This window comes from Perca fluviatilis, chromosome 16, assembly GCF_010015445.1.
Source record: "Perca fluviatilis chromosome 16, GENO_Pfluv_1.0, whole genome shotgun sequence".
Classification (NCBI taxonomy): Eukaryota; Metazoa; Chordata; class Actinopteri; order Perciformes; family Percidae; genus Perca; species Perca fluviatilis.
In genome coordinates, this window is record NC_053127.1 from 15,012,483 (window position 1) to 15,156,661 (window position 144,179).

General features: G+C 40.4%; 1 protein-coding gene across 3 annotated transcripts; it reads left to right on the forward strand.

Annotated features, from left to right (window-relative positions):
- The first annotated feature begins 16,799 nt into the window (after positions 1 to 16,799).
- Positions 16,800 to 81,748, forward strand: gabrg2 (gamma-aminobutyric acid type A receptor subunit gamma2). 3 transcript variants are annotated; one of them, XM_039777657.1, is made up of 10 exons: positions 16,801 to 17,297; positions 27,656 to 27,795; positions 35,590 to 35,657; positions 39,340 to 39,560; positions 41,328 to 41,410; positions 43,344 to 43,481; positions 69,179 to 69,331; positions 71,937 to 72,142; positions 73,793 to 73,816; positions 76,975 to 81,748. In XM_039777657.1, the coding sequence occupies exons 1-10, from the start codon at positions 17,182 to 17,184 to the stop codon at positions 77,254 to 77,256; spliced, it is 1,431 nt and encodes a 476-aa protein (XP_039633591.1). In that variant the 5' UTR covers positions 16,801 to 17,181; the 3' UTR covers positions 77,257 to 81,748. The 3 variants fall into 3 exon arrangements, with proteins under 3 accessions (XP_039633593.1, XP_039633591.1, XP_039633592.1); XM_039777658.1 differs by having other exon boundaries at positions 76,978 to 81,748; XM_039777659.1 differs by lacking the exon at positions 73,793 to 73,816 and having other exon boundaries at positions 16,800 to 17,297; positions 76,978 to 81,748.
- Positions 81,749 to 144,179: the final 62,431 nt, after the last annotated feature.

The window sequence follows — 144,179 nt, forward strand, 5'->3', positions numbered from 1 at the left end:
AGAATTACCCCTTAGGGGGCCCAAGGGCAAAAAAGAGTTCTGGGCCCCTATTGAGCCAGCCTTTGCTCTGCATTGTCTCTGCGTTGTGCATGTATAGGTTACAAAAATGTTTTGTAACTTACCAATTGTATTCAGATAATATGCACCATGTCAGCACAATATTATCAAGTTTTGTATGTAACATTGGTTAAAAAAACAAGTGATACGTTTGACATTGGTTTGCCCGAGTTACTCCACTTCCCTGTCTGTTTTAAGGCTTCATTTGTGCTTCTACTGTGGCTTAGGATGTGAATTTGACAAATAACCACACAACAAACGCACGCACACATGCACATGCACGCACACACGCACACGCACACGCACGCACACACACACACACACACACACACACACACACACACACACACCACACACACACACCTCTTGCCAGAAAGCATGCATTCCATCACCAATAGGTAATTGTTTAATGAATAACAGATATTAGTGCTGCTTTTTTTCTGTGTCATGAAGTCAAAATCATAACAAACAAGAGGCAGATTATTTCTTACAGGTGGCAACTTTGAGATGAAGTCTCATTTTCTGCTAAATTATTAACAAATTGCCCAGACACACACACAGCCGAGCCGTGATGTGCCTTGTGTGTTAGCTATTATTCATTCTCAAACTGGCCACGTATATGATTGTGATTTCTTCACACTAAATAAAGCATTGTTGTTTATCAAACCTGACCACTGACAAATATCACTTTCTCTCTCTCCCCTCATTTATTATTCTGTTCCAAATTATGTCTCAGAGTCAAATTCATAACATTTTTGCTTTTGAATTTTTCTTAAATTGTTTTGTTCTGAGAGGAAATGCTCCCTCTGACTGAAATTCAATTAGGTGAATGAAGCAAATCGTGTTTCATAAACATGCTGGGCAACCAAATGTCTAAACAGATGGGTGTGTGTCAACATAATCTTTTTTGTATTAACTCAAAGTGCCAATTAACTGCCATTGAAGGTGACAGATTTGGCCACTGAACCATCTTTTTTATGTTTCTTGAAGTCTTTAGTCTATTCCATTTAAGACCTCATTTTATTATTTATTTACTGCATTGCCTGGCATTTACATCAGCTCATATATTTGAATACACATACACCTATGCTCCCTGGTCACTGGTCACTGGACACTTTAGATACTGTAAAATAATTTGCATGGCAAATCCAACCTTGGCATGACAGTATTACAAGTTCATGACTCAGTGACATGATATTTGTTTTTGTAAACTTCCCAGTGCCACACTGAAAAAAAGACAGACCATTTATATTGTTGGATGCACTTGGAAACTCTCCTGAAACGCTATACTGTCTGATTAAGTAGAAAGAAGAAGACAGAAGAAGAATACCTCATTAAAGCTATAGTGTGTAGTTTCTGTCTCCCCCATGATGAATTCTAAGTAATGACAACAACACTGTCGGCGCGTCCACATGATACAGCCTTCCGCGATCGCGCGCTCGCCCCCACCCCTCCTCCACGCAGTTGCTAGTAGCCAAGGAGGACACGGAGGATTAAAAAAGAGATGATGGACTCTTCAGAAGAGGTCATTATCTTCACTGAAATTTCTGCGCAGGAAAGTCACCGGACGACACAATCTTCTGAACATAGCCATACTGAGAAATAAAGAGAGAGTTTTGTAGAGCAGACAGTCTTAATTAGCTTTGTAGCAACTCATTTGGCAATGGCTTGAATGTAACGGACATTCATTAATATCAAAATTTACGTGCTAAAGCTTTAAACATCATATTGTCTAATATGACAGCATAACACTGTAACAAAGCTAGACAACTGTTGTCCTTTGATAGATTTTACCACCTTTTATTTATACAACCCTATAGTATGGCTGCTCTCTCTGATTTCAGGTTGGTCAATGCACACCTTTACAGTACATATGGTTGCACTCTTTGAATATTTTATCACAGTTAATAAGCCAACATAAGCATTTTTCGCTTCACTGGGATCAACAATGACAATATTGTCAGCAGAGCACTCTCTGCACTCGCTGCCTGCAATTGTGTAAATGTTCTGCAATCCTTTCTATATAGTTGTGTGGAAACTTCACTGAATGCGAATTTGAAGTTCTAATCGCTGCATCACTGCATTTGCAGTCTTAGCAGAAGTGTATTAAATAAATGGAGGAAAACTAAACCTTTGTCTGTTGTTTTGTCCCAGCTGTAGTGTTCCAGCTGTCTTGTCATATTTGTGCCTTTTTATGCCTTTTTTAACTTATTGCCTCCCTGCTTTGCGCCTTTGGACTTGGTTGCTTAATGTGACTGTGTGCTTGTTACTGAAAAGAAAGCATTTGGACTATGTTTTCACACAGATGAAGTAAAAAAAATCCTGGACGGTAAACATAGAAAACAAACTGAAACAAACTGAAAATGGAAAAGATCCATTGTATTGTATCCTGAAAGTACTGTATGCACTGAATTTCAAATAAGGTCCACGGTAGGTGAGCATGTGATTGACAGAACATCAGATATACGACTGGCAGGGCATAGCGAGACCACCGTTATCTCATATACACTTTCTCTCTGCAATCTCGAGTGACACTTCCATGCTGTCTTGCAGCTGTCCAGGCGCGTTTCATATTCAACCCAATCGGCACCATGATAGCAGGGGAAGTAGGGGTGGTGCGATGGATGGAGAGACAGAAGAAGAGATACAGGGTAAGGAATGATGGAGGGAATGTTAGAGATGGAGGAAGGATGCAACAATCCAATAGAGTGCTTTCCAGAAAGGGCATTAAGAAGTTACTTAGCTAAATCCATTATGCTTCACAGGATGTGGCTGCCTTTATGCTCTAAATCAAATCATGCGTCCAGGTAATTGTTCCCACATTAGAAAAACTGCATCCTACTTCCATCGCCTGAATGCTCATTCACCCTGCTCCATCCATTTGAGATGAGGGATGGATGAAGTGTGAATCAGATGATGATGATGATGGTTATATTGTTGATGATGCAATAAACACTGAGGATTGTGTCACCAAAACTATTTTGATGAGACTAAATCAAGTATAACGAAGCAGAAACAATAACAAATATAGCCACAAGCGGCAATTCATGGGTTCAAACCCTTTTTTCGGTTTCTCAAAGCACTTTCACTTGTTACAGTTACCTTTCACTCACATTCATAAACTTCATCAGACTCCAGGGCAAACACTCTACCGCCTGAGCTACAGCAGGCTGGGGAAGCAGCCCAATCGCTAAAAGTCAAAGCAGCAAGCAGCACTGAGCAGATGCCAAATCGCCAAAGTCAAAGCCGCAAGCAGAGTTGAGCGGGTTTGTAGCTTCGCAAAGCTGAGCAAAACCAATTCAGATGGTTTAATGCTTAATAGAAAAAGTGGTGAAACCAACCACACACCTGTTATATCCCTACAATAGATGCAGCAAGCAATTTCGCCCCCTTTATCAGATTTTAACGAAACTTCAAGTCATGGTGTTAAATGTCTCCATCAATTTTAGACAGGATTGCTATGGCAGAACTTGATTTATAGGCAATTCCCTGCTAGTCCCGCCCTTTAGGAAGTTCTTGGCGGCCATGTTTTATGTTGAATCTTGCTCATTTATAGTAGAAATGTGTATCTCAGTCCCGCAAGGCCATATGCCAATATTGGCAGAGATGGGAAGTAACGAAGTACAAATACTTCGTTACTGTACTCAAGTAGATTTTTCAGATATTTTTACTTTACTTTACTATTTATTTTCGTGGCCATTTTTTACTTTTACTCCTTACATTGTAACAAGAATATAGGGTACTTTCTACTCCTTACATTTTAGAAAATTGGCTCGTTACTTTAGTTTTGTACAAAAGGTCGTCTATCAGGAGTGATTGTGAGTGCATGTCGGAAAATAGCGCGGACACGCGCCTTACACGGCGAGCGGGCGCGCGCGCGCCACACAGAGAAAAAAGTGAGAGAAAAGAGGATAAATCAGTTGAGATCGTGTGTGTGCGTCCTTGAGAACTGTAAGTCGTGTTGTCAGTTCATTTAAGCCTGTTGTTGTATATTTCTTGCAAACTTAAAGTAAGTTAGCTAGTGATTTTGTTGTTTGTGTTAACCTGTTAGCTATAGCTAACAGGTTAACACAAACAACAAAATCACCTATAGGTTGCACGTTGCTTGATCTTATTAAAGCATCAAAAGAGAGAAGTTGTCTCCGTCCGTGTTTTAACAGACACACCTGGGGCGAAGTTGGAAACCAGAATCAGATTTAAATATAGTCCTAATCTAGTCTTAACTAACAAGTTTCAAATAATTTCACTGGAGTTACCGTTATTATTTTTCGTGTCATCAATAGGCCTACACAATTCAATCTAATTGGATCTAATTGGAAGGGAATATAGGCTACTGTACGTTGCACTTGATGCAACGACTCGACAGATTCGGCGGCATTCATTTGCGGCAAATCATTGTGGCTTGATGGTGGTAACGTTAGCACTAGTAGTATGGATGTTTGTTTGTTGTCTGTTTAGTAATTCATATTGAATCCTTCATTCCAGAAGCCATATTTGAGCACACACACAGAAACTGGATCTGTCAGTTCTATCTTAGTACTCAGTCAGAATCTTATTAACCTGGAGTCCCAGTCTCTATCACAATAATCATATATGTCATGTTTTAGGCCTATTGGCAGACATCCATTTAAAATGTAGGCAATGGCATAAAAAGAGTCCACTGAAGTTTCTCAGCTACCACTCTAGTTAGATTTGTGTGGTCCAGACAGCTTTTCATAAAAAAATGTATTCATTCGCAAGGCTACTTTTACTTTTATACTTTAAGTAAATTTCCAAGCCTGTACTTTGTTACTTTTACTTGAGTAAAGAAGTTAAATCAGTACTTCTACTTTTACCAGAGTATTTTTTTACAAAAATATCTGTACTTCTACTTGAGTACGGAAAGTGAGTACTTTTGCCATCTCTGAATATTGGTTGACAAAGTTCTATTCATTTAACTGTTTTTCATATCATGCAAATTAGGTAAATCACGTGACATCTACGTGACCAGCCGATGACGCTACAGAGCTCCATGCTACAGAGCAGTAGTTGCTAGCTGTTTAAGACGCTACAGAGCTTCGTGATGCCGGCTTCAGACCTCTGTCACAGCTCGTCATATCAGCGGCAGTTAGTAAATGAGTTTAGCCACTACAGAGCTCTGCGACACCGGCTACAGGGCCCCGCATGGTGTTCTGTCAGGTCAGCGGTAGTTTGTGGTTCAGTTACCCGATAATAGGTGACTGTGAGCCGGATACAGAGCACCGCAAGCTGCCGCTCATTTCGGTGGGGATTACTTAAATTTAGGCAAGAAAAAGTGAGTGTTATGCGGCGACGAAAGTTAAGTTTGGGCACCAAAACGCCGAGTTAAGTTTAGGAAAAAGATTGTGGTTTGTATTAAAACACTCCCAAGGAACACGCATTTCCTGTGTGAAAGTCTTTTGTTTTCAACAGAAAGCGAACTCCGCTCCCTGGCTTGAAAGTCCTGTGTGTTAACGCCCACCTATCACCCTGACCACCTCCCTACGCTGCCAGCCGCGTTCTTACACAGCAGCAGTCAATGTGGTGCGCCCAGCGAAAAAAGAAGGAAATCATACGAATTACAGTGCTTATCTTTTCGAACATATGGTTCATGAGAACAGGCTGTTTTGGGAGCCTTTGGATATTGACTTATAGTGATGTTTAGGTAAACATAAATCAAATATCTATATATATATCTATATAACTATTTACTAATACTATGATATCCTCTGCAGCCGTCAAAAGCCTTACTGAATCAAACAAAATGTTTAAGTCAAAGTATAAACTACATCTCTATGACCTTGGCTCATTCTGTCTACCTTTGCAAACATGAAAAGTTCTCTGGAGGTCACACATAAGAGAGTGAAGACTAATCTTTGATGTCATCAAGCAACACCACCTGGAGCTGTTCCATTTGTCGTGGATGGGCATACTTTGTGAATTGTGTGACAGTGCCGAAGGCTATTTTCTGGGGATATAGGCACATCTTTTGGTTCAGAGCTCTTAGTACTTTTATGAAATGAACCCATTTGGGTGTAAAAGACCCAACAGTTATTCTACAGAGTCAGACTGCAGAGTCTGCCCCCCTATTTTTTGACAGAACAGCAGCTGAAGAAATGGGATGCTGATCACATAGTCGTGGATATCTGGATTTTAGCTTTCGGGTTTACTTGTTCATGTTCATAAATATTAATTGAACTGTCCAAGATGATTAGTGTGTTGGAATTTATTTCACATTTAAATACTAAGTTTGATTTCACTTAAAATAAACATTGTATGATTTGATAAAGTAATTAATATAACTTGCACATAGCAAGACTAAGAACTGAAACAGTTGTACCTCTGCAGCCCTATACTGTAATACAATTTTCTGGATGCTTTTATTCATAATATTTTATATTGCTGAATACATACATTTATTTATATTTATTTTACGAAAAAGGAAGACATATTAAATGAGGAAATTCTTTTAATCAAGTTTTACATACAAATGTTGTAGTTTGTTTTGCTGGGCTGTCCGTGTATTTAGTGCCAGTATGGACAATAGTAGTTCTGCTTGGATGTTTTACTCTCAAACAAACTACAGTTATGAGTGAAAGTAAAATATTGCCAAATTAACGACAGTTAATAGGTTGGAGGCTTTGTGAATACAGCAGCTCATCACTTAAAGCTTGTCAAAATAAAACATACTGTGAAGTCAAGCACACTCTCAAAGCGGAGTCGTAGACAATACATTTTCAACAAATGCATTGCTTTCAGCTCAAGGCACTTTACTGTCTCCGTAAATTAGACACAAAGCATGTTTTAGCTCCCAAGGTAAGAGCGAATAGCCTTGGGTTGATGAAGACCCTCCAACTGATCCAGAATACATTTGGCTGCTTTATAAACAAAATCACTCTTTGTAAACTCTGTGATGTATCAGAGGAGTCACAGTATGAAATATGTAGCAACTGATTTGATCTCTTATTGTCAGGAAATACCTTCCAACAAGAGCTGTCTCCTGTTTAATAGCACTTCCTGCTTTTACATATTAGGTTGTCTCTACAGTAATTGTATATCACTCTTATTCTCTCTCCCTTTTGTTTTTCAGGTGTGACTGTGGCTGCTGGAATAATTTCTGTTCTACATATCTCAAAAACCACAGTCCTGTCCTTGGTGTGTATCCAAATATCACCCCAGCAGTGCACTTCACCTCTGTAAACTCTACTGGTGGTATTTATGCGTGAGGAGCCCAAGGATCTGAATTCATAGAGACATACAACACACGGTTATAGCTTTGCTGTTCAAGTACATACAGCAAGCCTGGACTGGCACTGGGGCTCCCGCCGGAGCCTTTACAGGCTGCTGATCAGAGGAGCAGAAAGGAATAAGTTTCCACAGACTCCCCACTGCTCAGTGGAAAGGCATAAATGATACAGAAGCAGGCTGACGTCCTGCACTTACCAGGTTTACAGCCAAATCTCTGGATACACAAATACAGGTGTGCACAGAGGCACTAACCGGTTGTATACACACTGGAGATGATTCTGCATGTAGCATGAAGACAGTAGAAACTCAGATAAACCCACTGTACGCTACCTGCCTGCCACAAAATGGCAACCAGTTTATTTCTAGCTGGTTACCATAGTGGAGCGTTTGGCAGCTAATGAGCCAGATATTGGTTGGTGGAGACCAAAACAAAGCTAAAAGAAGAGTGAAGGTGTCAAGAACTGACTCCAAATAAGTTTTAATGTTTCTAATGAGTAAATAGGCAATGTTAAAATATAAAAAAAAATTAGGCAATTGTAATACTTTGCCCAGAAATACATGTAAGGGTAAAACAGTATTAATGTAATGTAAATGTTGAAAGTTTCTACAGACAGACTAATGAAATTATCTTGGATTTTGGTTAGGCTAGACCATCCTTAAGTTTTTTGGAACACTGAACATAAGGATGGACAGTGTCCATTGTGTTGCAGGATAAGTTTCAATTTTTATTTTCTTATTTTGCCATGAACTTGAGTTGCCATTCAATTCCACTGTTACTGAATCCAAACTGACTACAGATGTTATCCCCTTACAAGGAGCGAGGAAAAAACAATTTTATAGCCAACTTTCAAGCAGGGAAGAGTGTTTAAGAGACTCCATACAGATTGTGGACAATTTTGTTCTGTAATTTGTCATACAGAATGTGTTTAAACAATGCCCCTCTTTTGTTATTTTTCATAGAAATTTAGGAACTACTCTTGTTAACACTTTTAAGGTTTTTCCATGAAGATAAAGGTTCTAAACTCTATGTCAGCCCTGGCTGTTGGTATCCTCTTAGTCAGAGACAAAATGGGAGGCCCCCTCGACCGTGAGCACAACAAGGCCGAGTAAATTAAGCAACTGTTGTTGTGAGTAACCAATATGCACAATGGTACAGAGTGCTATGGCCTTGGGTTGGACAAGTTGTTATGTAAGCGTCCTGATGGATACTCAGAAAACAATGATAAGCTTTGGATAAAGCCTTATCCTACGCAATGAATTTAAATCAAAGGCATTAAAAACCACTGAGGTGTGTGAAGATGTACTGCACAGATTAAGTGAGGTAGGCCCGATATTCATAAAACAAATGTTGAATTAGAGTCATTTATTTCTCCTCTTGTCCTTTTGAATGTCATTGTAAAGTGAACGGGATGTTTCCAGTGAAAGCCACAGTTACACTTTCATTTTTATCCTTACAGGTAATACTGTATGATAATATATTCCATAGTTAATGTTAGGCAGTGACTTTGTAGGTTTAGGGATTCAATTTCTACTGGTTGAAATGTTATTCTCATATAAAAGTCATATTGTCCACATTATCTGTACACATTTTCCCATCAGTTATAACCCAATCAAGTTGCCATATCCCATGACATCATTATCATTTACTAAAGAATAATTCTCTCCATTTGAAGGGGTGTTGAATGTATAGTGTTGCAGCCAGAGTAAATGTACTAAATGGCTCCTTTTCTAGTGTGGTGCTTTGGGTGCCACTGAAACACAGAGACAAGAGTTTATAGCTGATGGTCGATGTGATGGTGAAGTGTTCCCTATGGACTGTCCATTTAGTGACAATGGGTGCAAGTGGCCTCTGTCTTTCTGACACACGCAAGCAATATGAAGCCTATTTATTACAGTAGCTGTGATCAAAGTAAATATGCTACTTTATAGCTATTTCCATCTCCCGACAAAAAAGTTTTGGGAAAACTCCAGCCTATGATGAATGGGGGATGGCAGAGCATTGGTGTTCTTCAGATGACAAAGTGGGGCTCTGGCACATCTTCATCTACAAAAAAGGTAAATGGAAACAGAGAGGCCACCTTGAAGGGGAAAATACCAGCAACACTTGCCGTGCTGTGGAGATTAACAGCTTTATTTTGGAAAAAGAAAATCAGGGTGCAATGAAGGCCACAGGCTGAAATGCATTTGCATATCACTATAAAGTTGTTCCCTACAGCACTAAAAGCATTGGTGGAATTTTCAGGGCGTTAGCATTCTGACAGGGGAAGAGCTAATCTTGATGGCAACTATTGTGTAATGATAGGGAGATTTACTCTTGATAGAAAAATGCATCATACTCTAGTACATCCCAAAGCAGATAAATATGTTGGCATCTGCACCCGGTGTGTGGAAGCATTTCTGTGTTGCAGCTTTCTCACACTTTTTTTTCTCACAAAGAGGCTTTAGAAAAAAGTAGACAAATTCCTGAGGGTTCAACGCAGAAATAGTCTAAACAAACAATCCACATATTCCAGTATCCCTCTGCTTTAATTTACTTGGCAGTGCTCTGCCTGCAACTTTCACCACTCCATTTTGGCATTTTCTCCCTCATATGTAATCTGTAGTATCTGCATCAGTGACTTTGGGCTCAATTGTGGTTTGTGTTTAATAAAGCTGTGACCCTAAAGAGAACATAAAAGCCTCTGAAATAATACCAGAGCTGAAAGCAGAAACTCCCTGTGATCTACCTTTGGGAGTGGAGATTATACCTGCTTAACGTCAAGCAGACCAAATACCATATAAAGAGGCTATGAAATCAGCCAGCTAAATTTCCCCGTAATCACAGTGGAGAGGTTAGATGCTGGCAGGCACCTCACAAGCCACAGTTCAGGAGCGTGTGTGCAAGTCTCATGGAAAGCAGACAACTGAGCTTGACTGTTACAGGCTTAGCGTAAACTGAATTTCTAAATAATCCTTACGGTTTGTTCAATCCATATACAATGGGTGGTTTACTGGATTAGAACAATTTAGATAGAGCCAGATACGTTGTCTTTTTTAACTTTCTTTCAACTCAGTAAAACAAGTTTGAAAACTTAAATGAACCTAAGATATTTTTTATTTATTCACTTGGCTGATCTCCTCTCCTACTCCTACTGTGATTTCAAAGTCATTATTCAAATTGAGTAGCCTGCAGTTACTTAAGACGAAATATAAAAAGCCATGGTTTTAGACTATTCCAAACATTACATATGATGTATGTCCCAAACTGGTCCTTTAAATTTATTTTCAAGAATTTGACATTCATTTTTTTTCTGTAATCTGTCAAAGCAGCTTCTAAATCCTCAAATCATAAATCGGCCTACTGTAGTTTTACTGCTAATTAAATTGCCTTCCTCTGAAAATTCTCTTACAGTAGAGCACTGCATCCTGCTAACTGCACCCTTGTCCTGATATGTCAGTCATCCATCACATCTGCTTACTCGCAGAGTCATTCTCCTCAAAGACCAGTATTTAAAGTGAGATCCACCCACAACCCAAACACAGTCCACATAGTTTGCCAGGTTAAATGCAAACAGTGTGAGGGTAAAAGCCTATTAAGGGGTGCCATTCTGCCTGAAAGGTGATTGATTTGGTGGTTTGTGCCCCCTTCAGGTTGACAGATCTGAATGCCCACAAGTTAGAAACAGTTCACACCCTCTACAGCTGCCTGTCCACAGTGAGGGGTTGTTGGCATCCCATCTCAAGCCTATAGTGGTTTGGCATCCCATTGCAAGCCTATAGTGGTATTATCCTTCATAGTGATAACATGGATGTTCAGCTGACAACACTTTCACACTGCAACATAACATTTTGAAAAAAATACCATTTAAAGTTACTATATGTAACTTTTAAATGTTTCTGAAACTGTGTAATTTTTCATCTGATGATCATAAATGACCTGTAACAGCAGACGGGACTAAATATTTGTATATAGTTTTAATTAATGCCTTTGCCCGGGTGCAATTTTCCCCGCAAAGTCACTAAATGATTTACGGCATGTAGAACGGCTCTACAGTAACACATTCTGATGGGTCACAGATTTCGGCTGAGCACCCAGCCAGGTAAAAGGTAGCAGGAGATGTCTTTATGTAGGCCTAATTGTATTTTTATTTTATTTTAGAAGTTATCTGTTGTAGTTATGGCTGATACTGGGTCAGGGCCCTCACAGAAAAGACGGAAATTAAACAAAGAACAACTAAAAGCTAAAAGGGAAAGTGAAAGAGGACGGGCGAAACCAAGTCAATCTCAGTTGGGCTTTCAACAGATGGAGACAATTGGGGGATTGTAAATGATTCAAAAACGTCCCAGAATTGGCCCTCAGGTATGTAATATGTCTATTTTATTCATAAAATAACTGCGCGATGTGGTTGTACGTCAGTAGCCAAAATTACATTACATCTCCCTTCTATTTAACGCAGACATTTTGTTTCTTTTGGTCCGTGTTTTTTATTTCCCCTTGCCCCACTGTACTTGTGTAAAGCATCTTTGGGTTTCATGAAATGCACTATATTTATTAATATGTTCTTACTACATTGGTTGCTACAACAATCTCTTAATGCTTTGGCCCGTGACACAGTGACAGTGATTACATTACCCGGATTAGCTCACGATACATCCAGGCTAAATTACCATATGCAACACTTGAAATGCAACGATGCACATGTAACATATTTTCTTATTGTAAATGAATGATTTTCTTTCTGAGCAAAACATTCATTGCAACCATATGACGTCCCGGTAACGCTAACTCAGTAATCTACAGTGGGCAATAAACGCCTTAAAGATAACCTTTACTACGGCAGGTGTGGTAAAAACACTACCGCTTTTGTCCAAAGGGGCCACTAGAATCAACACAAACTGAAAGTTACCTATAGCCACTTTAAGATGCAACAGTAAAAATTAAATAATAAGAACATAAAGATGTGTACTCCTGTTTTTTGGAGGGGGCAATAGGAGCATAGAAAGACATGTTTGTGACCACTAGGACAAGTGAATGGAACACATGTTCCTCTCATATGCAGTAGAAATCCTGGGTTAAGGTGGTAAAAACCTAAATGCTGCGGACTAAATAATGATAAAGAAATTACATATTTTTAAAATCACTCCCTAATGACAATGCCCATTAGGTCACTCCTATAATCACACTGTGTTTCTAGTTAACATGATGTATAAAGTATGACAAAGCCGAATCAGCTTGAAGAAAAAAACTGCAGTAAAACAAGAGATGCAGAAATGTTGCTCTTAATCTGGGCCCTCGTTAAATCAGCAGAGACCACCAAATGACTCAGCATGACATGTTGGTAGATAAAGGATAACATTTCTAAATGTTGTCTAATAAAGACAAATATTTTAAAGAAAGCTGCACTATATAACAGGCATGGGAAATAAAAAGCTAGAGTCAGTTGGACTAAGGACAATTTAGGGACAAGGTGGAATCTAGTCTGGGGGCATTTCAGATGTGGCTTAAAACTTTTAGTAATGTCAGGCCACAGAGAGTGCTTATTCATGTTTCATGTCCGAAAGCTCTCAGTAAGGAGCGATGCTTTTGCACATTTGCTATGTTTAATAAACAGACCACCTGGCCTTATACTGCATCGGTCTTTTCCAATGTCAGTGCTCTTTTCTGTCTATTTTTGTTTTTGTCATCCCTGTTGCCAAATCTTCTCATGAAGATTCAACATTTGTTGTGTATGTTTTTCTTGAACAATTTTTTGGGGATTTTTGCTCTGTGGTTACATCATTGTGGTCTGAATGCCAGGCTGTTTCTCATATCCAATAGTGCTAACAGTAGATCATTCTGCTGCCACAGCTTGATGCGAACTGAGTAGGGCTGTGACAGCATATGTGTGGGTTGTAAAACTGGAATGATAGTGGAACTGGGCATCTGTGTGTTCAATGATGCCATTATAGAAGACTATACCTCCTCCAGCTCTTATCTAAAGATGACACAACATATCATCACAGCCAGAGTCACACATGCCACCCTGACTGCAGAGAGAATGGGTACCATTAGAGATGAGGTCATTGTTGAATTTCTTTCAAGCAGACATGTTACTAAACTAAGCCTTCACATGCCACTACTGTCACTGCCTACAATGCACCCAATCTGTTTGATGACACTACTTCCATGTGTTAGCCAGGGGCCCTATAAGAATTATGAGTTGATGCCAGTAAAGGTAATTACCTGCATGCATTTTCTCAATGTTATAAACTCACACAGATAAATAGGTTTCTGGAGGTAGGTCAATGCGCCAATTTGGCCTAAAATTACTGCTGTGACTATTGAAGCAAGTGGATCTAACCTGACATCTCTCTCTCTGTTAGTGTGTGTGTTTGTGTGTGTATGAGAGAGAGAGAGAGAGAGAGAGAGAGAGAGAGAGAGAGAGAGAGAGAGAGAGACTGAATGAAGAAGTGAATATGAACAAGAGACACAGCGGCAGATTCTGCTTGGGGTAATAATGGGCTGCCTTGTATTATCAAAATAAATGTCCTGTTAAGCCATATAGATTAAAAGTGAACATCTAGTAACATGTTGTAATAGCAAACAAGTACTGTAAAAAAAAAAATGCCTCTATTCCAGCCTGCACATCCTTTCTTTTGTGTATCTAATTATCACCCAACTGTGAATGTCCTCCACTAACAAAATACATTCAAATCTGTTAATTAACTGATACAGTTACGGTAATAGCTAATGGATGTGTTAGCATTTATCTAAATTACCTCTTCCATTTCTGCTAGATCAATACGTCCTACTACTAACCAGTATCTCTGATGCTACCTTTTGGGTCATGACCGGCGTGGCTAGAGTCTCTGACAGCTGCTGCGGTGACATGGCCGCAGGGCAGAAAGAGATAACTGGCTCTGGGGACCGAATGATATGGGGGAGGGGGGGTTGTCCGTGGGCCTCTATTTAGTTTAATTTACAGTATATGATGAGCAAGGCCTACATTTCCATTTCTATTTCCAAAGCTGTAGATATGTGCAATATCTCTATATTGAAAGATAGCATGTGGGGGCAAGAGATTGTTCTTTTCTGCTATTAACTCAGCTCATACTAGCAGGGTTTCAACTGCAAATACAACAGCAAAACTCATACAGTTCAATACTATTGTACTAGCGTATTCGGGAGTGATTTCTTGTTTACTCTGGTATGAGGAGTGCTGCCTGCCTGGTCAAGCATCTGTCAATTTCCTTAAGATGATTAACCTACGCTGAGCCTCCATTGCCACAAATAAACACATTATGGTGTTTTTTAAACCAGATCATCTTCTATGCATGTCACACAACTTTGATTGCCACAGTCAAATTGTATTAACTAATGTCTAAAAAAACAGGAACCAGACAGTGGCTAGTTGTCATTCTGTGTGAATGACTTTATAAGGCCACAAATATATATATAAAAAAACAGTGCAACGGTTTACCATGGCTGTCACCTCATGGGACCATAAAAGAAATAATGCAGCATGTTCACTGCCTGTATGCCCGTGGAATAAATGTTCAGAGGGGAATTTGGCCTAATGCACCACGACAAGATGATGACTATGCAAGCACCTGCTTGTTTCACTGCACCTGCCACTCTCCTTGGTGTTTGTTCCCCCTTAAGCTTTCACGTTGGTAGGTTTTAAATTATAATGGGATCAATTAACTGTATTTTTCTGTTTGTTTGACAACAACATTTTTACTGGATAGGGACAAAATATAAGAAAAACACTCAGTATGTTCACTGAGGAAGAAGAAGGAGAAACATATTATAGATGTCACCAACATGGTCTAGTTTTAGTAAATTTGTTACCCATTCTGTTAATATATTGTATATGAAGACAAACTGTTCTTCCCATCTGTCAGTGAAGATGACAATATATCAGAAATGCAGTTTAGATGAAAGATATCTTAAGCATATAGTGTACTGTACACACTTGTAAATGGAAACTTGCCAGATGTGTCCTTTAGTGATTTAAAACAGATTTGGAGCAATGCTGCGGAGGACACATGACCTACTTTGCTCTTGCCATTCGGGTCATGCACACAGTCCTAACAAGCACCAATTAGAATATGTGTTTATTTGTGTAATGCATTTGTCTTGATGTCCCTTCTGTCTTTTAAAGTAGCATTTAAAGAGATTGGAAACTTGCCATTCAAGCAATGTGTGTGTCTAAATAGATTGATGTCGAGAGAGAGAGAGAGAGAGAGAGAGAGAGATTGTAAAGTGTAACAGCACTTTTAAAGTAATGTATGAGGCAATGTGAGTAGGCTACCATTTTGTATTTTTAGATTATGAACACATATTTTCTCAAACATCCCCTCATGGAGTCCTTGGTAAAAGTTACACCTAACCAAAGCAGGAGCATTAGCATACTTATATAAGGATATTGAAATGGGTACTACTTTACCTTACAAAGGACAATGCAAACTTCTACTCTTTGTGAATGGTTCATGAATGTCACAAGACTTAGAAAAGCACATATATGATAGAAGAATTGTGTATGCTGCCAAAACATAAATGTATCCTCTGGCACAGGCTACTTAACCTCATTCAGTCAAACAATCAATACAAGTACAAAATAAACAAGTAAACTAATCAGCCCTTTTTTGGGGATGACAGTATTTATTACAAATTATTGTTTTGTTAAAACAACTGGGCTGTGAGATCCCGTATTCCTCTGATTTAAAGTAGCAACAAACTGACGGAAGCTGTCCTTGGTGCTGATTGGTGGTTTGATATACAGATGAAACTTATATAGCTGTCCAGGGTGCTGAAAGCGTGACTGAAATCAACTCAGGCCTGTAGCTCAATTAGGGTTCTAAACAGATCTGTATGGCATCAAAGAGCACACACACACACACACACACACACACACACACACACACACACACACACACACACACACACACACACACACACACACACACTCTTCTCTTGAAATGATTTGTGTAATTACGTATAGGAGAGTTTCTTCTGTCTGTCTGCACATAGGAAAAGAGGAGAGTTTCTTCTGTCTGTCTGCACATAGGAAAAGCGCCAGTGATACATGATTACAACTTTCAGTCTTCTATAGACCCTCATTGTGGTCACTGAGATTGCATAGAATCGTGTACTTGCTCCTCATTAGTCTGTTAGGGACCCAGGATGTCACCTTAGATTTAATTTTGTGAGCCCTCTGATTAATTTGTGTTAACTGCTGCATCACATCATTTGGCAGCAATTGCCAAATGGGGCAATTTTTACACTCACGACAGCAGCCAATACTAACATCGTCACTATCTTAACATAGTATAATGTTATCATATTGTATCATATTAAAAAAATAGATGTTTTAACAGTCATCACGTGGCATACACCGATTGTGTCCTAGCAGTAAATAATAAAACCACTTTTTTTTTTCCTGTAGCACCAAGCTAAGGCTTTTTCCACTATTCTGTGCATCTCTGCTTCCGCTTGGTGAAACCACGCATGTGTTGATCCGTGCTGCAGCAACGTGCATCAGTTCCTCTCTGACCCCAGTGTTAATCTGCATTCAGACTGAGACTGCACTGTTTTTTCTTTTTTCAGCTGCTCGATATTAGAGTAGCATATTCCGGGGGGCTTCGCCGTCTGTGACAGTTTTTAAGGCCCTGCTAGGCTGACGATTCGGCAACAGACACGCAACAAAAATTAATATTATATATAAATAAATAAAAACAAGCGACGCGAAATCAAGCTTTCGACTCGCATCGAGTTTGTTTTGGATGATTTCACTCCACCGCACGTCCGCCTCGGGTCTAGATTTACAGACCCGCTACTGCTAACGTGCGTAATGTATCGTAGAGAGGAAACACAGTAAATAGACGGAGACGTCCATCTGCAATAAAGAGGGAACGAAGATGGTGATGATGGCTTCACCAAATTTAGCCTCCAAATGCTCGACAGCAATGGCGAAGCCTTCCCTCTCCCTGAAGCTGTTTCTCTGGGTGTTTATTGTCGTTAATCTCCCTACAAGGTAAGATATTAATGCTTGATATGTCCTCTCTAAACATGATTCTATTTCGGCTTTGTTGGATAGCGTTTGTCTTAATCCAACAATACATCATTTTGCGGTGCCTCCCTTAAATGCCAACACAACCCGGCTTTTAGTGGGATCCTGGACGATTTGTGGAATCTAGTTTTATTAGAAAACCAAGGCATGTAGTGTATATATCACACGTTTAATTGTGGTTCGACATGGAAGTGTGATATTATTTTTTTTAGATAGCCATAGCGACACATGCATCGCATTGCTGTGAGATTTCGTGCATCATAGTGTATTTTCTGGACAGAAAACAAAAGCGACGAACAGCTTCAGACTGTCTTAAAGATCTGGCTGTGGAAATCAGATGATTTAATCCCGGGCATTTTTACAGATAGCATGTCTATGAAGAGCCCAGCAGCCTATCTCACACAATCTGTCCAGAGTTAGAAATAGCATAGTGGCAGGCTAATTTGCTTGAAGCTAAGGCTCCATATAGTCTCTGCTAAGCTGTCTTTAAGGATCAAGTCTATTCTACGAGCCAAAGCCTCATTATTAAACGCAGGTGTCGAATGTGGCCGAACTCGAATAGCTTTATGCAAACCGTCGCTTGTAATAAAGATAACATGAGTGTGAATGAGGGTACGTTAGATACCACGTATTTGAAATAAAAAAGCATTTCAAAATGGCAGACAATCACACAGATAATACAAGTGTAAAGGCACAATAAGGACAAGGATAGCACATATGGACTCATCCTTGTCTTGCTCACACACACACACACAGGCAAAGGACTGCCATTTCAGCTTTAACTGAGGTGCAGATTTGAGTTTGTTGAGAGAAGCTGTTTGGCTGTCCCTGTCAAGGCAGTCTCGTGTACTAAGATGAGAGAAGTCAAGAGGAAGGATGGCTAGGCTTCTCGCTTCGCTTTTGTCTTGTGCTGCTGGAGGGTGAAAAATGGAGGCAGATAAATCAGTTGACGTTCAATCACCGTCATGCTGATCGCAACCTCAGGGCTCCCTGCCCAGCCTTCATTGTCAGGCCTGTGTGTCTCTCTAATTGTATGCAAAAGTAGTGTTCACAATATGCTTGAGTAAACACTACACCTTGCCCCACTGAATACAATCCAGAATTGAGATTAATGGGCAAGTTATGGCTTGTATAAGTTGTGCATGAGTGGTTGAAACATAATGAACTTTGATGTGACATTTGGGTGCTTCTAAAGTAATCGTTACAAGGCCAAAAGTGAGCTCTTTATGTTAATAGCTGTAAAAATGGAATATACCTATTTGTGGCTCAATCCTAGTTAACCACCAATGACAGGGAGATGTGTTTTCTTTTCAAATATTTTATATACAAGTGTATTATGTAACAATTAGAAGATTGCGATTGCTCGGTAAGTTGCATTGGACGTCATTTGTGATTCATGTATGAGACCTCTTACATAAGAAATCTCTCAAGGCCTCTGGCATGCTTTCAGTAATCTATGCTACTTTGTGACTCATTGGCAGTTACTATGTGTAGTGATTGTGTTATTCACCATACATTAACCCCAGTGCTCAGTCAATCCTCAAGTAGAAGTAGAAGACATTCTGTTACACATGTTATGGCATATAGTTCCATCAGTCAATAATTATACTTCAGATGTAGGCCCATGATCCACTAGGAGAGTTTGTAAACCATGGTATTATGGCCATGACAGGAGGTAATGATATCAGAGTGAGGAAGTGCTCTGCTCAGGTTTTCTATTGTGCCAATTGCTGTTTACTGTTCAGCAATTTGCTTCCAGCATTTTAGGTGGCAGATTAAATTCATTACACTATCACCATTTGGGACCCACTACAATTACTGTTTTTAGTTTTGCATTGTACCGTAGTTGTGGCTTAAGAGATCATCCAACAGCAACCTAACAAAAAGTCCTCTTGCTAAACAAGTAACAGATAGTTTGCGAACAACATATCCACCCACACAGTTAACAGCAGTTGGCATAATTGTAAATTAAACAAATAGTTATGAAGTGACTTTACATTTTTCATCAGTTGTTTAACATGACACTCCTGGATCTGAAGGGTTGATTTCTGTCTAAAATCATCTTGCTAGCAAGAACATGCTATGGACATAATACATTAAATGAATATGGTACATAACAATAATCGCAACTGATAACAAAATAATATAGATTTGTAGAATTATTTTTGAGCTGCTATAAGTGTGCATGATGTGGGACAAATTTCAGAAGAGAACAAATTTGATGCCAATTTTATGAATTCAATCCTGAGTCCAGCATGCCATTTATTGCATTCCAGTTATACTTGTTTATTAGTAAGTGCAGTTCCTTCCATCCATTGAAATGGGATACATACAGTGTATTGGACTCAATCAAACCCTCAATCACTATCTGCCTCTTGTCATCACTTGGAAAAAGGCTGGGATGTACAAACTGTCAATCTGTCATGTATCCCATAATGACATCATATGTATTCATGTCTCAGAATTCCTAAAATGTTTATGATAGCACACAGATGTCAATCTTCTTTTTTCCTATCTCGATTTAAGACAGTTTGACAGGACAGTAGAAGATGACAGTCACAGCTCATAGCTGCCTCTTGGTTTAGATAATCTGTCAAATTCCGCACCCAGGAGGTTTTAAGTCTAAGTGATTTCAGATTTCTGGGATAGTTGTGTAGTGCTGGTGATTACTCCCATTTACTCGGACCAGTAAGTACCACAAGAAACCTGAAGTAGGGGCATGAATATTGGTACATAACATGCCTTCTCATTTTTCACTATGGCTTTCACTAGTTCTGTCTTTATTGTAGGAGATCCTGTGGATAAATATAGAGCTACTACCCTTAGTCCAAAAGGGTTTGTGCATTTCTTTTTTAAGGACATAGGTACACAGCAGGTAAATGAGGATACTAGAGTAAAGAAGGGATACTTTTAAAACTAGTCCACTGATGTTTTGTTTCCCTCTATGGTAATATGTATGGCCGGCATTTAGGTTAATTCTAAACACTCAATGTTGCATTAAATGTAGACTGACTGCAATATCCCTGTTCATATAAAACTCGATAAAGGCAAATGCACTGCCATTTAAATGCAAACGGTAAAGCTCACCCCACCCAGAATTGGACGCTGCTATCACCCCCTTAATGATTGACAAGCTCTTTAATCCATTAACATCAGGCAGCATCTTAATTACTTATTTATATGTTATGTTGCTGCTGCTGCAGTTATTGATGATTTGTTCACATCATCTTTAAGTCAGACCTCACATTTAAATACTCCAACATTGGCAACATTACAAACTGGCCTAACCTGCCTTATTGTACTTGATCACTGACAAATCAACCTTGTATGCCAATATCAGCTTATCACTGTGACCTGATTCACATTGAACTGAGTGGCACCTGTAAATATACTGGTTCTCACTACCAGAGGTCAGTTAAGTAGAGCAGGCTGACATAGTCCAGGTGATTAGTTGTTAACAGTCCTGCATGTGAGTACCATAACTGCCCATTGTAAATTGGTAGTCTGGTTGATTAAGCAGAAACACAGTATTCATCCACAAATGACTACAGTTTGTTAATTAAAACAAATAAGTCGCCAATGTATTGTGTTATTTTGTTTTATTAACGGAGCTTGTGAGAGGGCTGTAGCAACAATGTGATGTGCAAGAGTGTTTTGTTGTGTTGTTGCCATGTGCAGGACCAATTTCATGTTGGTTGATGATAAGCATGAGGATTCGTTAGATTTGGTTGCTTTATTAGCTACAATTTAAAACATGCAAAGATGATTTCTCAAGGGAACTTGATGTAGATGCTAATGGCAGGCACATAGCTGTTTCCGTAGCTGGTATTGCTATAATTACCCTAGACTATCTCATGAATGTGTACAACTGCAGAGGATAGGGCAGTTTTCTGCTGCTGTACATGAAACCTGAGATGAGATTTTAATTGAGATCTGTTTAATAGTAGAGGGAGGCTTTGACAGCTGCATATAGAGCAGATGAGAGTGTTTATTGATGATGGTGATACATTGATGAAGGTGTAGAATCTATTAAAATATCAGATTTTCCTCGATGAGAACACTTAACTCCAGTCCTGTCCATCATTACATACACAGCCACGGACATACATATGCATGAATAACAAACACTAATATGCACACAAACGCATAACAGCATGCACACATACAACACCCATACACACACTGTCACAAACCTCTCTGTGGATCTTCAGGTACTGAATTAGTAGGCAAAACCTCAGATCTGCCTGCAGTGAACACATGGCTCTTCCTTTGATCTGCTTGTCTTTGGAGCATTTCCATATACACAGAGATCTACTCTGCAAGATGAATACAGATGATGAAATTGCAGCAACCTTTCAGCAAGTTTCAAGTTCTTACACCCTTCACTGCCGGGCTTGGTTATCTATCTATCTATCTATCTATCTATCTATCTATCTATCTATCTATCTATCTATCTATCTATCTATCTATCTATCTATCTATCTATCTATCTATCTATCTATCTATCTATCTATCTATCTATCTATCTATCTATCTATCTATCTATCTATCTATCTATCTATCTATACATGACAGATACTCCCATAATATATTTTTTTTTACAATATCCAGTAAGGCATATCTAAAAGGGTCCACCTGAGTAAAACTATTACGATTTAATGTTTTAGGCATTAGTGTTGTGGTGGAGATGGATGACACTTAATGGCACTTTATGCAGTCTAAGGAAGAGTGCTGGTCAAAACATTATTTCAGCCTAAGAACATGAGAAAGCTATCAGGGCCTCTATCCTTGTGCTTTACCATGGAAACTGTGTCTTTTTTCCCCCTTACTATTACTGATTCTTTATTATTTCATTTAGAAGTCTATTTTTCTCTCATTGCTCTAAAGCTTGGCTGAAAGCCCCCAACTGTTTTACTGTTGCTCTTCTATGCTGTTGGCCGGTTCTCCAAACTCTTCTTTCTTAGAATCTCTCTCTATCTGTATCTATCTATCCATCTATCACTTCTGTCTTTTGTCTCAATCTGGTTTCTGATGCATTGTGTGCCTGAACAAATTTGTGTTATTTATCAAATACCCACAAATGCAAGTTTTCTTTCATCTGAGGCACAACTTTCATGTAATTAGTAAAGTAGGCCTCTCTTTATGCATATTTGATATTTGTGTGAGCTTCCTTGTATACCAAGGAAGCTCACACAAATAGCAGGAGATATGTGGTTGATTGCACATTCAATCGTATATTACCCAGGTCCTTGGTTTGCATGAAAGCTGCCTCCAAAGAATGTGTGTACATTTACACTGGTGTATTAAGAGAAAATTGTAGTAGGAAAAATACATTTTAATTATCCTGTATTCTATAAAAATCTTAACAATTTCCTTAAAAACAAGAAGAACATTTATTTTAAAATAAAGAGCAATAAATTACAATATCTGTCCATTTTCTAAAACTAAACAAGGGATTGGGAGTTGTGCTTTTATCATTAAGTTTATCATTAACAAAAAGTTGATTTTCACTCAACTGCTGCAGTACGGAGATACCGATTGAACTCTTGATATGGCAAGGCAAGTTAAACTGCATTGTTGTTGAACGGTGTTCTATAAATCAGTTATTTAGGTTAAATATATTTTTTTAAAACACTATGACATGATATATTACTGTAAAAGATGCATACAAAAAGGGTACAATAAAGTTGTGAAACAGATTTAAGAGCATCATCAAAATTGTAATGCAGTAACAGTATAGTGAAATATATGAATAAATAGTCCCAGATTTAATTTAATAAAAAGCAATGGCAAATGGAAAAGCTGTACGTACTGATTTGAAAGAACTGAAATTTGGAGCAGACCTCAAGTTTTAATATATGGTGCATAGAAGCACTGCTCCTTCATGTTTAGTCAAGAAAGATTTATAGATAAGATGTCTATTATTTTTTTATTTTTTGTCAGCCCATTGCTATTTCAGTTTATTGGACAGTAGTATGACTCTACTGCAGTACTTTTGCAAACATCTTAAAGTTGATATCAAGATTAAAATGTAATCGGTAATAGAAGCCTAAATAATTTTTGCCCTTAGTTTAATTGAAGCTTTAGTGAGTATTTTGGAATACTGTCACGACTTCATGTAACATTATCTTGTGACTTGTTTTTACATTCTTTTGAGGTTGCTAAACCTATGAAAATCCCACGACCGAACTGCACTTTTTTTTTTACTGTTCATGCACCAAACACGTCTAGAAGGCACTGATTGCATAATGAACTGCTGCCTTAGTAAATCACACACTAATTACACTCGGATAGTGCTAGCACAAATTGAATGAAAAGATCCAGTGCACATTTGCTCTGTGCTTTTATGTGCATAAATCTGGCCCACAGTCTCTTTCACCAACATCACGTTCATGCTTTTCCGTCTACTCTTCTCCTTCATTTCACTACTGCCCTCTGGCAGTACACATCTTCCCTCTTACTGCAGACAGCATTATGTAGTGCTCCTGACATACTATAGTCCTTAACGATGGCAGCATGTTGTTGTCAGCATATTAATTCGCACAATGCATTGTCATACCTCCATCTTCTATTCAGGTCTCAAAGCTGACAAATATCTATTGTGACAGACACTTAACCTTCATTCCAGACATATCATTTACAAAGATCACACTAGTTTGTGGGAGAGGAGGAAAAACATTTACAGCATCGTTGTGGTGGTATTTGGGGTCGGAGGCTCTTGAGACATCATTGTCCTTACAGTTTGAGACGTTGAGGTGAGAAGTATTCTCAGGAAAATTGGCTTGTCTTTTCCAGCTCTCTGAAGCTTTGGGGGCCCTTAAAACCCTATTTACGAATCGACAAACAGTTCTGCTGTCAAGTTCCTCAACTTTATCATCATGCAATTTGTTAACAGAGTTGAAAACTAAAGAAGAGCTTTAGCTGTTATTAAAGATGATTGTGGAGGTTGTGAGGTTCTTGAGGTTCTGGGCCTCACAGTAATAGTAGGAATACTGTATGCAATTCTTACATTTTATAAGCCACTATATAAAAATTAGTCGCTGAGTGGCTGTTTTGTAGTCTTATTTGCAGGAAAAACAAAGTTATGCATTCAAGATAAGTGTTTGAAGGGCATACAAAGTGTCCAAAGGGTATCAACAGCGATACACCGCACAGCGGGAGGTAAGTCTCTCCTACTGAGCCTGTTTCAGATAGTCACCTATATTTGTCAGCAAAAATAAGATGTCCCTCATGACCACCGTTTCATCCATAGAAAAAATTAAACTAGTGAATAGATGATAGCCCTATTGCTACCACCGCCAAACACATGTCCCAATTGCCGTTAGTGACCAAAAAGGTGTTCAACAATGACTATACCTGGCTCCTACACATTTGTTTAAAGGCATGTCCCATTGGTCAATCAACAACCAGGGCCCTATTTTAATGATCTAAGCGCACGGCGTGAAGCGCCTGGCGCAGGTGTGTTTAGGGCATATACGAATCCACTTTTGCTAGTTTAACGGCAGAAAAAAGGGTCTGTGTGCCAGGCGTATGGTTCAAAAGTGTTGTACTTAGTGTCTTAATTAATCATAATTATGTTTTGGGCGTAACATGCAATAAACCAATCAAACAACCAAGAGTGTCATCTCCCATTCCCTTTAAGAGCCAGGCGCGTACCTTGGTGCATTGCTATTATGATAGCGGATTTGCTAAGCAGGAAGGAGAGATTTTCAGGAGAAGAAACTGATCTGCTTGTGCGTGAAGTGAAAGCGTGCGAGCAGATCATATCATAAGACTGTTTCACATTGTAATATTATATTATATTTTTAATCTTTTGCATGTTTGTGTGCTTCTGTGCGTCCCTGTGTGTGCGTAACAAGCATAGTGTGCTCGCGCTGTACACGAGCCTAGGCGCATTTACTAATGCGCTGTTAAAATAACAATGAAATGCTACGTTATTGACTTTAGACCAGGTTTTTGTTGGTCAATGGGGCGATCACTTTCTGGGGCATCAAGATAGCAATACGCCAAGAATTCATCTGAACACACCTTCCTGTAAGACCAGCACGCCCATGGGCGCAAAGATGGGCGCAGGTGCATTGCTATTTAAATAACGTGGGCGCTAGATGGGAAATTGACAACTGCGTCGGTCTTAAACTAGCAAAGACACTTGCGTTGGGCTTTGCGCTGCGCTGCGCCAGGTGCAAGATAGGGCCCCAAGTCACTAAGAATGTATGTGGTTGTAGGTGGTACTACAACGCTGACAAATCTGGTAATTGGTAATAGAAAAATCTACAAAAGTTTTTTAACATGATATCAAAAAAAGATTAACTGGTCTGTCTATTCTTACTATATGAACCTTGTTGGCCATGCCATTTTGTCAAATTCCAACTTCTATTAAGTGAAAATTGTCTAAAATTGCTCCCTCTATTGAGAAGATTTGTCAAACAGCTTTTCGGCAGGAAGCAGGCCACCTGGATGGAAGCCAACAAAAGTCAAAGCATCTCAGTTTGAAAGAGTGACCAAGTATTGAACTTGTTTCAAATGTAATAGAAAAAGACATTTGTGAGTCCTCATGATGAATCTCTGCAAGTGGGCATTTAACATTACGTCCAATTTACTTGACATTAATGCTAAGATCAGCTGTCTAAACTGGGGTATGTTTGCATGACTGTAGCATCAGTCAACTAAGTTGCTGACTATCGAACCACATTACTTAAATTGAACATTAGCATAACCTCTCCATGGGGGAAAATTGTGTACAAGATGTCCAGGACAAAATTAATGATGAGATGTGTCAGATAGACGATAGTGGCTCTCAGCTGGTGTGTTGGTGCACACTAATATGCATTGATTAGGTTCCACTGAGAATAAACAAAAAAAGTGTAAAACTCAAACAATGAGTTTTCTTTTTTAAAATCATATAATGGCACGTCGCCTCAGAAAAAGAATAATTCCTATCAGCCATAAGCTATCTATATTTCTATTTTATATCCTCTTAGATGAGCATATACTATGTATGAGCCTTGTGCCATATTCAGGCTATGGTTGCTTTGTTCTTTTGTAATTTGTGCATTTCTTGCAAGTGTTCTATGGCTTGAACATAACAGAACCAAGGGATTATGTCTTAAAGTGCTCATATTATGCTTTTTGGGTTTTCCCCTTTCCTTTATTGTGTTATATATCTTTTTATGCATGTTATAAGTTTACAAAGTGAAAAATCCCAAGGTCCATCCCAAAGGCACTTACCATCTCCAACAGAAAACACTGTTCACAAACTGCTCCAAACAGCTCTATTGTAGTCCAGCCTTTACTTCCGTGATGAATGTGCGTCACTTTGTAACCCACGTTATAATGCTCGCCTAGCTGCTAGCGTGGCACTCCCTCATGCTCTGCGACTGACTGGCTAGCAGTACTTACTGTGCATGTGCCTTTCCCTACAAAGATGGTACAGAAGTAAGATGTCTCACTCTGTAGCTAAAACAGAGCGCTCAACACACATGGTGAAAAGAGGAGCTGCAGCAATGTGCAGTACAACAAAAATATGGTGTTTTCTGAAAATTAAACCACATAAACCAATTCTGGTATAACCTCTAAATACAATTATGAACCTGAAAATGAGCATAATATGAGCACTTTAAGTATCGCCATGCAGGGAATTCAAAGATCTGAAGCAAATAAATCCAACCCTTATATCTAATTTTCACATCAAACATCAGATAACATTTTGACTCTTATCTGATGTGGTCTAAATGCATTATGGGATTGGTCTTGAAATACTGGTGGGTTCTTCACCAAAACACTAAATGCTCTGGGCTGTAGATTAAGTAAACATATTTGATAGGAGTATCAATCTCAATCAAACTAAAGAAGCATGTTTGAAGAGACATTTCTTTTGCAAATTATGATATATGCACAAGATAGCATGGCCCCAGGAATTCAGACATCTCACAGTGAACAAACAGTATATTGTAGACTGGTACTTATTACAGTGGGACCTTACAGTGTGAGAAAATTGAGAAAATGTATGTTCTGCATTAAGGTGTTGCACTGAATGTGTACAGTAGTAGTTGTTAATCCTACAAAATGATCACTTTATTTCTGATATTAGCATTTTAAAGTGGTGCAACTACGTTTTACGAGAAATAACAGAAACAAAATGGAAAGGGAAGATTAATCACACATATTTCGGTTGGTCTCTATAGTCACAATGATGTGGTGATGAAAAGCCCTGAAAATAAGTTCATAAAGAAAGCAGAGCACACTAGGAACAACACTGCTTGCTTTTCTTTTTAAAATAAATTATTGATAACATGCATTTATTTTCTCTCTTCTCTCTGCAGCTCCTTCCAGACTGATGACGATGATGAGGTGGCTAACAAGACGTGGGTGCTGACTCCCAAAGTGCATGAGAGTGACGTCACACACATCCTAAACAGCCTACTAGACGGATATGACAACAAACTAAGGCCTGACATCGGAGGTGGGCGCTGATTTTTCACAGTTGATTTGTTTTGTCACAGAATCACAAAGAAATACACCCACATTTATGGCCACATTTGCAATTGAACACGTTTATGCACTCATTTACTGACAAACATGCTATTACCCAAGCACTTTATGCATTGACTGTAGAAAATAAGGATGTGGCATATGTGACGTTCCTACTGATTTCTAAAAGGAGCCTGGAGCCTGCCATATTCTCACTTGTTGAAGATAATCCATGATTGTGCAGCGGTGTGAAGCCTGTACCACTTGTTAATGAAAGTAAACCAACTCCCATAATACACCACTCTTTAAACATTATTGAGATATATTCTCAAAATTGTAACTAAGAAATGCATTATATTAAGGGAATACTTCTCGGAGACTCTCCTTTTATTTTTATTATTTTAACGATCTAAGCACACAGCGTGAAGCGTATGGCGTAGGTGCATTTAGGGTGTGTCCAAATCCACTTTTGCTAGTTTGACGGCAGAAAAAAGGGTCCGTGCGCCGGATGCATGGTTCAAAAGGGTTGTACTTAGTGTCTTCATTAATTCATAGGTGTGTTTTGGGCCTAACATGCAATAAACCAATCAGTGTCATCTCCCATTCCCTTTAAAAGCCAGGTGCGTTTGTACCTTGGTGCATTGCTATTATGATGGCGGATTTGCACCGTAATATTTTTATTTGTAATCTTTTGCATGTTTGTGTGCTACTGCGCTTCCCTGTGTGTGTGTAACAAGCATAGTGTGCGTGCGCTGTGTATAAGCCTAGGTGCATTTTACTAATTTGCTGTTAAAATAACAATGAAATGCTGCGCTATTGACTTTAGACCAGGTTTTTGTTGGTCAATGGCATGATCACTTCCCGCTGCCTCAAGATAGCAATATGCCAAGAATTCACCTGAACACACCATCCTAGACCAGCGCATGGGCACAAAGATGGGCACAGGTGCATTTGCTATTTAAACGACATGGGTGCTGGACGGGAAATTGACAGCACTGCGTCGGTCTTAAACTAGCAAAGACACTGCGCTGGGTGCAAGATAGGGCCCTAAAAAAGCAATTAGGGATCTTAAGGCACGTGTGCACACTGAGAGGACATGTTGATACTATAAAAACAAATCTAGTGGCACTTGTACTTTATGTGCACATACTTACAGATTCCATTTTTTATTTGAAAAACAGGAGCTGAGAAAACAGCCTTGTGGTTAGGTTAGTGGGCTATCAAAGGGTTCTATATGCCCAAGAGGTCATAGATTTCCCTCAAAAAGTGGCATCTCACACAACAGCAGTGTAGTTTAAAACGTCTGACCTCAACACCAGTGACTCGTTACTTTACTTAGACTCTAGCCTGACGGCTTGTAATCTAATATTCTTCCAAAGCCCAAAGATTAAAAATAATGTTATACAAAGTACTTTTTCCCTAACTACAGTTACATTTTTGAATTAATCCGGGGGCAGCCAGTCACATTGCACAAACACAAGGGAAAGGTGCGTTTTGCAGGCTTCTTACTTTTAGCTGGAGCTGACCCTTTGCTTTAACTGGTTTAAATGACACATTTCCAGTGGCAGATTATATCACCTGTAGCTTTCTAGTTAATAATATTGCTGTTATTTACATGCCAAAAAGCTAATATGAAATCTGGCAGTTGATCAGCTTGCTCTTAAATGTTATAAAGTTTATTTGAAATATGTAAATACACACTTTAAAAGCATGCATTATTCTTTAAGTGTACTCTACTACTTCTCTTTTACATGCTATTTTCTTTTTTAAAGATTATTTTTTGGGGCTTTTGCGCCTTTATTTGACAGGACAGCTAGGTGAGAAAGGGGAGAGAGAGAAGGGCAAGACATGCAGGAAATCGTCACAGGTCGGATTTGAATCCTGGACCTCTGCGTCAAGGAATAAACCTCCAAGTATATGTGCGCCTGCTCTACCCACTGAACCAACCCGGCCAACTCTTACATTTTAAATGGCATTCAATTTAAAGGGACCCATGACTTTTCAAAGACTCAAAACACAAAGTTTGCCTCACCTCTAATGGAAGGAAATAATAATGTTGGGCATTCCACCTGATACATATTTAAATATATCTGATGTAAAATGTAAAATGATAAGGAATAATTACTTTGTAATGACATGAAATGACAATGGAAGACCAGCTGCACTGGATGGCCAATTCACTAGCTGTAGAAATTGAACACGCAGGGTTTAACATGCACAGCATACAATTAATTATTACGCCACACTGGATGGTACAGGGTGTCCTTGTGTGTTTGCCTGTGTCTATTTTATGTGTGCTTGTTTTGTGTTGTGTGTTGACAGGCAGCCGGACTGACTATAAAGAGTGTGTGCCGGTGTTTATGTACATGCGTGCATTATGGTCGGGATAGCAGTCCGTCATGGTCCTACAAGCCCTGTCTTGTTGACAAGTATGGTAGCTTACTCCCTTCACTTTGACAGACAGCTGGGCAGGGCCTCCTTGTCTGCACAAGCGCACATATATCCTAAAGCCTGTCACGTCCATCTGCAAGAGCAGAATAGGGAGATATTCAGTACCCTTGAATACTTGATTCATGGGTCAGTATTCCTGGGAAAACTGGTTTAAGTCAGAATCTGTCACATACTCTTACAGAATGATAAAGATTTACCACTCTATATGCCAGCAGGGAATCGCTTCTACATCCATTGTAGGGGCACAAAGTAGTGCTGTATTGAAGCAGCAAATAATAGTTTGGAAAAATGCCCCAGTCTTATCAGTCTGTGTCACAAAGTTACAGCTGAGACATTTACCATTTGTTTTCCTAAATTAAGTGTTGAGTCTTGTAGTGGTGTACACACACAGGAATAAGGAAACAGCAACTGACATATGCAACCTGCACACTACACAGAAGAAACAAAGTGATCCTTCCAAAGAACAAAATATTGACCCCTTTTTTAGTATGTCTGCCAAAACAAGTGATCGCAAACTAGGGCTGTGACGATAACCGCATCACCGCAATACCAGTGGTGATGTGACACTACCAAGGTGATGACATCATCACTGCCATCACCACATTTCTTATTTTATTTAACTTTTTGCTGGTGAAGGTTACAGGAGAACAAATGTTGTGTGATATGAAATATAATGAAAACAATAACTATTGTTTACTTATCCTCATCGACTTCTATCAATATATTCAAGAGATTATGGAGTAAAAAAACTTAAGTTGCTCGTCACTTCAGCTTTGCACAGGAGGATGGACAGTCCATTAAATATATAGGGGATTTCTTTTGTGTGTCCAATTATTATGAATCATTTCTACAGGAAACATTTATTATAATACACGATAGGGAAGGGAACGACATTTCTCCATTCTCAGCTGAGGTGGACACATTAACGTTACCACTGCAGTGTTTTACCATTGGACTTTAGCATAACAGCTAGCGGAGTTTCCTTCTGCTTATAGCTTAATACCAACAAAACAGCACGGTTGAATTTTAGTCTGCATGCATGTTTTGTAGCTTAAAACAGAACAGCTTACATTGGTAGAGAGAGCAACAAGTGGACTACCGAGTCGCCCTCCCTGCCCTCTATCTGCTCAGCTGCTAGACCACTGTGTTGAAAAGAGTCTGAGCTCGGCATTGACGGCAAACTTTTTTTCTTTTGTAACTTTATTGACAATATAACTTCCTGAACTGTCTGCGGAATAGATCAACAGAGAGGAGAGAAAGCAGTGCAACCATAAATGACAGCAAAACATATGACATATGAAACAATATGCTGCAACATATGTTGTAAGGGATAAGCCAATGTTTTTTTGGGGGTGACGCCCTTCACTTTACCGGCAGCATTGACAGCAGCTGAACCCACTGTGTGATGAGAAGCTCAAGCTTGTTGTTTTATTGTTCAGTTTTAACACACTTTACATCTTTGCTATCTCTTTTTCATTTCGCTTTTCATCACAGCCACACTCATCTGCTACTCCCACCGATGGCTCTCCTTGCGTGACCACACAGGCACTGACGTCACTCACTTAAGACACCTGCTATTCTTGCTCTAACTTACGCCGCTCTCGTAAGAAGAAAATCAATACTGTCACAGCCCTATTGCAAACTTTAAGTTATATTATTTGCAATGAACCGATTAACTTATTACATAGGTTTTGTAAATTAAATATCATGTTTTCAATTAGGTGTTCATGCTACATTGAGCCACCAACATTTAAACTTGGCTATTTTCTTTGGTGGTATTTTCGCCTTTATTGGATTGATGAACGTGTAGACTACACCAGACAGACTGGAAATGGGGAATCGAACCAGGGACGTTGCAGGGTTATGGTATGTGGCGTAACCATTCCGCTACCAAGTTGGCCTGAATGTTTACCCATTAACAATTTTGGGGATTTTTCCCTGTTTTCTTCTAATTTGCGCTGTAGTATTTGTCATTGGTATTTGTCACCTCCACTGTTGACCTAAGGATGGAGTATATGTGCTACCTCATCAGCTGGTTCTTCAAACCTGCCACTGAGAGATTCTTCCTATCTCCCCCAGATTCCAAACCCTTCCTTGAAGGCACCCCGGCTAACAATAGGCATCCCTAGTGCAACAAAAAGGGTACAATCCCTCACTGGCTTCCCCACCGCAAACACGGCCAGTTATTTTAGGTGGGGAAAAAATGACCAAGCCAGAGGTACCACTGCAGAGAATTGACCTGATGCAGCTTTAAAGCAAGACTAATGAATTGACTGAAATTGTGGCACAAGATGAAAGCAGCTGAATAACATGGATGTATATAGTGAATCCTTTACACTGATTTCATGTTTTTTCCACACACTGTCCAATATGTACAATGCTGCATATAATGTGACACATTTCATGAAGGGCCGGATCTTTATTTTCAAGACTTAGAAGTGGGTTGTGCTATAAATTGAAAAGCAGCTAAGACCTGCTTTGAGGTGCAACTTCAACCCAGAGAGCCACTGTGTAGCTTGGCGGCTGGCTGCCACCGTCTTAACCATCATCTTCAAACACGCTATGATCTCGCTCACTCAATGGTGGTATTCCAGCTGCTGCCATGTTACACAGCTACAGAGGGTTTATAATTAGCTGGCTATACTGTCATCTGAACCACCAACCAATCAACCTACCAAGCATACCAAGGCAAAGCAAAGATTCTCCTTCACTCCTTAGAGCTCTAAAAAGCTATGGATTTAGATTCATCGCTGATTGTGCCACAGTCTCCCTTTGAAGTCCATTGTGATGCTCATTTCATTTTAATGCCCCTGGAGTCTACTGTATGTATGAAAACTGAAGCAAGTAGAACAGAGAGAGAGGGAGAGAAGGAGAAAGAGAGAGAGAGAGAGAGAGAGAGAGAGAGAGAGAGAGAGAGAGAGAGATAATACATCCATGGCTTTGATCAAGATCATTGCATTCTAGAAAATAAACAGATTTGAGAATTCACAATTATGGAGAGACATACATTTACTGTACAGTGAGTTTAACTAATAGGTATAAATTATTGCTAATGCATGGTGATGAATTTGGTCAGAGTCTATTAATTAATTCGATCACCCGGGTACCAGGATGCATGATGCCTGTGGTGGGTGTGTTGGCATGTATTATGTCCTCTTAGACAGCAAGTTAAAAAATCGGAGCACAGCCATTTTATGTTCACTGGCACATTTATGAAAGCCATCTACTTGGCCTCTCCAGTTGGCTGTATAAAATAAGACATTTGTTTTTATTTATTAATATTCTATTCATGCCATGCCTGTTATTTTATGTGATTTTACTAATAATCCAATGGGTTACATATTCTCTGCATCACAGTTACAGTCTACATACATGCTAATTATGCCAACGCAATAATATGCACTAGTATTCCTAGCCACTCACTTATATATCTGTCCGAAAGCAACACTGTGCTATATGCAATCAAGTACGAACCATTAAGAGCAAGAGTGTGTGTGTGTGTGTGTGTGTGTATGTGTGTGTGTGTTTGTGTGTTTATGCCTGTGACTGACATGAAAAATGGATGCAAACCTGCACTTACTCCCTCTGTCTATCTCTTACACTCACTATAGCTCCCACATCAAGTCTTAACCTGACTGTCCTCTCAGATGTAACGTCCAGTCATCCATAAACATACGCATTACATAGCAAAGTGTAGTGATCCAGGCTGACTTAGAGGCTCTGACAGAGCATGGGTGTCGATGTGACACCAAGCTTTCCAGTGTCCTCAGTCATACTTTGTCTGAGGTCTGTCTATCCATATCACTTGGTGTATGCAGCAGATACCAAGACATGTTATGCATGGCGGGGGACAGATGTACGCAGGTGCACACGCAGAGATAAAAATGAATACATGGGAAGATGAACATGCAACATTTAACAGTTTCCAATTTAACTGCTGTTCTATGTGGCATATTTGGTGATCTCTATTGGTCTAAGAATTGTAATCTTCCCACAAATCTTGTCAAGTCAAAATATTTACGAGGCACTTCTAACCTTAAAGTGCATTTTTTGGGAACGCCGGGCAATAACAGGGCTGTGAGAAGAGACAGTAACTGATTGACTATCAAGAGGAGCTCACAGGCCTGAAGCATACAGTAGAATGGTAGAAAAGGGATGGATGGGATGTTGCAGAGGGCACACAGGTATTGTGGTAAATGGGACAGGAGTTCGGCTGTAAATACAGGCAAAGCATGTGGTTCTCTGACATTGGCAGGAAGCCTGTTTAAAGATAAAGTTGGCCCTGTAGGCTCTGATGTAGTCTCCTTGCTATTTCATCAGCACTATCTGATGTATCTCAGACCTGGTAAAATCTTGAGTGAACTGAATGTCATTAGCGTTCACAGTGGACCTAAAATGAAGGAAAAAAAATATTGTATGTATATAAAAAAATATTTTTAATGAAGCCCCAGGTTGCAACAACCAATTGAAGAATCAAACACCAAATTACAAACAGTTACAACATCAATATTTGATTAAAAACCTTCCTGAAAGGAGACAAACAATATATATCTCAAACTCTCTAGACATTAAATGTGCTTAAAATTTGTACTTGAAATATTAGCTTGATAATTGTATTTGCAATATTTTATAATTTACTTCATACAGCATTTCTTTAACAGTAGTTGATTATTTTATCCTTGTCCTCATTTGAAGACACATTGACTTTCGTGAACAATGTTTTCCAACTTGTTGTCGGATCCCCCCTCCTCTCCCCTATTGGATTCATTGTAATACAAAAACCATGTTTCTTTGCATTGAACCTATTTTTTCTTTTTCTATTTGCATTTTTATTATTTTTATTTATTAGTTTTAGATTGTGTTTAAGGGCTCTTAAAATATATTGTTTGTCTCATATTAACAATGCTTTTTCAATTGATTGTTTTAGTCTGTAGCTTAGTCTATATTATAGTTCATAGTACATTTATCCTTAGTATAAAGATGTTGTTTCATATTTTTGAGATTAATGCCTGATGAAAGTCCCTAACAAAACATTGTGTTTTCACTGAACTTATTGCAGACAGTGCAATAATTCAAAACTTTATTTTGCATGAATTCATCATATGCACCTGTCTTGTGTGTCTTAGCTGTGTATTAGATCAAATGTAAGCAGAGCAGTGATTTTTTCCAGCAACATTGTATTCACACATTCACAATAGGGAGATTATGTCCCTCATTTTCCTCATTGATGATGATGTAGACAAAACTGATAAATAACTTCCTGAAACTTGTTGTGCATATGTATGATAAATCATTGCTAAATCTCTAAAATGGATTGTCTTGTGCTTCTTTGCAGTCAAACCAACAGTGATCCACACAGACATGTTTGTCAACAGCATTGGTCCAGTAAATGCCATCAATATGGTGAGTAATACTGGAATATGGTGTTAATGTGTTATTGTTGTTATCAATAATCAGCCTTAAACTGCATATATAACTAAAGGAGAATATTAATTTAACAAATGTGTGTTTGGCCTGCCTCCATCCTCAGGATGGGTGTATATGATCCAGACTGTAGCTCTCTTCTCTGTACCTGGCAGGGATTCAGTGTCTGGCTCAAGCACACTTCAGCAGGGCAGATGCTTGCTGTCATGGTGGATTGGTGGGTCCACCTAATCACTATGCTGCCCCACTGCCCTTGTAGTGTGGCAACACAATACATGTGTCAATCAGCTACTTAACTACTGCTCTGGTCTTTGCCCCACAGAGGATAAATAAGGTCCATTTAATGCATCTGTATTGCATTAAACACTTCTTATTTCGAGTTAGAAATACTGTTTAACAGTTAACCAATTGTGTTGCTTAACACGCAGGTCAGATCTCAAAGCAGCATATTTGCAAATGTCTGCATGAGCTGGCAAATGGTAAGAGGTTTGCATTCGAATTGCATCAGCAGCAATCTGAGGTGTAACCTGTTCAAGCTCTTTGTGGTTTGTTAAAATATTACCAGCTTGTGATTTTGCTTGGACCTGGTTTGAAGACAAGGGTCTTTTGGGGGACTTTTGATCACGTTTGTCTGTTGCTATGGTTAGAGTGCCACATTTTAATTGTGTGCTTAATTTTCTATTAGCATTTATTTAATATATAATAAAAAAATATTTGAATAGTATTCCAGTAATCAATATAGGAACAGCTAAAAAAACCTTGCAAATCAGGTGATATATAGTTTAATCTTACTATGAACAAGTACATACAATCTCTATCGTCTCTATGGTAATGGTCTAAGAATAGTTTCTAGTGTATGCATACAATTTTATTACTCTTACAATGATGCACTTCAGTTTCAGCCAATATGAGTGGGAGAACTGCTTATTTGTACACTACCAGCTTTCAGAAACCATATGTATCAGTACATTTCTATTATTAAAAAACAATTTAACAAGGTGGAAGTGTTAGAAATGCTAAATTTCAGCTATCCATTTCAGAGTGGGAGACCCTACACCGTGTTGTTTTTTGATTACCATTGGTATTATGTTACAATGCACAGTAACTGAAGAAAACTGAGGAATAGTAATAGAATATATAGCTGTCATCACTGCAGTGATGACCAAAAGAACAGTTCATCTGATGGTGGAGAGGAAAAATGTTTGTTGGAGAGAAAGCAGGATTAGAAAATGAGAGTCTCTTGAAAATCTCACATCAGCGTTGTTTTATGTGTCATTGTTTTCTGTGGCACGTCCCCGCTGAGATCCCACTTCTATTGTAATTCTGCAGAGCAGCCTGCTTTACATGGTGGTGGCGTTCCATTTCACTTAGTCTTAGCTAAAACACCCACTCTCAATAACTGCAGTCACAATGAAGTTGGAAGAGAAGCATTGATGGGATCAGTTAGAAAATGTGTCTTTGCGTTCACATTAGGGAGTCTGCGTGCGTGCGTGCGTGTGTGTGTGTGTGTAAGAGGGGGAGGGAGAGGGAGAGAGGGAGAGAGAGAGAGAGAGGGAGAGAGGGAGAGAGTGTTTGTGTGTCTGTGTGATGAGGGCATCATGCTGGCATGAAACGACTGATTGCTTCACATTCATGTGTAATCAGCGCGGTTAGGCCAGTGTGTTCACACTGTGACATAACAAATGCGGTGCAGTCGTTGTATTTTATAAAGAGCATCAAACCATAATCACATTTTAAATTTTTTAATTATGCAGGAATCTTTGAAATATGATAACGTTGCAACTCATGCAACAGAGGGGGAAGGGATAGGACAGACTAACAGAGAGAAAGAGAGATTGTTGAGATGTTGCTGTTCATATATGTTTGTTCTTATGCTTTGGCAACACATTTTTTGTCATGCCAATAAAGCAAACTGAAATTAAAATTGAAATTGAAAATTGAGAGGGAGTGATTTGAAGAAGAATCATAAATCAATGCTTTGTAGCCACAGTTATTAGCTGTTCTTGGATGTGTGCAGCTCTTTGAATTGAAAGTAGTGTGATTCTGGCCCAATCCCAAAGTCCGGACTCACAGACTCACGGACTTTAGTGCGCGTTCTTGCGAAATTCGTAAGGGCTTAGGGTTGTCCCAATGTGGAATTTCAAAGGGCGTGAGGGTTTGAGTACACACTTACCGAGCCCTTTCCGTGAGTCTGCATCGATGCAGACTTCACCAAAGGGAATTACCCACAGTTCAAAGCGTTGTGACGTTCACCGCGGAGACCATAGGGAAATCCGGAAATTACGAAGGTAAACAATAGCACGACACACGACCACGGAACGGACCAACCTGTTGTCCAGCTTGTAAAACAAGAGTTTGGAATCAGGTAGCCGTCTCCTGGGCCTTGGCCGTGTGGAAAGCAACAAACTTAAAATGAAAATTCCCAAACCGGCAAGTGTCAGCAACATCTTTGTTATTAAACGTCGCCAAGGTAACATGTGATCTCGTGAAGTGCTGTCCCGATCCCATTTCTACCTATCTGAGCCCATGTGGCCTCACACACTCACTCACTTAGTACCTGAGATCAATTAAATCTGTGAGTCCTTAGTCCTTAGTCCTCAGGGCTCACTTTGGGATTGGGCCTCTGTTAAATATCCCAAAGTATATATAGGTTGAAGAAAAAAAGTTAGCTGTCCATTCCACTCAGCGGGGCCTAGATGAAGATCCTAAGGCATTTAATATATCCGCATCATTGGATTTGAACTGTCTGCCTGTCCTTTGTGGAAAAAAAGATGTTGAAATGATGGGAATGTTGCCTGGTAAAAATGTTTTTCAAATCTCATTTAGGACTCGTTGGCATGGATTTAGGCTTTATTGTTGGGCTAAGCTTAGTCAGGAAGTTAATGCCCTCTTGCACACAAATCCCCAGATTTTTATTTATTTTTCTCTCCTGCTGTACTTTACTTTGAACCTCAGGGCTCAACCCTTCCAAATAATAAAAGAAAGAAAGGCTGACAGCGCCCTCTCACTCACCGTGTCTCTTTTCACTCTCACATTAGACCACATCACACCTTTGCTCTTAGCTCTTTAACTCTGCCTATTCAACACTGCCCATGCCGCTTTTAATCCTTCATGTGTATGTTTTAACACAGCTCTTACAGATGCTGAATAGGAGACAGAAGAGACAGAAGGTTTTGTCAGGCTCAGGACAAAGTGCTGCCAAGGCAGCAGGTTATGAGTTTAGATAATACTCAAGCCAAACAAGGGGTATTATTAATTGCCCCGTTGAACATTTAATTTTCAGGTTGAGAGCGTCAAGATGGTCATTTTCAACAGAACTCTTGAGTTTGAAGAAAAGGACTTCTTGGCCTGAATAGAAACGTGTCTGAGGAGAAAAAAATTGTCTGCAAATGTGTTTCTGTGAGCATTTCCACTGGCATAAAAAAGTTCCCCTCAGCCAGAAGAAACAGGAGCGCTTTTGCAGCCCACATTTCGATTTGATCTCATTGCATCTCACTGTTAAAAGACATTCATTGGTGACAGCACTGGTTATAAACAATACTGTTTGCAAAGTTTTCCTGACAACCAGAGACATTTATGTAGTGTGTTACATAAAGCATGTTCAGCTTTTAAACTGAAGTTCGACATAATTTGGATAAACCTGTGTTCTATCTGTCGTCAGGAATACACCATCGACATCTTTTTTGCTCAGACCTGGTACGACAGGAGGTTAAAATTCAACAGTACGATGAAGGTTCTGCGTCTCAACAGCAACATGGTTGGGAAGATCTGGATCCCAGACACTTTTTTCCGCAACTCAAAGAAGGCCGATGCCCACTGGATCACCACACCCAATCGCATGCTTCGAATTTGGAATGATGGTCGAATACTCTACACCCTCAGGTAAAACGTCAGGGATGCCTGAGATGAGATATTAGTAATACAACTGATTTTGATATTTCACATTCATATGTGACCCACAGATTCATTGATTGATTGATTGATTGTGTGACTGGGTGGCAGAATTATTCATCTTACCAGTTATCATTCCCGTTTTATTACAGCTTAAATTGTCAGTTATCATTATCTCTAGCATTCTGCATCCGTTTTATCTAAACCAAAAGATAAAAAAGTGCTTCTAAATTTTAGATTTAGTGGAAAAGGAGCATTATTTTACTATGTTTAAATGATAGCCAAGATAATGAGGAGTTCAAATATTTTTACATAAACAATTAACGTCAGTACTCCCAACTGAATAAAGCAGAAAACAATAGATAACCCTGAAAGTACGTGGTAACTAGTCTCGATTTAACAACTGGCGCATTAAAGCTGGACAAATACCAACTGCGCAGCATTTAATGTTTTATTTGGGTTATTGTCAATTTTTTGCCACCAAGGTCCTTCCTGTTCTTTCCGGAATCACCAAAAGCAATGTGTGTACTTTGGAAAATATTCTGAAGTACCCAACAATTTATGGCCTCTCTACATAAATGATTCATGATACTGATTATACTGAGCAGGCCTTGGGCAATTTTGAATTCCAGCATTTTAAATTTGACATTTATTAGCGTGCAGGAAATCTGTCCCCCTGAATGAGGCAGGAAGTTGTTAGTGACAAGGGAACACTAGAACTTCAGTGCCCTAAACTGATGTTTTTAGGCATTGTTGCATGTAGCATATGGCTTGAAATCTTTCTTTCAAAAATCTTTGGGATGATTTGTTTTATTAATATAAATATCATACTCGCTATATTGTCTAATGTCACATTCTTTCCTAAAGAGCTTGAGATTGGACAAATATAATGGCCGAGAAGTTACTGTTCTGGTCAGTTTAAAGTACTAGCTTTTTAAATTATTGACTACTCAATAATAATATGACTATAAACTGTATGAGTGTAAAACCTGTGGAACTAAATAGTGGAAAACAGGAGGATAGGTTGAAGGGAAATATTAATTGTACTTATTATCATATTTTCCATGCCATCATAAATACAGCGGATGTTCAAACTGACACCACAATATATCATCAGTGATAATAAGAGAGAAAGTGAACTATTCTGGACTCAATCAAGCCGTGATGGATGTTCTGCTATGCAGAACACTACCCCTCCACTTCATTAATTTGTTAAGCAACTCAGAATTTAACCACTGGTTAATTAGGATGACCGCTGTGATTGGGAGGACAATGATACATGACAATAGCGAGTGCATGGATGGGTAAAGTCATTTAAGGTCATTCTCTCATTAAGGGGAAGTTTAATGACTTAGCGTTCAAACTCCCTCAAGCGTGAAAAAGAAGAGACGTGTGTGTTGCTGTGAAAAACATCAATTTAGTTTAGTGAAATGCTAATTAATAATTCCTTGTGTTAATACTGATAAGGTTAGGGGTTTAATTCTGCCTTTCCCAACACCCTTTTAAATGTGCACTATTTTTTTGTGATTGACTGGTATGCAATTTAAAATGTATGTTTACACATTTACATTTTTCTATAGACCTATTCAATAGGATTCCATTGCTGGAATATACATACAACAAGGAACCTCAACTTTAACCTTTTTTAAGTTTACTTGCACTGCAACAGGGAATACACTGGGACACATTTTGAGTGTGTATGTGTACAAATGGTCTACAGTAACTGAGTCAGTGGATCCAAATATTGTGTCTCTGCAGGTTGACCATCGATGCAGAGTGCCAGCTTAAACTGAACAACTTCCCAATGGATGAGCACTCATGTCCCCTGGAGTTTTCAAGCTGTAAGTTTGGCCATATGCTGATCCCCTACCGTTTTACCTCTTCCTCTGTTTCATTTCAAACAGACACACGCTGTGGCCATAAATGAGCAACATATGATCCTAACAAATACATTATTTAGGGAATAATTATGCAAAAGGACAAATCAAGGAATTCAAGCTGCAGTCTTAGGATTTCTTTCATACCACTCCAATCTCTAATCAGATGAACTACAAAGTATGTCTCATGAAAGTTTGTATGCATTTACATAACATAGTCTTTAAAGAGCTCTGTAATAGGTTCGAAAAATATGACAATATGTAGTTATGTGTAACAATATGAGATATTTCAACAAAAACAATTGCTGTAAAACAATTCATTCATGTATAGTATACTGGCATTCAATAAAGGGATTTAATAATAGATATCTTTATGCCAACTCGTCCAAAGGCAAAGTACTGATCGATTTTTCTGCACTTTGTCAATACTGTTCTAAAGACATTTTAAATGGTGACACAAGTCCAAATGATTCAGTCCCTCTGTGTGAGGAGCGGATGAGGGTAAGTTATGCTAATGAGGCCACTATGGATCTACAGAGAGATGCGCCATGGGTTATTCTCCAGAGAAAATGCTTCCTAAATAGCTCTAGAGCAACAAGACAGGAAACGCAGGAGGGTAGCAGAACTAAAAATGGAACAGAAGCATTCATTTTAATTTGATGAAAGCCATGGATGTTTTCAGAACTTTGAAAATCGCTTGATGTACAGTACATGAGCTCAATCTCAGAGGCAGCAGGCGGAGCAGCGTGCTGCAATTTATCACGCGGCATATTTTCTCAACACGTGCCACAAAGCATTGTAGATTTTCCAATGCAACCTCTTTTGCAGCAGTTTTGGAGAATGCTTTACAGATACAGATGATACACTATATTATTTCAGTTTGCTCAAAATTGCATATTCATTTTAATAGCTTAATTGCAGCAACTGTTTTGACAACAACAACACAACTCGTTGGGAAGTGATTTCATGACATTGAGCTCCAGCAACATTGTTGTTCTAGTTCCCAAAAGGACAATGAAACAATAATTTGTCCTGGATGCATTGCCAGAGAAGAAGCAGACGGCCTGCCTGGCTGTAATGTGGCAAATGGGTAGATCTTTCCATTTCCTGCTCCTCTGAGGGCCTGCATTACTGGATATCTGAGAGCACTTTAGTAATAAAGCCATTTAAAGTCTGCATTGAGGAAGTATCATTTGCATTATTCAAGCCCCTCCTCGTCGGCTGTACACAGCTCATCACTAGATTGAAGACAACACTAGACCATTCCCATAATAAGGAGTCCATTTCCAAATTCAACTTACTGTTAGTTTTAAAGAAGCTTAACTTTGCCTTTTTGTTCCAAATTTGGATACTAGACAGAAATTCAATACAGACAAATTTGATTATGATAATGCATATGCACTTATAAGTGAATTTGCATCAGACAAGTAAGATCGTCGTGATTCTCACAACCAGAGAGCATCCTCTTGAGGTAATGAAATTACTGGAATCCAACTCATGGACAGACATGAATCAATTTTGTAATTTTTGCTTTTAAGTCAGTTGAGTGTTTCAGAAAAATAAGTTTTCACTCCACAGATGAACTGCATATTTTGTCAGGAGTTTGTTATATAATGGTTCTTTCATGAAACAGTTTATTTGCAAGCTAGCTGACTTTGTAGGTATGGCTTACTCTCAAGTAAAACAAACTGTGCTTTATGCTTTTGCTTTATTTTTAATGGTGTTTCAACACATTGTCTTACACAGCGGCGCGCTTATCTAAAGAGTCACGTCTAAGGATATTTCCTAAAAGGAATGAATGTTAGTCTTCGTTAAACATTGTGTTATTTTTGGACCAAGACTCTCTCCTCTCCTTGTTTTAAGAGAGCTCCATCTAACTGTGTTATTGTCTGTCCAGATGGCTACCCCAGGGAGGAGATTGTGTACAAGTGGAAAAGGAGCTCAGTGGAGGTTGGCGACATTCGCTCGTGGAGGCTCTACCAGTTCTCCTTCGTGGGCCTGAGGAACACCACTGAGGTTGTCAGGACTGTGTCAGGTAAGAAAACAATCTATTCTTTTTTTTCTGACAAGACAAAACAAAAAACAAGTCTTACACATTCAGTAAATGCTGACTGAATATACCCGTTCTAAGTGAGTGACGCCCTGCTTGTGTCATTGGACAGTCATATGAGTGACATGCAGCAGTGGAATAGGGATTCCACAGATGCTGCACGACACAACCTTCATGGTTGAGCATGATATATTTACTGATGGGAGGCAGGAGCATGCAGGCAAAATAACCTTAATTTGAGAAGCATTATTAGTATCAGGCTTAACCATGCATGCCAGTGACTCTAAACACATGATCAAATATAGTAAAATTCTCTCTTTGACTCTCTTAAAAATGCCATTCCCTCCTCCAGATACGTAAGCAATCACTGCTGATATGTAGACTGATCTGGTTTGTGTCTGTTGCTAGGGGTTACAGACATGATTCATTGTGTTTTTATCCACTTTTAAGTCACACTGCTTCAAGTAAAATCCATAAGGGCTACCTACATATATCAATCTGTGGGATGGTTTCACGCATTTTTGGGCTATACAATTATGTTTTTCTATGGCTTGTACTGACTTTTCTTTTCCCCCAATTTGTTTGGTGGCTTTTAATTATATACTGGACCTTATGGGTCAAATTGTGTTACTTTAGAAAACAATTGCGACTGTGAAATCTTCTTAGTTTCCCAGCCACTTCTGTCATTAAGTATGTGTATTTAACTCTTTCTGAGCCAGAGGGGACTATGACCTACAGTACAGTTTGTGGTCGCTACTCCAAAATTGTTCCATGTTTGTTGGGAAGTTAAGAAAATAACAGCAAAGTGATTTTAAAATATAAATTTTTTTATACAATTAACTGACATGAAATTAATTGAAAATAAACATTTAAGTGTACATTTCTGTCACCTTTTGATGTTTGATGTGATTTGATGCATCTGTATTGTAACTCCACACTGATACTCTACCTAAATAGTTTAAAACAAAGACTTGCAATTATGATTTTATTCAATAATATATGACTATTATAATCTGTTACATGTCTATCTTTAATTCAGCTCCTTATTTTGTTCTACAGATAAAAGATATTATATTAATTATCAAGAAAAGTAATGCACAAAAGGATTAGCTATATATGTTATACAGTAATATATTATAACAAAAGCCTTTAATTGCTCACTAGAAATAGTGTTTGCCAGTATAACTTTGTAATAATGACTTTCTCATTCAATAAATCTTTTCCCACTTCTCTGCTATTAGAGTCAACTGTCCTTCATGTCATGCTCTAACAAGGGTGTGTTAATTAGAAGTACTGTATGTGGTGTCTATTAAATAACACAAAAAGACAATGTGCATCATTCATACAATATATTTATGGTTTAGTGGCTTGATTCCACTCAGAATGATGCAGGAATATGAATGTGTGCTTGAGGAAAAACAGCTGTTTTCCCCTGACGGTGTTGATGTTTTAAAGGAGGGCCACCGTGTTTGCATGCATATGCTTGTTGGTTTATATTCATGAGATGGCAGTAAGTAATGTAGGTAATGTTCTGCAAGACTTTAGATATATTCTTTACACGTTTCTATGGCGTGAATCAAAGAAAGCCTGCCCGCAGAGATTAGCTTTGGCCTGAGGAGAGTTCATTCTCATTAGCTCAGCTGCATTATCCAGAGGAAATAACAATGACAATTTAAAAAGGGTGTATTATACAGAGGTGTATAAAGTACTAGAGACCCATACTTGAGTAAAAGTACAAGTGCTCTATCAAAAAAGTGACTTGAGTAGAAGTTGAAATGCTCTTTAAGCACCCCACTTAAGTGGAAGTACTAAAGTATTCAACATTGTTTGTACTTAAGTATTGCAAGTAGTTTATTTTAAAATTTACTACTCAAGTACTAAAAGTAAAAGTACAAGTATTGTGTTATGTAGTTATTAAAGAAAGCAGTCAAATTTTGAATATCATATTGTTGGAGTTCAACTTTTTACTTGATATTAAGATGGTGCATTACAGGCAGTCACAAGTTGTACATTGCTGGATATGAAGGAAGTTTCTGAAATAAACCCCAAAAGGTACATTACGTCACAGCTGTTACAACTACAATTATCTGATATAACAGTGGGTTATTAATCACTTATTAACAAATACTGAAATAAAATGTGTGACGTAGTGGAAAGTTAGCCTCGTGAGACCGTCCTGATCTCGCGAGCTCCAGTTTTCCACTCGCAGATCAGTCTGGCATCTTGAGATAGAGAAAATTTGGAGCCGTTCACCAAACGACCAGGCCAATCAGCGTTGGTTTTGAGGCGGGTTTAGGTGGTGATAGACAGATGGTTTATCCAATCAGCTAACCAGTATTTTCAGACAGCGGTAGCCCTAATTCTGTTAGCTGCTCGCTAATGCTTTTTTCTCTTGGATCCTTCTTTTGTAATATGGACCGGGAACCTGAAAGGGTGCCTTTTATTTGTAAATTCTCATTACACAAACGGCAAATATCCTTTACCGACATGTTGCTTGCTTGCTGAGCTGACAAGCTATGCTTTGCCTGCAGCAGCAGGGGCTTGTGGTTGTATTTTCATACGCTTCGTTGATTTGATTGGTTGATTTGGCCCATCTATCACCAACATAGGTGATAGACAGATGGTTTATCCAATCAGCTAACCAGTATTTTCGCCCCTTCCCAAAAGTTCTCCAACGGAAAGTTCTCAGATGGATATGCCGAGCAAATGCGAAGCAATCCATCTGGCGGAGTCAGGTTAGTGGAAAGTTAGCAAGCTAGCAAAATACAGATAAACTAGCAGCTTCACATCACAGGGTAAAAAGGTTAACATTCAGTACTCATTTCAGGCGGAAACAACTCAGGAATAGCTTAATCTGCTGCAACAATGGCTAAATAGAAAGAGTACAAACTTACATCATCTCTGACTTCTGAACAGGCGATCACCGTAATGAAAAGAAACGCGAGGCGATCTCGGGGATTTCTTATCGTAGCGTGAGGAATTCACAACAGTAACGAGTAACGTTACTGTTACTGTAACGCACATAAAAAATGTATCGGAGTAAATTCAACTCATAATTAAAGCTGCGAGCAGCGATGAACGGGCCCTCGCGCCTCTGCGCGCGTCAGGGTTACCGGCGGACGCCGCTCCTTGCGTCCGTGCATTTGCGCGCCACTCAGCTACCTTAGATGGGTACGCATGTATGAAAGGGGGCGTGGCTTAAGCATAGGGGGCGGGCCAAACCATCACCCATGAAGAAGGAAGTCTCTGCTGAGTTCAATGATACCTCACACAAAGGTCTACATCAAACGCCGCTCCTTGCATCCGTGCATTTGCGCGGCACTCAGACACCGCAAATCATCAACGATGAAAAGGGAACTCCCTGCCGAGTTCAACGATACCTCACACAAAAATCTATGTCATACGGTTCATTAGCTGTAAAAAGGGGCGTGGCTAAAGCATAGGGGGCTGGTCAAACTATCACCAATTAAAAAAGAAGTCTCTGCTGAGTTCAATGATACCTCACACAAGACTCTACCTTAGATGGGTCAGCATGTATGAAAGGGGCGTGGCTTAAGCATAGGGGGCGGGCCAAACCATCACCCATGAAGAAGGAAGTCTCTGCTGAGTTCAATGACACCTCACACAAGGGTCTACATCAAACAGGTCATTAGTTATAAAAGGGGGCGTGGCTAAAGCTTAGGGGGCGGGTCAAACCATCACCAATGAAGAATGAAGTCTCTGCTGAGTTCAATGATACCTCACACAAGGGTCTACATCAAACGGGTCATTAGTTATAAAAGGGGGCGTGGCTAAAGTTTAGGGGGCGGGTCAAACCATCACCAATGAAGAATGAAGTCTCTGCTGAGTTCAATGACACCTCACACAAGACTCTACCTTAAACGGTTCAAATGTTATGAAAGGGGGCGTGGCCTGAGTAAGTGGGCATGGTTAAAGTATAGGGGGCGGCTCAGTATCACATGTAGACATATATATATATATATATATATATATATATATATATGTTTCATGTAAATCAGATGATGTTTGTCATATAAGGCGCATTTCCTGTTGCCAGCGGGGGGCGCTATGACCAAAAGTCAATTTTGACCTGTAGGTGTCCTCAGGCCTGGACCCTTGTCAATCGTGAGAAATTTCGGGCAGATACGACAACATACACTCAAGTTACAACAACTTCTTTGTTCATCGCTAAACACTCAAAATGGCCGCCACGCCCACACAGTTTGACGAAAAGTTTTTCTTTTAATAACTTTTCATCGTTAAGGTGTTGGGATGGTACAGACCAAGCTTGAAGTCAATTGGAAGAAATCTCTAGGAGGAGTTCGTTAAAGTATAGCACCTTGACTTTTAGGCCTACTTCCTGTTGCCACTAGGGGGCGCTATGACTTTAAGTAAATATCGGCCTTTATTTGTCCTCAGGGTTGGTGTCAGTACCCGATCCATTCCACCGGCACGATCCGTTCTGCGCATGTGCAAAATGACACGTATGCCATGACGTATGCGCAGATGATAATACTGTTTTACGATGTGCCCAATCTGTTCCACGCTAGCCTCCACCGGGATAGCTAACAGCTAATTCTGCTAACCGCTAGCCGACAGCCTTCAGTCTAAAATAACGCATGCACAGAACGGATCGTGCAGGCAGAACGGACAGCTAGATTCAGTCTAAAATAACGTTAAGTCAAACATAATGGGAAAAGCAGGCTACAGCTAAATTAAGACTTAAATTAAGATGTAACAGCTGTTATATATGTTAACGTTTATTTTCAAGTTTTATTTTGAGGGTCTTTTAAAGTTTACATGCTGTCTCAGCTAGCGGTTAGCCGAATTAGCTGTTAGCTAAACTAACGTTAGCTTAACTGTGGAGGCTAACGGCAGACCGCTACAATCAGCTAGCGGTTAGCCAAATTAACCGTTAGCTAAACTAACGTTAGCTTCCCGGTGGAGGCTAACGGCAGACCGCTATAATCACCTAGCGGTCCACCGAATTAGCTATTAGCTGAACTAACGTTAGCTGGAGGCTAGCGTGGGAACAGATTGGGTAGTGTCGTAAATCCTCGTACCACAGCGCATGCGTGAACATCTTGCGCATGCGCAGAACGGATTGTGCAGGTGGAACGGATCGGGTACTGACAGTTGGACTCTTATGAATCCTGAAAAGTTTCGAGCCAGTTGGACAATGTACACTCGAGTTACACCCACTTCCTGTTTCGCCACCGAAACGCACAAAATGGCCGCCCCCGCCACGCCCTATGACGAAAAGCTTTTCTTTTAACAACTTTTCATCTTTAACATCTTAAGATGGCACAGACCGAGTTTGAAGTTGATCGGATGAAATCTCTAGGAGGAGTTCGTTAAAGTACGACATGTGGAAATGGCCAAAATCGCACTAATTTCGAACTTTGAAATCAAAATGGCGGACTTCCTGTTGGGTTTAGGGTATGGCTCTAATGAAGTGTTTTGTACATCTTGACATGTTACATATGTGTACCAAGTTTCGTGAGTCTACGTTAAACGCACTGCAGGGGCTTAAAATACGTAAATTTTTTGAGTAAAAGAGTTTTTGAATATGTTAAGGCCCTCAAAAAGGCAATTCCTTCAGTTTCAATAGGGCCTTCGCGGGCTTTCGGCGCTCGGGCCCTAAAAGTAAAAGTGGAAGTAGGAGAAAAAAATAATACTCCAGTGGAGTACAGATACAGCCTTTTAGTACTTAAGTACAGTAGTGAAGTAGTTCTATTTCGTTAGTTTACAGCTCTGGTATTATATATGTACTAAGGGTGTCACGATTTTGATTTTAAATCAAAATCGACCGAAATAAAGTCACAATCTCGAATTTCGAATAAAAAAATGTAATCGGCGATGCTGCCACGCCCCCATGTCATGTCCGGTCGGTTTGCCAAGCAGAAAAACAACCATAGAAAAAAGCACAAACGTGTAGCCTGCTCGAGGTAGCCCATTTTCTGATTGATTCTACCACCACTCCAGTGGAGGCGCTAATGAGCTAGATTACTACACACACAGTAGCAGAAGAAGACCAGCTACAAACACCGGAGCGTACATCGTTCGCACTCAGCTTGAGCAAAGCGCTGCCGGCCGGCACAAATGAGGTGAAAAAACAGGAGCGAGTCGGTTCATTCTCCTGGTTCAGTGACACTCGGGTTAATTAACCGGCTCTTCGGTCAGTTCGTCAACCTTCTCTAATTTAGCTACAGCCAGTCAAAAGATAGCATGGCAACTGTAGATGCAGGAGACCGATCGACAGAACTTGAACCCCATCCTCTTTCACTGAAGTCGCCGGTGAGGAAGTATTTTGGATTTCCAGGGAGTTATGTTGACAAAAAATCCAGTTTGCAAGCCCTGCTATGTAAATGTACCATATTCTTCCAATCACCGCACAACCACCCCCGTTTTTTTTTTTTGGTTTTTTTTTCTTCTTTTGTTAATTTTCTTAAATTTGTTTTTTTTCACAGAAGACGGCGCTATGCTGTTTTATTGGTTTTTTTTGGTTTGTTTTGTTGTGAACTTGAATGGCATATTCTGTGAAGAAGACTGCAGTTACAAAAGAGAAACTATTTGGCAGGTTATTGATATAAGTTATTGTTACATTATGTTGTTAATAAAGGTTTTAAATTTGACAATGTAGTGTGGTACATTGCGAAAAAACAAAAACAAAGGTCAGATATTATATTGCATAAAAGTCTAGTCCAAAAATGGCATAACAACCTGTACTTTAAAAAAAATAAATGTAAAACTCGAGAATTGAATCAAACCGAACCGTGACCTTAGAATCAAAAATGTAATCGAATCGAGGATTTGGAGAATCGTGACACCCGTAATATGTACAAGTAAAATATTCATTCATGAATCCTATTGTTAAATTGCTTAGAAAGAAATACAGCCATTTCAGCATTTATTCTTAGTTACTAAACTTGAAAATTCATGTTTCCGTATTACGTTACAGCTTCAACTCAATTATCTTTTTATGAGATATTCAATTCATCCTAGTCTTTTTGCTATGCTAGTATTGATCAGGGGCAATATATGGTTTTATTTGGCTATATTCCATCTGTTTTAGAATATACTCATGGTTGGTTGGGTGGTGGGTGGCGCAGTGGATATGACACAGGCTTTTGGTGTGGGAGACCCGGGTTCAATTCCCACTGCACTACATCAACCAATGTGTCCCTGAGCAAGACACTTAACCCCTAGTTTCTCTGAAGGTGTGCGGCCTCTCACATATATAGCAATTGTAAGTCACTTTGGATAAAAGCGTCAGTTAAATGTAATGTAATAATGGAAGAAAGTAAAGTCATTGTTTCAGACGTGGCATTTGGGTCATTATTCTTGCTATAATTTGCAGCTCAGCATGTCTAGTCATATAGTATACTGCTTCCCTTTCATAACAAAAGCCCAGGCTGTATTGCGAGAAGCACATACTGTAGCTAAGCAAGCAATTAATAAAGTGAAAGAACTAAAAAGGGGAGGGGGTTAAAGACGTGAGTTTTTGGCGATACAGGTATAGTTTATAGTGACGCTGCTGTGTGTGTGTGTGTGTGTGTGTGTGTGTGTGTGTGTGTGTGTGTGTGTGTGTGTGTGTGTGTTGTGTGTGTGTGTGTGTGTGTGTGTGTGTGTGCATGAATGTTCAGCTTACTTAAAATGTGGTAGCTGTGGTACTCTCTTATGATGAACAGTTAAGTTGAAGGTAATATTGTGTTTGGAGTGTTTTCCATGGGTTTAGTAGCTGCTATCCCCATTAGGTGACCGAGTGCTCTGCAATGGTGACAAAGAGGTGACAAAACACCATGAACCATTAGCTTTCACAGAAAACACATTTTAGAAATGTTTGATCGCAGTACAAGTTTGATACATACATAAAGAAACATAAAGTAAATGCAATGGCTTCTGCGATGTTGTTTATTATTTCAAATATCTCAATATAAATAGTCATTTTAGATACATAGTAGTAGTACTTAGTAGTACTTTTCACAAAGTGGCCATGGGATAAACTGAATATACCCAATCGTTCTGTACGTGTCACTGCAACGTAATGCTAACACACACACAGGGAGGCAGAGAGAGGGTTGCGCTGTGTACAGCACATGTGCGTTGCAAGATCAAATGCAGTGGTGCAAGTTGATTAAAAAAGAAGAAAAGAAAACTGCTGGTACATTTTCCTTCTGTTTAAATTAAAACACTTTTCAAGTGACAACATGAAAAGGCAATCTGTGTAGGAGGGTATGCTGTAGTGGAGAATTTGCAGGGTCCTTTGACTTTCTCACTCTGATCTGGTTTGTTTTTTCCACAAACAGCCATCTGCTCTCTTGTCAGAGCAGAGAACCTTGGGTGTGGCTGAGAGACCTCTTGTCTCATTTTTCAGTCAGTTTGGGTATCTGACCTGCTTCAAGATTCATGAACACAACATCTGTCTCAAAAATCAGTCAGTTAGGGCCTTATAATTACCCAGTCATCTGAAGTACTCGCCATTAAGCGTGTAGCGCTCCTCCTATGTTTTTAATTTGGCTTTTCAATTGAATTCATTATTTTGTCTTCTGCTGTTTCCTATCATTGTCAAAGTTGAATATGCAAACTATCTACATATCTGGTACAATGACATATTAGTTTTCCTCATTTTAATCATGTTATGTGAAGCAGTTAGGGCTGCATCTTTGCATGAAAGGTAACATACAAGTTAAAGTGTGGATAACCAAGCCTGAAGGGGGTCCCGCCGGGTTCGGACAAATACTTACAAATTTTGTTCTTTTTGTAGTGAAAATATAGTGTAAAATTAAATACAAATGATAGACATACTGTCTGTGTTAGGCTACTTCTTGTTCAGTGCTGGGCTTTGTTATTTATGGGACATACAGGCAAGCTGTGACCATGGCAACAACAACTGCTTGATAGGGTGACCTTCCTCCACAGCACTGTGGAGGAGGGTCTGGCTAGTCCACACAGCATTCCGGGATGGAAAAAAACGGCGGGCAGAGCCATGGTGCCGCTGCAAAATAGCCTCGAGAAGGAACTTGTTTTGGTGGAAAATGTCTACATCCGTTTTAGTCATGCAACAGAAAACTCTGATTGCACAGATAGTCTAGCTAGCTGTCTGGATTTACCCTGCAGAGATCTGAGGAACAGTTAACCATAGTACTCATAAATTGACCAGAGTTTAAAACAAAGAAAGCGGAAGGTAACGGACATCCAGCCGAAAAAGAGGGCCATCCGGCCAAATTTCTGGCGGCAACGAAGTAATCCCGGAAGTGGAACGTCGTGGATATAGACTATTATATGCGTCGGGCTCAGGTCATTTTGGACATAAAAACCAGAATGCTTGTCGGGTTGGTTACTACTCCCTGACTCGATTCGGAATCAGACAGAAAAATGTGGCCTGAGCCACACTCTATTACAAATAATACAAATATTAGTTGTTTTGTTTTTTATAACAAGGACAAACACTATAATGATGGTTGTTGTTGTTACAATGAGCTAAAGTGAAGCTTGAACACTGCAGCTGTGTCAACTGCTGCATTTTCTCATCTTGACTAAAAGGAGTGTTAGTAGTGGGGGCCGCCTGTAGACTATAAAGTAGTGAGTAGGGAGACTGTCCTTCAACCAGATGACCCTGGGCGCAAACACTCATTCTAGCATCTGCTGGTGTATATGATACTGCGTTGTCTACAAGCAAGACACTGAATCCCTGCCAGCTTAAGGGTTCTGTGTATTTGTCTGACCTGGACGGTTATAGTTAGTTTCAGTTATTGAATTTTTTTTAAATTAACCTTTTCACAGTATTCCAGTTAAAGCACTCTGTTGAATCATGTGCTTAAACTGGAATAATGTGAAAAGGGTCAGGTGAGGCAACAGAGGGACACATAATGGTAAGATGAGCAGACAGGCAGGCAGGTGAATTGGCCGGATCCAGACAATGAAGACTGTAGCAAATAGTCAGAGGAAGAGTTTCCCTCTCATTCTATTAGACAAGCCAGTCTCTCCCTGGCTCAACTTGTCTCAGTACTACTCTACTGCATTACTGTATCTGTGCTCGTATTCTCTGAGTATTTTTTTTTTTTTTTCAAATAAAAAGTGATACATGATTAAATAACGATTGAGTGAGATTGTTATTAAAAGGGGGCTGGGGCGGTGACATGCCATCTGCTGCTCTCATCCAGTTGCGTTTTAGGTTTTTTTTTTTTTTTTTTTATAAAGGCTATGTCGGTTTTTATTTTGTTTCTCTTCCCTCCCTCAGCCAGTGTCCAAAGGCTTGGTCTCTCAACATGTCACTTCGCATCAGAGCCGCCTGTACTGCCTGGAAGCCTATACCTGCATTTACAAACACACACACAGACACACACACATTTGCATGCATGCACACAATCTCAGGCCAATGAAGAGAAAGAAAAAAACATTCACTGCTGCTTATGACAAGCAAGGACCCTTAAAATGACACCAGTGGACAGAATAGAGAGAAACTAAATAGGAGGATTTTGAAGGTAGGACAGCCAAGGCCACTAGGTCCACAGCTAACGTAGCTGTTAAATTAACCTCAAAGTTAACCCCTCAGTGACTGGGTTAGGCTTGATGCTGTTGAACTGTTTTCTCACCCATCTGCCAGGCTGGAGTTCAGGGATGAAAATCATAGTGCAGACAAGGACAGAGAGAGAGAAAAAAAAAGGAGAGGAGGAGGGGTGACGGTAATAAAACGGAAATGAATGGTAGTTGTGGCATTTTATTGGTCCTGCAAAGGAAAATGAAACAACATAATCCATTTTGCAGTTTACAGAGGTCAAGTGTGTCAGGATGTGAGTCTTTGAGCAAAATGTGTGGATTTGCTGCATCTGAGGCTATATTTTGGGGGCTATATTTTGGTTACTTAGGTCTCAGTATAAGCAACATTATAAACTTGTACTCTCATTGTACGGATTATTGGTAGTTTTTTTTTTTTTTTTACAAGCAAATGATCATTAGAAACTGGTTTGCTTTTCGAGCTTCGACTCTGCAGTATCTGAAATGTAGTTTTACTTGGAAAGAAATATATGCACTGTGTGTTAAATGTAGTGACCTGAAATGGAAATGTACTAACACAATATCAGAGGCTGACAAAATATCAATGCCCACTAATTTGCATCCAAAACAGTTGTGTGGTTGCATTATTACATTATGGGTGAAAGTGTGTGATTGATGAGGAGGTAAAAGAAGATATATTGTGAGGGGAGAACCAAGATGAATGAGTGATTAGTTTTATCAAGAAATGGGTGATTAGTCATTTTGTCTAAAGCTACTGATTAATGTAGCCAGTGTGGTGCATTTACATTAACTATCAAATACTATCACAGGGATCTCTGTGAGGCTGTTAACCATCTTCCCAGCACATTAGTGGAACAAATGAGCTTAGAACAGCATTGCTTAGATTGCCAAGAAGCTTTTTCATTCGAGCATAAAGGGAATCAATGCCATTTGCTGTCTTTATTTCTTGTTATGCTACTAGCCTCTCTTTTCTCAGCAGTGCATCATGGGATTGTTTTAGCAGGACATGAGGTGCTTCATCTGAGCACAACTGTATGCTATGTGCATCAGCCAGTGGTGCATATTTGTGTGTTTGACAGTATTCAGAGTGCTTTGGTCTGCGCCTGTGTCCATGAATTGATGCATGTTCCTATGTGTCCATTTGCCTGCATGCACATTTAAGTGCATGCTCTCCATTGGATACAAGGTTTTTTTTTTTACATATTGAAAGCTATTCTTAGAGTGACCTTCCAAAAGCCATGCCGTGCAGCCCTGTTGTCTGTGTGCGCCAGCCTGTGTGATTCAGTTAGAGTGGAGAAAGCCCAGGGACACATCAGTGGCCCTCTCCCGATTACGAAGCTCCACAGTTTGCAGATGATTCCTTGATGGGGCGGATCTGGAGGCATTGTGGTTGAAAGGAAGTGGCCCGGCGAGAGGAAAACAGACAAACAACGCCCATGCACAGGATATATATATAAACACACTCATGTAAGCACAGTCACTCTCTGACATGCCAAAGGATTCCCCTTATATCATGGCAGAGTGCAACGTTGCTCTATCTTTAGGCCCTCTGTGCCGCAAATGGGGAGCTAGACCATAATTTAATCCTCAAACACACTTCACACACAACTAGAATAGATACCATTCAACAGCAACAACATTTTCTCTATCCTTCTTTCTGATATGTTGTTAGTTTTGTGTCAGGACTATTTAATGATTAGTTGGGTTTCATTGAGGTTGTGCTGCAATACCATTGCACAGCTAACCAAAAAAGCTGTTCCTTTAAGGAAATCCACTTAAAAAAGAGGTGGGACAGACATGTGACAATATTGTCTTGGCATCAGGAGGTTTGTGAAATCACCCGGTGGTGGTGTGTTAACAGGCACACCACATACGAGTTCAATAGCAGAAATCCAAAGCAAATTAAAGGGAATATGTTATCAAATTCCTCAAAACACAATTATGCCACCAAGACAGATGCCTGGTTTAATCAAGAAAGATCGAGGGAGACAAAAAGCAATAAAACCAAATTGCCAATCTTTTTTTATTGTTACTGAGACATTGCATCCCTGATCAAATAAAACACCTGTGGAAGCTCAAGCATATTGTGCAACATTATTCCAGTTTCCAATTTATACGTTGTCTTGATGAGTAACACTTCTTTCTCAGAATAATTCACAATAAATGTAAAAAGGAGATTCAATCAATATGAGATTGAAGAATATGCAGATGCATACCGAGCAAAAAAATTGTCAAATATTACTTTATGGTTGTATGTCAAGTAGGCTTGGGTAACGTTCACTTTTTTCCTCAATACCGGTACCTGGAATTCGGTTCCTTTTCTGCCTTTTCTGGTACTTTCCCTCTGTAATAAAAACAAAAAATCCCAAACCTATTTATCCTATTTACTTAAAACATTGTATTTATTTTGAACATTTTACACTCTCTCCTCCCAAACCCGTCCATACAATCTATCAAATAATTATTAATTTCCTACACTGCACTGTATCTTTTATTCTTCTAGCTGTATCTTATTCTATTTTATCCTGTTTTTATTTTCTATCTCTTTTTAAACTGCTCTTTAATGTTTTATGTAAAGCGTTTTGAATTTACTTGTTTCTTATTCTATGGCCACGAACTTCCACCTCCGGGATTGCTATATTCTGCTGGAAATTCCGCCGGATGTCACTCTTTTCGGATGTCCATTTTCGGATGTCCGTTACCTTCTGCTTTCTATGTGTTGTAATTCTAAACTCTAGTGGATTTATGAGGACCATGGGTAACTGCTCCTCAGATCTCTGCAGGGTAAATCCAGACAGCTAGCTAGACTATCTGTCCAATCTGAGTTTTCTGTTGCACGACTAAAACAATCTTTGAACCTACACGTTCCACCAAAACAATTTCCTTCCCAAGGCTATTTTGCAGCATTTTTCTTCCATCCCGGAATTCTGTGTGGATTAGCCAGACCCTCCTCCGCGGCGCTGTGGAGGAAGGTCTGGCAATACAAGACTACTTGTTGCTATATAAATAATAATATAATATATAATAATCCTCTGCCACAGAGGAAGTCTAACGTTAACCATACCACATTCATTTCTCAATAAATTGTTTTTTTCGTATAATTTAAGAAACTAGTGACTGGTGAAACTAGTGACCTGGAGCTGGTGCAACCAAAAAAACCTTGAGCTCAACGCTCTAAAGACAGTGGAGATGGTTGTGGACTTCAGGAAGAACCCAGCCTCACCTGCCCCCATCACCCTCTGTGGCTCCACAATTCCTGGGAACTATCATCTCCCAAGACCTCAAATGGGAGCTGAACATCAGCTCCCTTGTCAAGAAAGCACAACAGGGGACGGCCTCTAGCTCACCCAGTAAGAGCGCTCGCCCCATGTAGGCTGAGTCCTTGGCAGCGGCCTGGATTCGAACCCGACCTACGGCCCTTTGCTGCGTGTCATCCCCCATCTCTCTCCCCCTTTCATGTCTATCCACTGTCACTATAATTAAGGGAAAAGCCCCAAAAAATAATCTTTAAGGAAAAAAAAAAAAAAAGCACAACAGAGGATATACTTCCTAGCCTCGTGAGACCGTCCTGATCTCGCGAGCTCCAGTTTTCCACTCGCAGATCAGTCTGGCATCTTGAGATAGAGAAAATTTGGAGCCGTTAGCCAAACGACCGGGCCAATCAGCGTTGGTTTTGAGGTGGGTTAGGTGGTGATAGACAGATGGTTTATCCAATCAGCTAACCAGTATTTTCAGACAGTGGTAGCCCTAATTCTGTTAGCCGCTCGCTAATGCTTTTTTTTCTCTTGGATCCTTCTTTTGGAATATGGAGCGGGAACCTGAAATGGTGTCTTTTATTCCTAAATTCTCGTTACACAAACGGCAAATATCCTTTACCGACATGTTGCTTGCATGCTGAGCTAACGAGCTATGCTTTGCCTGCAGCAGCAGGGGCGGGCTTGTGGTTGTATTTTCATACGCTTCGTGGATCTGATTGGTTGATTTGGCCCGTCTATCACCAACATAGGTGATAGACCGATGGTTCATCCAATCAGCTAACCAGTATTTCCGCCCCTTCCCAAAAGTTCTCCAACGGAAAGTTCCCAGATGGATATGCCGAGCAAATGCGAAGCAATCCATCTGGCGGAGTCAGGTTATATACTTCCTGCGGCAGCTGAAGAAATTCAACCTGCCAATGACAATGATGGTGCACTTCTACACAGCCATCATTGAGTCCATCCTCACATCCTCCATCACCATCTGGTACGCTGCTGCTACTACCAAGGACAAGGGCAGACTGCAGCGTGTCATTCGATCTGCAGAGAAGGTGATTGGCCTGAAATCTACCGCCACTCCAGGACCAATATGCCACCAGGACTCTGAAGTGTGCTGTAAAGATTGTGGCTGACCCCTCCCACCCCAGCCACAAACTCTTTGAGCCACTCCCCTCTGGCAGGAGGCTGAGGTCCATCAAGACCAAAACCACACGCCACATGAACAGTTGATAAGGCCACTAGCCTTATCAACAAGGCCCGGAGCCCACCCTGACTCTCTCCACCTCTGGCTCCTCATGCCACTGTACCTACTCTGCTTTAGCATGCCTTTTACTACTGTTTAACTTATTTTATTATTTATTTACATTTATTTTATCATTATTAATACATACTGTGTGTATATGTTTATACTTATATTGTTTATATTCGTTTATATTTGAGAATGTGTGACATGCACTAACAACACCATGACAAATTCCTTGTATATGCAAAAAACATACTTGGCAATAAAGCCCTTTCTGAGTCTGAAAACAATTTTCCCAATTTCCCAGACCCCAGTGTCACAAATTCGCATTGCTTGTCTTGTCTGACCTAAAACAGTTTTAAATAGTTGACCAAAAATGAACCAACCTACTCATAGATGTATTATAAAATTTCATTATTTATTATACTGGTGTAAAGTTACATATCCTAATAAAAGTAAGTATATAAAGAGAAACAATGCTGTTGAATTCACATACAAGTACTGCACCACAGATGTAGTAATACTGGAAGTAGTAGTGTAAACATTATTAACAGAAGTAGAAGTAGTAGTAGTAGTAAAAGCAGTAGTAAGAGCAATAACTGTTGCAGTCAAGTTATTTGTAGTACCAGCGGGAGAAGTAATATTGGTCCAAGCATCCATTTCATCATACATTGCAGTATATGTGTGACTATCTTCCCTTCTGCACCTTCTGGCATACAAAGTTTCTCATTTGTCAAAATCTAAGACCAACCCCATCAACACCTTTCCGTGCTTCACACTGTAAAGGGCTTTACGCACGGGGAGCGATTGTCGCACCTCGTAATTAATTTTCAATGAGAGGTGAGCAGGCAGGTAGGGGGGCGCGGGCAGTTTGACAGGCGACACGAGAAGCAGGCGCAATCCTGCGAAACTGTCGCGTTCGTGCTCGTCACACGCACACACCCACCCGCTGCAACAAAAGTGTTGAACTTTTCCCTACGCATGCGACGCGCAGTGCAAATCAATGAGCAAGAGATGGATTCTTGCTTGTTTGTGAGTTCCCTAAAATATAAAAATGTTTTCTAAATAGTTAGAGCATTGGAATAAGACTGGATTTATCAGGTTTATTTAGCTAAATTCAGCTATCAACAATAACAGTCCGTGGTTAGGAAAGACTAGGATTACCACCATTTGTTATAAATCTAAATCTATACGATACCACAGTCAGCTAATGTCATTCAGTTGTACGGCAGGGATACAGTAGTGCACAGAATCGCGTTGATCCTCACATGAGGAGTGTAGTAGACCCCGCGGATCCATGCGAAGTGTCCAAGTGATCCAAGTGTCGCTCCCTGTGTCAAAAGCCCTTGACTGTGAGAATGATGTTTCAAAATGACAGCTGCACCAAGAAGTCAAGAATGACGCAAACCTCTAGAAACAGCATCTTAAACAGCTTTGACATGGTTTGGTATTGGCTGAACATCCTCTTCTTTTTTTCTCGCTTTCTTTTTTTTTTTATCTTTGCATCTCTCCGCCTTATGACCTCCATCTTTGCCTACCGGCATCTCAATCAAAAAACAGGAACCAACAACAACCTCCCTTATTTACGTCCACTTGCTGTGCCTTCTTTCTCTCTCTTGCAAATTGCATGACTTTAATTGTGTAGTCAATGTATTCCAGTGTCCTAGTTTTGCTGAAGCTCATATTGCAACTACAGTTGTGCTGTGGAAAGGTTTGGTGTCATTGAAGTGGAAGAAAAAAATATACATGATGAGGACATTTATATTCACATATTAAGGTGGAAGAAGTTACAGGAGAGGATCAGTGGGCTGAATATTATTCTATTTCTCAACCTTCACTCACTGTCTTCAATCCATATTCCTGTGTGCTACATGGTATGGCCTCCAAAACAGAACAAGCATCTATACAGAACAAAGAGCACTGACAATCTAACATACAATCAAATAAAATATAGTTCTCTAAATTTGCTCTACTCTGCTGTGCACCACAGGCACTCTTTTAAATGCAGGTGGTGGTCGATAGGGAGGAAAACAAGAGCCTTATTTTCCCAAAGCAATCTCTTCTTGTTTGGTGTGTGTGAGAGAGAGAGAGAGACAGAGAGATGAGCATGAGAGAGAGACAGAAAGCAATGGGGAAGGGTTGGGGGGGTTGTAAAATGTAGGACACGGGAATACACAGGGCACAAAATAAAAAAAATCATCTCTTTTGCAAGAGTGAACAGGGAAGACGGAGTGAGGTGGGGGGGGGTGTATAGAGCAGACACTTGTAAATGTGAATGCTGTTAGTGTATTGGGCGGGTTAGAATGTGTGTGTGGAGGATGGGAGAGGGGATGGAGGAGTGTAAATTGGTATTTAACTTCACAAAAGGAGGATTCTGGCTGAGTCAGAGAATTTTTCCTCCCACTCCTGCCCATCACAACTATCACCCAGAAGCAAGAGGGAGAACGCACAGAGAGAGAGGGGGATGAAGGGAGGGAGAGATTAGAGAGAGCAGCTATTATAGATACACAGTCGCACCGCGGCTAATGGATTGTTTCAGCGCTTCACCTTTTTTACTTCAGCAAAGATTGAGTGATCATCATCTGATAAAAAAAAACTGCAACGTAGTATTACTGTGATTAAATAACTTAATAAATACAAAAACATATAAATAACTAAAATCATGGGTAACCTATTGTGCATAATTTTCATCATATGTCTAATTTAAGATGGACTCATTTTTAAACAACATTAAGACTGGCAGTTTGAATTTAATTAATTCTACATTACCATTCACAACAGAGCATCAATTGAATACAATTTGCCCTTACTGTGTATTAAAAACAGATCAGTTGTGGAAGAAGTTGAAATGCCACAATGTAAAATATATTCTTTGACAAGTCCTGCATTAAACATTTTTATGTAAGTACTCTAAGTAAAAATATGGAAGTATTATCAGATAAGTGTACCTAAATAAGTAAAAATATTCATTATGCAAAATTACTCCTTTCCTATGGTTATATTATCATTTATGGTATATTACTGCTTTATTTTTACTGGTGGCATAATGTTTAAACAATATTTTCATGTTGTGGCGGGTGGCGCTGGAGCTGATTTAACTACTTTATATACTAGCTGTCAAATAAATGTAGTTAAGTAAAAATTACAATATCTTCTTGTAAAATGTAGTGGAGTATAAAGTAGCATAAAAATAAAGATTCAAATAAAGTACAGGTGCCTCAAAATTGTACTTAAGTACAGTATTTAATGTACTCAATTACATTCCACCACTGAAACAAACAAAGTAAAAGCATAGAAGCACTTCCCATACCGTAAGATCGCTGCAATACACAAGTACATGAATAGCTAGTAGCTAGTGTGTAGCTCTTAGAAAGTACACAGTATTACGGTTACTTGTAAAGTGGAACAAGATGGCTCCTTATTTTAGAGATATTTTTGCAGCCTAAATAGAGTTTTTATGTGTACTGTACATACTCACTTCTGCATGCACACACAAAATGGACAGTCTCTTCTTATTGAGACAGACGGAGCAGGTTTAGAGGCTAAAAACATTCAAAGTTGATGCCACTCTGTGGAGTTATTGTTCCTGGGCCAAGCCCTAAATTGCTCAATAAACTGTTATAAAGTTTGGTCCTAGATAATATTCTCACTCAGCATATTGGCCTTGTTTAATATTCTGCAACCCAAGGTTTCAAAGTAATTAGCCATAAGAAATAAGGACAGAGCAAATGTGGAACATCGTGTGTCTGGTAGGTTAATACATGGCATCGAGAGGATAAATCTCAGAATCGTAATAAAAACAGAACAAGCAGTTTCCCATTAATCGAAATGACACTGTTCAGTACATCTCCTGAATTCTAGGGAAGCACTTAAAACACATAAGTGCTTTTTTCTGTTATTGTGGTATTAGAACTCTGCAGAATCATTATTTATATGTCATATGTGGCATTTGATATTACCTTGCTAAGCTTGGAAAGAGCGTAGTGAATCTGTGCATTATGCTAATAGATGTCAGAGATACCTGTAAGTCTGGCAAAGGCTATAGTGAAATTAAATTTCAAGTCTTCTATGCTTGGACTTCGAAATGTACTACATTCAATGAAACTGTCCATGAATCTGTATGAGGGGATGCATGGCTCAAAGTAATGCTGGATCATACATGAAGTTAAGCACAAGGAGCACATTTGCTTATAAGCCTTATTGCACTGAAAATATCAATTTCTTTAAGTGTATGTGTGACTTTCTGGGAGTGCAGTTTTGGCAAAGCTTTGTGATTATTTAGCTACTTAAAAGAAAATGCTACTTAGTCTGAGTATGCGCAGGCATATATCAGTGCTGTAGTTTTGGGCAATTCATTCAGTGGGGTGAATATGATTAATTAGATTTCAAAGCATTAAACCAGGGATCCAAAACTCTAATCTGTAATAGCACTAAGCCATTGGCAAAGAATTGGGGACTGATTGTCTTGGCTTATACAGTGTTTGTCTGAGCTCATCCATCAAATTTAGATTTAAATAACATTGTTGCTTTTGTAAAGACCAGTACATTGTGCCATTAGAACTAAAAAAAAACATCCTAAAGATATGTTGTAATAGTGAGTTTTTCTTTTTTGTTACGCGACAGTATTTATGAACATTACATTGCATTACAATAAGTTGACGTGGCTTTAATCTGCACAGCTCAATGACTTTTTAATGCATAAAACCATGTCATTAACAGTTCAAATATTCTGGAACATCACATCATACAATTACAAAGTTTATATTCTGTTGTAACTTAAAAGTGGCATTTGGGAAGTACTTATGGGGTGCTGTTTTTGCAAAAGATTGTTACTCAGTTGTTAAAAAAATAAATTAAAAAAATACCTTTGGCCAGCACTCTGACATCATTGCCTCTTTTTCTATTTCAGCCACAGTGGTTATTACAACTAAAGCTAACTACTCAGTGCTTCTTCTATTTATTGCAAACAAATTACTGTTTCGGCTGTAACGCTCCCTTTTTGCTGAGGGCTTTTTTTCTGGCCAGTATCTTGCACCAGGTGTGTAGAGCAGAATAATGAAAGCTAAAATGTAAATTGGGTGTAGACTTGTGTTATATCACTGGGGGAAAAAGTCATAAGTTGCAAAATATTACTGAAAAATTGCAAATATTGTCCACATCTCCTTCTGACTGCTTGTCTTAACATATCAAGTAATCTGTCCACACATCTGTATATTTTAGGTTGTTCATTATATTTTCCTTTTCAAGCATATACACACAAATCCACGCTGAACAGATCCCATACCCAGAGACCTCTGGAAAGCTTTTTGTCTTATGTGCTTATCTGTAGTTTTTTTTTTCTTTTGTCACGGCATCACACACAGCATCGCATTCTCTCTTCTCCTCTCCTTGCATTTCCTTTTCCAGAAATTAGCCGTTTAATTTAATTAGCATTTTAATCTGTCCTTTTAATAGAAGCACAAAAGAGACAAATAAGTCTAGCCATTAGTGTTGTGACTGTTTAGTGAGGATAAGTCCTGTCACCTGGCCAAAATAGAACAGAAAAAATAAAAAGAGTTGATATATTAAAAATGGCAAAAAAGGAGAGTGAGAGTTGAATTTTAGAACTTGGAACTTATGTAATGAGTGTGAATAGCGTCTCTCCTCAGTTTGTAAATAAGAAATAATGAAGCCATTTTTAGACGAAGTAAGCTGGAACACGGATAATAGACTGCGAGAGAAGTGAGAGAAGTGGCTTGTGTTGGCCTTATTTTTAATTACATGGTGTTATGAAAGTAAAATTCACTAATGGAGTTGTCTTAAATTTGCTAGAGAAGTACAACAGTTTAGGTGAGGACAAGAAATAAACAAGATGTGTGTGGCCTGAAATAAGATTTAACACCAGAAAGTGTGGGGTTTTTTTTAGGATGGAAGCTGAGCTGTATTGGAACTGTCCCATGGTCTGTGGGGCGCTTTGTGGTGATTAGATTGATTCCAAATTTGTTTGTTAATATACACCACTAAATCCCAGTTAGAACTGGGCCATACGTTGGCAACTGTTAAAATGTTTACCAAACTTGGGGCCCTGTATTATATAAAGAGATCCGTACAGCTAACTTGGGTGGGTAGTACTCCTGCATAGAAATACTTGTTGGTTTCTGTGTGACAAAATGGGTTGGGGAATGAATGTTTGTGTGTGTGTGTGTGTGTGTGTGTGTGTGTGTGTGTGTGTGTGTGTGTGTGTGTGTGTGTGTGTGTGTGTGTGTGTGTGTGTGTGTGTGTGTGTGTGTGTGTGTCAAAAGGGGCGTGTTGTTTACTTTATCCCGGGGCCCCCACATGATAGCATGTGACATCGTCATCTAAAAAAAAAAAAAAAATCCTGTAAACATCCTTGCTCAGTAATTTGAGAGCTATTAGTGTGTAGAGAAGGATAATCATCTGTCCCTGTCACATTCAACACAAAGTTAACAACAAGGCAATCAAACTCTGCAGACTCCTGTCTAGTGTTTAATCATGCTGCTGTGTTCCCGCAGTTACTCACCATGACAATGCTGTGCCTTTTTTGCCGTGACATCATCTTGCCACTCGCTGTCGGGCAGGAATAGCTGCAGTAGCCTGTGGAGGCAAAATGCAAAGCCATAGTTACTAGTTAATCACTGGCATATAGCCCCTAGTCATAGTCAAAGAAAGTGGACAGCAGTTCTCTTTAACTATTGTTGACTCTGGCAAGCAGCCATGGCATAACCCTGGTCATTAGCAAAGCTCCTGTCTTTCTTACCAACACACACATGCACAATTGCATCTACTGTCACCTCTGATATAGATGATCTTTGACAGGAGAGGACCTCAGTAAGACAGCCTGTCAGCGGCTCTGCAATGTGTCTGGCTCGTCTCCCTTCATTGGATGGCCAGCATGTGCCTCGGGTCTCTCCTGCCCATTCATATCCACACCAATTTACAGCATGGCTGCCTGCAGAATGATATTCACATGTGACAGTTTTTTTTTTAAATTCTGGTCAGCAATCCTCAATTACCATGTTTCATTCCCATAAAATCCCCTATGGCTATTCTGCAATAATGTACAGCCACATTGGGAGTAACATTCCTTCTCACAAGTTCAATACTCTCCCTTCAAATACAGAATATTGTTGCAATTTCTGAATTCTAATAATATAACATCCATGTGTTTGTGTATTTCCACCACTGTAGAAGGCTCATACTGGAAGAATTATCTTCTTTTTTTCCCCGCTCTGCTGCGTGTATCTAAATTCTCTTAGTGTGTTGTCTCTACGGCTTTTAACACCAAAGATACACTGTTTTCTGATGAATGATCATCCCCGGCAAGTTTTTATTGCTTTTTGTAGATTACATCAGATTGTAGTAAATCACTTTTGCCAAGGAAATGTGTGATCCTAATAGAAATGCTTCAAACCATATCTTAATGCAAACAATAGTTATGTTTGCTGTTGTGTGCATAGTACATTTTTCACACAGCTGTCGTCAGCATTTTTTATTCACAAAGTATAAACCGAAAGGACTGGATTGAGTTGAGAGCAATGTAATGAAAGTGATAAGATGATAGGATTTGAGAAATTTAAACTTTTAGGAATTTTGATAACAAAGTAGCAAAGAAAAAAGGCCCAATGGAAGGCCTTTACAGAGATCTGTACTCTTTGTGTGTTCTTGTTACTGGAGAAATAAGTACATGAAATTTAGTTGATGATTATGAAAGACTTAAAATAAATACTACACTAAATTTGTTGTAGGATCATAGGAGATGTGGCCGTTTTTGGATACATGCGAAAGGCTGTGAGATCATATCATCCCATGTATGGCAGCTTCTTTATATTCACTGGTGATCCACAGAAGGAACATTTGACCTTAGTGGTAATAGCCTTGAAGAAAAGAGCTTTCTATAGACCCTGTGAAGATAGAGTATGAACACGCCTTCATCTGCTGAAGTTGACAGATAGGGAGTTCTATCTCAAGTTAATTTGAGGGCTCCCATTAGGAGGAACGCAGTCACAAAGGCTTGAATGCTTTGATATCCCAGCTGCAGTCTTATGAGAAATAAACAGGGACCTTTTGATCCCACACACAGACATGCATTCGTACATGTGTGAAACACCATCTACCCTGCCCATATCACACATTGAAGTGTACAATAATGCACCGAAAAACCCAACGGTTCTTCCAACTTGAAGAAAATGTACAAATGTTTTTTTTTAAATTGAACAAACAAAACAAAATCAGTTTGCGTGTATGTTCGGGGGTTTTAAGCTGACGCGACAACAAGGCATTCTGTGGGGCGAAGGGAAACACTATTGCCAATAATGGTGGATAAAGCTGATGTGATCAAGAGTGGAGACAGAGGGACAGCTCCATAAACTGCTTTAATTGGGGTAATATTAATATTTAAACCCCTGTGTTTAGGATTCCAAAATATCTATAACATTGGTGACTCCTAGTGGTGACAATGCACCACTAGCGCTACACCCACACAGTTTTCACCAGGATTGTATACTTTTTTTTACAAACATAAACATATGCCATCAGAATCATTTGAAAGATGGGAGAATCAGATAAGAATTTGACACTTTAAAATCCACTCAATTACAAATAAACAACTTGTGAAAAATGTCACATGTTCACACAGTCCACTGATTGTGTTGGGACTGTTTATCTGGAGCACTAAACTGTTTGCTCCGCGTACGGTAATGTTGTGAAATCCCGGCCAGACACTTAAACCAGTAAGGGAACTGGAAGCCATTTTGTTTTGAGAGGAATCAGGAAGTCATTAACAAACGTATGCATTACTACGGAGTTATAATGGCAGGCATGCTGATACAGATACATCAGTCTACCAGAATGGAGGCCATTGGTCGATAAGAGCTTCTCAAAGTGTCTTCCTGGCAAGTGCTGTGGCCTATAATGAAACTTGGGAACAGACGGAAATAGGCGTACGGCATGAGTGTGTAACACCAGCCGACCTCACCCCTGTGGTGGAAATTCCATTATCATTAAGAGTCCGAGGAAATGTGAAGGAGGCTTTGTGCTGCTGACTGAGCTGGAATAAGTGTATTAACCGGCAGTTTCTCAGCTGTCAGGGGTCTCGGTTTTGGGCCCCTGCTAATGTAATGTTAATAAAAACAAAATAGTGGGCTGTGGGACCCCTGAGAGCAGCCTTCATGTGTCTCCCGTACTCCTACAAACCAAGCCGGCACACTGTAATATATGATGCACCCGCCTGCATCAGCAGAAAACACGTGGTGAAATGAACAGTTACGGTTGTGCTGCTGGGGTTATTGCACTTGGTTTATTTAATGATGCTATCAATGGATGGGTGAACAGAGGTGCATAGTGGGATGGATCACAAAGACTTGGTCCCTGTCCAGACACTACGAAGACTCACTCACACACAGAGTGCACATGTTCGCAGACATAATAAACACTGACAGTCTCATCTCTTTCCCTCTCTGTCTCTCATTAACACACAAATACACAGATGTTGGCTGTTTTTCAATAAACTGCATAGGTGTTGTGCGCATGAGGAAAATTATTAGCCAGCTGTTCAATCCCCAGCTGCAGAGACTACTCCATGTGCTGTGGGTGCTTAAACACATGCACACACGCACACACACACACACACACACACACACACACACACACACACACATATACACACACACACACACACACATTAAGAGTAGCTACATAGCTGAGAAGTGTAGGTTTGTGCCCTGCAGGTTACAAGCCACAGCGAGAGGCCAGGGGAGGTTTCCGACACCGTTAACAGTCTAAAGTTAATCAATTATCAGACAACTGACTGAGCTGGAGGCCAGGAGTGAACTGCCATTAAACAGACAGACAGGTACATTGGTAGACTGCTAAAGAGGGCAGTAACTATTGGCAAGCATTGCTGCATTGTCGAGGTGGCAGGAATACTATTGGATTGTGTGTGTATTGAGTTTGTTCTTGTACATGCCTATCTTTCTGTTTGGTCCTGGTTGAATTCACCCTCCTTGCATGTGCGTGTGGTGCAAGAGGGTGCATGTGCACGTGCATTCATGCTTAGCATGCATTTTAAACAAGCAGGCCGGATGATCCATATTGTCAGGGTCAGGGCTATCTGGACTTGGCTAACCTCAACCTCTTAACACCCAACATCTGTTTGGGTCAGACTGCCAGCCTGGATGCTAGTGTTCATGGTCCAGCTAACTACTGGCAGGAGACAAGGGTTTGTGTGTGTATCCAAGCAAGTCCAGCGCTAGCTCTCTGAAACACTCCATTTCCTTTAAGATCTCGAGTTGCCTTGGGCAGACATGCTGTGAAGATTTTGGTTCCACAACATTATGTATTGATTAGCCCATGACTTAACAGTTTTTTTTTTTTTATCCACGCTTGGTGTTTCTGTGTTGACAGCCTTCTTTGATCACAGTACGATAATGTGCCGTCATTCTTTTGAACTTTCTCAGTGCACTATATGTTAGATTAGCTTGTCCTTGCATTCTTGTATGGACTGTGAACATTAATACTCAAGATGAATCACTTAGCATTTTTTACACTTATGTAATAAAGAAAATTCTATCCTGCATATAAACTTTACATCCCGTATGTTTTGTCATACATTCTACAATGCCCTCACTCTCTTTATTTCTGTTCTCCTGTTATTTTTCTCTCTCCAGGAGACTATGTGGTGCTGACCGTCTTCTTTGACCTGAGCAGGAGAATGGGCTACTTCACCATTCAGACCTACATCCCATGCACCCTGATTGTTGTCCTCTCCTGGGTCTCATTCTGGATCAACAAGGATGCAGTACCTGCCAGAACATCATTAGGTAAGAAGGAAAAAAGAAAAGTTAAAGTTATTTCTGCCGCTAGATTTTGACCATATGATGTATATGCTGAAATCAATTTAAAAAAGTAAGGTCAGTTTGCACAAATAATAATAAAAATAAAAAAATATATTTTACATTTAATTTCTTTTAGACCCCTTATCTATCTCTGTGACTGCTCATAAAGCCTTGACAGAGCCTTTGCTCTGGTTCATTTTTATAATCAGTCGACCTAGTCCAAACACACATATGCTGCCATTACACCAGTGAGGTTCATTAGCCATCCTGGCCTTAATTACTCTCTTCTGTGAAACACATCAAGAACCCTGTGGTGGTCACACACCACCTCAAATTGAAAAGCAGTTGGCTTAAGCTTCCTCTTTCCTGCCCTTCTCTCCTTTCCTTTTGTCTTTTCCTTCACCATTCTTCCTCCTCCTCTTTTCCCCTCTGAGACAGGGCAGCTGCTTAGGAATCTAGTCCATCTTGATTAGAAGAGCCTATGCTGGCACATATGTTTTCATGCATGCCTTAATGAGGCATTAATTATGCAATACAGCAGGGAAGATGCAGAGATGCAGCCTCAGCACAATAATAATGCAGGTGGCCTCTTCTCTGAATGCAATGAGCGGACACAGAAGGAAAAAAGAGGGAAAGAGTGAAGATTTCAAGGAAATTTGTCAGCTTTTGAACTTGCCCTTGGCGTCCAGTGGACATCCTCAGAAGTTCACTCGTGAAGCAGTTTCATACACATTGCTTAGTCAGCTTTACTTTTGGCCCCTTAAGGCTCTAAATCTTGACCTCAAGTCAATGTGATGTGATCATTAACGAGCATAAATGAATGTAAAACAATCCCTGCAGGCAGAAAACCTCATTCTACCTCACTATCACCGTTAATGTGTCCATCATTAATCTCTCGAAAAAATAGGTAGTTTTGTTTTCCTCCTGCTTATGCAGCTCCAGACATGATTTTCAGTCGAAATAATAACACTATAAATTCCCTGCTAAAATTGTACTAAGAGTAAAATATCTTAATTTCCTTTAAAAGATGATGCAGGAGGTACAGGAAGCCAGGTAGTTAGGACGCGGATTAATGCAGATGACATCATTCTTCCTTCAATGCCATCCAGAAATATATCAATTCACTTGCTATACTGCAATGTTAATCTTGACACAGACTGATGCCTTTCAGTTCATTTTAAATTTAGACATAAATCGTCTCCCATGCACAATATAGACAAGTCCTCTTAAGTATGGTCTATTTAAAGGAAGGAGGCGGTCTTAGTACTTGCTTGTTTGTTGGTGTTAAGTGGTTGTGATGATGCTGTTGGTAATCTGTTGTCGCAGTGTACTTAATATGTAATGTACTTATAAACACATTTCTTCATCATGTGACATCACCCTGCCTCGATCTACATTATCATTGGAGACAGAGCAAGTAATGGGAGAAGGTTACCAGATGGTGGATAAAGAAATGTTTAATGTCAGTGTGGTGGTCAATGGCAGCTAAACTCGTGAACCAGTAAAGTATGTGGTTTAAGGGGACAGTAAAACAGCTGTTCACTCCATCGTCATGAGCGTCTAACTGCAAGAGCATGCAATTAAACAGCCAACATTAATCCTCTTAATCCTCTCTCTCTCTCTCTCTCTCTCTCTCTCTCTCTCTCTCTCTCTCTCCTATATATATATATATATATCTGTCTCTCTCGCTCTCTCTATATATATATATTTATATATATAAAATTCATAATTTCTGTTTTTCTGTTAAAACCAAAATTTCTTCTGTCACAGTTTTGTAAGTTATTGTTGAACTAAATAAACCGGGACATTTTTAAAATAAAACGATTAAAAAAATAAAAACATAAAAAACATCTGTCACACCTTCCATCATATTGAGCTTCAACAATAATTACACTAATACTCCACAGATTTTTTTTTTCTTCTTCTAGGCAATTCATACTGTATATTTTTAAATAAAAAATTCATATCCTACACTGACACATTTTGGAGCACATGTTCCTTAGTTGAAAAATGTATGAGCACATATGAATTTAAAAAATGTATATTTAACACCGAAAAACTGGTGCACAATCTGTAAAAAAATACTAAAACATCCAATCCAAGTTTAAATCTCAATTAGGACTTCAGCTTGTTTCAGCTTTCCTCCAACTGTGAAACTATTTTGGGGAGAATTATCATATTAGTTACAAATGCAATAATTTTGTATCAATTATTCTTTAAGCACCTATAAGCCATGAGCATCATGCACATCACATTCCACTTCATGACAGATTTAGGAACACATTAAGTACAGAAAGATGCTTGTATTATTGTTATACCTAACGTTGTGTTGCCTTTTTTAATATTATGTACAACATGGCAAGTTACTGTTAACAACAGATGTAAGAAAGGCAGACATTTTGGTGTGGGACGTTACTACTACAATATAAAAAAAACTATTTTAGAGCATTTTGTTAAGCTGACATAGTAATGCAGAATGTGAAAGTGGCACCTACAATTGAGCTCTATGCAGAAGTGAGTCTGGCAGTGTGGCAGTTGTCTTGATTTCGAGCAGATCTAATTTTCTCTGTTCTTTCCCATCTCACACCAGGCATCACCACTGTGCTGACCATGACCACGCTGAGTACTATTGCCAGGAAATCCCTTCCAAAAGTTTCCTATGTGACCGCCATGGACCTGTTTGTGTCTGTCTGCTTTATCTTCGTCTTCGCCGCACTCATAGAGTATGGCACGCTGCACTACTTTGTCAGCAACAGGAAGCCTAGTGCCAAAAAGGACAAGAAGAAGAAAAACCCGGTGAGCATCTCTCTAACTGAAGTGATGTTTTTGTTTAAATTAAGTTTTTTGAGGTTTCAGAGTCTGACCAAGAGAGGTTGCTCAATTGTACCTAGTAGCTACAAACATTTTAATTGATGCACTATATATTTGTGTAATATCTTGATGTAATACATTTACAGTGTTTACAGTAACCTTTGGTGAAATGTCAAGTTCTCCCTACATGCTCTCTGTTCCTCCTCCACTGTATTACGGTACAGGGATTAAGTCTTAGAAAAAAGCTATACACTGTTTCCTAAGGGAGCGTCTTCCCAGGGGCCACTACAAAAATTACTCAATGAGCGAGGCATGCAGCTCAAATGTTTTTGTAATCCGTCACATATCTGTTACAGTTGTAACTGTCACATGACAGGAAAGCTGGAGTCATGTGGGCCTTAAATCCCTCAAGAGATCATGGCAGCTCGGTTAAAGGGCTACTCTCACCATATATATGAGCACTTATAGAGCTGAGAACGTTTACTCTCAACAGCAAGACTAGCACATCTCCATAATCAGCTAAATTTGGTTTATGGTTCTAGGAATGAAAGATTTTGCATGGCAAATTGTTCAGATCTAGTACTTGAAGTCTGCTTGGTAAAAAAAAAAGTTAGTTCTTTTGCTTTTTTATAACTAGACCAAGTTGCAATACTTTTGAAAGGGTTGTAGGTAACTGAAATCCATTTTTGAAGTCATGGCATTTTTTGGGGAATTGGACTTAAAGGATATTAAATCTTAAACCTTTAAGTATACTGTGCTTGGGTGAACAGGAGTATTGAACTGGAATGTGGGGCGCTCTAGTTTCAGCCTCTGTAACTAAGGTTTTGCACATGGTCTAGCTGTCTTGTGGACGAATATGATGAAGTGGAAGGTGTAATGCCAGTTTGCCATCTCAGAGGGGCTTTTCTAGGTTCTCTGCATGAATTCCCGAGATGTGGGAAGGAGAAAGTGGGAAAGAAAAGGAGATCTTTGATGAAATTCTTTTGATGTTCCTGAATTGTTAAAAGGATGGGAAAAATAGGAAATTCGAGGAAATCTAAATCAAGAACTTCGAAAGTTTCTCTTACTATTTGTAAGCTTATTGGGTACACATGATCTTCTTAAAATGCAGAGGGATTTATGATTATCAGATGTCCTCCTATCAGTTGATTTTGTTTCTTTTAAGTTTAACGACATACATTACAACGTTTGTTGAATGCCACATACTGGAACTGATAACAATGCTTAATGAAGTGCTGTGTAAGACAAATGACTCCATCTTAATGTGAAAATGTAATGATGTCACACTCACAGGGAGTATTTGAACTCTGCATTATGGATAGTGTTTACTTAATCTCTCCAGTTTTGCATTTGTAATATTTTCTAAGGTGATGCTGGTGTAAGAATCATGTGAGATACATATATCCCAACATGCATCTTCCCTGTGTCTGTTTGTAACATGTAGGTCTCTACAGTATATTTATTCTCTTTCCATTTTGAGTTACAAAGTAGAGTGATTGTAAATTTCACAAATTATCTTGTGTTTGTTTATTTTTTCTATTGATGTTTTTTGTTCTCTGTTTACATGTGTTCTATGTTTTTTTTTGTTACTCTCTTTCAATTCCACGTATTCTTTGTTTCCTGTCTGGACAAAAGCTCCTCCGGCTCTTTTCCTCAAAGGTATATTGCCTGTGTCTGACTGCATGTGTCTGCTGCATTTTGGCTCTTTGAGCCCTCAGCACCTCACTGCTTTTCTGTCTGTTCTCCAGCAGATACACCTCTCTCTATCCCCTCTTTATCTACCTGCATTCTTACTGTACTCCCCATCAGTTACTAAATAGGTATCAGAGATAATATTAAAAGGGGCGCTCTGCAGTGCACAGCGCGAAGGCAGCCAGCCAGACGTACTTATGCAGTTTTCTAAAATTAAAATAAGCATCCCACACATCCCGTGTCCAGAGGAATGTAATAGTCCAGGCCCAGCGTGGACTCATTCTGGCTCCCTCTGTCCTGTTTCACTCTTTGTTGTTGTTGTAACCACAGTGAATTAGCAGCCACTGCAACAGCTTCCTGTTCTTTCCCTTCTCCTGCCAGTAAATCTATACCTGCGTGTTTGCTGGGCTTCTCAACCTGACGCTTCCTACAGAGTCAGCAGAGCCTTAACAGACTGAAACAGACAACCCCTGCACCGTGATGAGTCTAATTAGAGTTGGAGTTCCAATCAGAAGATTAACACATGTTAATCTTTAAACACCCAAAAAGCATCCAGAGTGGGTGGGATCTAGTAAAGATCTAAATTTAAAGTAACACACAAGTCAAGACAAGATAATCTGCTTTTCCATATAGTGATCCACATCAATATTTAACTGGGAGGAATATTTTTAGGGTCAGATCTGTTAGATTTTCAGGCTAGACATGAGTCTAAATGTACTGCTGAAAAATTCACCTTTATTTTAACACAACTTAAGACAGATAACCAAGGGATCCTCCAGCAATGTTTCCACCTTTTGTCTTCTCTGAGAGGTTGTCTACTTTCAGCCAGTTAAAGTTGCCAATGCCACTGTGTTGTTTCTTTGTTGTTTTTTTTATTTATTTATTTTTTGCTAACACTGACACAGCACAGCCCAGCTTGACCAGGCCATGTGGCAGGATGCTGTTAATGCTCCTTCTGCTTGAGCTTCCACTGCGCTACCTCCAGTGCAACCGATCCCCTTTGAGAACTGAGTCATAACCTCTTCTGCTAATCCCCTCATTACATCAACATACTGTCCGTTAAGGACAAAAATCCTGAAACTAACCAGTATGTTGTTTTGTTTGTGGTTATGTATCGTTATCAAAGGGACTGCAGGTTTGTGCACTAGTGCTGGGCAAGATGAGTAGTCGTAGGGAATGAACAGTTCAATCAAGTTTAAGTATTTTAAGCTTGTTTGTGAATGCATGCTTACAGCAGATAATGTTACTGTGTGTTTCAACCCGTTCTCACTCCCAACTCGTAAAATACGGACGCTTGGGCAGTGCCTCTCAGCGCCAAATACGACGCAAATAGCACCCTTCAGCATTTGTATGGAACGCACCGGGCAGGGCAGAAGCTCCACATCGCTTTAAGAAGACCTAGTATTAAGAGCAGCGGTAGCGAGTAGTATAAAACCCCGAAATTCCGCGAACGGAGGCTGGTTGGTGGGTTAGTGGATGGGTCAAACAACACAGGACTTTCCCCCCACAGCAAGCATGCCTAAATGGGGCCAAACCATTAAAAAAGTATTTAATGTATTGTGATGTTTGTTGCAATTAAAAAACAACAGATTAACACAACATAAATATATGCTGTAAAACCCATTTGCAGTGCTAGTACAGTCATTTATATAATATTGTTTAAATTAAAAAGACAACACATAAAGAACAAGCTAAATGACAGCTACTGGCACTTTCTTGAGGGAAAGTGGTGATGGGAAATTCTTAGAAGTATGCGCGACTCACCCTCTTTTTTTAAATGATGAGCTTGACAACCTAGTTCAGTGTTTCTCAAATGGGGGTATGCATACACCTAGAGCTACTTTGGAGTAGGTACTAAGATTTTTTTATTTAAAAAGTACTAGTGATGCATAATTCCTAAAATTATACACTATAGTAATGAATTAATTTAGTGATTGTTAATATTTTAAATGTACTGTAGCTTTTAACTGTTTTTCAGTTACAATATTGTTGTTGTAGTAAATCTGAAACTGATGGGGCAGTGCTGTATTGTGCCTTTTTATATAGCTAGGCTTTTTTTTCCTACCCAATATGTTTTGTGCTGGTCAGGGGGTACTTGGATGAAAACATATTTCAAAGGGGGTACATTATTGAAAAAAAGTTTGAGAACCACTGCCCTATTTTATCAGCAAGGTCAAGGAATCTCTGCCAAAGGGGGGGAAACATTTAATCTGCCAAACAGCCGGAATTCCAATTTGTGCAAAGGTAGCATGGTATTTCAAGATAAAAGCTGATGAAAACAGACTGTTTGAATTGTAATTGTCTCCCTTTAGAATGACAGAGCCACAAAACTCACTGATGTCACTGTCCTATTTTAGCAATCATTTATCACAAAAAAAGGCATGTGCCCTTCAGTGGTGAGCACAGTTTGAAAAGGAGGTTTATTTTAACCCATTTAGTGACCGAAAGAGTGGTCTGGAGAAATATTGAGCTGTGTGCACATGCTCCTCCCTAAGCTTAGCTTTATGATGCATCATTAGCCAGTTATGTATTTTATACGCAACATATCTTATACATGCATTTCAGAAGAACTGCTTAAAACATCGATACAGGTCCAAATAATGATATTTTGTTGAGTCATTGGGCACTGAAAACATTTTAAAAACTGCTCAGAAAAAAAACGACACACAGTCATCGGTTTGCTATTGTGTTTTCACTGCAGTTTTTAATATTGTGCAGCACCAGTAGCATAATCAGAATAAAAAATGCAAAGTCATTGCCCAGCACTAGCTCTTTATATCTGTAAATAAAGCAAAATGGACTACTGTACTAGAAAATAGTAGGACTGATTCAGCCGCAAAGGTGTAATTTGCATCATGGGTTCCACGGGAACCGACCCTTTGTCACTATAAGCCTCAATAATTACAACCACGGGTGGTAGTTACAGGTCAATTTGTATCTTCTTCTGACATTGAAGGGGCCATTGGCAAGTCGAAGGTGCAAACTACATTCTACTGACTAATGACAGAAATGGTGGGAGACAGGAAATGGCAGCTCAAATTAGGTCCCCTGTTATGTCAGTGATGTCTTTATTATGGCACTCTGGGGCTCTGATGGCTAACTGTGTCATTTTGTCCTGTTAAAAGCAGACACCCACGGTAGACATCCGTCCACGCTCGGCCACAGCCATTCAGATGAACAACGCCACGCACATGCAGGAGCGAGACGAAGAGTACGGCTATGAGTGTCTGGATGGGAAGGACTGCACCAGCTTCTTCTGCTGTTTCGAAGACTGCCGCTCCGGTGCCTGGCGGCACGGCAGGTTGCACATTCGTGTCGCCAAGATAGACTCGTATGCACGCATCTTCTTCCCCACTGCATTTGGTCTTTTCAACCTGGTCTACTGGGTCTCCTATCTCTATCTCTAGGCCTGGGTGTGTACCCAGCCTTATCATACAGTTCATTACATTCTACATATGCTCTGTGCCAGCAAGGGACATTTTAAAAGGAGGCGACCCACTGAAATACCCCACTGATTTGATTTAATACATTTCCTTTAATTCCTTATTTTTAATCTCTTTGAATTTGAGTCAATTTATTTGATAACTTTCACAGACATTGCAAATGTTGTAGCATTACATTGAACTGGTATGAGGAGGTTTGTAGATGTGTTGTGAAAACATTGATTGTGTGAGCAATTAAGAAGAATCCAAGTTTTGTTTTCATGATTCGATTTTTGACTTTTTATTTGGAATTTCTTCTTCATGTCAATGGAACTTTTAATTTAATTGCTGTATTTTCAGACTAATGCATTAATTGCATAGAAGCAATTAGCAATTTAAATAAATAGCAATTCAGATCACAGCAAACACCTATCAGAGAAATCTAAATAACATTACAGTATGTCTTATCTTTTAATTTAATTTTACACTTAACATACGAAAACACACAATCTAAAGCACTTTAATAGAACTATGTTAGACAGTGACGCTAATTTATTTTTTATTTATTTAGCTTTAGTGTTGGCACAATTAAACATTGCATTTTTCATGTGTGGTCAGAGAGAGATGATGCTGTTTATGGACAATGCTTAACTGTACAGACATTGTATATATTTTACTATTACATAGTGGTTTACATTTATTGCATGCACCTTTCAGGCCAAAAATCAACATCTTTTATGGTCTTCTATTGTTGGCTATGGAAAAATAAAAAAAATGAGCACTGTTGATTATCGTTCAAGATTTAATTATACTATTTTCTAGGAAAATTGGTAAAATTAATATATAAAAATGTGCCCGGTTTATCCTTTTAAAGCAGCACTGCAGAACTTTTGATATCATTGTGATTTGGCGCCCCTACAGTTTCAGAGTGTAATTCATTTATACACCACTGTTGTAAATATGGACAGCTGTACAAGTGCATTTGTTATGATTACTTATGATCAAAAACTAGCAAGTGGACAACTTTGCTTCCACATCCAAACATCAAGCAAGTGCAACAACACAAGACATAGCAAGCCAGCTAAAATGACTTACTAGTCCAACAGCAAGATGGCCAGCTCACGGTCTGTCTTGCAGCCTTTTATTTTGCAAAGCTCTCGCCAACGACTTAAAGCCCATCTGAATTGTCCAACGGCAGCTCAGTCACTCTCTCCTTTTGTCTTCTTAGCTTCCTCTGTTTCCTCTACAGCTTCTAGCCTGCTATGATGTCCAGCTCCAGTTCTGGCATGACACCGCCGCCGTCCCCACCTGCATTCATTTTGCCCCCGTCCCGGCCCTGATAACGTTCTCCTACCTGTGGTCCATAGCTCCTGTGCTAGCGATGTAAACATCAACACCCCCTCAGTGCTCCTAGCTCCCAGTCCAGCATGGCTAACTGAGCTAACTAGCAGACGGCAGCTATATAGTTAGCAGCAGTTAGCGTTTAGCCTTACTTTAACAACAAGTAAAGCTTTCTGTCCATCAGGAAATTCCGTGGATCATTGAGTCGAGGCAGAGCAGCCGGAGGACATCAAAGGGCAAACCAGAAAACATTTTCTCTCTAAAATATTATCCAGTTTTACCAATACTAGTGGTAGTACCGTAAAGCATTACAGCAATTTTCCTGGGAGATGGTACCCGCCCACCAAAGTTACATGCGAGAACAGCAGAGTGGGAATGACAGAGACATCATTCTACCTATTACACGTCAGAGTAGCATTAAAATTATTTTGAAGCTGTTATTTTATGGTTAAAAGTGGCATAATGTTGCTGTAAGTTGAGGAATCTTCTGTGCATACAGGTGGGAGGATCAGCCAAGAATTTCAGGACAGACAACTGGTTTAATCATTTTTCTCTCAGCTATTAGCTTACAATATAGACAACACTGATCTCTCATCCTCTCCTACATTTACTGTTAAAAGCATGCATTAACATAATGACACACTGCTGCTGTATTTTGGTTATGCAAGCTTTTACAAGAGAAACTGTACTAAAACAATTTAGGTTTTCTTATTAAAATGAATAACGTTTTGCCCTTAAGTATAAATGCAACTGCATAACCAGCGGGTGAGTTTCAAATAGGGGAATTCAAATGAATCTACACTTTAATGTGAATGTCAATACAGACAGCTGTTGGGAATTTAGACATCCCTGCAGTGGGACAGGGTTCATTCAATGTGTCATCCTTCTAAGATGAGCAATAAAAAAAACTAAACTGAAACTAAAAAAATGAATTGATGTCAAATAAACTTAAGACCTTCATTCAATTAAAAAGAAGCTTCTGCTTGTGTCAAGAAGAGATGTTTAAGCCTTATTATCAAGCATCTCGCTTTCTGTCTCTTTGAGAAGAAACACATTGAGAATGTACATGTAAATTATTACATAGTGAGGGAGCTGATTCACTGGCTGGGCCTAATTTCATTATTTTTTTGACTTTTTTCCCCATCAAAATTAGCTTTCAATGCCTTGATGTTGTGTGAAGAGAGCTGAGAACACTGAATTGTAAATGCTGGGCATGACAACATGTAAAACATGATTTAAAACCCTTACAGAGTACAATTTTGATAGACACTAGTATGCAACACATGGAGACAGTGATTCAGTATGATTTGTAAACTCACAATGGGTGTAAATCACATTGTTTATGTACATAAATTATGAAATGGAGAAAACACTTGTCAAGCCCTTGGGATTTTTGTAAAAGGGTATATATTTTGTAATTTCAGCATTGTTACAGTATATCACCATACAGTATATTAGACTTATTGTATTATGCTGGACTGACCATGTAGAATACTTGGGGGTAATGGGGTATTTATTTATTTAATCATTAATGGTATTTATTTATTTATTAAGAGAAAAAATATTATTTTATGTCCATGTAGCCCCTGAAAAGAAACACAGAATGCTGTCATTTATATCAAAGATACATTTTTGTTTGATGTGTCAATGGAGCTTGAGCTTATTTATCTTGTGTTTTCTATGTTGTGATCGATGTACACTACTCTCACAAAGGCCTGTCAAAGTGTTATATCTGTTGAATTAATAAGTTGCAACATCACCTGTTGTGCAGCTTCTGAGTAGTAGACTTGAATATTTTCAGGGGGGAAAAAACACCACAAAAACAGTTCCCAAGCCACCAGAAGAAGAACATTTGCTTGTCTAAGTAACTATTATTTCCACATTTTCCACCTCCACAAGGGTCTTCATTGGTCTTGATATTTGCCATATTTAATAAAGCATCAGTGATGATACTAACATATGCATTTACCATATTTTCTCATATTTCCTGAAGTTCTTTCCCTTTTGTATTTATTGGTGTTCCTGTTGTGTTGCGAAGCTGCCACTTAGTCTGTCTTCAGTGTCTTCAGTGTGCACATACTCTATCTTTCACATCTTTAGGAACATAGTCAATAGCAATGTAGACTGGTAATCATCAGTGTTCTGTAGTTTAAAGAAGTGTAAAAGAGTGATTACATCTTAAAAAGTGCCAAACTGACACACATGCAATAGAGAATATCAAACAATATCATTTGTGAATCCACTTTTACTGCCTTGAAGAAAAACAAAACATACAGTATGCTAAAAGTGGGTGTTTACTTGAAGGAAATTCTATACAGTGGAGGTTGGACACACTGATATTCCCTCAGACATTGTTATTGTTTTTTTGGGGTTTTTTTATTGATATGGAACAGAACCAAAAGCATAAGGACAATTGTTCGATTGTACACCAGACCAATACAAACAAATTAGTGTATCATGGTAAACAGCAAGACATTTCTGATTCAGACTATATCTGACTTTATCAGTATGGCTGGGTTTGTAAATAACCGAGCATGGCTTGTGCTCGAACAATGGTGCAAAAAACAAACATACTTTATGGTATTTTTTTGTTTCCATGATGGCAAAAGCTTGTTTATTATTTGTATATAATTATTTTTTGTGCCCTCTATTGTAAATGCAGAGATATAAAGGTGTATGAGAGATACTGTTAATATTCAGTAGTGTGCATGTTGGATATGTTTTCAGAATTGGGACTAATTCAAGCATTGTTTCATCTGGTCTCAGTCCTTTGGTTGCACGGACATGGACATTTTATTACTCTGTACTTATTTTGGGACCCACAAATGAGACATTTATGTGAACAGCACATGTAGATATTTTCTATTGTTATGTATTTTGTCTGCAGAAAACAAAATAATACGCACTGGAATTACAGAGCTCAAAGGTTTCCAAGAACAAAATCAATTTCATATGGTCCTCATACATACATTATGTTAGTTGTTTGCCATCTATGTATATTTGAGTATTGTATAAAAGGGGCACTGATCAGTTCTGTTAGGGTCTGCATAATATACTATACATGTACTGGAAAAAATCCTTTTCATAAGGGAATTGCACATAGCTGTGGAATTTTACAATAAAATGGTTGCATTTATCAATGTGCATATGTTCATCATTATTATGTATTATGTTACCATTGTAGTAGTAGTAGTTGTTGTTGTTGTAATATCCCAGTGGTAGTATATTGTTGACATCATGCACAGATAAGCAAGTACCAAAAAGGGTACAGGAGTACAGGAGTATTATCAGCAAAATCTCCTTAAAGTATCAGTTATTTATTACTGTATATGACATTATAAGATTACTGATGCACTAATATGTAGGCAGCATTTTACTGTTAATTTGATCCAGTTAGGTAAAACTAAATATGCAGCAATTAGAAGTCCTGGCATGGATACTAAGATTTACAAAAATAGCAGAATAGAGAGTTTACACCCAAATTAGCTACATGGCCCCTTGCAGACTTTGTATTTGATCTTATTCCCAGTGAAAGAGTGGTTGACCAAGCTGTAATTAAAGTAGACTATGATAAACACATTTATCCAATTTCATTGTCATTTGATAAACTGCTGAGGGGTCACTCTAATTCCATGTTACAAATTACAACTGACATGTTAGGACATTTTAATACCTACATCTGCAAACTGAATAGTAAGGATTGATGGAAATCATTCTTACTTTCTCCTTGTGGAAGCAAAACACATTTAATAGTTCCACCCTTCTCTGTGTCATTTGGCCAAATTTACACTTCAGCATTTGCCACTTTTCTTGATGAGCTGTCAAACATTGAAACTGCAGGTTTTCTGATCCGTAGAGCCACCATTGGTTTTGAGGATGCAGATGGTGGTGTTATATGTGTTGGAATGACAATGTGTATTGCACCTACAACGTAATAATCAGACTTGTTTATATTTTTGTTTCCAACTTTTGAAGCATATTTGCAAACCATGTGTCACTGAGTAATTTGATATACAAATACACAAAGGTCATTTTAGTACTAACCTGATTTTAGGGAAACAGCTAAGGACATTAGTTTAGGCATGACTTAACTCTACCAGAAGCATGTTTTCATTTAATCTGACAGTTTTTCTGTATGAATAGCACAGCCTGTTCTAGTCCTGTCCTGTGACTCTCTTCCTTCCAGGAAAGTGCACTTGAAACAGAGCAGCAGTTGGCTGATGGACCCCTGTGCTGGCACCTCTCCCTCCACTGGGCAGTGTGGCAGCTGCAAAGGACAGCCAGTGAATCCCTCTGATTATTACACAACCGTCTGCAATGTACCACAGCAGTGCCGTCACAGCTAGCCCTTTCATCAGCTGAGGTACAGGCTCTTCAGCGAGTACAGAGCTCGGAGTGCAGAGTCCCCTGCATGAATAATGCAGTCTGCACGGCTAACTTTTTAGGACTTCACTCATATGCTTTCATCACTGTGTGCAATGAGATATCCAGAATATGAATATACTGACTTCTATTTGTTTAAATAAAATAACAGTCAACAGTAATATTGTTTACATATTGCTGAAAATGTTCCGCTTACAAAACAGTAAACTGCTGGAAGATCAAAGTTTTTCTGAAAATACTGAAAAGTGAGCATGGCGACAATATGCTGTAGTCCGGCAATATTCTATATTTCAAAAACATCACCAGTCCATGAAAAGAACAAAACTAACAATGAATTGATTCTTCTAACAAGTACGCCTGACATAGTTTATTCTTCTGTGACATAGTCCACCATAAAGCATTATATAACATAAATGAATTGTATAACATAAATTAATAACTTGCAAACACTGTTTTTATGATTTCCAACTTCAATTTCCAACTTACAGAGGCACATGGCTTGAACCCAGCAATACTGTGATCCTGACAATTACAGGCACTTAATTGCCATTTCTGACAGTACATGTATTTAAAGAAGCATTCTCTCACACAGCATTTCAAACAGATTATAGCAAAGCAAGTAATAAACTATATGAGCACATACATGACAAGTAAGGGTGATGTGTTATTAACCTGCAGTGGATATACACAAGGCTCCATAAGGAGATCACAGAGGCATCTCAGCCATCTGACAAAACATGGATGAATGGAACACTGACTCAAGAGGCATATGGGAAATTAAAAGAGGAGTTCAAGTAAAGGGACACATACAGCTCAGCGGACCAACTGTCAATTAACATAATATGGTTTAGCTGTATGACTTTCCATTGAAAAATGTAGAGCCCCTTTAAAGTGCATTCTACAGAATCCTGGTCATCACCATTGATTCCTTGACACCTCATCAAATAAACAGTATAGGAAATTTGATTTCTGTAATGCCTATGATACTGACCTCTCAGTATCAAAGTCATGATACTGAAGATTCCATGGTTACATCAATAAACCACGGACTTTATAAGAGATGACATTTAGTGACTTTTGAACTGCTCGGTCAATTATTCATAAATCATTCTAAAATGTCAGCCATAAAATATTTTGACCTTTCACATTAATTTAGACTATGCCCCCGTGTTAGCACTGAGGGCTGGTGGGAGTATGCATCAATGTCTATGTATGCAATTCCAGGTGATGTTTCCACCCATGTGTTTGTGTCATGTATTTAACTGTGCATGCATATTTTTGCCTGGATTTCTGCACCCCTCATTAACAGCTCAAATGTAATATGCTTGGGCTCAGTAACAGTGTGAACGGGGTAATGGAGGGATGGTTGCATAACTTTTTCCTTTAGGCAAGACGGTGTACAAACAGGGATTCATTACTAGGGTTTACTGTCAAGATATTCCAATCCGCAACCATCACAGGCAGATCCTAAGGCAGATGAATAGGATCCTAAATGCACCAGTACTACTACTGCACACCACACATGCACACACTTCTGAGATTAATGTAAGAAATAAGAAATAAAACAATTTAATTTATTTACTTCTAAAGTCTCGTATGTAAAAGTTTCTCCTTGAATACATGGAATTTAACCAACCACTGTAGATTAACTGTTCCACTGTAATGGCATCATAATATTGATGTTTAATATCTCCAACTTCAAAAGACCAAAGAGGACAAACTGGTGGATTGAGGTTAAGGAAAAGACAAATAAGAATTTTTTTTTTCACTACGGTAATTAACAGAGACTGTAATGCCTGTAGAGACCTCTGACATTCATGCTTTCTAAATTCCCACTCAGCTTTACTTCTTACAACTGCAACTGCCTGCATAACAGCACATATTCCGATGGGATTTCTAACAGTTTTCTGCAGTAATGGAAGAGGAATTTACCATTTTGGGCATAATCTATGATGAATTATATTTACTATAAATTAAATTGCAATGTATGCACTTACTTTGGTTTATAAACATATGGTTCAGGTAAAGTAAAAGCCTCAATCCATAACTTTCTGACCATTTCAATAATAGCAAAGGTGGTAAAGCATTCTTTTTGTAAAAATTGTTGTTATTATATTGTCATCCAGGTGTTCTAAATTCAAAGATAATCCCTGTTGTGGTTCAAGGTTTTAAAAGCCCTGTATTTTTAGCTGCTAATTGAGCCTCTGGTGACTTAGAGTAAAGAAAAAAATAAGCCATACTGGAAGCACTTGTACCCTTAAATACCACTGAAATTATCTGAAGTGTACTGCAGCTGATGTTTTGTCAAAAGTGCATTTCAAATGTAAATGCTTTTGAGAGTAAGAATTACCATAGGCACCCAAGATCCCCCATTTGCTAAACACAAATCTGACCAACCTAAAAGTCTTATACACTCTTCTTTTTCAAAGTGAAAGCTTAGATCTAACACAATTTGACGTCCTTGAACAAAGCACAGGCTTTATGGGCAAATGAAATTCAATGACCCATGATGCTTAGAGCTGCGCACTCTACACCTCCTGTAGTCCTTCAGTAAAGTTAACCCTTGATTTTAATTTGACCCTCCTGGAGCTTTGGAAATGTGGTAGATGTCTGGATGTGATTTACAGATTTATGTTAATTTAGATCAAGGAAAAAAAAAAATACTATATAAAGTGCCATTGTGAAGTCCAGGGATAAACTGTAAAATATCGGATGTGTGTGCAGAAGATGGAAATTAAATCTTAGATTACTTTTCTTATCCTGTGTTGTTTCCTTTTACACTCATGTTGGTGTATATTTTAAAGGTCCCATGGCATGAAAATTTCACTTTATGAGGTTTTTTAACATTAATATAAGTTCCCCCAGCCTGTCTATGGTCCCCCAGTGGCTAGAAATGGTGATAGGTGTAAACAGAGCCCTGGGTATCCTGCTCTGCCTTTGAGAAAATGAAAGCTCAGATGAGCCGTTTTGGAATCTGCTTGTTATGAGGTCATAACAAGCAAGGTTACCTCCCCTTTCTCTGCCCGCCCAGAGAATTTGGCCAACCCATGAGAGAGAGATCATGATGCTTTCTAAACGAGAAAAAAGTGGCAGTTGGTCAAGGCCACACCCCCACCCTCCACCTTGCCACTCCCTCTCTCCTCCTCAATAGCTTCAGACACAGAAATGGCACATACTAAGGAAAGCTCATTGTAGGACTGGCTCTAGTGGCTGTAGTTCTGCACCAAAGCTGAATTTCGGGAAAGAGACTTCAGATACAGTATTAGGGGACCACTAAGGTCTATATAAAAGCATCCAAAGAGCACCATGTCATGGGACCTTTAAGAGAAAAAAAATGCAATTACATTTAACTAAACTCAACTCCATACATGTTTGTACTACATCAATTAAATGTAAGGCTATTATATAAAAACATTGACATGAAAGACAAGTCATACGTTCTCTCTGGTCCAGAAATTACATCAGGTATCGAAAAACACCCAACAGCTAGGTCATGTACAGCTGGTCACCTACATCCCACAGGATAAATCTCGGCTGAAACATGCCTAGCACTTGGTCAAACGTAAGCAGTTCTTTCTTAGAAAATTTGACAGGCTCAGCAGAAACGACATCTGCTTACAGCAAACATTTTTTAAACTTATTTTTAAAACTCTGGATCTGTTGTCGAGCTGAACTTGGCACCCCGCAGGCAGAAACAGAGGTGAGAACAAGGACTGTACTGCATCCTGAGCAGAAATCTACCCAAATCACACACCCTCTAAAGTTATCGCTCTTCTCATCCCTCCAAAGCATAACTTTCAGCATCACACTTTTGCCAGCAGTCATAAGACTTTACATCTTCCCAAACAGCCTTATCAAAGTTGGAATGCGAGCAACGTACAATATATAGAAACTACTTTGCATTAGATATTTTCTTTAGCACACAGTATGGCCCATTAGTGCTGGTCTCCAAAAATGTAAAAGCCTTCCCTACAGCAGACATATATCTGTATATGTATCATCTCTCTATCTATTTTTACTCAACCTTTATTTGCTGTACCCTGATGCTATTTGCTGATGCAGTTATACTTTCCCCTCAGGGATCATTAAACATTTGTCATATCTGAAGTATGAGGTGGTGGGGAAGTTAAGTTGTTACTTGGGCTGAAGTCTTCACCATCTCACATACTGTACGAAATAAGGTCGTTTAAGGTCTCCTCTCTGTCATGGAAGCCTCAGGTGGGAAAACACTGGGGACCTAGCCTGGTTGACACCAGACCCTTCTCAGTTGTAACTGAGAGTGGGTCTGGGAAAGGTTCATTGACAGTTCATTTCCAAAGGGGCGTCACCAACGGACGCCACTCAAATGCCTCTGGGCGCAATTGGATAGTCCTTCAACCAATCAGACCAATGATCCAGGTGACGCTTTTCACATCCAACTAAAAAAATGTGATTGTGGTTTTGGTTTGTTCGTCTTTCCTTTTTTTTTACGCCCTACAGACAGTACATAAGAAGTCCACGCCCTACTTTTCCTTGCAGGTGTTGCATATTGCAAACTTGTTATCTTCTGCACACACGCTGAAGAATGTCCAAACAGCTGACATGTTGCAAGTTAATTCACGAGGTTCCCTTACATGTGCAAGAATAGCGCGGACACGCTTCGCAAACTTCACATTGCAGGGACGCCACACACGGCGGAAAAGTTGAGAGAAAGGAAAAAGAGACTGTGTCTCTGTCCGTTGTGCGTGCGTCGTCCTTGAGAACTGTAACTTCGTATAACTTATGTTGTCAGTTAATTGTAACGTTGACCGCCATGAAATCGCCCTATGTCAGACTGACCTGCAGCGCCGGTCATGGCGCGTCATGTTGAATGTAAACAAAAGCTGCTTCGCCGTTGCTGCGCTATCCTCGTCTGCGTAAAGCCCGCCTCAACGGTCGTGATTAGTGTAAAGCCCACCTCAGCGGTTGTGATTGGTGCCTCAATTTTGAGGACATTGGAAATGGGTTTGAATGGGCTCTTCGCCAGACTGACCTGCAGAGCAAATCTCAAATTTGCCGGAAGTTTGTCAGGGTTTACCCAGGCTACTGGGGACCAGGAGGCAGGGAAACTTTTTATTCAGATAATACCATATAGATGAATGGTTGGCTGGCTTTGACCAACTTCAAATGGGATTTCCCGGTCATACATGTTTATTTATATCACAGTGATAGCAGCAGCTCAGTGGCAGGTGCAGGTTGGTTTGGATTTCTTACATACAGTCAATTCATGTCCTAACCCTAACTGCAAAACAGAAGGCAAATTTAATTTTGATGTCAAGTGACTAAGGCTGCAGGATTTGAGGAAAATATCTGATTGTGATATTCGAAAACAATTGCAATTGAAATTGTGATTACAATTTATTGAGTTAAGAGATAACAATGCAATTGCTTCTTGTTGTTGTCCTCATTAGTAACCTTAACTTGTTTTCAATAGAATAAATTACCAATTTAGCTCACATTTAGTAAGATATTACATTAATTAATGATTTTCAAATATAATCATGATATTCAAAAGTGGTGTTATATTTATTAGTGCTGTTAGCTTAGCAGACTGACAGGATGATTGGCTTCACAGAACCAAAACCCAATTCATTGTTTTTAAGGTGTTGGGCATAAAACATGTGCTTAAAAGCTTAATAGTCAGATATCCAGACTCATATTCACTATCCATCAGCTGTCATTTAAAGTATTATATAACGCAAACAATCAAAATTATACAGAGCGGTGTTTCAGCAAAACCACCTTTGGCTGAATAGTAAAGACACCAGGAAGCGTTTCATTTTGTAGTCATGGACATTTATAATGTATTATCTGACTATGTTTTCCAGCGAGTTGTCAGCATAGCCAGCTAAATTGACAAAAAAAATCGTTCACACACAACATTGTGGCTTATGATTTGAAAAGTGCACTCCTTTAAGTTGCAATTTCTGTCAGTATTAGTTAGCATTTGAGATAGCATTTCATTTGGCACAAGAGGGTCCTGTGTTGAGTTCATTGACAGTATAAGACTTATGTCTAAATATTGTGGTATTAGAAAGGTGACTCGTGTGCACATCAGATCTAATCACAACAAGTAGCAAGATTCATTAGAAAATACATTGAAAATGTGTTACACTTTAAATAAGTTATACAGTGGCATTGTGACCTACAACAGTCCTGTCAGAAGTCATTTATGCCTTTACTCATTTGAAAAGATTAGTAGCCTTGTACTGGGAAACTAAGTCATTCAAGTTATTTTGTAGTGAATAATCCCACTTTCCTACGAGCCCTCACAGCCACATGGACCCTGTGCATCGACTCTGTTCCTTTGTAGCATGCTGGCCCTGCAGGGGGAGAAAGCTGCAGGTGTAAAGATGTTAAAAAAAAATGTAATCTCGCACAGTAACTGACTTCTTCACTGTGACTAAATCTGTGAAATTAGAACACTTTGTTGCTTTGGGTTACTCTGCAGATAAGAGTACAGTCTGGCTGATGTTGATTAAAAAAAGCCAAGAAAAGTTTAGAGATATTCCTTATTTAGAAACTACTTTGCATTCCCTGTGTATATATATATATATATATATAAAGTTGTATGACTATGATAAAAGATTTAAGAGTTATCGCTGTGATTTCAAATAATCTACACTTTACTTGCAGCGCAGACATGTGGGGCAGCCACCTGTTCTAATGTTTCATTTCAACCTACTGTAGACTCTCTGGTCTTGCAGGTCTCCTTAAATTTGTTTTTCCTGTGCCGCTGCAACATGTTTTTGTGTCATTACTATTTATGTCTTATTGATATTTATGAGTAATAAAATAAGACTGAGTGAAACATAAGGCCAAGGCCCATCACACCAATGTTTGCTCAGCATTGAGCGACTATCAGACATAATGAAAGCCGGATAAGTAAAGACAATACCATTACCAGGCCCGTTTCACAGTTTGGTTTTGAGATGAACTGTGGCAATGAGCTTTGACAGTATTGCTGGAGCTTGCAGACAGGAGTGACATAATGTTATATGTGTGTGTGTGTGTGTGTGTGTGTGTGTGTGTGTGCTTATATATATATATATATATATATACATACATACACACACACCCCCTACAACACTTTGTAAGCAAAATATAAATAGTTGGAGAAAGTCAAATGTGCTGTGACAGTAAGACATTTGAGAGCTGTTTATGTATTCTACCACATATATCCTACACACACACACACACACACACACACACACACACACACACACACACACACACACACACACACACATTAAAAAAAACAACCACAGAGAATGGTGATAAGAACATGATGGACTTTTCCTTTCTACTTTCATCCTCTAGGATGTATAGCTTAACAGCCAGTTTATAGAAAATGTAATGCTTGGATGGCTTGTCCATGAATGTTGTGAATTCTTAAAAACATCTCAACTTTCATCCATTTTAACAATCAAAATCACCAAACAGGGTTGAAATATAAATAACTGTAAAATGATGCATAGCAAGCAAATGTTCTGTATAGAAAGTAGGACTGACCAATCATCACGTTTGTCTTTTATAGCCTAATATCCTTAAAATAATGTCCATATTGGAAAAACTCCATACCTTACAATATGCATCCAATGCCAACAATGCCAACGTTGAAACCTCAATCTTTCCCTAATCTTAATGAAGTGTTCTAGTTCCCTGACCCTAACCATAGTTTATTTACCATGCACCAATAACCAATGCCATAACCAAGTTTGCCTCGCACAGATATTGTGTTGACGAGAATTTGTCCTTAAAGGTGCCCTGCCACAAAAAACATTTTAACTTGCATTTTTTGAAATATGTTAGGTCCATATGTGTTTGTGTTATGGTGTGAATGTGAAAATTAACTGCTACCTCCTTTGTCAGCTCTAGCCACTGAAAAGAAGAGAAATCAGGCCAATTACAAAAGCTTGTCAGTCTGACATCGTATTGCCTGAGCTCATTACTATTCATGAGCTCGCCCAGTTGCGCTGGGTAAAGGATGCTGCACAACCAACATGTGAAAAGATTCCTGCTGCACCTTTAAAATAAGATGAAGTTAACACATTTAGTAGACTCTTACTGATAAAGTTCTACCAAAGACTTACTCTCGCATTGCCAGACATATCTCCACAGCGCTGTGGAGTAAGGTCTGGCCACTCCACACATACATTTGGGATAGGAGAAAAAAACCTCTGGGTTGTTTGCATTTCTGTAAACCAATCGTCTTGGACGGCACTAAGCTATGGACGGTGGCTATGCAACATGGTCTCCAGAAGGAACTTGTTTTGGTAGAACATTTGCACCCTGCAAAAGAAAACGGCACATACAATATTAAATGAAGTTAACTGTTCACACAATACAGTAACGGGAACTATTTAAATTAGCTGGATAAATGGTTAAACGTGGTTTGCTCTTAGCAGTGTATTGCCCTGTGTACTTCATCCATAGCAATCCCCACAAATCAGTCCCAAAATATCCCACTTAGAGAGTAAATGACGTAAACACATTCTTTGTAAATCCTTACAATCATTCCCTGAAAGAACCAAGGAGCCCTGCCTTATTGCACAATCCAAATTTTCTTCAAAACTTACCATTTTAAGCGTGTAGCTTGCTAGCTCAAATGTAGTTGTTGTTTCCCTAAGCGAACAGAGTTTGAGAACTGCAACACAAAGAGAGCAGAAGGTGAGGGGCATCCGGCGCGTCAGGCAATTATCCTGGAATTGTGCTTCCGTTGATCCAGACTACCAAAGACTTGATATTCCTTCCAAAGCTTTGCAGAAGCAGTAGTGTATCAGAGCGGTGGACACATGTATTGACATGACACACAATCTAGCCCTTAAAGTGCCCATATTATGAAAAAAACACTTTTTCTGGGATTTGGGGTGTTCTTTTGTGTCTCTGGTGCTTCCACACACATACAAACTTTGAAAAAAATCCATCCATGCTGTTTTGAGTGAGATACAGTTTCTGAATGTGTCCTGCCTTCAGTCTCCCAGTGAGCTGTTCAAAATCGGCTCGGACTGTGACGTCACAGTCCGAAATGAGCTGGCTAACCACAACCGTTAGCTCGTTAGCATGCTAACCATTAGCATTAGCATGCTAACGCTAATGCTAACGCTAGCATGCTAATTCGTTCTCAATAGCAAAGCACTGCTACAACACACACAAGTTCACCATAATCTACAAAAGAACTACTTACATGTGCGCCCTCATTTAGAAGTCTCCCAGCTAATCCTGCCTTGTAACTGACCAAAGTTGGAGAAACAGGCTTTCTTTTACTGTCTCTAGAGTTAGCTAGCTGACATGATCTACATCTGATCTACTGAGCATGTGCGAGTGCAATCAAAGATAGTACAGAAGAAGAAGATGAAAAGAGGTCTCACTCTGTAGCTAAAACAGAAACCAGGTGAAAAGAGGATCTGCAGCAGTGAGAGAGAGCTGTGCAGTACAACAAAAATATGGTGTTTTTGAAAATTAAACCATGTAAACCTATTCTGGTACAACCTTAAAATACAGTTATGAACCTAAAAATGAGCATAATATGGGCGCTTTAAGGTTCACATTTCATCAGATGTGTTTTCAGCCATCTTGACAACCGATTCATTATTTCATTTATTTTAAATTTTTAAGTCGTTACAATCCAGTGGAAAACATATGGGCCCTAATTCAGACTGAGTTTGATTCATTCTACACATACTCATACTATCTGCAAATGCAGTGACAAAATCATATGGAGACCTTCTAAAACGCACAAATGCTAAATAAGCATATGTGAATATAAACACTGACATGTTGTGAATGAAACATGATGTGATGGGAGGGGCATGAAAGATATGTTTATATCCCATTGCATACACATCAATGAAACACCCACCCACACACCCACAAAAAAAAACACACACACACACACACACTGCTTGTTTTACAGTACCTTCAGCAGCTGTCTTTTCTAATCTATCAACTGAGTAGATGTCAGGTCTATGCTTGGCTTAGGCGATGGTCACACAAAGGGCTGTCAGGTCTTTCGAAGCACTATCACAATGCTCAAAGTTTTGGTGTCTACAGTGTCACTTCATGAGGAATCTGTCAAATGGTGGGGAAAAACTATGTTATGGCACTAAAGTTTAAAAACAAAACCACTTGTTTACATTGTTTAACCTCCCAAAATATGAATAAATGAGGACTGCCTCGGCTGTAGGCTAGTTTTGGTTCCAACTAATAGGAAGTCAGTGCAGTAAGAGTAACAACCCCACATAGCCTCAAAACACTGTCACTGTATTGCAGAGGCTAAGACAGATAAATCAGTTGCCTACATGGGGAGCCATCCAGTGTGACATGGAGGATGATTTAAATGTGCTTTTTCCTGTATATGATATAGATATATACACTGAACATTTATATTAATGTTTTTTTTTTTAAACATTACATTCGATTATGCCCCCGACACATTCAAGTTGCTATACATTTTAATTATTTAAGCATACTTACCCTTCAGTGAGACAAATTATTTTGTCGATGTGCAAAGATATTTGTTGTTGTTGGTGTGTATGCAAATCCACAGCTGTACTACTAAATTTGTGCGCATGCATTAGACGGCTGGTGGAGCACACTTTTCAACCACACTGCCCTTGACACTACCTCTCTCTGTGACCGCCCCTGCCCGGGCTCCCTGAGGCGATGTCTCTCCAACGTCAGACCTGTCTAGTCGAGAAAACTGGATCTCTCTCTCCCCACAGGGCTGAAGGCCCACGGTTGCGTGCCTTAGATAGCTCCTCCACTGGCTGTCCACTCCCCCCCAGGTTCCAGTGACTCACCCAAGCAAACAGCTGAGTCATTTCCATAGGGGGAAACAGAGACAAGACACAGGAACAAACATAGTGCAAACGTTTTAAATATATTTAGATAGATTTTGAATGTAGGGTTTTGACAGAAATGTATAGATATAGATGACAATCACTTCAAATGACATTTCTGAGAGGTTGAAATATTATTTTTGGTGTCAACAGGACACTGGGAGAATGTTTCACCAGGAACAAAAACTGCTTCTATAGGTATGGGTCCGTGGTTAAGCCAGTTCCCTCCCCAGAAACTTTCTCTAGGACCTCCTGGAAATTCCTTAGACATTCCCAGGTGAGATAAAGAATCCCTCCAGCCTGTAGTGGGTCTGCCCTCAGGGTTTGATCCCAGCTGGATGTTCTGAGACTACCTCCACAGGGACCCATCCAGGAGGCATCCTGATCAGATGCCTGAACCACCTCAGCTGTCTCCTTTCAATCCAATGGAGCAGCAGTTACTACTCCAAGCTCCTTACAGATGCCCAAGCCTCTAACCCTATGGAGGAATGTAATTTCAATCCCCTTGCATCAGGGATCTCAGTCTTTTGCTGGTACCAGGTGTTATGACCGGCTCGCAGTCTACGACAAAGTTGGGAGACGCACGCCAAACTTAGTGTTACCAAACTGACATGTATTAAAATGCAAACATAAGGACAATGGGGTGTTAAAGTCAAGATCAGTGGTGTATGAATGCAATGAACAATGTGATGTGCATGTTGTCAATGTTAAAGTCAAAGGTAAACTCAGGTTGGTAAAGTGACCGACGCATTGGCCTCTGGGCAGGCAGGGTTAGTAGCTTGTGTCACTACTCAGAGTAGAGTGCAGATTTGAGTTGTGCATGCGTCACTTTGCGACGAGTAACCTACAAGATGCTAACTTTGCGACGACTGCAGATGTGAGTTACGCATGCATCACTTTGCGACAAATAACCTACAAGATGCTAACGGCGGTTTGAGCTAACATTAGCAATCAAGTAGCCTACAAGATGCTAACGGTGGTTTGAGCTAACGTTAGCAATCAAGTAGCCTACTAGATGCTAACGGCGTTTTGAGCTAACGTTAGCAATCAAGTAACCTACTAGATGCTAATGGCGGTTTGAGCTAACGTTAGCAATCAAGAAGCCTACTAGATGCTAACGGCGTTTTGAGCTAACGTTAACAATCAAACAATCATAGATAGCTAAAACGTTTTTGAAATGACTGCTAGCTACAAGTTAGCAATCAAACACAACATTGGCTGTCACTTGAATGGCGTTTTGAGCTAACGTTAGCAACCAAACAATCATAGATAGCTAAAACGTTTTAGAAATGATTTCCATCTTCTGTTATTGTATGTAAAAAGAAAAGTTTATTATTTTACAGATTTCACAAATTTCAGTAAGACACGTTATGCCGTAAACAGTTTAAATCTGAGCATGCGCAACTCACATTTGCACTCGACCAGAGCCGGTCTGACTCGGCTAACATCGGGTATGACACGTTATGCCGTAAACTGTTTAAATCTGAGCATGCGCTACTCAAATCTGCACTCTACTCACTTTGGGTAGTGACAGCTTGGAAACACTGGCCAGGTGTTCCCAGTTACTTCGTTAGCACCTTGGCTACACACACACACACACACACACACACACACACACACACACACACACACACACACACACACACACACACACACACACACACACACACACACACACACACACACACACACACACACACACACAATGTCCTTGCAAGAACAAGGATCTGTTCCATTACCAACCCAGCAGTGTTCAGCCAGGGGCATAACCAACACAAGAAATGGAGAGAGTGCAGCCCCTAACCCTTCCATGAGGGAAAATGATTGGACAACTACGTACACTGCCGGCAATTCTGCACATATTGATATATATTCAATCCATACAGTACATTAGCTTAGACAAACATGCACACACTAACATATAACAATTTGTGGATTTCCCAATGAGCATCACATAGTGAATGATCAACACTCTGAACTTTTCTGTTCCATTAGGGACATCATCTATGCCTGCACAGTCCATATACCATGGATAAATGACACACATACAGTATGGTTTGCGAAGCACTGATGTGTAACAAGAAGTATCATCAATGTGATGTTTAAATTTAAACTGGCGGCGAGAGAGATGAAGGGGAAGGCATCTGGAACATTAGCTGCTTATATAACAGCGTGATAGTCTATTCCCTATCAAGCCTGCTTTGTTGTATAAGTGTGAGTATTTGTTATATGTATATGTGCTTATGTTTGATTCTGAAGTATGCTACATGGGGATATTTGTTTTTTTTAATAAACCAGATGATTATAACTTGCCTAACCTAAGAAAATTAAGGGTATCCACAGTTTTAATGTCATTAAATTCCGCACAAATAAAATGTTTTGTTTGTTTATGGGTGGAACAGTGGCTCGGTGGTAGCCTTGCCACCTCACAAGAAGGTTTGCATCCCAGTATATGCTTTGGTTTTCTCTCAACAACACCACCAAAATCAACGAGTCACTTGCGATGCCCCCCTTATTCAAGTAGCATTATCTTGAAGCCACTGTCATAGTCATGAGTGAAAAACGTTGTCAGCTGTCTGATATAATCATTTATAAATATAAATGCCACAGCGGATGTTGGAATGAGCACAGCTATTGGATTCAAATGACTGTGAAATGTCTGTGTCAAGTCAGAGGATAAATCACAGGCATTGACAAAAGGTCAGGGGTTTAAGGTGCTTTTTATTTAATTATTTATCCTCAACCTAAAAATAAATCCTCAGTCCTTGGGCGTTGGATGGCCTTTAGGAGTATGCTCAGGAAAGCGGCATTGATTGATGAGATTCCTCCAGATGCAAATGTGAGTTTAATCAGATTTGCTTCCTTTCTTGATTTTTTTCTCTCTTGTTATACTGTATGGCCGTCATAGTGGCACTAATAGTGTCAAAACGCATGACGTTCTCTTGAATGTTTAGAAGATCCAAGTGGGAAGAAATATAGAAATGGAAAATTATGACTGCAATTTATAGGTAGACCTGAGCTGCTTTGCACCTGGTCAACCTTTTAAAATAAGCCTGTAGATTGCCTGCCAGATGGAAATGCCAACTGTTATACTGAGGCTATTTAAACAGCGTAACACAACAAACATTACACAACTCTAAAAACAATCAGCTATGACTCAAGCATGACTTTTAATTGAATAGCATCAGTGCTCTACAGTTTGCCCATATGATGTTTGTTTCTGATGTGAAATAGAGTGCAGACTGAAAAAGCCAGAGAAGTGTGCAAAAAGGGTTCGGGTTTTGTACTTTTCAAACAGCTGCTCCCCCTCGCCCTGGACTATTATTAACTTTGTATGAGGTTGGATTAGATTAGACTGATTTAATAGTCCAACCCACTGAGATAGAAAATAAAGTCAGATAAACTATAAATGAAACAAAACAACAAACGTTTAACCCATCTCTATCAAGCACATTCTCCTCCTCCAATCAACGAGAATAACAAAAACTAATTCTGAGTGATGACAAAATAAAGCCTGAAGGCAAGCATTAAAATGAAAAAATAGAAGAGAAGACAACTAAACTAAAAAAGTTTGATGAAAACTGAATGAGCCAGCTGTTAAAGCGTGTTTTGTCATGCACAACCAACAAGCATTACACTTCAGCTCATATTTGCATTGCTTAAATCAACTGAAATGAATATAACAGGCAACATTATATAAGAGAGGATAACATAATTCTGCTGAAAGTCATAGAGTTGACTGAGCGTGTTTGCTCTTCCACCAACTCTGTTTACATTCATCTAAGTCCACATCCACACCTGGAAGCTGCCAGTAAAGCCACAGAGTTCTATCGTTGATGAACAGCTCAGCTGGAGCAGTTAGGGGTTTTGTGCTTTACTCAAGGGAAAACAGTAGAGGGGAGAGTTTCATTTTAGCAAACCATATTTTAACAGGCAATCCATAATTTTGCAATGGCAAATATAACATTCACAAACTAAATTCTCTGACTTCACGTGAAACATTGACTTCACAAAACAACTTGTAATCAGCTAGATACTCCAAGCTAATAACATAACCAAATGTTAAACTGTCCAGCAGCAGCAGCAATTAAGAGTGATAACAAGGAAGTAACTTCCCATATGTTAGGAAGAAATGTAATGTATTATATTAGTTTTCTTTCTTTTTTTTTTCTTTTCCATGTGGGAAGGCTTAGGACTGAAAGTTTGCTTTGTGTTTATAGCAATAACAGCCTCATATTTATACTGTTACTTCTCATTCCTTCCTGGGAGCTGTGAAGTACAACCAACAAGTGTTTGCTGTTGCACCTCTACAGTGTCTGGTTAAATCCCTTGCTCAAAGGCACAAACATTTAAAGATAAAATTCACGTATATAATTTTGCTGGACACTGGAGGTGGTACAGCCTCAGAATAAATGTCCCTTCCAAACTGACTGGCTGGCACATGCAATGGAAAAGTGCATGTTTGGCAGTTTGCAGGTACATTTTGCCAACTTACAGTAGCAATTGTGTCACTAGATTTACTAATTGACGACCATTTTAAAAACTTAATTTAATGAAAAAAAAAGGAAACCTACAGTAGCAACAAATCAAGCCACTTTTTTGGCTGGCCATTAGCCCCCCATTAAACTCTGTAGTCCAACTTCTCACTGTGGCTGGGGTTCAGCTGCATTCAGATAGAGAGGACAAATTAAATTGACTGCACAGCAGCCACACTAAAACAGAGAACATATACAGAGTATTGACTGCATGTGAAAACAGCACTATGCCATAAACACTGCTACACTAAGTAATGACTTGATCATTTGACTATAAACTTGTAAGTGAACATCACACACATTATACCTGATGTCAAACTGCCCCGTTTCAGACATAAGTAAGGCATCACTGTGGAATCAAGAATTTTTAATATTGCATTGGTTCTTTATTATATCTACTGCAAGCTTACTGCCTTCCCCAGAGCAAGGGGAATTATGCAAAACTCATTGAAATGTTACACTACTCTCCCTTTTATCTCTTCGCCTTTCCTTTTCCCCCCATGAGACTTTGTGGTAATGGTGTGCTCTGGACCCTTAGGTGCAGGCTGACAGAAACCACATTTTAATCTTCCCTGCATTGTATTCTCTTTTGTCACATCTACTTAAACTCTCTTGGGGAGTCTTAAGATAGATATACTTTCCTTTTGATTTTTTTAACATGTTTTACTCAAGCTGGCCTGATCCCCTTTACAAAGCTACCCTTTGGCCTACCAAAACAGCTTCTGTCTAGAAAATACTGCAAACTGCCTCTGTTTTACATTTACATAATTTTGAGCTCAATAGCTTTTATTTACACGTTGAATAAAACTGGGCCATCAAACAATAACCCTTTCCTTCCCACTAAATATGGAATTCATCAGCATGGGCAAAGCAACAGTCTTAATCTCCTGTTTGCAGACCTTTATGAGCTGTACCACCTTCTAAATGAAATGGCTCTTGCAATTGTACAGTTACAGCTAGAAAACTGTACTTTATGGTAATAGAATAAAAAAGGCAGCAAAATGTTTTAGTCACTTGAAATAAAATAAAGCCTCTTATATGCTTTTGTGTCACCACCGTCTTAGCCAAGGTGAAAATCAGAAGCAACATAGCAAAGAAGACCATTTGAGTTAGAGAGGCTGCCATTTAATTACCTTGAACGCCTTTCCATAGCGTGTATTACATTGCTGTTTGTTGTCCAGATGGCTGTCAAAGCTCCACTTTACTTCTCTCTATTTGCTTGATTCATCTCTGATGTTGAGGAGTAGGACAGTGAAGTTGGAAGATGAAGGGGCTGGACTTTTATTTCTCACAGAAAAATTCAGCTGACTCTACCAATGGAGGGAGTGTGATTCATGTTATTTTTATTTTTTATTTTTTTAAAGCCAGTGATTAAACACTATTGCATCTGTTTATCCTCACAGCACCCCTCTCTGTGGGTTTCTTCTGTAACTCTACAAACGCTTCCACATATACAAATACTAACACTGAAATTAAAAAGGAGACTGCTAAAAGATGTTTTCCTCCTCTGTAAGAAAAATAATCACCACTGGTGACTCCACTGTCTCTCCCTGCACTGAACGGCAATACGGCTACCTGTAATTTATTAGACATTGCTTTGTTGCTGCTGCGAATCATAGAAGTAGGTATTTAGCTTCTTGCCAGCTTAGTCTCTGAGTCTGAAATATAAACTTTCAAATATAAACTGGTACTTGCTCACCAATATTTTAAAAGGAAAATCCACTTATAAAAAGATGCCAAACAGCTTTCTCATCTTTACTAAAATGAAGATCATTAACCACAAGTTATTTTATCCAAGGCTCTCTCTATTATTCTAACACTGTGTATGATTTAAAAAACCTACAAACACAAGACTGAAACATGGCTAAACGTGGCCTCCTACATGGCTATTAACCTCTTAAACCTGATTCACTTCCTTGTCACAGGCTGTTTTTCTTGTTAGGTTCAATTTCATTCCAATCTCTGGGGTTTGCTACAAAATGAAAGTAATCACAAACAGCACTATTGTAGTCCCTACTCCCCATATACCCTTGTCACTGAATCCCCTAGAAAGCCACCAACCCTATGTTATCATGGTTTCATGAATTTGCTGGCTGCAAAGGTTAGGGATGTGAAGGGGCATTTGCCTCCAGCATTCATAGCCGCCCCTATGGGAACAACATTCAGCATATCCAGAAGGCAGGCAATGGCTCGTATCTGAATACCAATACACCTCTTAGATCCCTGCTGCTACTTTGGCTCTTAAGCCACCTTTGCTACAGCTGCTGGTAGGTAGCTGAGTGAATCATATCACTGCCTGTGTTATTGCTGGAGGCAAAGGCATTTGGAAGAGACATGATATTTAGCCCAAGTCAACAGTTGTCTTGAAGTTGTCCTTACATTTTCCTGTTCCCATGACAACATGTGAGAAAACTGTATAATCCATGGCCTTTAAACCGCGTTAACCCCACCTCACCTATATGGGGGTCATTAAAAGGCCAAGCATTGTTCAGAACAACAAACAAACAACATCCATGCAACACATTACTGAACAGAGATAATGCCATGGAAGCTAGAAGTACCATTTTTCTGACTTCTTTAGCACCTTTCACTGAAACAACCTGCTTTTACACTGAAAATAACTGCTGTGTAACATACTGACTGGAAATGCCACACACAGTACTTAAATAGCTCTTTCACATAAACAGGAAGAACTTCTTGACACATGCTCTTGAAATTTTCTCATAATATTTCAGACTATAGTGGACAAATGTTAGAGATGGGCTGAAAGATGTGCTTAAGAATGACCGCAATTAACTAGTTTTTCGTCTTCCTGTCAGTGGTCTAGCTTAGGTTAGACCTTAGGTTAACAAGAATGAGATATATTAAAGTGGAAAGACCAGACATCAGAGAAGAGAGAGCTCTCTAAATGTTAACATAGAGACACACACATCCATTCAAACACCACCTGTTTTGGCCTAAAGCGAGAGCCAACTAGCACAGGGAAACTGCCTGTTCAGAGAAGCTGTCAGAAGCTTTGCTCCGCCCTACAGATGTGAAGGTGGGTCTGTGGTTTGGGTGAGGGAGCTGCAGGGGCCCGCTGCGCCGGAACAGGGAAGCTGTAAGTTCAATCATTTCACGGAGATCAAAGTCAAGCTCATGCTGCTAACACTCTGATGTGAGCAGCTGGCTGGTTGCCACTGTTACCACTGACCTGGCTCAAAGTTTTCACTTGGACTAAGAAAGATGGCCTTATTTGGCCGTTCTCTGGTAGAAAGCAGGCATGTTAGCAAACAGGACATCAATGGAGTGGCAAGCAGGGCAGTAAGCTGTGGCCTGAGTCCCACTACCAGTGCAAGGAATGACAGACATTATATAAAAACATCTTAATTTACAAAAGGTAAGTATATGCCATGACCAGTTGTGCAGCAGTAAAATCAAGACTCCATAATCACCACGTCTCTGAATGACTTTGTATTTCCTAATTACATGAATAAGTATCAGTATGTGTAAGGTCAAGAGGGACTACTTCTTTTTCTTTATTGAATGATGTTTTACATTAGTAACTCTTATCATTGGAAATAAATTGCATATCATTTAGAGCATGCAGCCTATTATTGCAAACCGGTACATTATAATGTCAGCAGTAAATTAATAAGATAATATTGCCTGACTGTTGCGTAAGGTGACAGTATAAAAATGTCTTAATGTCTTCTTTTTTTAACATATCCTGATGTTTGACAGAAGTTTGACAAAGTGGATTGTTATATGTGGCACATGACCAGACTCTTTAAAAGGCCTCCTTATAGTGGACCATGCTTTTCCAAACATTTTATTAAACACTTTCTTGATGCTTACACCAGGTTTTTTTTTTCTTTTTCTCCAGAGACAACCAATGTATAGGCACTATGTTACGCGGGCAAACACCAGTAAGATAACTAGATTTGTTTTCCCTCCCTCAACTATCTGTACTTAATTTTGCTGCCACATTTAATTTAAAATACCAGTTTGTCCTCTCTTCCTCCCCTTCATTTGTCCTGACACACAAACACCGAGAGCTATCCTGTCCTGGTCATAAGAGAAGTGCTTCATTTCACCCACTTTTCTATTATCTATGGCAGTGAGCTGTCCACTATATATCCACTCTCTTGTTGTGAGACTACACCCACATTTACAAAAATCTTTTGAAAGATTTGACAGCTGAACAGGTCAACTTTACACAGGTAATCTAAAGCCTCGTGAAACCCATGTTGGGGCAATACAGGCCCACCTATAGTGTCCCCACGATGAAAAGAAACAAGCATCGAGCAAGAAACCAAATTCTATCTCCGCTTAGTAAGTGCTGGATATGTACCACCACTGCATCGACTTTCAAAAGCCCCAAGACCAGACAACACTCCAGGGTAGAATTAATAACCGTGAGGGGTAACTCTAGCACTCTCTTACGGTAGGAAAAGCTAAATTGATGATGGAAAGCTGGCACACAAACCTAGTTTCTGAAAAGTATATGCACTAACGGTTACTTCATCTTACATAATCATAGCCACACATTATTCATCTATCATCCAATCCAGATAAATTTGAAATATATAAATACTTGGGGAGATAGTCCTAATATGATAGAAAACACATTTCAGATTTAGATATCATGTTTATTGTTGTGCTTCTCCACTTACAGTGTAGAAAGTGTTCATGTACATGAAGTTCTGACATGCAATTGTGTTGTAGTCTCTTCCACAAAGCCATGTCATTGAATGCTCTTTCATGTAACACACATGTTCATTGATTTTCTTCCACCGAATAAGAACCTCACCACTGAATTATTAATAAGAAATACACAGGGACTGGCACTGATGCACTAAAGGCAATGTATGTGGTTGCAACAAAGAAAATTGCAGTGGCATTCTTACTCATCCCTTTCAACTGTGGTAGGAATCTTTTTATTTTTATTTTATATTTTGCTGCTTTTGAAGCACAATTATTAATTCCCAAAGGACACAAGGAGTGTCTTCTTGAGACATTTAAGAGGCGTTAATGATTTCCATTAGTTGTTTTCAAAATGAAAATCCCTAATTATTGAACATTAAAGCCACGGTTAGGTTGGTTTCATTACCATTTAGTATATATTTTTCCACAAATGCACAAGCACCAGCTTCTAACCTAAAGTACACATTTGTAAATTAAGAAAATACCTGAAAGTTACTAATCCATCCATCCATCCATCTTCATCCACTTATCCGGTGTCGGGTCGCGGGGGGAGCAGCTCCAGCAGGGGACCTCAAACTTCCCTTTCCCGAGCCACATTAACCAGCTCCTACTGGGGGATCCCAAGGCGTTCCCAGGCCAGGTTGGAGATATAATCCCTCCACCTAGTCCTGGGTCTTCCCCGAGGCCTCCTCCCAGCTGGACATGCCTGGAACACCTCCCTAGGGAGGCGCCCAGGGGGCATCCTTACCAGATGCCCGAACCACCTCAACTGGCTCCTTTCGACGCAAAGAAGCAGCAGCTCTACTCCGAGCTCCTCACGGATGACTGAGCTTCTCACCCTATCTCTAAGGGAGACGCCAGCCACCCTCCTGAGGAAACCCATTTCGGCCGCTTGTACCCTGGATCTCGTTCTTTCTGTCATGACCCAGCCTTCATGACCATAGGTGAGGGTAGGAACGAAAACTGACCGGTAGATCGAGAGCTTTGCCTTCTGGCTCAGCTCTCTTTTCGTCACAACGTTGCGATAAATCGAATGTAATACCGCACCCGCTGCGCCGATTCTCCGACCAATCTCCCGCTCCATTATCCCCTCACTCGGGAACAAAACCCCAAGGTACTTAAACTCCTTCACTTGGGGTAAGGACTCATTCCCTACCTGGAGTAGCCATTCCATCGGTTTCCTGCTGAGAACCATGGCCTCAGATTTAGAGGTGCTGATCCTCATTCCAACTGCTTCACACTCGGCTGCGAACCGATCTAGTGAGTGCTGAAGGTCACATGCCGATGATGCCATCAGGACCACATCATCTGCAAAGAGCAGCGATGAGATCACAAACAGGATTGGTGACAAAGCACAGCCCTGGCGGAGGCCAACCCTCACCTGAAACGAGTCTGACTTACTGCCGAGAACCCGGACACAGCTCTCGCTTTGGTCGTACAGAGATTGGATGGCCCTGAGAAGAGACCCCCTCACCCCATACTGCCACAGCACCCCCCACAGTATCTCCCGGGGGACCCGGTCATACGCCTTTTCCAGATCCACAAAACACATGTAGACCGGTTGGGCATACTCCCAGGCTCCCTCCAGGATCCTTGCGAGAGTGAAGTGCTGGTCCGTTGTTCCACGACCAGGACGGAATCCGCATTGTTCCTCTCCAATCTGAGGTTCGACTATCGGCCGAACCCTCCTTTCCAGCACCTTGGAGTAGACTTTACCAGGGAGGCTGAGAAGTGTGATACCCCTGTAATTGGCACACACCCTCAAGTCCCCCTTTTTAAAAAGGAGAACCACCACCCCGGTCTGCCAATCCTTTGGCACTGTCCCAGACTTCCACGCAATGTTGAAGAGGCGTGTCAACCAAGACAGCCCCTCCACACCCAGAGCCTTGAGCATTTCTGGACGGATCTCATCAATCCCAGGGGCTTTGCCACTGTGGAGTTGCTTGACTACATCAATGACTTCCGCCCGGGAAATCGACAACGATCCCCCATCATCCTGCAGCTCTGCCTCTAACATAGAGGGCATATTAGTCGGATTCAGCAATTCCTCAAAGTGCTCCTTAGAGATATAAGGAGGAGGTTTCTGTCACTTTGGTATGTGGGATTTTGATGGATGACCTTTTGACCTGGGGGGTCAAGAGGTCACGACCTGTCAGAAAGTGATTGATGCCTTCCAGGTGTGTGTGACTGGTCTGTTCTGGAAGCTTCTAGAAGGAAGGCGTGTCCCGGAAATGACGTGTGTTAAGTGCTGCAATGAGGGCGTCACAGGAAGTAGAAATATCTTCATTTAAATGATCCAATGAGCGTTAGAGATGAAATATCCGGATGTGTTTGAAATGATCCAGTGAGAGAAGAGGGGTGTAGCGTTAAATTTTGAGCATAAAAAGGGTTTCTTCCCCGTTTGAAACAGAGAAAGATAGGTTTTTCATTCTACACACAGCATGAATGTAAGTTTGAGTAACACTGATGCGTTTGAAATGAGCCAATGACCAAGAATTAAATCAAGTATCTTTACACTCTTTGGAGCAGAGAGCAGAACATGTGTAAGGCAGGGTTGTAAAATAGGAATGTGTAAGGCTCCTCTTACAACAGGCCAAGTAAGTGATTGTAATAAGCGTGAATGGGCCTAAGCCCAAAGGTCAATGCATTTCTACCCTCACTCACGCACACTCACGCACACTCACACACACTCCCACACACTCACACACACACACACACTCACACACACACACTCACGCACACACACACACACACAAACAGCCACAGTTCATGTTGTCAGTACATGTTGATCGTATGTCTGTGCATGCTTAGCTCTAGTCCATATGTCTGGCTGTCCTGCGTCCTCCGCTGCTCCGTACTCATCTGGCTGTGCCTTCTTCGTTCTGGCCCGGTGTTCACCCCTTTTCCCAACATACCCCTTTTCCCACGCCTCTTTTTCCATGCCCACAGCAACACTCTACCAGAAATTGCGTTTCAATTCAAATAAGCGAACCAGTGAGAAGTAGTAAAAAAAAAAACATTTTCAACAGATCACACAAAACCACAAATGGCATTTGAACACATAACATTCATTGTGACTACTTTCTTTGAATTTTGAGTGATTTATTCAACTTAGTCACACTTATTTTTTGTTTACGGTCAAAATGACCGCCATAGAAAAAAAAAAAAGTATAATATTCATCCATACACACACTCCTACAACTTTCCTGTGCTTGTGTGCCATTATACACATGAAACACACGCACACAAACAGACACAGTTCATGTTGTCAGTACATGTTGTCATGTTGCCGCTGCATGTGAGCCACTAATGTTCGCACACATATGCATATGAATTTTAATTTGTGAATACATTTGTATCATTTAAATGTAACCACATTGACTTAAAAGATTGTTTGTGTTTAATGTGGTGAAAGATGCAAACAAAAATTAAAAAACAAAAAGTATGCTTTTGTATTTATACAAAATGCAACCTGAACCAAATATGTTTCTTTGTAAAACGCCAGCGTTAAAAGTAAATAGTTCTAACTTGAAGTTATATGACTTCACCGGATGCATTTATGTTTTAGAGACGTTGCGTTGTAATTCAGAATTAAAACAATGTCGCCAAAATGTAAGTCTTACAGGCAAGATATGGTATGTTCAACATGAATTTGTGAATACAAAACTTATTTTGTATAATTTTAATGTAACTAGCACATTTGACAAAAAAAAAAAAAGTGTTTAATGTGGTGAAAGATGTCAATTTAAAAAAGATCAGTACTTCCTTAAGTATTTACGACCCTCATAAAACTGAATTCAAAGAAAACAAAAAAAAAGTTGAATCTGTTAAGATTATGAAGGGGGCATACAAAGGCAAAGTTAGAGGGAGGACAACATGCGGGAAGAAGGTCAACATGGCGGCGACTCAACAACAGGAACGGGGTGCATGGGTTTCGAAGCTATAAGTAAGCAGATTGGCGGACTGAAATCGTAATCCAAAGCAAGATCTAAAAATGTTTAAAGAAGAAATTGACACGAGAGAAGAATTCCACGAGTTCAAGCAAGACGTCAACCAACAGCTAGCGACATACATGCATGCTATAAAGGAGCAAAAACGAGAAAATCAGCAAGATGGAGACCCAGATCGATGACACGGATACGTGGAGTACTGAAGCTAACACCACTCTCCAACAAATGATGAAGGACCAACAGAAGCTGGAGGACAAATTGAATGACTTGGTCTCGAGAGCAGGGCAAAGATGGGTCAGTGATAGCGTTTGTTAAAAAACTGTTGCGAACCAAACTGAGTGATGAGGTGGATTTGCAGATACAGCGCACCCACAAAGCCCTGGCACCGATACCTGGGTTTTTGTAAAATTAATTTCCAGCAATACAGTACTAAGGAGATGATTATCCTGAAAGCATGGCGGCCAGAAAATCACAATAGGATGTGGAGGGTCAGAGAAAGCGCTTGGTAGGAAACATCTGATGGAGCGGCTTTCACCATGGCAGAACGTGGGGTTGCACACAGGTGGAGACCTTGAGAACAGTGCCAGGCGAGCTAGAGCACGCCTCCAGAAATTTTGGCCGCAGAAACCGGAGGAGCAGTAGTGTTTCAATACAGACGGTAAATACTTGTCCCATAATATACTCTATTGTTAGCCAGACCCACATCAAGATCCTGGGTCTGGGAACTCACCATTGGCAGGGCTCAATCCCATGGGCGGGATAAACGGAAGTCTTTCAAATTTCCTCTGCACCAATAGGATAGCGCTACAACCAGGCAGAGCAACGCTTAGGTGATAGATTAAACTTTTGCCGTATGTGGTCGGCAAAACTCTGAACACATCTTTATTTTTTAAGAATGACTTCAGTGCTTAACTCCAAGTTAACAGGTAGCAGCTAATGGGTAGGTGATTTAAAAACTTTTGGCTAAGTTGCTAAACGCATCTTGTTGTCATTTAAGGTCCCTGTTCACGTTGCACAGACATTTTAATTGCATTTTTGTCTGTTAAGAGGCACAAAGGTATCTTATGCCCCCAAAACTGCTGTTTCAGCTAAGTGGAAGCTCTGGGCATTAGCTGCAGCAGCTCCGTGTTGCTACCACTGATTTGGCCGTCATTTATTTTTTGCTATCATCAGTACTCACATTGGTATAGCGATCAAGATTAGTGTAAAAATTGACTTTGAAAAACTGACCCTGGCTGCCGCTAGAGTGCGTCTAGATATCTAGGCTACTATATTGTATTTTATGTGCTGACTCACGGAGCAGTGAGAGGTCAGCTCTGTCTACGGGACTGTTAGTCAAAGTATCATTCCCCCTTCACTTAAAACTTTTTATAGTTTTATTTTGTGTTTGTTATAATGCTTGTTCTAAGCACATTATTGTGCTCCAGTTATCTTTACTTATGGTTTCAATGTTTAGCCTGTGGGAACAGAATGGTGTGAGATATTTTCAGCCCTGCTGTGATGCAGTCTAATGAAGTGAAGTTACTGTCCTTAAATGTGATTGGGTTGGGAAACCCAATTTAAAAGGTCTAAGGTAAAGGCCAAATTAAAAAAAGAGAACGTACATATATATATTTTTTTTTTGTTGAGTGCAACTCCTAATAGTAAAAAACTATTTTTCAAATAACTAATGGATGTAACTGCAGTGGAAGGGTGTCTGTTTATGTGTAGGTGATTTTAACATAGTATTGAATAGCTACCTGGATACAACTAGTCTAAAGAAAAATAGAATTGAGGTAGCTGATGTCTCTGACCATAGTGCACTATATCTAACAGTTCAACTAGAAGGTAGGATGCGGAATACGGGGTTAAATATAGGCTTATTAAATAACAAATCAGCTGTATAATAAATTAAATCAGATATAAGAGAATATTTGAAGATTAATGACAACGGAGAGGTGGATCCATCTGGGACTCACTGAAGGCAGTGACTTGCGACAATTGATTGCCTTAACAACGTCAAATAAAAAGGAGGGTCTTGGAATATAATAACCTTGTATTAGACCTATCTAATGTGGAGCAGCAACATAAAAATAACAGTGATCCACAACTTTTAGTGCAAATACAACAATTAAAGAATCAGATTAATGATCTATTAGAACAAGATGTTGAGAAGAAAGCTTGTTTTTACAACCAGACATATTACGAATCAGGCCGCTAAATTACTTGCTTACGTAAACAAGAAGCGGATAGTACCATACATAAGATGCGGGACCCAGAAACAAATCAACTAAAATATCATGCTGTAGAAATAGAAGACATTTTCCTATACTACTACAAAAAACTATATACCAAAACCTCCAGTACTAAAGTAGAAGCAATGGAACATTTTCTTAACGATCTGGATCTACCTCGTATTGGCAAGAAACAAAATGATTGTATCATTAGCAGATTTTTTCACTGGAAGAGATAAATAATGCAATAGCCAACTTAAAATCAAGTAAAACTCCAGGTAGTGATGGTTTTCCAGTGGTATAGAACCTTTAAAGAAGAGCTAGTTCCCGTCCTGCTGAAAGCATTTAATGGGATTAAAGGAGAAGGTAAACTCCCGCCATCATGGAAAGAGGCACTTATTACAGTACTCCCAAAGGAGGGAATATTGGAGTAACTATAATTAGAACACTTTATCAACAACAAAGTCAATGGATCATTGTATCCATTTTTCACATTGGAGAGGGGCACTAGACAAGGTTGTTGTCTCAGTCCCACACTATTTGCGTTTAATATTGAACCCTGGACCTCCTTATCTATACTGATGGAAATCCTAGAGGAGTTTAGTTATTATGCTGGTTATAAAATAAATATTACAAAGACACAACTTTGGTCATTCAACTATACTCCTTCAAAGGAAATAAGATGTAGATATGATGTAAAATGGGATATGGAATCAATAAAGTACTTACGGGTGCACATAGTTAAAACAAATTATATGAGGTAAACTATAATTTAATTAACCAAAATATTAAAAAGATATTGAAAGATGGTCTACACACCCATCTGGATTTTAGTTAGTTAATATTAGTGTACGTATTAAGGATGAAATATGGTTACCGATTGTTCATATGAACCAGGTCCTTATATCAGGGTTATTCGCCAGGGCTATGAGCCATTGGACATTTTTCAAGATTTATCTGGGAGGGAAAGAAGCCTAGAATAAAATATGCAACACTTCAGTCGGCCAAACAATAAAGTGGGAATGGCGCGCCTCCCAATCTTAAAGCGCAGCATCAGTTCACTTGCTATTTCTTTGGTGTAATGACAACTATTTTGCTAGATGGAAGGAAATCGAGACGTACGTTGAAGGTTATCCAAAACAGTCAGTGTTAGGAGAAAAAGAAGTTCTGGTTTAACTTTGCGAGGCAGCTAAAACTAAGGAAAGACCAGCGAGTGCTTAGATGGATAGCCTTTGACACCCTGTTTAAGCCAGGAGTTATTCAAGGATTGGTCAGTAAAAGGTATTAAGGCAGTGTGTACGATAATAGACAACAATGAATGACAGACTTTCCAAACATTAAAAGAAAAATGTTCCCCTTCACAATCGGGATATTTAGGTATATACAATTTAGAGATTACTACAACAAAGAATTGAAAATGGAGAACTCACAAGAATGTAATCCAGTTATAAGATAAATGATAAATGCTTATAGACCAAATAGTAACTGCGTTAAAATCATTTCTATGTTGTATGAAAGAATTATCGAATGTAGGAGCAACTCAACATTATATTTGAAATCAACGTGATAAAAGGAACTAATAATGGAAAATCCATCAGATGTATGGTACAATATGTGTTAAACCCAACATACTTCCGCAAGTTCACAACAATTGAGTGTGTTTAACTGGAAGAATTTGGTGCGTTTCTTTATTACACCTAAGATTAGCAGTAAAACATCATCACACACACACACACGTTTTTTGGAGTTCTGAAAATAAAGGTCATTTTGGGAGGATGTACATTTAGTTTTGAGTAATGTACTTGGCTATAAGATTCCTTTCTTATGTACTGTCTTGTAATTGGGCCATATTTCACTTGTAACAGTACAGAGGGACAGAAACTGGTATAAACCCGATTGTCCTAAACAGCAACAATAGTTTGAGGTCATACATGAAATAAGGGAAATGGAAAGGTTGAACTAGGTCTGAGAAAAGGTGCCAAAAGATTGCAGAAGTGGACATTTTACTTAAATAAAGCATAAGGACATTGCAGCTTGGACTCATTAGTGGATAAAGCAGTGACTTGAAATGTATACATTTTATTTCTATTTTTGTATCACCGCCTTTCCTCACAAGACTTGTTTCTCCCCTTTTTTACGATTTATTTTATTTTTATGTTATGTTTATGGTGTTTTTTTCCATATATCACTCACAAATTGAGGCGACTGTTCAGTTGTTACAATGTACTGAAAATTCAATAAAAACTTCACCAGATGCATTTATGTTTTAGCGATAGTGCGTCGTAATTTCCCAATACAGAATTAACACATCGCCAAAATGTAAGTCTCACAGACAAGATATGGTATGATCAACATGAATATGAATTCATGAATACAAAAATGATTTTGTATAATTTTAATATAACTAACATTCGCTTAAAAGATTGGATGTGTTTAATGTGTAGTGGGTGAAAGATGTCGCTTTAAAAGAGTAGTAGTAGTAGTAGTAAGTAGTTTAGCTAATTATAATAAAATATACAAACATTAAACATTTTTTAAACCTTATGTGATCAGTGTTAAAAACAAATGTAAGATGAGATTCAACGTTGCTCCAAAATTTCTTTCTTTGTAAACGTCAACGTTAAAAGTAAGTAGTACTACTTTTGCATTTTACTCTGGTCTTATGTTATCTGCATTTCAACCTGAGCTCAGAGCTTCGTTACTATGGATTTTACTTATTATTTACAAACATTACCAGTGTTAAAAACCAAACTGCTTGTGACATTTTTGTATTAATACAGCTTTTAAAATGATATTGTATCTCCTTGAGCGATACACAATATGTATAAAAATGTAAGATGAGATTCAACTTTGCACCCTGTCCTGTTTTTTTTTTTTTTTTTTTTGTAAAACACCAACGTTAAAAGTAGGTAGTACTATCTTGAAGTATTTAATAATGTATATAAGTAAGTAACCCTGGTCTCATGTTATCTGCATTTCAACCTGAGTGCTAGATTATTTTAATTGTTTTTTTTTCTATCTACAACATCTATCAATGTTGGAAGATCTTCTCTCTGGAGTAGACTAGTTTCTACCTTAACAGAGCAAGGGCCTCTAGCTTGCAGTTGTCAGCTAAGGTCAAACTCTGCTCTGCACCGACACACACACACACTCTCACACACACAACACACACACACACACACACACACACACACACACACACACACACACACACACACACACACACACACACACACACACACACACACACACACACACACACACAACACACACACACACAAAAAAAAAAAAAAAACTCATTTATATGTTTTATGAGGACCAACTTTATAACCATCACTTGTGGGGGCCACCCTTTCTAAAGGTGCTAGACGTATGAAAAAAATCAAGTATACTCAGCATAGCTTTGTTAGCTTATACCTTCAAACATCTGAATTGATAAAGTAATGACTTCCCCATCCTATATGGGGACTTGTAAAAAACTGAGTTAACATGGTTGGTTGGACCTCATTTGCATGTTATTTACATAATTCACACAAATTCCATCATGATTAGTGGGGACTTTGCAACAAATAAATTAAATAAAGGTTTAATTTACAGATTTAATCCATGTAGAATGAAAATATGCATAAACAGTACTTTAATAACAAAATTTGTAAATTCATCTTAGCTAGTCGTTTATAGATAGCGTATACGTGGAGCATGAAGCTTGAAAAACCATCACACATCTTAACATAGCAAAACATATGATTTATTGATATACAGTTGAAACCAGATATTTACATACACTTCAGAAAACTTATCAGTAAACTTTTATTTCTTTACTGTCATACATGAAATCCGAGTAAACTTTTTCTGTTTTAGATCTCCATTTGAGTTAATTGGTGGCACGCCTGTGGATGCATATAAAGGCACACCTCAAACACAGAGCCTCTTTCTTTGACATCATGGGAAAATTAAGAGAAATCAATCAAGACATCAGGAAAATGATTGTGGACATCTACAAGTGTGGCTCATCCTTGGGTACAATTTCCAGATGCCTGAAGGTCCCACGTTCATCTGTTCAGACAATAATATGCAAGTATAAAAAACATGGGAATGTACAACCATCATACCGCTCAGGAAGGGACGGATTCTGAATCCCAGAGAGGAAGGTTTTTTGGTGTGAAATGTGCGAATCAATCCCAGGACAACAGCAAAAGACCTTGTGAAGATGCTAGCTGAAACTGGTAAGACCGTGTCCACAGTAAAACAAGTCCTGTACCACCATGAGATAAAAGGTTACTCTGTGAGAAGAAAGCCATTACTTCAAAACCACCATAAAAAAGCCAGACATGTGGACAAAAATCTTAATTTCTGGAGACGTCCTGTGGTCTGACGAAACAAAGATTGAACTCTTCGGCCATAATGATAAAGGGTATATTTGGAAGAAAAAGGGCGAAGCTTTGAATCCTCAGAACACCATCCCAACTGTGAAGTATGGGAGTGGTAGTATAATGTTATGGGGTTGCTTTGCTGCATTAGGAACTGGTGCACTTCACAAAATAGATGGCCTCATGAGAAAAGAAAATGTTGTGGATATATTGAAGCAACATCTGAAGACATCGGCCAGGAAGTTAAAGCTTGGGCGCAAATGGGTCTTCCAAATGGACACTGACCCCAAGCATACCTCCAAATTAGTTACAAAGTGGACAACAAAGTCAAGGTATTGGATTGGCCATCACAAAGCCCTGATCTCAATCCCATAGAACATTTGTGGGCGGCACTGAAAAGGCGAGTGCGAGCAAGAAGGCCTACAAACCTGACCCAGTTACACCAGTTCTGTCAAGAGGACTGGGCCAAAATTCCAGCAAACTATTGTAGAAAGCTTGAGGAAGGATACCCAAAACGTTTGGCCCAAGTGAAACAGGCAATCCTACCAAATACTAAGAAAGTGTTCCGGCGTTGGAGGTGTCGATGAATCGATGATGAAAAGGGATTTAGGAGAGCCGGTTGCCGTCAGTGCTGCAGATAAATACGGGGTGTTAAGCGACGTTCCAGGGGACGGATGACACCACTCCAGATCCTCTGGGAAGAAAAAAAAATCACACATTACAATCACAGTCGCAAAAAAAAAAAAAGGATTTTAACTATTTTGGCAAATAATTAGCACAAAAAATAGACCCACCATTTTTGCTAGTCTTTGTGTCTCACGATTTTAGGTCTATAGAGGGTCCGTGGCAGGGGCAGAGACTGTTGGTCAGCATCCCCAAATATCAATCTTTTTCTCATGTTTTCATAAGAACTCCTTATTTTGTCTCTTCTGATGACATAGTCAATGGTATCAAACTGTTTCTTCAAAATCTCCCAGTCACACCATTGTATAAAGAAGACGTTTTTAAACCATTTGTTGTATTCCTCGTTAGAAACAGGGTATGGTTTTAACTTCCATTCTTCAGGACCACGGGCTGCAACTAACTTCTCCCTTTCGCTGCATACGCTAAGGAAAATAAAATCCTCTGTAGGTCTAGTGAAACGGTCTGCTTCCACACGATAGACACTTGGTCCAATGCTACTGTCCCATTGACAAACATACACTAGCTCAGGTAAGCCAGGATTTTCAAGGTCTGGGCAGACAACCTCACGAAAAAGGCTCCAGTCTTTCACAGAGATTGTACAGGCTGTTTTGGCTTTGCCAGATAGTTCGACAGCAACACTAGTGTAAACAGCTAATGTCACGTATCCTGCACTGTATCGAATTGAATATCTGTATCCATTGACACCGACATATTCTAGATCAGATGTACACGATTCAGTCATGCTTGTAGGAAAGATCTCTGGGGCGGAATCTCTTCTTTCTGGGAGCCTGGCTCAAACCGCATGTTGTTCCAGTATTAGCATCGCCGTCGTCTGATGCCTCTTTTGAGAGGGCCTGTCGCCAAGCCAAATAGTGTTCCAGTCTCTCCACCTCCCCATGACTCTTTTCGGGGTTAGTGTACAGAGCAAATGTAGTGGGTCCTACTCTAGCTGTCTACATTCTTCAACATCAGATGATCCTGATTGTTGTCCAAATGTGTGGATAGACATGGCTGAAAAACGATTCCTCTTGTTTTCACCAAAAGAATTAAAAAGAAAATCCACAGCTGGTTTTGTTGAAGGGTGAAAAAAACGAGCTAGTTAAAACTGCAGGTAAAAAGTGAGCAGCCAGCATGAAACCAAGACTTTTAAATCCTACAAGCCACGCCCTGCATGACGATTTAACACCCACAACAATAGCCCTCACATTTACAAGCTAACCATTGGTCTATCAGGCGTTTTTAACACCTTTACAAATGTAAATACATCATCACGTCAGGAGGGTAACCCCACCCCTCGCGGTATGCGCAGCGTCATCACGACTGCGAGATGCACTCCCAGATTCGGCCGCTAGAGGCACAGCTTGCGTGATACGCGCGTCTTTGATTTCTCACTAGTTCGCTTATTTGAATTGAAAACGCTATTTCTGGTATAGAGTGTTGGAGCATGGGAAAAAGGGGTGTGTTGGGAAAAGGGGTGTGAACACCGGCCAGAACGAAGCGAGCCCGCGAGTTCAGACACCGAGCCTAGCTATGTGCATCTCCAACCTTTGGGCTAAGTCATTTCTCCCAACACTTACACAGCGATGCATGTACGGTTTCCGAGCGTATATAAGCGTGTCATGATTTACATGCTCTGTGGATGCTTTTACAAGGTCACTGACACTCAGTGACACAGACTTGCTGCTGCTGGGAGATGCAGGGTCCATATGAATCTTGTCATGGTGTCAGCGTCGAGGTCCCCGAGTGTATGGCACACATTCTCCCTGACATCAGCTGCATTTCCTTGGATAGCGTTGCGATATTCAGCAAAGGTAAAGGGTCGTGGCTGATTTGACGTTTGGCCACCGTCACGGGTGCCGCTAGGGATCCTTTCCACCAGGTCATTACGGTGTATGCGCTTCAACAGGATGATCAAGACCGCGCGGGCTTTATCGTTGTAGCGCCGGGCGATTGCATCTGCTATCTGGGTTCTATGAGTCAGACAATCCATAACGGCTCGACCAATGGGCCTTCGACCAAACACTTGTATGTCGCGCAGGAAATACTTGAGTCCCACAAAATCCTCAGTGCCGAGATCGTCCAAGATGGCAAGTATCTCTCCGGACACCTCGGGTGCTGCGGACGAGCCACAGAAGACGTTGTGGTTGTCGTTGTCCTCCCAGGTTTCCATAAACGTCTTACAAACACCGTTGCCCTTCTTCCTTGCATGGTCGATCAAGGCCCTAGCCCTGTCCCGAGTGCCTCTCATAGCCTGGATGTACTCCAACTCTTCACCTGATATCATCTCGTGGTGCAACAGAACATCGGCCACGTAGTTCACTCTGGCCATGTTACTGGCCTCTATGTAGCTGAGTCTTTTTCGGGTAAGACTTTCCATGGTAAGATACTCTGTGTGAGGCCACATTCAAGATCGTTAGACGGTGGATACTCTTCTCTCTCTCCACATTCTGCTCCAAATAGTGTAAAGATACTTGATTTAATTCTTACTCAGTCCCTCATTTCAAACGCATCTGTGGCATGTTCTGTCGCTGTCTGCTTCAGTCTTTATACTATTGTAAGGGGGGTGTGGTTAGGAAAATTCTGGAACGGGGTAGTTTGGAAACTTCTGGAAAAAAGGTGTGGTATGGAAGCGTTCTGGGCGTGGTAAAAAAAAAAAAAAAAAACACTGTTGTTTTCTTTGAATTCAGTTTTATGAGGGTCGTAAATACTTAAGGAAGTACTGATCTTTTTTAAATTGACATCTTTCACCACATTAAACACATTTTTTTTTTTTTGTCAAATGTGCTACTTACATTAAAATTATACAAAATAAGTTTTGTATTCACAAATTCATGTTGAACATACCATATCTTGCCTGTAAGACTTACATTTTGTTGACGACATTGTTTTAATTCTGAATTACGTAGCAACGTCTCTAAAACATAAATGCATCCGGTGAAGTCATATAACTTCAAGTTAGAACTATTTACTTTTAACGCTGGCGTTTTACAAAGAAACATATTTGGTTCAGGTTGCATTTTGTATAAATACAAAAGCATACTTTTTGTTTTTTAATTTTTGTTTGCATCTTTCACCACATTAAACACAAACAATCTTTTAAGTCAATGTGGTTACATTTAAATGATACAAATGTATTCACAAATTAAAATTCATATGCATATGTGTCGCGAACATTAGTGGCTCACATGCAGCGGCAACATGACAACATGTACTGACAACATGAACTGTGTCTGTTTGTGTGCGCGGTGTTTCATGTGTATAATGGCACCAAGCACAGGAAAGTTGTAGGAGTGTGTGTATGGATGAATATTATACTTTTTTTTTTTTTTCTATGGCGGTCATTTTGACCGTAAACAAAAAATAAGTGTGACTAAGTTGAATAAATCACTCAAAATTCAAAGAAAGTAGTCACAATGAATGTTATGTGTTCAAATGCCATTTGTGGTTTTGTGTGATCTGTTGAAAATGTTTTTTTTTTTTACTACTTCTTACTGGTTCGCTTATTTGAATTGAAAACGCAATTTCTGGTAGAGTGTTGCTGTGGGCATGGGGAAAAAGAGGCGTGGAAAAAGGGTATGTTGGGGAAAAGGGAGTGAACACCGGGCCAGAACGAAGAAGGCACAGCCAGATGAGTAGAGGCAGCCGGAGGACGCAGGACAGCCAGACATATGGACTAGAGCTAAGCATGCACAGACATACGATCAACATGTACTGACAACATGAACTGTGGCTGTTTGTGTGTGTGTGTGTGTGCGTGAGTGTGTGTGTGTGAGTGTGTGTGTGTGTGTGAGTGTGTGGGAGTGTGTGTGAGTGTGCGTGAGTGTGCGTGAGTGAGGGTAGAAATGCATTGACCTTTGGGCTTAGGCCCATTCACGCTTATTACAATCACTTACTTGGCCTGTTGTAAGAGGAGCCTTACACATTCCTATTTTACAACCCTGCCTTACACATGTTCTGCTCTCTGCTCCAAAGAGTGTAAAGATACTTGATTTAATTCTTGGTCATTGGCTCATTTCAAACGCATCAGTGTTACTCAAACTTACATTCATGCTGTGTGTAGAATGAAAAACCTATCTTTTCTCTGTTTCAAACGGGAAGAAACCCTTTTATGCTCAAAATTTAACGCTACCCCCTCTTCTCTCACTGGATCATTTCAAACACATCCGGATATTTCATCTCTAACGCTCATTGGATCATTTAAATGAAGATATTTCTACTTCCTGTGGGCCCTCATTGCAGCACTTAACACACGTCATTTCCGGGACACGCCTTCCTTCTAGAAGCTTCCAGAACAGACCAGTCACACACACCTGGAAGGCATCAATCACTTTCTGACAGGTCGTGACCTCTTGACCCCCCAGGTCAAAAGGTCATCCATCAAAATCCCACATACCAAAGTGACAGAAACCTCCTCCTTATATCTCTCTCCTTCCACCGCCCTATTACCTCCTCAGTTGAGGTCAACAGTGTGCCATCCTTACTATACACAGCTTGGATGGTTCCCCGCATCCCCCTCCTGAGGTGGCGAACAGTTTTCCAGAAGCACCTTGGTGCCGACCGAAAGTCCTTCTCCATGTCTTCTCCAAACTTCTCCCACACCCGCTGCTTTGCCTCTTTCACGGCAGAGGCTGCAGCCCTTCGCCCGCCGTTCTGCCCTAGCAACTGCCTCCGGAGTCCTCTGGGATAACATATCCTGGAAAGACTCCTTCTTCAGTCGGACGGCTTCCCTGACCAACGGTGTCCACCACGGTGTTCGTGGGTTACCACCCCTTGAGGCACCTAAGACCCTAAGACCACAGCTCCTCGCCGCAGCTTCAGCAATGGAAACTTTGAACATTGTCCACTCGGGTTCAATGCCCCCAGCCTCCACAGGGATGCACAAAAAGCTCCGCCGGAGGTGTGAGTTGAAAGTCTGTCTGACAGGGGCACCCTCCAGACGTTCCCAATTTACCCGCACTACCCGTTTGGGCTTACCAGGTCTGTCCAGAGTCTTCCCCCACCCCCTGACCCAACTCACCACCAGATGGTGATCGGTTGACAGCTCCGCCCCTCTCTTCACCCGAGTGTCCAAAACATACGGCCTCAGATCAGATGAAACGATTATAAAATCAATCATTGACCGTTGGCCTAGGGTGCTCTGGTACCAAGTACACTTATGAGCATCCCTATGTTCGAACATGGTGTTTGTTATAGACAACCCACGACTAGCGCAGAAGTCCAACAGCAAACAACCACTCTGGTTTAGATCAGGGAGGCCGTTCCTCCCAATCACGCCTCTCCATGTGTCTCCATCATTGCCCACGTGCGCGTTGAAGTCCCCCAGCATAACAATGGAGTCCCCCTCTGGAGCCCCATGCAGGACTCCACTCAAAGTCTCCAAGAAGGCCGAATACTCCGAACTCCTGTTTGGTGCATATGCACAAACAACAGTCAGAGTTTTCCCCCCCACCACCCGCAGGCGTAGGGAGGCGACCCTCTCGTCCACCGGGGTAAACTTCAACGTAGCGGCGCTCAGCCGGGGGCTTGTGAGTATCCCCACACCCGCCCGGCGCCTCACACCCTGGGCAACTCCGGAGAAGAAAAGAGTCCAACCCCTATCCAGGAGTATGGTTCCAGAACCGAGACTGTGCGTAGAGGTAAGCCCCACCAGATCTAACCGGTAGCGCTCCACCTCCTACACCAGTTCCGGCTCCTTCCCCCACAGAGAGGTGACGTTCCACGTCCCCAGAGCCAGCGTCTGCTGCCCGGGTCTGGTCCGTCGAGGCCCCTGATCTTCACTGCCCCCCGAGTGGCAGCGCACCCGACCCCAGTGGTTCCTCCCACAGATGGTGGGCCCATGGGCTGGAGAAAGTTACTAATGTTATTCAAAATATTGTGCAAAAAGTAATTGACTTTTCATAATGTGTATGATAGTTAAACATATTATGGTGACTAAGTCAGTTGCTTTAGGTGTTTTTTGGCTCAATCAGGTAACCAATGTAACATTGACTTCCTGTTGAACACACCTGGCTTGTGTCAGGCTCCTAAATGACTGTGCCCTAATTTGTGGTTCATGCTGCTTTCATGTCATTAGTAACAGAAATATTGTGAAAAAGAAATTCACTTTACATTCTTATTGCAAATGCAGAGTCGACAGCCCTTTATTGCCCTGGTGTCCCAAAAATGACTGACCTTTTTGAGGTGAGAATTGAAAGTGCCCTGAAATGAATTAGGGCCATTTGTCAGTGGCAAGTGTTACATGATCCATATTAACAGGATTTAGGACTGGTAATGACGCACAGATGTGCAAATATAGAATGGTGGCCAGTTACAGAAAATGATGTATTAAAATTCTGAGTCTAAAAATCAACTAATCCTATCAGTTAGAATAACATCTATTAATCATATGTTGTGTGCTAAACACAACTTTACAATGGAGTTCACAGGTCAATGGAAAGAAGGCCAATCAGACATGTTGTGAATAAGTTAAACATAATTATATCATATGAATCACTTATTTAGAAGTGAAAGCAGAGAAGACAATAAGCCAAAGCAAAGGTTTACCCTAATATCATGTTTTGGACATACAATGTCCATATTCTTATAATAACACTTGAGATTATTACCTTTGTGTCTTAGTTTAATTGTCTGTGTATGATTAAGGATCACTGATTGCCTGGTTAGCATTGGAGTTAAAGTACAGACATAAGATGTAAAATGGAGACTACTGGCTTTAGGTATAATGCCATCAGACAATTAACCATGACTTATTTACTATAACAACATATTCTTGAGCTATCATATGACACAGGTGTGATGAAGAGGTGCAAGTTTGTTATTCCAAATGGCATTTACATACGAAGACCTTTTCAACAGTTGTTTCTTTTTTAACAATGAAACAAGAAAAATGTCTGTAGTCACGTTACTACTGCTGTGAGAATGTAGAGCTCATTACACACGAGAAAACATGTTTTTTGAAGGTGGTAATGTTAATTGATTAATGGCTATTTATGTGAATGCCCTGCAGCACTTTTTCAGAAGGTAAGTGATCAAAGTGTCCATTTGAAGGGTCTTTCTGATGACTTAAAGAGCTAGACAGAAAGACCAAGCTAGTTGTGCTGGAGGAAGATATTCAGTAAGTCAGCATAGGGATTTTTCACCAAGCAACCCTAAAGTTGTTCTTACAAATAGCTAATTACGGGCCAATGAAATACTTTTTAAGTAACTATTCATACAGCTATTAGTTAGAACTTGCAAATAAAATATGCTTTAATAAGAAAGTGATACCACTCAGACAATAACATTTCACTACTGGACTGTCAAGGTTTCCCAGTATCAAGTAGTAGTTGATAAACAGAATCTCATTTTTTCAAAAGCATAACCCTACATTAAGATATATGCAAAAGAGTGCCAATGCACACAAACACACACAAGAAATCGCAGTGGAACATATGGCCACATGATAGATTTAATGTGGGAATGAATCTCAACACATCAATCTGACTGAATGTGAAATTATAGTTGGTATATTACATCAGTTGACATATATACTATAGTCACAATATAGTATTTAAAAGGGACTAACTGGAAAGTCTGATTCTAAAATCTTGATCCTCACCTGCAATAACATAGACAGTAGCTGATTTAAGGAGAACGGATGAGGGAGCCCGGCTATTCTATGTAATAACAGAAACAATCCAAGTTGAAATTTCCCATGCTAGAACATTATAAGAGGCTGTAATGTTCATGTCATAGGCTCCAAGATAGTGCAATTCCATTTCCTGCGGTTTTTCTCTTTTCTTTCATCACCCACTCCTTCATTTCTATTGAATGATAGCTGTTTGATCGGTGGTCTGGGCTGATTAGCAGTCAGAAACCCATCAAGAAACTGTTTTAAAAGCTTTTCTATTTCGTATAGGCTTCGCCCTCTAAGCCACGCTATGGGGTTTATCCCTTCGCGCATGCGCAGTCATGAAGATTTTCTTTCCCGCCCTTGCGTGCCGCACGGGCTTCAACTACGTCCGCAATTACTGTATAAAAACAGGGCGGACCCGTTGCTCTGCTCCCACTTTTTCTTCAAGCAAGAGCAGTTATGAAGAAGGTAATCAAGACTACCAGCTCCAGCGGCGTCCGCCTCTGCCCCTCCTGCGAGGCCGGCTACATCTTCTCGCCGGACCTCCACCCCCGCTGTGAGACCTGCCTCGGCGCCTCTCATGCCGGCAAGGCTCTCACCTCTGACGCCTCCTGCCCGTTCTGCGCCCGCCTGCCTTCTAAAGAGCTTCAACGGCGGGCGGACGCTTTTCTGGCCTTTGAGGTCGACGGAGAGGGGACGGCAGCTGGCGCGCACGCCCACCGTCGATGCCCTGGAACCGCTGGAAGAGGGCGTCTTCGACGGGCACAAGTCCGATGACTCGTCTCCCCCGAACGACGACTCTCTCACCGGGATTCCTTCCTCCCCACTGGGAGGACTGGATCTGGAGACTGGGATCGATGCCTTTCCGCTACGGCTCTCCCAGTCTCCAGAACGGCCAGGGGCACCGCCTCAGCGGTCTTCCCCTCTGCCGCAGGTGGCTCCACCCTCCACCACCAAGGCTCTTTTTATGGACCTGCCGGAGATCATAAAAAGGGCGGCGGACCAGAGGGGCATAGCGCTTCCAGCGGAGCCTCCAGCCCCTCGCGGCCTCCTGAGCGGTGACATCTACTCTCAGGAGCCGCCCGTCCAACGGGCCCCACTCTGGCCGCGCTTCCACGGAGCTTCGGCCCGTTCGGTAGAGGCTCTCTCAGCCAGGGAAACTGAGGGCGCCAGTCTCGCGCTATGCCCCGTTCACACGGGTTCATGGCGACACAGAGGCAGGCTTTCCTTCGGTCCCCCCTCAGGAGCAGAGCCTGGCGTCGATCCTGCTTCCGAAGGCTACCTTCTTCGGCCACCGGAAGCTGACCCCCCCGTCCCCCCAGGACAAGGTTTGCGCCCAAGTCACTGAACGGTCTCACCAGTGTACGGCCCAGGGCTTAGCGGCGCAAAACAACATAGCCTTGCTAACCTCCGCCGTCTCCTCCATGGCCACCAACCCGGAGGCGCTTCCTAAGGAGCTAGCTACGGAGATCGGCAAGGCTATGACCGCCATCCTCACCCTCACCACGGCGACCGCGGTGGCGTTGTCGAGGATCCAGGCGTGGCAGACTGTGGCCCAGCGAAATATCTGGCTCCACATGTCACAGCTACACACGGAGGTCAGGCACGAGCTTCTTTACGGTCCCATAGCTCCCGATGGACTATTTGGACCTCGTCTACAGACAGCCACATCCCACCTCCACCAGGCAGCCGAAGAAGCGCGGGCGGCTCGGCCGGCAGCTCCCTGGAAGGCGGCGCCTCAACAACAGCGCCACCGCTCCACCAACCGCCATAAGAGGAAACGCCCCACAGCCTCTGCTGCGGCTGCGCCCTCCCAGGCTTCGACCTCCGCCCCTGCGCCTGCCCCACCGCAGCGACAGCCGGCCCCCGACCGGCAGGCTTCACGGGGTCGAAGGATCATGAAGGCGGCTCCCACCTGGTCTAACCCGCCCCCGGAGCCACCCATCAAGCAGCGGCGACGGTGGCAATGACGGGGGGCGGGGAACGTCTGTCCCTCCACGGTTGAGAATCGGAAACACAACGGCCCTTTTAAGGGCCACTCAAGTCCTTCTAAAGAGCAGTTTCCCCTCAACCTAGCAGCCCTTGTTCCCACTGAACATTACGCTGATAATATGACAGATGTTCCCCACACAAGCACAAAGTATCCCGGCGGAGCTGCACCGCTATCTCACTATGCAGACAGCGGGAGCAGACGCCAGGCCGCTACTCTTAGCGCTGCTCCCTGGCTATGCCAGGGGGATGAGGAAGACTATGACCCGCCACCCTTTCGACAGGGCCCTACCATGGGCTGGGCGACACGTTCTACCCGTCTCGCCCAGCGGCGGGACGGGCTCTGCGCTTCCTGCTAGCTATGTCTGTGAACAACACACAGACATGCGCGCGGCCGCTCTCAGAGCGCCGGCGGCATGGATCAGACTGACACACATGGACTCGTGGATGTCAAAACTGATATCACGGGGCTACACTCCAGTTCGCCTCCCCCGCCTGCGCTTGGCGTGTTGGAGACAACTGTGTCGTCCCAGGCGGAATCAGACGCCATGACGTCAGAATTACGGGAACTGCTGTCAAAAGGAGCAATTTCCCGAGTTCCTCCGGGGGAGGAGAACGAGGGTTTTTACTCCCGATACTTTCTCACTCCAAAAAAGTCAGGCGGGTTTCGCCCCATCCTCGACCTGTCCCAGTTCAACCGGTGCGTCATGGTACGTCCATTCAACATGTTGACTATCAAACATGTGTTGGAATGCGTGCGCCACCAAGAGTGGTTTACATCCGTGGATCTGAAAGACGCTTACTTTCACATCCAATTCATCCCCAGACACAGGAAATTCCTGCGCTTCTTTTTCCAAGGGGCTCATTTTCAGTACAACCGACTGCCATTCGGTTACTCACTGGCCCCTCGCACTTTTTCCAAGTGCATGGAGACGGCACTTCAGCCGTTGCGGAAAAAAGGCGTCAGAGTCCTGTTTTATCTGGACGATTTGCTCATCCTGGCTCCCTCTCGGGAAACGGCGGCGCTACACACCGTGTCAGTCCTGCAGCACCTGCAGACGCTCGGTTTCGCCATGCGTCCCTCACCGGCTGGGGAGGAATGTGCGAATCACAGGTGGTGGGAGGGGAATGGCCTCCTCCTCCCCTCCCACACATAAACTGTCTGGAGCTGTCCACGGTGCTGAAGGTCTTGAAGCACTTCGCCCCGAAGGTAGCAGGGAGACATGTTGTGGTGCAGACAGACAATGTCACAGCGGCGTTCGCCAAATCGCCAGGGCGGCGTACGCTCGGCCCGGCTATTGGAAATAGCCAGGAGCCTCCTGCTGTGGTCTCACAGTCATCTGCTATCCCTCAGGGCCGTCCACATCCCCGGGATACTAAACCGGGCGGCAGACCTAATGTCGAGGGGGGGACCCTCTCACAACGAGTGGAAACTGAATCCCACTATCGTTCGGAAGCTGTGGAGCAGGTTCGGGGAAACGGAGGTGGACCTGTTCGCCTCACGAGAAAACACACAGTGCGCTCTGTGGTTTTCCTTGAGCTCACGGGACAACCCACCCCTGGGCGCGGATGCTTTCTCCCACCATCCCTGGCCCAGAACCCTCCTATACGCTTTCCCCCCGGTCCCTCTGATCCCTTGCCTCCTGGAACGCATCCAGGAGGAAGGCCTGTCGGTCATCCTGGTGGCACCGGAGCGCACGAACGCATCCTGGTTCCCGACGCTGGTCCAGCTGCTGGCGGCTCCCCCCTGGCAATTGCCGTGGCACGAGGACGCCCTGTCACAGCTGGACGGTGCGATAGCCCACCCCCCGGTGATAACCCAGCGACTGTGGGGCTGGCTGCTGAGCGGGAACGCTTGCAGAGGTTAGGCTTGCCACCTGCCGTGGTGCGCACCATTCAGAGCGCGAGAGCTCCCTCTACAACAGCGTGTTACGCGGCGCGTTGGTCCGCTTTCCAGAGCTGGTGCACGGAGAGGGAGTCAGACCCCATATCGTGCCCCCTGCCCGTCGTACTGACTTATCTTCAAACACTGGTAGATAACGACTTGGCCCCATCCACGGTCAAAGCCTACGCGGCTGCCATTTCATTTTGCCACGAAGGCTATGGAGAGAGAACGGTTTTTGCGCACCCCCTAGTTAAACGTTTTTTGAAAGGGGTCCGACGGCAGAAACCCGCCGTGCGTTCTCTCACGCCCCAATGGGATCTGACCCTGGTACTCCGAGCTCTGGGGAAGCCCCCTTTCAAGCCCCTGGCACAAGCCCCTCTCAGGTTGCTCCTCCTTGCACTGACATCAGCCAAGCGAGTGAGCGACTTATGTGCGCTGTCAGTCTCGCCGTCCTGTCTCTCAATCAGAGGGGACAGGAGCGCAGCCACTCTACAGCCCAACCCTTCCTTCACACAAAAATTTTTAACAAATTCCTTTCGGTCGAGGGTTTTTTCCCTCCAGAGTTTTTTCCCCCCGCCTCATAACAACGACGCGGAGGAGGCTTCCCACAGATTGTGCCCGGTGCGTGCGTTATCACAGTAAGTTTTACGCACGGCGGACATAAGGCGGACACAGCAGCTGTTTGTTCACTACAGGGAACACTCCCAAGGAGCGGCCCTGTCGAAACAACGCCTGTCTCACTGGCTGTGCGAGGCTATCACCCAGGCCTATAACACGGAGGGGGCGGTGCCCCCCCAGGGCATTCGGGCACATTCTACACGGGCTCTGTCTGCATCGACAGCCCTGTTCAGAGGAATGTCAGTGGCCGAAATCTGTGCTGCGGCCTCTTGGGCATCTCCATGCCCTTTCATCCGCTTCTATTTGCGGGATGTGTCTGAGCCCTCCCTGACTCACTCGGTCCTCTCTTCTCACCACTACGAATGAGGCCCCGTCGTATGTATAATTGTATATATTATGTACATATGTATATGTTTTTGTCACTATTATACAATCACGACATGTGCCGCTTTATGTTTTCTCCTGTCCACAGCTCCAATACAGATGCACCAATCGGGGCCAGGGGGGGGTGTCTAACTGCATGTCAATCACTGCTCATGCATTCATTCTCCCTTGTGGGGGGAGGGGCTTAGGATACTGTTTTGTGCTTTACCTGAAAGGGGGCAGGGACTGAGAAGTTGTTGATCCTGGATCTTCACAATCCTACCTTCAGCACCTTTAATGTGATTCATGTGTTATACATGATACTACAACTAAGTGTTTTATAACACTTAAGTAAGTTTTGTTTTTAATGTGGTATCACATTCTGTTTAACGTTATACAATATTGTTAGTGTGAAATGTGTCAGGCGGGGCAAACAGGGAACTCGGGATGTAGGACTTGCGGTAACAGTCAAACAAAGTATTTATTGTATACACAAAACAAAACAGGCAACAGTCTCCAAAAAACACGGCAGGCAGAACAAAAAGCTCAATCTAGCAATGGTATCCAAAAAGCGCTAACACAGACTCGGGTCAAACACAGGCAGAGGATCAGAAACACTTATAAACTCAGTGGGAAAAAGGCTGGAACGCTAAACTCAAAGGGATAAGACGAACTGGCAGAGAACAAAGAGCGTGGGAGTGAATATATACACCTGAGGGAGGAGGGGAGACAATCAGACACAGGTCCAAGACATTAGGGCTGGGAAGGCAGACCAGAATGAAAGTGACCTGCAACACAAGCACGCTGTGACTTTCAAAATAAAACAAGAAGTGACCAAAGTAAATGGATTTGAAAGAAAACTGAAAACGTGAGCTAGGATGGGGAGCTGGGCATGACAAAATGCAAATGTTATGTGTTGGACTGAATTAGGAGGTAACTGATTGATTTCACAGAGTTTGTATTCCAAAGGAAGGGGACTGATGGTCAGGAATGAACCAGCAACCTCTTTTAATTAAATTAACCTATAAGTGACATGGATTTGGATTTTTGTAGAAGGTTTTTTTATTTCATTTTATGTGCTGAACTTGGCTGCGTTTAGTGTTGGAGGTGTAACAGTGACAGTGAAACACTGAGCAGCAGACACTGAGTTGAGTTCAGGAGCTAGCTACCTCCATGCCAAGGCCAACACTGTGAGAAACACAAGTTTGAAGTGGATAACAATGTGTTAACCTAACAGGGTTTCAGGGTTCCAGCAGCATTTTATAGTGGAAATAAGGAGGGCCTCTTTTAACAGCAGAATACATTATTACATATGTATTAAGTCTAATATAAATATTATTGAGCTTCAGAGAATATTAGCAGGGGCGATACATCACATTGCATCAAAATGAGTGAGGCAAATATTTATATTTATGTCTTTTGTTAAATTATATATTTGTCAGTTATGGAAGTTTAAGGAGATGATGTTGCTCATTACAGTATGTTGATAATTGTCACTTGTTTTAACAGATTGAAAGCTTTCCCAACATATATTACGTGTATGACCGCCTAAAGCCATGCTATGCAAATAGGATTTTTACTTGCTTATGGTCACAGTGAAAATATACACAAAACATCGAGAGAGACAGGGGTATGACATGCAACAAAGGTCCATAGGCTGGGAGCTGATCCGTGTACGTGCATTAAGACAAGCACCAAACCACTGTAAAAAACACATTTCAATAAGTGAATCATCTCATCTCATTTTAGAATGCTTGCATCACCAACGCACTGAAACATCTCTATTTTCAACTAGGTGAAAAAGTTTTTGTTAATTAGTTTATTCTAGCACGACTAAACATGTAAATACATATGAGGTCGTTAGATACTCACCATACTATATACAGGGATGTGTGGGGAAAGGCGCTGCTGCTATTTTTAACACCTACAAAGTTTTAAAAAGTTCTTCACTGGCAGCATGTCAAAAAGAGACTTGGCGTACCTTCTTTTTTCACATTGATGTCTGGAGAATGACAGAATGAAATACTGAAAGACAGCTCAGGAGGCCTTCATTCTGAGTTGCTGCTGGAAATGGCACTGAGCGACAGGGTGGAGAGGGGAGAGGAGGGAGTAGTATCAAACTTTTAAATGCTAGCTGAAAAAGAGACAAGGGAAGGAAGCAGCTCTCCTGTGTAAGCTTGATAGGGCCTGGGAAAACATGGCATCTAAGACACCTAGTTTTCCGAGACTGGTGTCAGGGGAGGTGAGCCTTTCAAGCTCTAGACGCCAATTATGGGAAACCCTGCCTAAGCAGGTAATGAATTGAGCCATGCTCCCCGATGCTAATGGAAGTTCTAATTATTTCAGACAAATCATCAGGAGTTGACACTGCAGGTTTCTGAGGGGATTGACTCCATGTGCCTCCACGCCAAACGTCGACAGCAGCTTGAGGAGAAATGTTTGGACTGATAAGTTCCCACAGGGTGACTAAGAATTGTGTGGTTATGGAGAGATGGCTAGATAGATGGAGAGAGAATGAAAACGAGAGGTAAGGATGATGGGAATGAGACAAGGAAGGGCTGAAAAAAGGCAAGGAAGGGGACCTTGGTCACCACTACCTCAGTGGTTACCAGATTTCTCCAGATCTTTCCCTCTGGAGCATTTAACGGTTGACCTGGCCAGTACTTAGCACTTGTTATGTGTGCATTGAGTATGTTGGTGATTAATTAAAGATATATATCTGGAGCTCCAGAGGGGAATCAAGATGCTGTTTCAAAGATTAGTGGAAGAAGAACCTGTAGAAAGCTGGTATCACTGCAGTCTCCTCAGGGTAAACAGGAGAGAATACTACATTATAATAAATAATGGCATTCCCTTACATTATTCTTTTGTTTCCAGTCAAATCTTTATATTATTTAATTAATATTGTAATGTGCATATAAAATACAAAACAATTAAGCACATACAAGAACATAAGGCAGCAAAGATCTGCAAAAGTGACCACAAATGTGCCCGGTTTGTAAGAAGTGCCCTACATTTTTCAACAGCTTACTGCCAGTTAGGACAAACTTTCCTGAGAACATTTACAATTCCAAATAAATGTAGGTTCTGTGTGCACTGCAAATATGTGTGTTTATGTATTCCTAATCACAGTCTCTCTTAACTGCTTTCTCTTGGGGGAATTACTGGAATTGTTGGGTCTTTGTAAATTATAACTCTTGTTGAACTCTTTTTATGATTTGATACTATAAATACAAATTAATTGAAAATTGAATTGAGATTTCAAAGTGGGATTCCAGTAACATGTAAGAGAGCATCATTTCTATGTGATGCTACAATATTTTCACAATTAGGAAATCAACCGAAACAAAGTAGCTCACAAAGGTTTTAAAAAATAAAGCCTAGAGACAGCTGTTCCGGTCATTGACTGTCATTTTAACCCTGTAAATTGTTTATCTTGGTTTTCTGTGCTTGCTGTACCAGGTTCCCTCTCGTGTCAAACACTGGTTATTTATTCAAAAGGTTGGCGTGATTGAGACATGTTTTACTTGAGTCACTCCATAATAGATATCAACAAAATAGCATGGAAGAGGACTTTCATATCATAAACATTTTGTTTTGTGCAGGTTGCGACCAAAATATGAAAATACGGTAGTGAGTACAAAATCCATCCTCCCCTCTCTCGGTTCTCTCTCTCTCTCTCTCTCTCTCTCTCTCTCTCTCTCTCTCTCTCTCTGGCAATGCAGCAATCCCATTTCAGATTTAATTCTGTTCTTGTGTCCTTTCATCCATAATTAAAATAACAAGCAACTAATTACTTTTGAATAATGTCAAGCCAGTCAGGCGGGTTGCACAATCCCTCTCCATAATTAAAGTGCACCCAACGATTTGGCAGACATTCCCCTCATAGCCACATCGCTTCGCATTGTTTCAGTGAACCAGTGTACAGGCCAACTCTTTGGAAAACCTTTGAGATACTCCAGGGTCTGAATGTCATCTAGCTTTCACATGCTCCAGGCTTGAGTTATGCGAGGTTTGGAAATACAACGCGGCCCCTTCTGAAGCGCCCTAACGGCAAAAAAACATTTGAGCAGGAAGTTGGGGATTAAACAAGGGTATTCTCTTTCACTCTATGCCAGCCAACGAAACAGTGCAACAGTGACTGAGAGGGAGTAATGGCAGACTGAATGATAGCTGCACAATATGTCGCCACGAGATGGTATATTTCAAGAAAGACCATAAAAATCTGACTTTCCTTTTCCTGACATTTCCACCTCCACTCATGCTGAATTTACTTGCAGTTCACTTTGCTGGGTATTCTACTCCATCTGAGAAAACAATGAGAGCCCTACTGGGTTTTCAACAGTTTTTATATCAAATAAGAAAAAATACAAACCAGTAGCTCATTGAATACAGACATAACGTTACATACATACATAATAAACTACATATAGTGTGGTATTTACTTTTAAATTGCCTACATTTGATTTAATGCCTACACCACATGATTTAAGCCTATTATTGCTTGTCATTTTTATTACAGATTCCCCCACCCTTTTACAACCTTCCCACTATGCTGAAACTCTAAAACACTGCTCCCAAAGACCGTAGGGAACACCCCAGTGTATAATCGTGCCAGGAAAGGCAATTTATCAGATGATATTGCCTCTGTGTAGAATGGGGGTCCCTAAGCTCCTCCCTAGCAAGAACTATTGGGTTTGGACCAGCAGCAGAATGTGGGGGAGGTCTCCTAACGGATCTGGTTCTGCTACAATCAATCTTAGAGAGATCCCAGTGCTTCGATGGACACAGCTACACAGGGCCTAATGAAGGGCTCACGCTGCACGCGGTCTGCTCCAAGAAAACATGTTTATCTCTGTCAGAGTGTGCTGGGTTAAAGATTACAGGGTGGATAGATAACTCGGCTTATGGTTGGCATGTTTTTCATCTGCTGGTTGTTTCATTTTGTTTACAACCTACTACCATTTTTTTTAAATTTATATTACTTAATTTATATTATATTTAATTATATTCTGGGATATACTCTGTGATATATATAGTATATTAAATAGATTAGGGAATGTATGCCTCTCTGCAGAAAAGCAAAGATGTATTGTTGTTTGACTGTGGACTTTTGACATACCCATTAATGAGTAATTACACAGCATCCTCTTGTCCTTCAGTGCATAATTGATCCAACATCTGCCCAGGACGTCCTCTTCCACCATTGTGCGTCTCTCCCTCAGCTGTTCTTTATCAGCTATATTTGGACAATGGTTTAATAAGAAAATTGATTATGTGCATCAGCGAACACTAGATATACAATCTATACATTCAGAGGTTTAGCTTCATGTTTTTACAACAAACTGCCAGTTTCCCATGGACTTTCATGGGCTGATACCCAGTGAAACTTGTTTTTTTCATTCTCTGACTAGACCAATAACATATACTGTATATCAGTTTGTTATTGTTTATCAAAGTAATTCTGCTTTTACCCTGGAACACAGAGTATAATGTATATTCACTTTACTGTGACACTGAGCACATGGGCAGAGATCTATTTGTGGGTCCTTGATGTGAAAAAAGTTGGGGTAGTCTGCATTGTGTCAGTTTTTTGAGAAAGAAATCCCATGGGATTGGTGCTAACTGAAAACTTTCAACTGATGACATCCCCTCTGTGTGAGTATAAACAGCTGTGGGAGAAGTGTCTAAGTGGTTTGCTGTAAGATGTCAGCTTTGTTCAAGGAAAGTAGGCTGACTCGTAGATGGTGATGGCACTATGATGGGCAGACAGCTGTGGAGTTTCAAGAGCAGGATTAGGACAATGTCCAGATGGACACCAGCTTCTATTAAAAAACGAAATTGAAGTAAATATTCAGCTGCTTTTAACCTCAGATGATTACCAAATATATGTATCAGGTTCAGAATGACTTAAATTACCAAGCACGGTAAAATGATTCTGCAGAACCATACTGAACATGTTGGTTTTTATTACACTTCTTTGCGTACGTGATTGAAAATAACATTGCTTCACAAAAAGAGCAAAAGGTAAACAAACAATGGCATTGATATGTACTGAACAATTGGCTGCAGAATAAATGAATCCACTTATCAGGCATGTCAAATTCACAAGCTTGCATACATGTATGACTTAATTTACAGTAATTTATTAAATTAAATAATTTCCCTTCATCAAGGAAAATTGAAAGACTAGCAATTACCAAAGAAACTAAGTGACATCTCCTTTGTGGCCTCATAAAAAGCTGTGAAGGAGAATGCTCAATTGCTTTGTGTTAATGTCTGCTAGGTTCCTGTCACCTTCTAATTGGTTTAGAGTGCTGATGGTTGCTAGTTACATACAGTTCCTAGCTACAGTTCGGCTGTCAGTGGTTGCAAGAACAGGTTCTGTATAAAAAATCCCAGTGCTGCAATGTCAGGATTTATTTTCTCTACTGCTTCTTTTCTTTTGTGTTTTGCCAAATTTGTTAAATTATTAAAGCTCTTTAGAATAATTAAATTACAGTGTGTTTTTTTCACTTTCCGAATAAAGTTCCCAGAAGCATTAAGTGAGCTGAACAAATAATCCATGGTGTTTTCCTATGTGCAAGTAACCTATAACTAAGGACTGCCATGATACATCTGCTAATTAAATAAGTTTGTGTCCAAACTGTGACTTAATCTGACCTCTTTGGAGGGAAGTTGAGGTGGTTTTACTTTAAAGTGCCTCTACCCTTTCTGTAGCCAGGGCTTCATTATCCCCACCTATAACAGCCAAACTGACAGAGTGAAGTAAGAACATTTTTAAACCCTTTAGATCCTCACTCGCAGTGTCCAAGCCTATTAGATCACTGTGACACATGGAAATGAGGTCATGTACTCTCCGTGGGGCAATCCTTATCCATATTTCTGAAATTTCTTCCCAGAGGGAGTGGGAGACAGAGAGAGAGAGAGAGAGAGAAATGGGGAATAAGTCCCAGAGAGGATCATTAAAATGTGAAAAACCCTGACCAACTGGTCCTTTCAGCCCTTTGCGTCATGACAAATGTTCTGAGTCTATAGATCTGAGAGGAGCTCCTTGTTCCTTTCAAAAAGATGATAAATCTAAAACTTTGTTCACCGCTCACTACTTCTCTGTGCTGAAAATAGCCTTTAAGTATAATAAATTACATTATAATTTGTATGAATAAAACAATAATTAGCTTAAGCAAGGCCATGAAACTGGTTGAACTGCTGTCACCTCTGACTTTGATGCCTCAGGCTATTTTTGTCATGCTGCTGCTGCTACTTCTACTGTAGGAGGACTGTGCAAAGAAACGGCTCTACGCCTTGAGAATATGGCCATAGTATACTATGCTGACTAAAGAGAGCAGATGTGTAACACTAATAAACTCTCTGCTTTAATGCAGCAGAACAGATTTTGCAACTGCACCTTAATTATGATACGTTCAGGAGTAATTATAGTTTAAAGGGTGGTGCCAATTGGAGCATGTGTGATCGCCATCATTTAAAAGTTCTAACAATCTGAGTTGTTCTCCTCACCAGACATTCAGTTAAATGAAACAAGACTTACTAAAATCAGTTAAATGGAAATATTGTAAGAAAAATATTGGGCGTTTCCTGAACATTTAAAAAGGCAATACACTTGGTTATGAGTATTATGACATCCGGGCTTGTCCCAGCTGAAATGTGATAAGTGATGTGTCATTCTGTTGTGGATATGTGGCATGTTGAATCATCCATTCATAATAGATCTGTGACAATGTCTCAGATCAGGAGTTATGCTATGCTTTTGCTTCTTAATGTTCTGCATATGATAATTTATTTATGACATGGAAGCATGAGTTTAGTTTGAGATGAGTTAAAGAAAAACAACTTTATAATCAAATAGCTCTTTACACAGTGTGGAGAGGGACCCTTATACTTTACACAGATTTTGCAGATCGACTTTGAATGTATATTTTAATTTACGATGAAAGTGGCATCTATAACTTTAAAGCATGTGATGCATTTCAAACAAGCTATTCACCAAAAGTATACATAAAAGTAATTATGTATAAGGGCTTTTTATTTTATCACTGCCAAAGTGCCTTGACAATGTATCCATCTAGTGAATTAGAAATATTATTAGGAATATTTTGTGAGGCCTATAACACCAAGAACGCAGATGGTTGGTCTTGCTTAGCCTTACTGAAAATTGAGTAATTAGATTCTAAAAAGTTGATGTACGATACTGTATGTTGATTTGTAACTACCTCCACTATGATTACAACAAGCAAAAGGTCTGCTCATTTAATTTGAAAGTCCAGAAGTTCCAGACTTCACTGATATTGAGCTAATTACTTTACAATTTAGCATTATACTTCCATGTCTATTCTAAAGCACTGAACACCATGAGCGCCTTCTTTCATGGAGCTTTTGCAGAAAAATAAAGGCCTTGAGGCTGCCTCCGCATTTAATGCTCTACAAACAACTTTTTCATTGCTCCTTTATGCCTCTATAAAGTAGTGGACCTGCTTCACAAGTGATTGAAATGGCTATAAATGATAGGGGGCATCGAGAGCAGAGAGGGTTCCGTTCTAAGAAGTGCACAAACTGTTCGTGCTATATCAAACTGAAATACACCTCGTTAAATTCACCAAAATCTGTAGCCATTTATTCTTTAATTAAAAGGCGAACCCAAAGAGGGTTGCCCTTCCACTTGCATTAAAAGCTTTTGATTATGCAGTCAGTCATGTTTAATTCAAAGCATATTTCAGCGTGAAAAGATACATTGCACAGTCATGAAATATTGAGAAGGCCCCTAGAGGCAAAGATTGCAAGCTTGCTCTCTCAAAAATATAAAAAATAAAAATAAAGAGATAACACACTAGCACACATCCAGGACAGCGGTGTACCTTCTTCATCCTCTTATCTCATGCTGCAAGACAACAACACATTCCATCAACAGAGCATGACCAATAAGGATGTGAGAGAAACTAATATTTACAACATAATGGTCATACAGGCGCATGCACGACTGAGAGTTTTGACACTGATAAAGCTACAGTACACCAGACATACAAACAGTGTTGACTTCCTGCTATTACAGCTCCTATTTTGGTTCAAATCAGATGACCAAATCAGGTCGCGGGGGGAGCAGCTCCAGCAGGGGACCCCAAACTTCCCTTTCCCGAGCCACATTAACCAGCTCCGACTGGGGGATTCCGAGGTGTTCCCAGGCCAGGTTGGAGATATAATCCCTCCACCTAGTCCTGGGTCTTCCCCGAGGCCTCCTCCCAGCTGGACATGCCTGGAACGCCTCCCTAGGGAGGCGCCCAGGGGGCATCCTTACCAGATGCCCGAACCACCTCAACTGGCTCCTTTCGACGCGAAGGAGCAGCGGCTCTACTCCGAGCTCCTCACGGATGACTGAGCTTCTCACCCTATCTCTAAGGGAGACGCCACCCTCCTGAGGAAACCCATTTCGGCTGCTTGTACCCTGGATCTCGTTCTTTCGGTCATGACCCAGCCTTCATGACCCATGACCATAGGTGAGGGTAGGAACGAAAACTGACCGGTAGATCAAGAGCTTTGCCTTCTGGCTCAGCTCTCTTTTCGTCACAACGGTGCGATAAATTGAATGTAATACCGCACCCGCTGCGCCGATTCTCTGACCAATCTCCCGCTCCATTGTCCCCTTACTCGCGAACAAAACCCCAAGGTACTTGAACTCCCTCACTTGGGGTAAGGACTCATTCCCTACCTGGAGTAGGCACTCCATCGGTTTCCTGCTGAGAACCATGTCCTCAGATTTAGAGGTGCTGATCCTCATCCCAGCCGCTTCACACTCAGCTGCGAACCGATCCAGTGAGTGCTGAAGGTCACAGGCCGATGATACCATCAGGACCACATCATCTGCAAAGAGCAGCGATGAGATCCCCAGCCCACCGAACTGCAACCCCTCCCCACCCCGACTACGCCTTGATATCCTGTCCATAAATATTACAAACAGGATTGGTGACAAAACGCAGCCCTGGCGGAGGCCAACCCTCACCTGAAACGAGTCCGACTTACTGCCGAGAACCCGGACACAGCTCTCACTTTGGTCGTACAGAGATTGGATGGCCGTGAGAAGAGACCCCCTCACCACATACTCCCGCAGCACCTCCCACAGTCTCTCCCGGGGAACCCGGTCATATGCCTTCTCCAAATCCACGAAACACACATAGACCGGATGGGCATACTCCCAGGTCCCCTCCAGGATCCTTGCGAGAGTGAAGATCTGGTCCATTGTTCCACGACCAGGACGGAATCCACATTGTTCCTCTTCAATCTGAGGTTCGACTATCGGCCGCACCCTCCTTTCCAGCACCTTGGAGTAGACTTTACCAGGGAGGCTGAGAAGTGTGATACCCGTGTAATTGGCACACACCCTCTGGTCCCCCTTTTTAAAAAGGGGAACCACCACCCCAGTCTGCCAATCCTTTGGCACTGTCCCAAACTTCCACGCAATGTTGAAGAGGCGTGTCAACCAGGACAGCCCCTCCACACCCAGAGCCTTGAGCATTTCTGGACGGATCTCATCAATCCCAGGGGCTTTGCCACTGTGGAGTTGTTTGACTACATCAGTGACTTCCGCCTGGAAAATTGACAATGATCCCCCATCATCCTCCAGCTCTGCCTCTAACATAGAGGGCGTATTAGTCGGATTCAGGAGTTCCTCAAAGTGCTCCTTCCACCGCCCTATTACCTCCTCAGTTGAGGTCAACAGTGTCCCATCCTTACCGTACACAGCTTGGATGGTTCCCCGCTTCCCCCTCCTAAGGTGGCGAACAGTTTTCCAGAAGCACCTTGGTGCCGACCGAAATTCCTTCTCCATGTCTTCTCCAAACTTCTCTTACACCCGCTCCTTTGCCTCTTTCACGGCAGAGGCTGCAGCCCTTCGGGCCCTTCGGTACCCTGCAACTGCCTCCGGAGTCTTCTGGGATAACATATCCCGGAAAGACTCCTTCTTCAGACGGACGGCTACCCTGACCACCGGTGCACCTAAGACCCTAAGACCACAGCTCCTCGCCGCAGCTTCAGCAATGAAAACTTTGAACATTGTCCACTCGGGTTCAATGCCCCCAGCCTCCACATGGATGCACAAAAAGCTCCGCCGGAGGTGTGAGTTGAAAATCTGTCGGACAGGGGCCTCCTCCAGACGTTCCCAATTTACCCGCACTACCCGTTTGGGCTTACCAGGTCTTCACCCGAGTGTCCAATCATGTACAGTAACCAAGAAATAAAATCTATGACACTAGAGAAACTGCAGCTGAGGGGTGCAGAGTCAACTGGTACAGAAAGATGCCACGTCTGTCACACGTTGACTTTAGTCAACACAATATAGATGGGCAACATCACTTTTCCACTGTATGTGTATGGTAATGTGAGGCTCAATTTCCCTCAAGGGATTAATACAGGTTTATCATATTTTACTTATCTTAAAGAGAGATTTTGCTGATTTAAATCCAGCTCTGGCAGTGTGGGCAGTGTGTTTAGATAAACGGTGCCATAGAGGGAAGCCACACACCGTTGGATAAAAATCAGCAAAGTATCCCTTTAACTACATATCAATAATTAACTATAAATCAAGACATACATCCTAACTTTGGAGTCAGCTCTCTGCAGTTATTTTAAACTCCACTTGCTAAAGTTTGTCATTAATAAGATGTCATCGCCATTGCTGTTCTCCCTTGTTGAGCTTTGATAAACGTGGAATAAAAAAACGTTTTAATCCATGCAATGTTTAAAAATGACAGAAAATTTAAATCTGTAAATAAATTAATTCTCAACACTTCTGGTTTCAAAGGAAAAGCCTACTGCTCTCTTCAGGTTCAAATGCATTTATTGGGAAGCATGTGCAGGAAGTGATGAATTTAAGCAATAGCTTGCAGATCAACGTTATGCCTCACCACAGCAAATTACCAAAGTAGATCAAAACACTGTGCAAAATGTGTATTGGTCACATCTGGCTGATATCAAATCTGCTTAATAAGGTCAGTATCAACGAGTCGCTGGAATGGATCGGTGCATCCCTAAAGGAAACACGAGAAATGTGTTCACCCAAAGTACACCCATACATACCATACCCATCGTGCAATATACTGAGTGCACACATTTCACTCCAAAGGCTTAAACTTCCCATAGATGATTGTCTATTTCATATTTTTAGCAGCCAAATGCATTTATTTCTTAGATTATTTTTTAGGCATTTCCACCTTTATTTGACAGGACAGCTAGGTGAGAAAGGCGAGAGAGAGAGAGGGGGAAGACATGCAGGAAAGCATCACAGGTCGGATTCGAACCCTGGACCTCTGCGTCGAGGCATGTGCGCCCGCTGAGCCAACCCGGCCACGCCAAATGCATTCTTAATGTTAATTAAATCTTACTCAGAGTCAGTCAATGATTTTCTGTTTATTGTTCAGTATATACAATTATTAAGAGGAAAATGGAGAATCACAGGAGAAAGAAAGGACATGTTTTTTTTTCTTTCAATGATATTCTTTCATTTGTCTTTATGGAGGTAAATGTGACGATATGGATCTTGAAATAGATTTCAAGTCATGTCTCCCAGCCTACTTATGAGTAACATGCCTTTCAATATTAAATACAATGCAGCTTATTACATTTTTAAAAGCTTAATATAGATAATCTCCTGATACAAACTAATCGAAAAAGCTTGCTTCCCTGAAACCATGTGTGAAATTATTTTCAATCTAGACTGTGTAAAAACTAAAGTAGACTAAAGTAGAATTGTTGAAGGGTTTACATCACAGATTATACCTGTTCAACCTCTAACATGATGTTATTATAATAAGACGAGTTGGGCAAGTCAACTGTGACCACAGAGGACATTAAAATACTGTAAAACGAACGTGGCATCCGATTAACGTTGTCATATCTCCTGGTTTAGTCTGACCTTTATTCAAAAATTTGACTGCAGATTTCCGAAAAAGAAATGAGTTCATAGGGGTGGAAACTGGGTTTTTGAAAGGTTACTGTGAAGGTCAGAAAAGCTTTTTATAAGGCTGCTGTCTTTCAATCGTATACTCTGAGCTGAATGTTGTAGAATGTTGAGCATTTGGAAAACATAATAAAATATTTATGAAATCCATTCCCACCTGCTTAAATACAAATGATATGGGCCGCACAGTAATCTATCTATAGGGGCAGCGAGACCCCAATGGGACTCGCCATATACAGTATACTGCATGGGTGTGCAAGTGAGAGATGGCGGTGGGGGTAGTCCACACGCATTTCCAGGTATGCCTGTGATGTGCTGAACTACTAAGTTAATGAAGTATATCAGTGTTCAGTTGTGATCACAATCTTGGCTCAATTTCAGGAGAAGAGATTTTCTTCTTCAGAAACATTAGATCCCAACAGACCATTAGAAATGATTCAGTTTGTCTTTATGGAAAAATATTGATGTCTTCAACACAAGATTCTGACGGGCAAAAAATTATCAAAAATAAAATAGTTTTAATTTAGACAGATAATCCCTCACCAAGGCCCCCAAATAAAACCTACTTAGCTTGTGACCTCACTAGGCGTGTGCCGATTGATGATTTGCTCATTTATTGACGACTGAAAGGATGATCGACGACTGTTTTTTCCTACACCAACATTAGGTGGTTTAAATTATCTTCTAATCAGAACTAAGATGTTATGAAAAATAATCTCCTGCTGAGCCTCATTAATCAGTACGAGTGACAAGAGAATTTTCGGTCTCTTTTCCATAGATTCTCCGCTTTGGTTCCCCGCTCACCAAAACTTTGCTTTGCACTCAATACAGTAAACAGTAAATAAACTCTTTCACAAAACCGGCATACTACTACTAAGAATGTTATCCAACAGTAGGCATGTGTTTATTCAGCCATAAACAGTTCACAATAATCAAATACAGGTAACAAGTAACTGTATTACCTAATCTTCTATAAATCTAAAACATACTTTAAACACTAGACGTACATGCTGGAATTTCACTGGCGTGCTGTGTTATGTAACTCCCCCTACCCCCTCCTACTACTCCGCCGATCTAGAATAACCATGATTGGACGACACAAAAATAAAAACAATCGTCCAACCCTAGACCTCACAAACTCATGTAAGTCAAATACACGCCAAGTACTCGGCGGGAGAAAGTGGAGTTTTTGATGAAAACAAGTCAACATCTACCAAACCAAAGATGCAAATCCATTTTTAGGTGTTTGCATAATAAATAAAAACAGATTAAAGATAAAAAAGAATATTGTACATTTATTTGACAGGTGGTAAGAGGGAGGACTCCAGTGAGATGCAGTAGATTTAAAAGGAGGTTGCACACTACAATCTATCAAAATGTTCTTAAAATCCAGTTTATATTTCCAAGGAACTCACAGAACATCTGAGTAAGGCTAAACTGCTTACATGTGTTGGTGTATTTGTATCTCTAACAATTCAAAACATCTCTCTCTCTCTTTCTCTCTCTCTCTCTCTCTCTCTCTCTCTCTCTCTCTCTCTTTTTCTGTCTTTTCCCTTCTCCCTCTCCCCCAACCGGTCGTGTCAGATGGCCACCCACCAAGAGCCAGGTTCTGTCCGACCTACTTTATCTGTAAATTGTACTTAGATAACTTCTGTTATGATTTGGCACTAAAGATGAAATTGAATTGAAAACATGTGGTTTGGACTATATTATATTATATATTATGTTATGGAAAATCAACTGATTGGGGTATTGCCCCTAATCCCTAAATTCTATCAATGAACACCCTTCAAACTATTTACATTGTAATACAAGCAAAGTTCAAGTCTTGGACTAAGCTCATTCAGCTCATGCACTACACTTATCCTCTTAAAACATCCACTTTTGGGCTTAAGTCATTTGAGACAAAACAGCTCCTGATCCTGGACTCGGAGGGGCTGAGGCTATTCTATCTGACCCAGCTGTGTAGATTCTGCTGATTGTTCCAGCGGCTTTAAGTCAGCATGGCATTGGCCTCTGGGAGGTGACACACACAGTCTTTCTCAAAGGCCACAAACAGGTGAGGAGACTTTATTCGGCTCTGGCCAGAGGGTGTCTGTCTGCTGACACGTAAGCAGCTGCATAAGGACCCGTGCACGAATGCCGATACAAACACCCACCAACTTCTGCATGCACATACACACTCTTTAACCCCCCCCCCCCTCCCCCATCTCTCCCTCTCTCTCTGTGTGTCTCTTTGTGTCTCTCTGTCTGTCTGTCTCTCTCTCCCTATCTCTCTCTCCCCCACATGCACATACACACACATGTACACCTGGAATGAGTAATGGCTGAATAGGAGCAAAGGGTAGTTGGGAAGGACAAACTTTCCCTCAGGTGTCTGACTGTCATGGCAGCAAATGGGCAGCTCAAAACAATAAACTTGCACCCCTCACATTAAATCTCATCAGAATCCTTTCATCCTCAAGCACAACAACAAATATGACGTTGTTGTTTTGAACAATGTTATGTCTTAAGGGATGACAACTACATGAAGAAAAACTAAACCATGCATTCTTTTTGAAAGCATTATCCATGCAAGACATTTTTTATGTATTGTAAGTATTCATACTAATGTTGCGTTAGTACATTGTCACTCCAGAGGCAAGAGCACACTCTGGCACACCGTCCGTAAATTCAGAGAGCTGTTGGAATTGCCAGATGCAGTAGTCTATATTAAAAAAAAAATACAATCGTATTCAACAGCCAAAACCGATTCGAAAAAATCTGATTTTGGTACAGCCCTAATAATAAGAGGTGTATACAACTCGAATAAGAATAGAAGTAAAAATAAGAACTGTACTGTATACATACTGTATACCATATTAACATAATATAGTATGATATAGCATAGTATATAATGGATATAAGATATATTATAAGGTGCAATGTAGTAGTAATAACAATAATCATGATATTAATCATGATTCACTATATAGAGTAAATAGTGAATTATGTATTAATTTCAGGTATACAGGCTGCTGACTGTAAGAGTAATGGGGTCCTAAAGGTTGCAGAAATAAACTGGTGGCATACAAAGTCAGTGTTTTTTTTACTTTGTTGTGTTTTGTTTTTATGTTTCCTCTTCCTCTCTTGAGATGTCCTTGAGCAAGCACTTATGCACAGCTCCAGTAAATGTACTGTAGCCAGGCTCTGTGGCCAGAAAAGGGAGAAGCTCTCACTTGTGAATGAGTGAAACTAACTGTGTATGACAAAAATAGGTCACTACTACAAAGAGCATGTGAATTCAGATTTTAGGGGGGCTGAAAAACATAGCTTCAGCTTTTCTTGGAGAAGGAAAATGTTTTTTATCTGCGCATAATGTTAAAAAAAGGCTGCATCTGGGTAAATAAAAAGCAGTGGTGAAAAACACCCCAACATTTCAAAAACTGATATGGCCGTCATACCGTATAATACTTTATCAGCTGGAAAACATTTCAATATTGTGCGACAGTAGAGTCTCAGTCCTAGCTACAGCATGTCGTCTGAATCTTTCTTAGGACTGCCTGTTGTCATTGTTTACAATGTTAATAAAGCTTTTCTAATGGCCTAGTTGACTGCTACTATTCAGCTGTGTGTAATCATCAAAGAATGATGGATAAGAGAAACACACACAAGCAAACACACGCACACACGGATCTATGCCAAAGCACATATGCTATAATGCAAAAAGTGTAAGAGGCTCTTACATGCAACACTAAGATTAAAAATTCTGTATTTTAATAACATTTGATTGTTTTTAATTGTCATGATATATTATCACACCCACTATTACACAAAAGAAACATATCTTTGACAACATGCACACACAGTGCTTCCTAGCATAATCTGACCTCAAATGTCAACTTCACCATCAGCAGCGGGAGGGGCTATTTTCCAAACAGTGATCACTGGGCAACATAGCACAGGGAGGTGTGCCTCTACTAATTATGAGAAATGCATACTTCTATATATGGATCATCCACAAGAGGATTTTACCCATCTGAACACATCTGTTGAGAGTTCCATCCATCTATTTCATCTACCTGGATGGTTAAAGAACCTTGAGTTTTCTTCTGGCACCAACCTGAGCTTAACCTGACAACTTTGTGCACAGAACGGATTAGTTTTGTTTGTGTTTGGGAAAGTCTTGGGGAAATTTAACAAGAAGGGTTCCAAAATATTACAGAAAATAAAAAGATAAAAGAAGACAAGATGAGTAAAATACTGCACATTTTTCTAAGAATAAATTAATTAAATTCCTGCTGTCTTCAGGCCAACACCTACCTTATAAAAGCTATGGCTTTTATTGAAAATCTCATTCAATGAAAGCCATAGCTTTTATAAGGTGGGTGAAAAAAAGTAGGTTAAGCACATGCACAAAAGTATGTGATTAGTAAACTTCAATCAATTACCCATACGTATTTATCTAAGCTGCAGT

Excerpts from the sequence above, each read along its gene's own strand:
- gabrg2 (XM_039777657.1), top strand. The coding sequence starts at position 17,182 with ATGGTGATGATGGCTTCACCAAATTTAGCCTCCAAATGCTCGACAGCA. Across the intron at positions 69,332-71,936 it reads ACCTGCCAGAACATCATTAG|GCATCACCACTGTGCTGACC; the intron begins GTAAGAAGGAAA and ends ATCTCACACCAG. Across the intron at positions 72,143-73,792 it reads ACAAGAAGAAGAAAAACCCG|CTCCTCCGGCTCTTTTCCTC; the intron begins GTGAGCATCTCT and ends TCTGGACAAAAG.